The sequence below is a fragment of the Myxine glutinosa genome, chromosome 10 (assembly GCF_964187855.1).
Source record: "Myxine glutinosa chromosome 10, kmMyxGlut1.1, whole genome shotgun sequence".
NCBI classification, from domain to species: Eukaryota; Metazoa; Chordata; class Myxini; order Myxiniformes; family Myxinidae; genus Myxine; species Myxine glutinosa.
In genome coordinates, this window is record NC_136270.1 from 66,231,282 (window position 1) to 66,363,926 (window position 132,645).

General features: G+C 45.7%; 1 protein-coding gene across 5 annotated transcripts; it reads right to left on the reverse strand.

Moving 5' to 3' along the window:
• Positions 1-7,410: 7,410 nt before the first annotated feature.
• LOC137434149 (dehydrogenase/reductase SDR family member 4) lies at positions 7,411-113,414 on the reverse strand. 5 transcript variants are annotated; one of them, XM_068126860.2, is made up of 8 exons: positions 113,192-113,414; positions 71,314-71,491; positions 70,954-71,055; positions 53,844-53,914; positions 52,224-52,275; positions 43,122-43,256; positions 32,189-32,244; positions 7,411-8,575 (listed from the first exon to the last, which is right to left on the reverse strand). In XM_068126860.2, exons 1-8 carry the CDS (start codon positions 113,323-113,325, stop codon positions 8,461-8,463), a joined length of 843 nt encoding a protein of 280 aa, XP_067982961.2. In that variant the 5' UTR covers positions 113,326-113,414; the 3' UTR covers positions 7,411-8,460. The 5 variants fall into 5 exon arrangements, with proteins under 5 accessions (XP_067982961.2, XP_067982963.2, XP_078641868.1 ...); XM_078785742.1 differs by lacking the exon at positions 7,411-8,575 and adding an exon at positions 23,829-24,161 and having other exon boundaries at positions 113,192-113,384; XM_078785743.1 differs by lacking the exons at positions 7,411-8,575; positions 113,192-113,414 and adding exons at positions 23,829-24,161; positions 95,128-95,662.
• Between the last annotated feature and the right edge of the window lie 19,231 nt (positions 113,415-132,645).

The following is a 132,645-nucleotide window of genomic DNA, read 5'->3' on the forward strand; positions in this document are numbered from 1 at the left end:
TGTGAGATTTGTGAGGATTGAAAGACATGTTCCACTTGTTTGACCAGTCTGTGATTTTGTCCAGGTCTTCAGAGAGTGAGGAGGCAGCAGACTGCCGATCTGAGGGAAGAGGAATGGAGCGGCAGAGAGTGGAGTCATCAGCAAAGAGATAGAGAGGATTTTCGAGAGAGTCAGAGAGATCATTGATGAAGACCAGAAAAAGCACGGGGCCCAGAACACTGCCTTGGGGAACTCCAGCCTGAACAGGAAGAGGAGATGAGAGAAACCCATTCAGGGCCACACGTTGACGACGACTAGAGAGGAAGTCCGCCAGCCATGCGTGGAGATTTCCATGGATACCAAAGGAGGAGAGTTTGGTGAGCAGAGCGGGGTGCCAGACCGTGTCGAAGGCACGTGATATGTCGAGGGAGACAGCTCTAATTTCCTGTTTGGCATTGAGGACCTCCATCCATTGTTGAGACAGCAGAAGCAGCATGTCCAGAGTAGAGTGACCTGGTCTGAAACCAAATTGATGATCAGAGATCAAGCCATTGGAGAAGAGGAAAGATTTCATATCAGAAGCAATGATGGATTCCATGACTTTGCTGATAATTGGGAGAAGGCTGATTGGTCTGTAGTTGCTAGGATCTGTTTTTGCACCTTTTTTGTGCAAAGCGGTGATGTTGGCTGATTTCCAAGCAGATGGCAGTTGACCTTGAGCAAAAGAGAGGGTGAAGAGAACAGAGAGAGGGTGAGATAGAGCAGCAGAGCAGGATTTTAGGACCCGTGGGCTGATGCCGTCGGGTCCAGTTGCAGAATCAGAGTCGAGGGTTGACAGAAACTTTTCCACCTTGTCAGGAGGAAAGGACACGGAGTCCAGGAGCAGCAGGGTACGACTGGGTATGGTGGGTACAGAGAGGGATGGGTTTGGGACACAAGATTTAGAGGCAAACACAGAGTTGAGGCATTCAGCTTTTTCACGTGCGGAGTCAGCTGTGTAGCCGTTTGAGGTAAGGGAGGGGATGGAGGGGGAACAAACACCAGAAACGGATTTGACCAGACGCCACCAGGATTTGGAAGAGGGAGACAGATAAGAGAGTTCGGTCTTGAGAACGGAGAGATATTGTTTCCTGGCTCTCCTGAGGGTGGACACACACTTGTTTCGGGCTTTGTGAAAGGAAATGAGATTTCCTTCCGTTGGATTTGCTTTCCAGGAGACGAAGGCAAGTTGTTTCTGGGCAACAGCCTCACCACAAGATTCCGTGTACCATGGACGGGAGGAAGGGTATGACAACTGAAGACGAGATGGGATAAATCTGTGCATGAGAGAGAGCAATTTACTTTGGAAGAATTCCCAGGATGAGTTGATGTCAGAGGTGGTAGAGATGGGAGACCAGTCCAGATGATTGATGGCTGCTTGAAGACCGTGCCAGTTGGCCTGAGTGAAATGCCAGACTCGTCGACGCTGAGCAGGCTCCCTGAGGATGGTCAGAGAGATGTCCACTTTAACAAGGACATGATCAGATGATCCGATCGGAGCAGAAGAAGAGCAGCAGACATTTTCAGGGAAGTTAGTCATAACCAAGTCCAGAAGAGAAGATGTTCCGTTGACTGAGATCCGGGTCGGGAAATTGACAGATTGTGTCAGTCCCAGTGAGTCGCAGAAGTCCTTTGCTGAGGAGCCATGGCTGGTGAGAGAGGTACCCACACCCAGCCAACTGGCATGATGACAGTTGAAATCACCACATATGAGGAAGAGAGAGTTGGGATGAGTAGATAGAAGTTGGTCCATATCATCAGACAGCGAGATGTAGATGGAGTCATCACTGTTTGGTGGACGGTACAACACACATATGAACAAGAGGTGGGAGCGAAGGGGAAGCCGTAGCCAGAGGTATTCCTGGGGGTGAGGTGGAGAGAGTGCAGTGCAGGGCGAGTGAGGAAGAGAGTTTTTGATAAAGATAGCAACCCCGCCTCCAGGACGAGGCTCAGGTCTATCATACCGGAGGAGGGAGTAGCCCGGGAGAGATACTATGGAATCAGAGACATCATAAAGGAGGAAAGTTTCTGTTAAGCAGATCACGTCTGGTTTGACAGAAGCAACCTGTATGGAGAGATCAGTTAAGTTTGAACGAAGGCCCCGGATGTTTGAGGTCCATACCGTTAATGAAGAGGAAGGGGGAGCATCAGATACAGAACAGGGGGGAGGAGGGGTAGGGTAAGATGTGGAAGAGGTGGAAGAGGTAGGGAGAGCTGTTGAAGGTGTGTCAGAGATTTCAGAATAGCTTGGAGAAAGGGAAGGATGGGGCGGACAAAAGGTTTGATGGTGATTGGGTGAGCCACAATGAGGTGTTATTTGAGGAGGGGGAAGAGCGAGGCAGAAGGTTGGGGGAGATGGAGGTGAGAGTTTGAAGGGGGAAGAAGCGGGGAGGACGCTTTGAGGAGGGGGAGTGAGCGGGGGGAAATTGAGAAGCAATGAGGGTGGGGAGATTTGAAGGGGAGGGGTGAGGGGGGAGTTTGGGAGGGAAGGGACAAGGGGAGGGATTTGAAAGGGATGGGATATGGGGGAGATTTGGAGGGGAGGGGTGAGGCAGGAGTCTAGGAGGGGAGGGGCGAGGGGGCGTCTTGGCGGGGAGGGGTGAGGGGGTAGTTTAGGAGGGAGGGGGCAAGGGGGGAGATTTGAAAGGGATGGGTGATGGGGAAGATTTGGAGGGGAGGGGTGATGGGGAAGATTTGGAGGGGAGGGGTTATGGGGAAGATTTGGAGGGGAGGGGTGAGATTGGATTTTTGAAAGTGTACGATTTATGGGAAACGAACATTTATTGCAAAATGAGTTTCTTGTGACCTTCGAGTTAAAAATACGTTTAAGGACACTGGATGGAGGATGGAGTGCAGGAGAGTTTAGGGAATGTAGAAAAAAGGCACTATAGGAGATGGATATTTTTTTTTGGGATGAATTGATTTGGTGAGCAAGTCGAAAGCAGCCTTTTAAAGAAGAAGAAGAAAAAGGTGTTATAAAATATGACGGAATACATAACTTGAGGGGAAAGTGTAAACATTGAAGGTTAATGAGTGAAAACTATCTGGGGAAATGGGGGAGAAACACGTGGTCGAAGAACGAACGAACGAATACGAATGAATAAACGAATGAGAACAGAGAAGGAAATGTTTTTTGTTTTTTTTTTTTGTTTTTTTTTGAGTTGAGATTTACACAAGGAAGTAGGCTATGGGTGAAAAGCCTGGGAATACAGAGAACGAAAGTTATTGGATCACAAACGACGGACCACTGAGAGAAAAACAAAGCCTCAAGGTTGTACAGTGCACACTGTACAAGGCCTTGCTCGCGACACGGCAAACAGACGATCAATTTATGCAAGATAAACACCGAGAAACAACCAAAGTTGCACACAATAACTTCACACACCGAAAGATAAATACAGTTTCGACAAAATACAATTGTGAACAGACTTAACTTCGAAAAACGTGGAGACCGTGTGGAGCTTCGGTTTTACCCTACCCCTCCTCCCCCCTGCTATGATGACATCAGAAGTTCAAATTGGAAATAGTTTGGTAGAGCCTTGGTTTAAACCTTCGGTTGCAGTGTTTTGGAACAAATTGATAAACCATAGGAGGTTGATGAGAATAGAAACAAATATGGACCCAAAATAGAAAGACTTTTTATGATGACATGAATGTGGAGCTAAAAAGATTGAATTAAGTAATGTTGTAAAGGAGTACAGTAGAGTTAAGATAACGGCATAACGAAAATGTTATGAATTGTGTCAGTTTTACAAGATCAGTGAACTCATATTACCACAAGTTACACACTGTTTTAAAAAAAAAAAAAAAAAAAAGTGCGGAGGAACTGATAATAATACATTATGCATAGTTTGCTTGTTTGCAAAATTTGATGGGAATTAGATATTCCTGTTTGTGATTTTAATCATACACACTCATTATTAATGCATTTCTTTTCTTTGAGTAGTGTTGAAATAACTGCATGAGTTAAATTTTTCAAACTATATTAATCTGAAAGCAATTTCAAATAAGAAATACATGATTCGTTAAAATATGGTGATTTCATGTTAAGATGTACCCTATCTGATTCAGTATGGGTGGAAAGCAGATTTAGATGTGGCTGAGTAAAGGATAAGACCAGATCACATCTCAAATGGAGTGATAACGGAATTGGGAAGAAGGTCGAGAAAGAAAATTTGTGGCAAAAAAATGAAGTTAATCTTGGCATACACGCTCCTTCTCAAAGAATGATGAAGACATTCTCCTTTGTAAAATTGGAGACGGATGCTTACCCTCACCAAGGAAAATTTATGTGACCATTTGCCTGGATCACACTGCAACATATGGAAGAAAGGCGATCACTTACTTTTGTTCGAATCCCTCGAACATTCATCACGTCAGCAATTGCAGGACGACATCTTGCCTGCGACTTTTACTGGATGCGGTGACGTGTGTCATTACTACACCAACATCCGGGGAACCAGCATGGAGCTGTAAGTGGACGACTGTGCTTCTTCCTCCACAACAGCTGTGCACGATTCTGCTGGTTGCTCCTGGTATAGACCATGGACAACTTGAACACCATGGTCCTAACATTGTTGTGGATCCATCTGGCATCTCTGTTCCACATCTTGCTGGTCAACCAACATCACATCAACACTTGCTCCATGCTCATGATGAGTGAGGAGGCAAGTCGACTACAATTGGACAAAGGCCTTGTTCAAATCTACTATGGCTCACAGCAAGAGTGGCAAGGATGCTACATGCAGAGCAGGGTCAGTTTATGACTCCGCTCAGCTATCACAACAGCAGAACCCTACACAAAATAGTGTAGGTGCTATGATGACATCAGAAGGAAATGTTTCATACTTGAATTTCAAACACAAGTGATCAGCCTCATCTTTTCAAACACAAAGTCAACATTTGTTTTGAAGCAAAATGTATTGCCAAATGTTGCAGATGCTTTATTATTTTTAAAATGATGAATTGAAATTGTTGTGTCTTGATGAAGGTGAAGTGTTGTTTGCAGAGATATTTGTGATGCAAATGAAATGAACTGAATTATCAACATGGGAAGAGTCAACGAACAAAGAAATGTTTTGTGATCAGATTCTTCCAGGATGACGGCGTATGCCTTAGGGAATTGGATTACCAAATTTGTGGTTTGAGTATTTTGCAATTGATGTTTAGATTAATGGTTAATATAAACAAAGATAAAAAAATGAGGGATTGTGGAATTGTAAAAGATGTGGAGAGGCAAGTTATTTCCCACTGTTAAATCAGTATTCAAAAACCAGAATGTGCTTTCAAGGCTTGCAGCGTGAGCAAGGCCTTGGGAATGGAATTGAAGCAATAAGGGGACATCTGGGAGATATAACCTTTTTGCCCTTAAGTGGAGAAGCCCAAAGGCAGAGTGTTGACTCAGCCCGGATTTCAATGCATTCATCCATTAGTGTGATTGGGCAGGTCAAAGTGGATTGACCTCTAGGGGCTAAAATAAAGGGTTTCTTCTCTCTCGCATCTGATAGTCATCTATGGTATGCTTCTGAGTCGTTTCATGATGAAAACCAGATGGCCTGGGTGCCACAGAGTCTGGAGTCCGCGAAGCTTCGTGTTGACCCCTGAAGACCACTCGACTGAGATCAAAGCAGCTAAGGTCTACTTAAGGGAAATGCTCCGAGGCTGAGAGAGAAGAGAAGGGAGCAGAAGAGAGAACAGAGAAGAGAGAAGAGAGAGAATTCTTTATCCAAACGACGCATCATATCTTGGTTATATTTTGTGTAACAAGTTCTCTCCAAATTCGGAATAAACCTTGACTTGAATAGAACGAGTTTCTTGTTGCCTCTGAGTTTGGGCCTCGTCTTGAGAAATCTCTTTAAGGGTTGAGTTAAAAGGTTCCCTAACAGGGGCAAAGACACTGCCTGGGGCCCTCCAGCCTCCACAGGTAGAAGAGATGAGACAATCCCGATTTCATCTCAAGATGAGACAATCCCGACAATATCGATTTCCATGGATCTCTTTGTCTTCTCAATAACCATTTCCTCAAGCATCTTGAATCCCACAGTCTTCTATCTGAACATCAATATGGCTTTCGCAATGCAAGATCTACCGGTGATATCCTTTCTTACATTACAAATGTCTGGGCCTCTTCTCTGAGAGACTTTGGGGAATCCTTTGTTGTAGGCGTTGATATCTCAAAAGCCTTTGACAGAGTTTGGCATTGGGGTCTGATATCCAAGCTTCCCTCTCTTCGGTTTTCCTCCTTCACTCTGCTCTCTCATATCGAGCTTTCTCTCTGACCGCTCTATCTCTGTAATTGTCCATGGCTCAACATCTCCCTCCTTCCCCATCAACAGCGGTGTTCCTCGGGGTTCTGTCCTGTCTCCAACACTCTTCCTTCTTTTTATCAATGACCTTCTTTCTTCTACAAATAACCAAATGCACTCATATGCTGATGACTCAACGTTGCATTCCTCCATGTTTTTTCCATCTGCCCCATTTTCCCTCAATCGATCTGCATCTCGTTTTATCACAACCACCTCTTTAAATTCGGATTTGGACAAGATTTCCCAGTGAGGCAAATGTAATCACGTTAAATTTAATGCTTCTAAAACTACATTTTTTCCCATCTCTCTCTCTAAAACTCCTCTCAACTCTCCAATCTCCTTTGAAAGCTCCACAATTACACCATGTGATACAATAAACCTACTTGGTATTACCCTAACTTCAAATCTATCCTGGAATCCACACATTACACAAATAGCTAAATCTGCCTCGAAGAAACTGGGAGTTCTATTCAGATGTCAAAGAATCTTCTCCTCTCAACAGTTGCTTCAACTATATAAAGGATTGATTCGTCCTTGTATAGAGTACTGCTCTCACATCTGGGGAGGTTCTGGCTCCACACACTTACTGGACAGAATTGAATCCAAAGTAATCCGACTTATCAACTCTCCAAATCTGGCCTCAAAACTCGACACACTCGAATTACATCACAAAGTTGGCTCTCTTTCTCTTTTCTACAGATATTACTTCGGTTTCTGCTCCCAAGAACCTGCTGCTTGTGTATATCCGTCATTAGCAAGACCACAGAATACTCAACAAGCCACTACATCTCATGATTATTGTGTGGCTATTGGCAACTCAAGGTTGGGCCGTTATGATGTTTGTTTCTTCCCCTCCACTGCCAAACTATGGAACTCTTTACCTTCACATATCTTTCCAAACACTTATGACCTTCCCCTTTTCAAAAAGCAGATTTTTTTACTTCCTCAAAAACTCAGACTCTTCTCTCTTTCTTCACTTTTCTATCAATGCAGCTCTTTTATTTGGCCTGGCCTCGATGAGGACAATATAGTCCATGACTGGAACCTTCAACATAAATATAAAAAAATGTCACACCACCCTCCCAAATGTTGATCGACTTTTGCTTATTTATTTTTCATTTATTTACACTTGCATATCCAACTTTGCACGATAGAATTTTCATTTTATTCAATCATACTGATTTTTAGTGCTCAAAAATGCTCCACATTCCATTAAAGCCCTGGAAGAAGACAGGTATACAGCAACAGATGAAATACGCACGATTAACCTCATGCGTAAAAGTTCATAATCCCACCACAAGAAAAACTAGAAACAAGAAAAACAATCGAAGATTTCATACCTCCACCTGGACTTGTTTCGCGTGGTTTTATGGTACGTATTCTATAGGCGTAGTCACATTCTAATTGTACCGTACATACTTCATAGACATATTCGCATTCTAATTGTACATACTTTATAGAGGTACTTGGATGAAATAAGATAACATGCAAAAATTATCGTCTACGTTGGCAAATGATGTGCGGACAAACAGACAAACAAGTAAATGGAGCCAAATGCAATACTCACTCATCTGGCGAGAATAATAATAATAATAAAAACAATCAACCACAGCTTTTGCCATGAGAATATGGTGCTAATTTTATTATCTGTAAATATTTCGGTAAAATCTACTTAATTATTTTATTAACCTCTACGATGACATCAGCACTACTTTTCGGTTGTGAGGTTGAAGCACCACAGGTTGTGTTCCTCTGTAAAAAATATATCTGTTGGTTGTGCCTCTGTAAAAAAAGGTTGCGCCTCTGTAAAAGTATATTTAGCCCAAAACATGGACCACGTTTTCCGATAAATTGTAACTTTATGAGTAAATCATCCAAATTGTGCATCACAAAAACACTTCAAATAGAGAAATCTACAAACTTTAGGTCAAGATTTCATCCAAAGTTAAGTTTATAAATTTTTTAACCATTGAGTGCCCGAGTATATAAACCATACCCCAAGTTATGTTATGTTATACACCTCTTCATCCAATTTAATTGCTTTGTATTAAAATGCATTTGCCAACTCGAGATAATTACACTATTTGCGTATTTTACTCTTGCAGAGCAAGCCAGAGCCAACAACTTGTATTTCATATTATAAACGGGAAAATAATCCACCAGCCACTACGACAGATTCCCCTGTGATGTAAGAAGCATCCGGTGAGCAGAGAAAGGATACAATGCCGGCACACTCGTCGGGCTCTCCCATCCTGAAAGAACCAGAAAAATGGATCAGTCCCATCTATATTCCATCAAAAGGAGTTCAAATTGAATGCAAATAAATAATCATTACATGAACGGGGATTTCTAACGCAAGAATTATACAGCAAGCAAAATATAACAACACTTTGCTTCTTAATAGTTACGGCATTGATAAATTACTTCCACCTTCCTACAAATAAATATCTACTTGGACGCGCTGAAAGTACTAACTTTATCGACTCATGTGGACAAAATCTCAATTTAAGTAATGAGTATTTTGGCTGTGTAAAATGCTGGCTGGATATATATATATATATATATATTATACATATATATATATATATATATATATATATATATATATATATATATATATATATATATATATATATACATATATATATATATATACATATATATATATATACATATATATATATATATACATATATATATATATACATATATATATATACATATATATATATATACATATATATATATATACATATATATATATACATATATATATATACATATATATATATATATACATATATATATATATATACATATATATATATATACATATATATATATATACATATATATATATATACATATATATATATACATATATATATATACATATATATATATATACATATATATATATATACATATATATATATATACATATATATATATATACATATATATATATACATATATATATATATATATATATATATATATATATATATATATATATATATATATATATATATATGTATATATGTATATGTCGAGATCATGCCTTAGGTTGTGTCTTATCTAATTGTGGTTTGCATTTAATAATGGTTGCTTTGTGAAAAGGATTAAGCTTACTATGTTCCCTCTTGCTTTTGAACTATGCTTTATTGTCCAACTGTGCCAAGGAATGTAGAAAGATAGTGAAACTGCTTGCTCTGTTAGACCCCCCTCGTGAAAACGCGTCTGTCTGTCCTTGACCAAAGGCCAGCATGAAAGATAAGTTTTGAGAATGTCACAGTGCTCTTTCTCCCGCATCTTTCCCTTTGCTCATGCCAAAGAAGATAGGGTCTCGGTGGGAGATGTCTAGCCCGTTTTTCTTTGTCCGCGCTCATTTTTCAGCGGAGATTTTTTATATAATTTTGTGTATATAAAGAAACTCTGGGTTGCCAATTTTCTAGGAGTGTATGGAGCCATGCTGTTCAATTGTGAATGGTATGACTCTTACACCCTCCACAGCGCTGTGATATTGGTTCATCATTAAATCTTGTTATCCCAGGAGCTCAAGGTGTGGAACATGGTTCTATTCTCATCAGGATGGTGTCAGAAGTGGGATCCGACTCTGAGCGATATTTGGGAGGCAGATCCTGTGGAGACTCAGCGGAGAGGCTGGCCAGCACTGATTTGATTAACGTGAGCTTTCATACTGAGGGGTCTTTCCAAATTGAGCTCCGTTCACTCACCTAGGCTGTCTGTCTCCCATTTCGTCTTTCCGTGCTTGGATCACGAACAAATTGGAATCTGGTGTGTAAGTACAGGCCTATTTGGCTCGGGTAACAAGTTGTCTTTTTATTTTTCTTTTTATTTTTGTATACAAGATCGAGGCTCGTGAAAGAGCGAACATTAATCACACAGAAAGACAAACCGACACATAAAACATATAACATCGGGAGCGGTAGACAAGATGGGGAGAGAGGGGGAAGGACACAAACACAACATTTGAGAGCAGGGACCGAGAGACATGGAGACATCGAGAGATCTGAGAGAGGGCGAGGGCTTTGGGGGGGGGGGGCATGGGAAGGGGGCGGTGGGAGAGGTATAAAACATATGGACACTGCCAGGACTTCCAGGAAAGAAGTTGGAATTTCAAACAAGGTGGATCTGGGGTGAATTAGCGTGGGTAGAAAAGATCAAGGTTTTGGATGGGGGAAGATAAGAGATGGTGGTGAACAGCTGTTTTAAATACCTGGAGGGAGGAGTGGGATTGAAGGGAGTGAGGGAGTTTGTTCCAGAGGCGGGAGAAAAGAGGAATGAAAGAGTGAAGGTGAGCAGAGAGCCGAGATTTCGGCAGTTTAACCATCAGAGGGTTGCTGGCAGATCTTGTGCGACCTGTAGGAATATTTGGGGGACAGAGCACAGAGAGAGCTGGGGGTGCAAGGCCGGAGAGGAGTCGGTAGAAGACAGAAAGACCACCTACCTGCCTGCGGTGAGTGAGTGAAAGGCCCTCAGAGATAGCTTCATCGCGGGAGATTCCAATAATTCTGAAAGCTTTGGTTTCAACAGCGTGAAGCCGAGCTAGGTGTGAGGCAGGAGCACCGGCCCATAGGGGAGAACAGTATTCCATTGAGCTGCAGATGAAAGCCTTGTATGTGGTGAGGAGCTCAGGTGTGCAGAGGAAGGACTTCGCACGACGGAGGATGCCCAGTCGGCGACTGGCTTTGGAGGCCAGCTTGGAAATGTAGTTTTCCCAAGAAAGATCATGGCAGATAGTGAGACCCAAAATCTTGAGCGACAGAACTTCTTGGAGAGGATTGTTGAGAAAGTAGATGGGAGGGTTGTCCAGTCGATATTTTCGGAGAGACATAGTAAGAGTGTGAGATTTGTCAGGATTGAAAGACATGTTCCACTTGTTTGACCAGTCTGTGATTTTGTCCAGGTCTTCAGAGAGTGAGGAGGCAGCAGACTGCCGATCTGAGGGAAGAGGAATGGAGCGGCAGAGAGTGGAGTCATCAGCAAAGAGATAGAGAGGATTTTCGAGAGAGTCAGAGAGATCATTGATGAAGACCAGAAAAAGCACGGGGCCCAGAACACTGCCTTGGGGAACTCCAGCCTGAACAGGAAGAGGAGATGAGAGAAACCCATTCAGGGCCACACGTTGACGACGACTAGAGAGGAAGTCCGCCAGCCATGCGTGGAGATTTCCATGGATACCAAAGGAGGAGAGTTTGGTGAGCAGAGCGGGGTGCCAGACCGTGTCGAAGGCGCGTGATATGTCGAGGGAGACAGCTCTAATTTCCTCTTTGGCATTGAGGACCTCCATCCATTGTTGAGACAGCAGAAGCAGCATGTCCAGAGTAGAGTGACCTGGTCTGAAACCAAATTGATGATCAGAGATCAAGCCATTGGAGAAGAGGAAAGATTTCATATCCGAAGCAATGATGGATTCCATGACTTTGCTGATAATTGGGAGAAGGCTGATTGGTCTGTAGTTGCTACGATCTGTTTTTGCACCTTTTTTGTGCAAAGCGGTGATGTTGGCTGATTTCCAAGCAGATGGCAGTTGACCTTGAGCAAAAGAGAGGGTGAAGAGAACAGAGAGAGGGTGAGATAGAGCAGCAGAGCAGGATTTTAGGACCCGTGGGCTGATGCCGTCGGGTCCAGTTGCAGAATCAGAGTCGAGGGTTGACAGAAACTTTTCCACCTTGTCAGGAGGAAAGGACACAGAGTCCAGGAGCAGCAGGGTACGACTGGGTATGGTGGGTACAGAGAGGGATGGGTTTGGGACACAAGATTTAGAGGCAAACACAGAGTTGAGGCATTCAGCTTTTTCACGTGCGGAGTCAGCTGTGTAGCCGTTTGAGGTAAGGGAGGGGATGGAGGGGGAACAAACACCAGAAACGGATTTGACCAGACGCCACCAGGATTTGGAAGAGGGAGACAGATAAGAGAGTTCGGTCTTGAGAACGGAGAGATATTGTTTCCTGGCTCTCCTGAGGGTGGACACACACTTGTTTCGGGCTTTGTGAAAGGAAATGAGATTTCCTTCCGTTGGATTTGCTTTCCAGGAGACGAAGGCAAGTTGTTTCTGGGCAACAGCCTCACCACAAGATTCCGTGTACCATGGATGGGAGGAAGGGTATGACAACTGAAGACGAGATGGGATAAATCTGTGCATGAGAGAGAGCAATTTACTTTGGAAGAATTCCCAGGATGAGTTGATGTCAGAGGTGGTAGAGATGGGAGACCAGTCCAGATGATTGATGGCTGCTTGAAGACCGTGCCAGTTGGCCTGAGTGAAATGCCAGACTCGTCGACGCTGAGCAGGCTCCCTGAGGATGGTCAGAGAGATGTCCACTTTAACAAGGACATGATCAGATGATCCGATCGGAGCAGAAGAAGAGCAGCAGACATTTTCAGGGAAGTTAGTCATAACCAAGTCCAGAAGAGAAGATGTTCCGTTGACTGAGATCCGGGTCGGGAAATTGACAGATTGTGTCAGTCCCAGTGAGTCGCAGAAGTCCTTTGCTGAGGAGCCATGGCTGGTGAGAGAGGTACTGTGGAAGTGTAACTCAGTGTAACTTATTGATTGGCACTGGTAACTCATTGATTAAGACTGGTAACGAAGCAGATAGACGATTTCGTAAATGAATGCCAAGAATGTGCATGAACATGGTAATCTCTTGTCCACCTGGTCACAGCCCCAGGCTGGAGCACCCCCCTATTGTTTGGTAAATGGAACTCGCAGCAGGAGGGGAGCGAGCTGGTGCCAGTGGGGCGAGCATGCATGACCTCGGGGCATTTGCGGAGAAGGGATTAGCGCGACAAGGCCCATATAAACCAGAGCAAACTATGAGTCAGGAGACTTGTCACCAGAAGCTCTGACCTACGGAACGGAACGGAACCCTGTGAACAGCGCTGAGAGAGGACCGGCCGAAGAAGAAGAACCAACGACTTGAATTAACAATCCGTTTAGCTATTGTAGTCTTTATTGAATTGAAACAAGTGACTTACCAAATGATAATAAATCCTTACTTTATAAAGCTGTTTCGGTCATATTGGAGTCTCCTGAGTCTTAACACATTCTCCAACAACTTGGTGGCTACCGTACGTGGATCAAGTGGACATCGACAAGGTCGCCAAGGTAAGCATGGCTTCTTGTGGATTGACCATTATGATATACGAACCTGTGTATAGTTATTTTGTATGTACAGTATATGGAGAAAGTGGTGTTTTGGCTTCTCCACGCACTATTGGTGCAGGAGAGCCCTCAGAAGGAAGATATAGATGAGACCTTTTGGCTCCGGTGATGTGCTCGCGACACAGAGATCCATTTGAGTTGGTCTAGGGTGCTGGGTAGTGGATCACAAAGAACCATTGCTGAGCTGGTACTCCCGGGTGCTGTGGCTACTACCCAAAGAACCATTTTTTGTATGATTAAGATGTAACGATTTTAACGATCGTCCGAGGTAACGTCCTACAAAATGTCTGCTTGTTCTTTTTCCTTTGAGTCGTAACTCATTTACAAAAGCGGAAGTTAGTACGCCGGGGAATGATCGAGGTCCTTGATGGCAAATCAGGAATAGTGAATAAGCGGACAAAGTCACGGATGGAACGTTTTAAACGATTGTAGCTATTATTCGTGTTTTTCTCATGATTTCTGTAAAATACGTATTTTTCCTGCGCTGCGTAATTCTTCTGACACGCGCCACTGATGTGCGCGAAGCGAACGAATGTCTGTCTGCATTCGCCTGTGTGATTGAGACTGCGTCTTTGCGAAGATTAGTGCATAGTCACGCGAATACGCTGGTTATTAAGGGCCTTGCTGTGAACTGGGAGCGGATGGCCCGTGAGTGCACCATGAGACCATCTGCTTCCAAGTCGTGTAAGGCCGGTACACTCGTTTACACACCCGTACACGTGTAAAGTAGTTTACACTTGTTTTTTTTTGTTGTTTTTTTTGCACTTGCTCAAAGCACGCGACTTGCTCGGCGTGCGACAGGGAGCCGGGAAATGGAGTTATATTTATATATATATATTTTTTACCTCATTCCAATTTATGGTATTGCGACAAAACGGCTTATATCTTTGGAACGACTGGTCGGATTTAGACAAATTAAACGGAATTGTGTAGGACGAAAGCCGTGGGTCCAAAGTAAGAAAGAAAGAGAAAAAAAAAAAAAAAAAAAGGGTGGAGGAGAGGAAAAATTTTTTTTTTTTCAGTTTTCCCACCATGTCTAAAACTCGTTTGATTACAATATAAATTAATGACAGACAACGCCATCTCATGCCGGTCCAGAATTATTGTGAAAGATGGCGATTGGATGAAAATTGCATACCGACACGCCCTCACTGTCCCTCATGTCCATTTCGGCTACCTGTCTCTTGCTCCCGCTCCTTCTCCCTCCCTCCCTCTAGTTCCCATTGGCGGACGTTTTGCGAGAAGCAAAGCGTTTTGCAGGAAGCTTCCAGGAAGCTTCCAGGAAGCAAAGCCAGGGCTGTTGCTTTTTCGTGTTTTTCCTCTGCTCCCTGTGCTTGATATTTAAATCCCATTCGAATGTCAAGTAAATCGGATGGAAATTGAGGATTTTGAACTTGCTGTTGGAACTTGTTGTTGGAACGTTTTGGGAACATTTAAATGTTGGGTTTTGCTGACGTTTCCACAACGTCGCCACAACGTTTCACTTTCGTTGTTGCAACGTTTTGCTCCAACGTTTTGGGGAACATTTAAATGTTGGGTTTTGCTGACGTTTCCACAACGTCGCCACAACGTTTCACTTTCGTTGTTGCAACGTTTTGCTCCAACGTTTTGGGAACATTCAAATGTTGGGTTTTGCTAACGTTTCCACAACGTCGCCACAACGTTTCACTTTCGTTGTTGCAACGTTTTGCTCCAACGTTTTGGGAACATTTAAATGTTGGGTTTTGCTAACGTTTCCACAACGTCGCCACAACGTTTCACTTTCGTTGTTGCGACGTTTTGCTCCAACGTTTTGGGGACACTCAAATGTTAAGTAAATCGGATAAGAATTCACGAGTTATTTAATTATTAGCGATTAATGAAGTACTTATTTAATTAATAACATTTCTTATTACATTACAGTAATTACATTACAGTAATTACCTGAGGTAATTACAGTAATTACAGTTCCGGTAATTACAGTAATTACAGTAATCATTACAGTAATTGCAGTAATCTTATTACAGTAATTACATTACATTAACTCAGGCACCTTTTGAGTAAGGAAGCTGATATTTGGACATCACACTGACCAAGTGATGTGGCTGTCAAGGAAAATTTTGATTTATTGATTAATCATTTAATAAATTAACTCGTTGATTTATAAATGACTTATTTAATTACAATTCCTCAGAGATACATCTTCGGATGAGATACTTGCAGATTGGTTATGCTATGAGCCAATTGATTAAGGAAAATATTTTGTGATGGCCATATTGGCAATTTCGTGGCCATATTCGTGGCAACTCAGTTAGTGCCACTGCACCTTTAAAATGCATCCCTGCGTTCATTTTTCGATCGATTGAGTTGAAATTTTGAACAATCGGATCTGGACTGTCGTTGTTAACGACTCTAGCATGCACCCGTCCAATCAGGATGGAGCGGTATGGTCCCCGGATCATCACTGCTCGCAGTTTTAATTAGTTTTACTTTTTCTCTTGGTCATATAATTTTGAAGACATGCATGTCATGATATAGGAAATGTTTGTTCTGTTGAACGGAATAAATGTTGTTTATTTGTGTGGGTGTGTATTTTTGTGTATTCTGGATATATTTTCACGACTAATTCCAGTTAACATCCTGAAAAATTTCCTCGTTTTCTGGCCGAGTCGAAATTGCGTTGAGTTCCTATGGCATGCGCCATTAAAAGCGCTGTGTAATGGTTGAGCTCCCTTTATTTCGTTTTGGTCATGCGGATGAGCAGACAAAGTGACGAATGCTGCGGCTGGAGCAGTAGAAGCGATGTTTTTAATTGAAACGATGTAATGAGTAATTAAAAGTGGGAGGGGGCAACACCACGCATACCTCTTTTAAGGTGTGTATAAACCCTGGAATAAACGTGGGAGGGGGCAACACCACGCATACCTCTTTTAAGGTGTGTATAAACCCTGGAATATTTCAGCAATCAATACAATGCTGAAACTATGTAAGTTAAGATAATGAGTAATTTAATGAGTAATTTAATGAGTAATTTAATAAGTAAGTTAATGAGTAATTTAATGAGTAATTTAATGAGTAATTTAATGAGTAATTTAATGAGTAATTTAATAAGTAATTTAATAAGTAATTTAATGAGTAATTTAATAAGTAATTTAATGAGTAATTTAATAAGTAATTTAATGAGTAATTTAATGAGTAATTTAATAAGTAATTTAATGAGTAATTTAATAAGTAATTTAATGAGTAATTTAATGAGTAATTTAATGAGTAATTTAATAAGTAATTTAATGAGTAATTTAATAAGTAATTTAATGAGTAATTTAATAAGTAATTTAATGAGTAATTTAATGAGTAATTTAATGAGTAATTTAATGAGTAATTTAATGAGTAATCTAATGAGGAATTTAATGAGGAATTAAAAGTGGGAGGGGGCAACACCACGCATACCTCTTTTAAGGTGTGTATAAACCCTGGAATAAACGTGGGAGGGGGCAACACCACGCATACCTCTTTTAAGGTGTGTATAAACCCTGGAATATTTCAGCAATCGATACAATGCTGAAATGATGTAATTTACTGTGTAAGATGGTCGACCTTGGGTTTGTTTGGGTTTTGTTGTTTATTTTTGTGGGTGTGTATTTTTGTATATTTTGGATATATTTTCACGACTAATTCCAGTTAACATCCTGCAAAATTTGCTCGTTTTCTGGCCGAGTCGAAATTGCGTTGAGTTCCTATGGCATGCGCCATTAAAAGCGCTCTGTAATGGTTGAGCTCCCTTTATTTCGTTTTGGTCATGCGGATGAGCAGACAAAATGACGAATGCTGCGGCTGGAGCAGTGGAAGCGATTTTTTAATTGTTCAATGATTATTCGATATTGTTATGACTTATTGTCAATAGGTATACTAAGTGGCCATGAGGTAGCCTGTTGCTATGTACAGTTTTATTCTATTGTTGATTATACCACATAGCTGTGGTGATAAAGGAAATATTCGTTTTAAATAGATGATTATGATAGGACCATGACTATAAAATCATGATGATTATTATGAATGATATCATAGGGTTCAAATGCAGAATGATTGCATGAACTTGGGAAAGAACTTTCAAGCCCTATGGGATAAATTGGGTGTTACAAGCGATGGAGTTTCAAAATTTAGCATGATTGAAGGAATTTTACAGTCTTATTTCAGGAGTTTTACGAAATTTATATTGCCAAGAGATTTGGGTACTATTAAAAGAAAAATGATGAGATATTTTTCCCAAAGAACTTTAATATCTGCCATCCATTTTGGCAGTCTCACGAATGAAGGATGAGTTGCCTTTAGTGGTTGCAAAGAAAATTTGTGGAGACCAGGCAAAATGGGGAAATATGTCAGATATGACCCTAGGACAGGACGGTGATTCATCAATTGACATGAGGTATGAACCAGAGGTGACGACCGATGAGATTCGATCTCAGTCAATGGATGGACCTGTCCTGACATCATTGGGGAAAGGGCTTATGCAAGGAGTCATCCAAAATGATTAATTTGATTTATTGATGAATATTGATGAATTAATTGAAATTGAATAATTGATTGAATTGTTGATTGATTGAATCTAATTGATTGAATTTAATTGAATAAATTTAACTAGATAAATTGAATTGAATAAATTAAATTGAATATATTGATCGTTTGATTGATGAAAATGCGGTCTCAAGAAAGAAGCTTTAATATCTTTGTGAGATATTATCAATGTGAAGACAACCTTGGAAAATTGAGCAAGGTGGTGAGTTTATATATAGATATATATGTGCGGTTACCATTGTATGATTTCCCCTTCAACAGAGCGGACACCTGAGGATTCACCCATTTCATACTGACCCTCTGGCTCATCGGCAAATACTGATCTGTGAGATTGGATTGTGCAAAAGCCACAGGTGAGAGAGATTCTATGGAAATCACCGTTTGAACAGGTGGAGAGATCCTTCCTGGAGGTACGAGAGAAGCTTTAGAGGAACAAACTACAACACATCTAACGCTACTTTGATAAAAGGCAAAATGGGAAATGGAGCCTGCAAGAATACACAAGGACAACCAGAGATTCCACAAAAAGGTACTTGTACACATCATATGTACGACCGTTATGGTGCCGAAGCTATAAGACAGGTCGAGAATTGGTATTTGTGGACAAAGGGACATGATGAGGAGTTTCCAAGAGATGGTACATTTGAGCGAAGTCGATTGGAAAGATTGGAACAAAGATTGAAAGCCAGGAAGAGACAGAATCTAACGGTAGACTGGCTTGCATTCCATCTTTGGGATGGTGAATCCAGACAACGGGAACAGCAAGAACGGATAACGGATCTAGAACTTAAAATAAAAAGGATACAGGATACAGTGGAGGAGACAAATGCACAACTGCCCTCGAAATTAGGAATGAAAGGGACAGTTGTCCCATCTGATTTCCAGTTGTCTCACCAAAAAGGACGGTACAGAGAATTTTTTCGTGTTTCGGGAGATAACGAGAGATTGCAGTGGCAACTCAGGGATGTAGAGATGCAGCCCAGCAATACAAGTGCACAGGTGCACAGACCAGGCAACGACAGAAACCGGTGTTTCAAGTGTGGACGGATGGGACATTGGAAAAGAGGATGTCCGTATACCAAAAGGAAGACAAGTTCATAGGGTAAACTAAGATCAAGGGTACCAGTGCTGACCGATACCTCAGACAATGATTAGGCCTTCATTGCGGCAAATCCCAAATGACGATTGACCTCAACAGATTAGATTACTGGACAAACATGAATAACTGTCGATGATTCTTGTGTCTGAAAAGGTTTTCGGAGCAAGAATTATTCATTTTTTCTTTTGCTTGTAAGCAAATTAGTAATTAATTGATCAAATGCCGAAATTGGATCTTTAATGTTGGGCACAAAATTTTAAATTTACAAAGTTGGAACAATTGCTTTGCAAATTTTTGAAACCAACTGACAAGAGTCACATGATGATCAGGTGGGAATTTCGGACTAGTGTTCCACATGATTGATAGGTCAGTGGTCGACTGACATGCAAATGGGTGTGTAGTCAAATTTGGATAAATTATGGTGGGAACTGAAAGGGTAATTTCAATGTGACATCATAGGGGTTTTCTAAAAATAAACTTTTTGGTCCATTTGTGTATTAGCGCTTATAAAATTGAAGGACAAATTTTGAGAAATTGAAATAAAGTTGACACCCATCCGGATCTGTAAATAAGGGTTCCAACGCAAACAAATACGCATAATGCACGTGTGTGTGGGTATTTTGTGTGTCAATGTTAGTGTTTTTGTGTATCAATCTTACAAGACTGTTGACACCGACAGTGTGCCTTGTCTGGAAAATAGATAGTTCCATGGGGATGGGATCGCATATCGAGAGAATTCGTAAAAAAGAAAAAAAAGAAATATAATTTGATTATGAAAATTATCACTTTTGTCATGAGAGATGGAGAATAAAGATTTGATTTGCTGAGTTATGAGCAGCTATTCATTAATAGTAAAATTGGGAGTAATCTTGGGATTCCATTGTGATCGAATTTATATGAGAATCAAAGCTATTTATGGATATGAGCTTCATAAAAATGTGGGAGTACAAAATTAGCCAAATTTTGGAGAGGTCTTACACTGACTTCCCAGAGTACTCTGCTCATGGATTTTTATATATATAAACTTGAATTTTATCAGCATATAAATTGTGCTGTATGTATGGATGTGTTTTAGGCATAGATGATATGGGAAAATAGTAAAGAAAATTTTGCTGGTTTGAACTATTGTGGGTTTTCAGTTCTGGAGTTCAAACAAAGTCACTGGTTAACAGATGAGAAAGGATAGTAAATAAATTATTCGATGCTGGGCAAATTAAGTACGATATTACTAAGACTTATGAGAGCTATTGTTCTTCCTTACAGCAGTGGAAAATTATTGAAAAAAATTTGATCCAACATAATGAATCTATAAAAGAATGTGATAGGGATAATATCCTCAATTTGTACTAATTATTTGATTGTGGGTAAAGGAATTAATTAATCGTAGTGGATTGTTAACAGCAGCCTGAAAATGTCCTGAGAGTGTGCATCCATGTAATCAGAAATCCCAGATTTGTTTTTACAAACAACATTTTGGTAGAGGTCTTGTGTGGACGAACACTTCCTTGGTAGATAAAAAACGGTACTGCATGCTGGCAGCCACTTTTGCGGCCAGTTAGGCCAAACAAATTGAGAGGAAATTGTAGTTAAATACGTAAGTTACACATGGCTATTTGAAAAAAGGAAATTTGTTGAGATGGGAAACATTTTTCGAAGGGTTATTAAAGTGTTATAATATGACATGTGGCAAGGCAAACTATTGGATGGGAAAATTAGATCTGGCTATAGAATAAATTTATTGACCCCTTGAAGTTAATTCTTCGAATCATTGTTTCACTGGCATTTTTTTTTCAAATTGGAAATAGTTTGGTAGAGCTTTGGTTAAAACCTTTGGTTGCGGTATCTTGGAATGAAATGATAAACCATAGGAGATTGATAAGAATAGAAACAAATATGGACCCAAAATAGAAAGTTGGATTCATGCCTCTCATTGCAAGCAAGCACATGGGGCTAAGGTGGACGATCCCACAGAAAATGAGGCTGCACCTAGCAGCCCAGCAGAACATTCAGTGGCAGATAAATGATAGTCGTGATTTACAGTCATTTGAATTACATTTTAACACCCCTTGCATTGATAAACATTACATTTTCAACATGTGATATTCCTACTTGGGATAGTGACATTTATTTGCCTACATGACATACAATTACCTGCTGATATTAATACAACATGAGTGAAAAATGTATCACAACTACACTCATGATCAGGGGATTGAGTTCAACCCCGGGAGATAGGGGGATCAGGGTAAGACAAATAATCTGATTTATGTTACATATTAAGGGATTTTCTTTATTTACCTTTTAGGAAGCTTGTTAGTTTGGTATATAATGTTGAATGTCATCGACATATAATTATGTCATAGGTATGAATATATACAAGGAGTAGCAGACTTGTTTGTTGGTTTAGTAGTTATATTGGCAATTGTTTTAGTGGTGGCTTGCTTGAAAGCCTTAGTGACGGTGTGTCTGAATAAGGCAACCAACAACACGATGATAACGCATGAAGTGACAAATGAGGAAAGAAATGTGGAACCAGAAAAGGAAGACTTTTATGGCGACATAAATACTGAGATAAAAAGATTAAATCAAGTGATGTTGCAAATGAATACAGTAGAATTAAGATAATGGCATAACGACAATGTTATGAGTTGTGTCAATTACAATATCAGTGAACTCATATCACCACGAGTGACACACTGTTAGGGAAAAAAAAAAAAAAAAAAAAGGAAAAAGAAAAGTGGAGAGGAATTATGGTAATAATACATTATGCTTAATTTGTTGGTTTGGGAAAATTGTTGTTGGGAATTAGATATTCCTGTTTGTGATTGTAATCATATACAATTTATTTTCTTAGAGTAGTGCTAAAATACCTGCACAAGTTAATTTTTGAACTATATTAACCTGAAAGCAATTGTGGATGCTATTCTTAGTTTAGTAGTGAAATACATACCTGATTGAATATTATTTGTGTGACGCATATAAATGAATATAACTTTTTGAATGTTGTAAGGGAAAACAACAAATTGTTGAATGTGAAACTGTCGGAAGATATACATGATTATGCTGATTTCATGGTAAGATGTACCCTATCTGATTCAGTGTGTGTGGAAAGCAGATTCAGATGTGACTGAGCATAAGGATAAGACGAGATCACATTTGAAGGGGGTGCTAACGGAATTGGGAAGACGTTCGAGAAAGAAAATTTGTGGCTAAAAAATGAAGTTAATCGTGGCATACACCCTCTTTCTCAAAGAATGATGAAGACATTCTGCCGGGTAACTTGGAGATGAATGCTTACCTTCACCAAGGAAATTTATGTGACCATTTGCCTGGATCACACTGCAACATATGAAAGAAAGGCGATCACTTACTCTTGTTCGAAGGCTTCGAACATTCATCACATCAGAAGTTGCAGGACAACGACATTTTACCTGCAACCTCTGTGAAATGCGGGGACATATGTTATTACTTCACCAACGTCCGGGGAACCAGCATGGAGCTGCAAAAAAACGGCTGTGCCCTTGTCACAACAGCTGTGCACGATTCTGCTGGTTGCTCCTGGTAAGGACCATGAATGACCTGAACACCATGGTCCCAACATCATTGTGGATGCATCCGGCATCCCTGTTCCACATCTTGCTGGCCAATCAACATTACACCAACACTTGCTGCCCACTCATAATGAGGGAGGAGGCAAGTCGACTACAACTGGGCGAAGGCCTTGTTCAAGGAATCATTATGGTTCACAGCAAGAGTGGCAAGAATGCTACATGGAGAGCAGGGTCAGTCTATGACTCCGCACCATTACCACAACAGCGAAATCCTACACGAAGTAGTGCAGGTGTTCATAAAGACAGAAGAAAATGTTTCATACCTGAATTCAAACACAAGTGATCAGCCCTTCCTTTCAAACAAAGTCAACATTTGTGTGGAGGCAAACGTTTTTGCCAGATGGTGCAGATGCTTTACAAAACTTGAAAATGAAGTGAAATTGTTGTTTCTTGGTGATGGTGAAGTGTTGTTTTGAAAAGATATTTGTGATGCAAATGCAATAGATTGAACAATATGGAAGGAGCCATGACCAACGAAATGTTTTGTGATTCTTGCAGGATGACGGTGTATGCCTAAGGGAATTTGATTACCAAAGTTATGATTATTTACTTATACTTGTAATGATGTGTACTTGTAGTGATTGATTGTTTACTTATATTGATGTTTAGATTAATGGTTAATATAAACAAAAACAAAAAGATGAGGGAATTGTGGAAGTGTAACTCAGTGTAACTTATTGATTGGCACTGGTAACTCATTGATTAAGACTGGTAACGAAGCAGATAGACGATTTCGTAAATGAATGCCAAGAATGTGCACGAACATGGTAATCTCTTGTCCACCTGGTCACAGCCCCAGGCTGGAGCACCCCCCTATTGTTTGGTAAATGGAACTCGCAGCAGGAGGGGAGCGAGCTGGTGCCAGTGGGGCGAGCATGCATGACCTCGGGGCATTTGCGGAGAAGGGATTAGCGTGACAAGGCCCATATAAACCAGAGCAAACTATGAGTCAGGAGACTTGTCACCAGAAGCTCTGACCTACGGAACGGAACGGAACCCTGTGAACAGCGCTGAGAGAGGACCGGCCGAAGAAGAAGAACCAACGACTTGAATTAACAATCCGTTTAGCTATTGTAGTCTTTATTGAATTGAAACAAGTGACTTACCAAATGATAATAAATCCTTACTTTATAAAGCTGTTTCGGTCATATTGGAGTCTCCTGAGTCTTAACACATTCTCCAACAGTACCCACACCCAGCCAACTGGCATGATGACAGTTGAAATCACCACATATGAGGAAGAGAGAGTTGGGATGAGTAGATAGAAGTTGGTCCATATCATCAGACAGCGAGATGTAGATGGAGTCATCACTGTTTGGTGGACGGTACAACACACATATGACCAAGAGGTGGGAGCGAAGGGGAAGCCGTAGCCAGAGGTATTCCTGGGGGTGAGGTGGAGAGAGTGCAGTGCAGGGCGAGTGAGGAAGAGAGTTTTTGATAAAGATAGCAACCCCGCCTCCAGGACGAGGCTCAGGTCTATCATACCGGAGGAGGGAGTAGCCCGGGAGAGATACTATGGAATCAGAGACATCATAAAGGAGGAAAGTTTCTGTTAAGCAGATCACGTCTGGTTTGACAGAAGCAACCTGTATGGAGAGATCAGTTAAGTTTGAACGAAGGCCCCGGATGTTTGAGGTCCATACCGTTAATGAAGAGGAAGGGGGAGCATCAGATACAGAACAGGGGGGAGGAGGGGTAGGGTAAGATGTGGAAGAGGTGGAAGAGGTAGGGAGAGCTGTTGAAGGTGTGTCAGAGATTTCAGAATAGCTCGGAGAAAGGGAAGGATGGGGTGGACAAAAGGTTTGATGGTGATTGGGTGAGCCACAATGAGGTGTTATTTGAGGAGGGGGAAGAGCGAGGCAGAAGGTTGGGGGAGATGGAGGTGAGAGTTTGAAGGGGGAAGAAGCGGGGAGGACGCTTTGAGGAGGGGGAGTGAGAGGGGGGAAATTGAGAAGCAATGAGGGTGGGGAGATTTGGAGGGGAGGGGTGAGGCAGGAGTCTAGGAGGGGAGGGGCGAGGGGGCGTCTTGGCGGGGAGGGGTGAGGGGGTAGTTTAGGAGGGAGGGGGCAAGGGGGGAGATTTGAAAGGGATGGGTGATGGGGAAGATTTGGAGGGGAGGGGTGATGGGGAAGATTTGGAGGGGAGGGGTTATGGGGAAGATTTGGAGGGGAGGGGTGAGATTGGATTTTTGAAAGTGTACGATTTATGGGAAACGAACATTTATTGCAAAATGAGTTTCTTGTGACCTTCGAGTTAAAAATACGTTTAAGGACGCTGGATGGAGGATGGAGTGCAGGAGAGTTTAGGGAATGTAGAAAAAAGGCACTACAGGAGATGGATATTTTTTTTGGGATGAATTGATTTGGTGAGCAAGTCGAAAGCAGCCTTTTAAAGAAGAAGAAGAAGTCCCTTCCTTGCGCCTTGTCTATTGATGAACCAAGAAATGGGGGTCAGTTAGCAAAAAGGGGGGACTTCTTGGTAAAGCCAAGAACTTCCCAGGCAGGGCAGTTTAGAGACAAGATGGAGTTGATGGGGTTGATAGTAACCAGAGAAAGTATTGGCTGCGTGCTAACGGAGGAAACCCAAGGAATATGGCCAGGATAAGTGTTAAGCTAAGTTAAGAAGAGAGAACCCCTTTAGGAAAGCCCTGGCATGGGTGATAAGTTAGACAAGTTAGAAGCGCTATACAAGCATTGACCACGAGTTAGCGCCGCGGGAGGACCGGATTAGGGAAATATCGGCGCGGTAAACTAAAAGGCAGGATTTTTCGGTGGATGGCCTCTGGGCGCTTCCTTGCGCCTTGTACGCATCACGAGCTGCTTCTTGCAAATGGGGGTCGTGCTGCCGTGCGCTGGGAGCGACCGCCTGGGCGCATGGACGGGAAAATGTTCCGTGCACGTTAATTAAATATCTTAAGGGAGATTAAGGTATGTCGGAGTAATACTCAATCTGAAGTAAACTAGAATGATTTGAGTTCTGGAGACGGAGTGCGTGTATTCGACGCATTCGGGTGGCCGAGTCAGGCGGAAAAAGGATTATAATGAGCCAGGTAAGAAAATGATGCAACCAGCCGCATCGGGTTGTTGCACCTTTATGAAAGACTGAAGTTAAGGGCTTAGAATGAGGGAAAGAATAACGTGCGGAGTTGCCGCATGGGGATGCAGGCCGGCTAGCGTGGAGGCCGGCGAGATAAGCAGAAGATTGGGAGAGACCCAAAAATCCTGTGAACAGGTGCAGTTGGGATTGAGACGGACGAGTGTGGGAGAGCCGTCTGGAGAGAAAGGCGCATTATGGAACAGGAAGATGTGTGAGTACGGGGGAGAACCCTGCTACGAGGTTGCTTGGAGGATGTGTGCCCAAATGCATTGTGGGCCACTTCAACTTTCCTACACGTGAGTCGTTCATGCCTTGCCAGCAAGGTGCTTCATGCGGTGTGCTATGTGCCATGTCGGTATAGTGGTCGCCTGTGACTCCTGCCATGCAATATCATGAGGAATACATTGTTTGATAATGGAATTATAAAAGGAATGCTGAATTAACGTTGATAGTAACGTGAAGTATATTAAATGAGGCGATTGACGTGGTTGAATGTAGGATTTCAAGACAATAATGAATTTCCGGTGCCACAGGAAGTCTTGGTCTTGTCCATACAATGAATGATGTATAGTGTGGATGAGGTCTCTCTGAATGAGGTGAATGAGGTTGTCTACAGTGGATGAAATAGAGAATGGCAGTTGCAAGACCGAGGTACGGATGTGATGCAGAATGGCAGCTGGACGATGCATCGGCACATTTGTGTTGATCAATGCGCCGGACAATGGCTTTCCAGGCAAGCGATGGTGGTATGATTTAGTTATGAAATGCATATGGGTCTCAGGGCAGATAATGCGAGACAAGCTGCCCCACAGGCGGATGGGGGAAAGTATTGGAGAAGATAATGTGGGTCAAACGCTCATCCGAGGGATGAAAACGGTCGAGGTTTCAACTGTCGGCATGTGATGTGGTTCACGCCGGGCGAATGATGTATGGATGGGTTGCGTAATGGCTAATGCATCTTGGAGATGCATCGGTGCAGACACAGGGAAGGTGCTGAGAGTGGCACGGAGTACGAGTTGGTTGTGGCAGGTGAGAAGGAATGCACACCTGGAATGGAGTGTGCGAACGACGAGTGTGTGCGGTGGTCAGGTGTGTAACGAAGCCTGGGAGCGGGAGGAATGTGCGGAAGGTGTGCACCATGTAAAGGGTGCTGCATGGTAGAGCACGCCTCCCTAGAAAGGCTGTGGGGTTTGAGGTGAGAGCATTCGCTCTGCACTTCAATTGAAGATCATTGGAGGTGGCTTGTGTTTGTGGGGAGTTCCTGGACGGACCAGTTGGTTGTTGTTTCGGTACATCGGCTGTGTGCATTTGTAACATGGAGTCTGATTGTCGTTTATCTGTTCGAAGGTGGAGCTCTTGCAGAAGCAAGTTGTATTTTTTTTAAGATGACATCTGTTTTAATTTGTTTTGGGATTTGACTTGGGATTGCGGAATGCGTTGAATAAAGGCCAGAATGACATGTGATGCTGGCGTGTGCCATTTATGGGTGCTGAGTGTACATGACTGGTGAGCGGGCGGCATGTGTGCTGAGTCCAATCGGAAGGATGGATGGTTATGGTTTCACCCGGTCTGTTTATCTGTCTGTCTGTCCGGACACGGAGCTCTTGGGGAGAGCCAGGATGGGTTGGGGTGACCAAGATGAATGTGGACAATATATTAATTGTTTGCCATTGTGAAAATTTTGCCCTCGATTTGAGATGAAGACATATGGCATTTGCTGTCCGGCTCAGGTTGGCTGGTTTCCTCAGCTCTGGAGGATCAGAGCGGGTGTATATTTCAAGCTGATACTCCTATGACAAATGTTGATACTCCTATGTGATGCGGGGTATGTGTGTGGTGATGGTGTCTGGGCCTCGGGGTTTGCCCCTGCCTATTTGCCGGTCTGTCTGTCTGTTACATTTGACCCTCAGAAAAGGTTTCGTGAGATTTCAGAATTGGACAGCCCATGTGTTATGACATGCTTGGGTGTCTCAAAAATTTGCTGAACAGACGTGGTGCGTCAGACAAATCGATTAAATTTTCGTGGGAAAGATGATTGAGAAGGACTTCAAGGGCAGGTGGGTGGTCACCTGCTGTGAATTGTGGTGGAACATTCGAGATGTCCCCTAATACAACGAGGGGACGAATTGGTTTGTAAATGTGTTGTGCAAGTACTTTCTCTGTAGGTAGCCAAATTCTACCTGGGGTAAGTCCAGGTGGAGAGGGGAGTTGTCTCTGGTGCCTTGCTCCACGGGGCAGTACTATTGTTGTCAAGTCTCATGTAATCTTGATTAACGTATATCTACGGACTAGAGCTGCACTTTATTTTAGTAAGTGACTGGAAAAAAAAAGGTTTGTTTTAAAAGTGCCAGTGGATTTGTTTAGAGTTATGGAGGTCACGGCGTGCTGGGATATCTTTGTGTACAGTTGCTGGCTTGGACTGACTTGTGTGCGGGGGAAAAAGAAAACAATTGGAGCTGTTTCGGAGAAACAGTGGCTTGGTTGGAGGTTGGGATCCAGTATTCTGTTAGGAGCACGCAATCTGAACAGAATGGATTGCCATTGGCTATTTTTCAAATGATTTTATCAAAATGATGGCTCCTGAGTAAGGGGAGGGAGCAGGGGAAATATATTCACTGTAACAGGTGCCTGTGATGCTGTAGGGAGGAATTAGAGGAAATCGGGTTGAATTTAAATTGAAATGAAGATTGGAAAAGTGGATAGGGAAATTGGGTTCTTGACATGCACCAGCGTTGACTGATCATTCATTAGTACCGCAAAAAGAGGGAAGACAGGGAAACATTGCTGCCACCACAAAAGCGCTGCACCAGGAAATATCTCTACCATATTTTCGTGAAAAATCCAGATGGGGCCATAACAGTGTATGGGGAAGCGTTGTTAAATGGTAGTAGGTTTAGACAGGTATTGAAAGGGTTCGTGCAATGTCATTTTGGGGGGTAACCATGCTCCAGGTGGTGGGGCAGCCGGGATACAAATGGGGGTCGGCCAATTTAAGGATGTGGATGCGCACACACCTGGAACAAGGCATGTTCCTGAAGCTTAGGTGTAAATGTTGGTTGGAAAGGGGAATGAGTTCTGGGGAAATGAATTCACTTATTGGATGTTGTTGAATCTGTCTGTTTAAGAACATTGGGGCTTGTGGCTCGCCATTGTCTGTCTGCCAGTTATGGTGGGCAGAGGGAAGAGGGAGTAATGCTGCTCCTGCCTCTTGCTTGGCAGAAGGTAGAGGTGGTGGTGGGCCAAGATGGGTCAAAAAAGGTCATGGAACAAAATTGAGCTCTCAAGAGCTGAGGTGATTTTAACCTGAGGATGCATCTCTCGATGGACCCCAGGCTGGTCCGAGGTGTGAAATATGGTGACATTGTCTTGTGGACAATTTGTGAGTGGCTAGACAGACGCGCCTGGAAGGGGAAATTGTATTCATAACTCATGTGGGTTGTGTCTGAAGGAAAGGTTCGGAAGGAAGTGTGAAGAAGGTCGTGGAAAGTGCAAAGATGATTGGATTGGAAAGTCGAATCAGATGGATTATTTGTCAATGACAGGTGACTCTGCAGGAATTGTTGAGGAAGTAGAGGAAAGGGTTGTAAAAAGTTAATGGAAAAGGCAGGAAATAAAGGAAAGTGGTTAGTTATGGACTGTTGTTTTTGTGATAAGAAGGTGATACAAGGGGTTGGCTTGCACTGGGGGGACCAATGAATGTAAAGTTGTGAATTTCGTTTAATAACGTTTCGTTAGATTGCTACAGGCAGATTGACTCCAATCGAGGAGGTGATTGGGGGCTGGTGCAAATTGGATCACGGCTCTGCAGACCAGGTGAACAGAACTCCACCAGGTACGTGGGAATCACATCAATTGAATTATTGTTCAAAGGGAGGTGATCGAGCAAAATGAAGAAGATTGTCATGGGGATCGCAAGGCTAACCCCCGCTCTTGCAGGGAAATGGCTTTGGGAGGCTAGTTGTTGTTGTTTTGGTTGACTCTAGGTTCTAAAACCTAAGGCAAAATGCACAGGAGGGTAGAGTTGGTGATTGCGGACGGAGATTAGCTAGAGAACTTGGAGACGATTTCGTTATTTTTCAGATAATTTTTCCAGTGGTATATACTGGTGTGAAATTCACGTATCTAGGAAAAAGGGAAAAAATGTCCAGGTATTGATAAGATAACAGTGAAGTTTGAAGGAGAGAATACCGATTATTTCCATTGACCGATTATGGTTGGGGGGGAAATGGTTGGTAAATCATGTATTATTAGATGTAGGGAAGATGATTAAAAGGAAGGTATTTTCGGAAATTGGTGAAAAAATATAGCATTTGAATTTCCAGACACGACGCAGGAAATGCGGCTATGAATAAGCCAACCATCTGAGAGATGAGGTAACTAAATGCCAATTGGTGGGACGGGGGGCTAGGAATTTGATCATGGTGTGTGTAAGAAAGTATTTTTCAGGATGGACGATGAAGAAACCGCCGTCGGAAGACCATGATCTTGACCGCCGAGGCCGTCGACCTGAATGAGCCCCTGGGCGATGCCGATGTGACCGGCGCATCAGAAGACTGTTGATTTATTGTGATGATTTTGTTGTAAATCCCCTGTGGGAATTGGCTAATGCTTCTTATGTATTATAAGCACACAGCTGCACATCTCCGCTTGATCCGACTATGGATCTGACTGCAACGCTGGGTCTGGCTGCCAAAGGACCTGACACTGATACTCTGGATCCACAGGCTGATTATGCGTCCATGAACGACATCGACACAAAAGGAAGTTTCTCTCTTTACTTTGAATTGTAATGCTCTGTACTCTGGCCAGGAACACGTGACACAAGATATTAATTACATTATGTATTCCTCAGAACAACAGCATGGACGTCGATTAACTTCGAAGATCGGCAAGGACCGGGTCTGTGCGAGGACGGGGAGCCCTTCGATTGGGGGGGATTTCAGCCGCACCTATGCTGCTGCAAGGGTGGGTTGAGAGACCCTCCCGGGCAACATCCCTGGCCGGACCAGGCGCCTTCGTTGCGGATCTGAAAAGTTAATAGATCTTCATGTTCTGGACCTTCATGTTCCAAACACGCACAACATGACACACCTTTCAAGCGTGCATGCGGGGTACTTTATGTGCGTGGCATGCCTTTGGGAGGACACACATACAACACTCAATAAAGCCCGATGTGGCCACATATAACACTATTCTCTTTTGCTTTGCAAATAAAGCCGATGTGGCCTGGTCTCTGTGATACGTAGTCTCGTAGAAACCAAATGGGGGAATGTCGAGATCATGCCTTAGGTTGTGTCTTATCTAATTGTGGTTTGCATTTAATAATGGTTGCTTTGTGAAAAGGATTAAGCTTACTATGTTCCCTCTTGCTTTTGAACTATGCTTTATTGTCCAACTGTGCCAAGGAATGTAGAAAGATAGTGAAACTGCTTGCTCTGTTAGACCCCCTCGTGAAAACGCGTCTGTCTGTCCTTGACCAAAGGCCAGCATGGAAGATAAGTTTTGAGAATGTCACAGTGCTCTTTCTCCCGCATCTTTCCCTTTGCTCATGCCAAAGAAGATAGGGTCTCGGTGGGAGATGTCTAGCCCGTTTTTCTTTGTCCGCGCTCATTTTTCAGCGGAGATTTTTTGTATAATTTTGTGTATATAAAGAAACTCTGGGTTGCCAATTTTCTAGGAGTGTATGGAGCCATGCTGTTCAATTGTGAATGGTATGACTCTTACACCCTCCACAGCGCTGTGATATTGGTTCATCATTAAATCTTGTTATCCCAGGAACTCAAGGTGTGGAACATGGTTCTATTCTCGTCATATATATATATATATATATATATATATATATATATATATATATATATATATACAGTCACGTGTAAGTGTAAGTACACCCCATGTAAAGTGTTGACTTTTTCAACATATTTCAACATACAGCTATTTGATCTTCATTTCAACAATATTGATAGATAAAGGTGATATAATATAACAAATATCATGAAACATTTACATTTTGTAGTCCATTGTATAATTTAAATAAACAAATGCAAATTTTGCATGTGGAAAAAGTAAGTACACCCCATGAAATGTTTTTAAAATCTTTTAAACATATGTGGACATATCAATATTTGATCTTCATTTAAACAGTATCTATAGATAAAGGTGATCTAATTGAACAAAAAACAATGAAAAATTGACTTTGCAATAATTTATTCAACAAAAAATTAACAGAGATGCCATTTCCTTCTGTGGAAAAAGTCAAAAAACCCATCATTTAGAGAACGAGCTGGTGTTGTGCAATTTCAAATATGATTATTACCTTTTCAATGGTATTTTTTCTACCAATTTTTTCAAATTATCTTCGTTGCTCCAAATCTGGTACACCACAGGCAAGTAAGAATGGCAGTTAGATTTCTGTAACAACCCAACAATAACATTAATGTTATACCATGTTATCATTTAGGAGAGTGATAACACATTGATGTTGTTCCTAACCCCTTAATGACTGGCAAACAAGCACACACACACCTTATGGTAATAATGACACGTCAGGAGACGACGATGGTTCACGAGCGAGCGGTATTCAATGACAAAGGACGGACTATAACCGAAACAGACCTGGAAATGTCAAAACGAAGCTTACTGACCTTGAAATGAGATAGAAAATAATGTATAATCAGTTATGAGGTTAGTTAGCTACACAATACCGAAAATTCGGTGAAAAATTAAATGAAAAATAAATAAATAAATAAAATGAAAAAAACCCCCAAAAAACACGAGCTCCGTGGGGCTAGACACATGACATTGGCCTAACCAAATATCGAAACCCCTGTCAGGTTCCACCAAACCACTCGGAGAAGATGTAGCTTGAACTGGATTACCCCCTCAAAATACATCTTTTTCGGGTGTGGCTCCACCCACAATGGGCGCAATACGCCCACTCTAGGCAGGACACAACTAGATCATGATATCAACCTGCCACCCAGGTTTCATCAAGATCGGATGATATCATCGGGTAGTTATGTTGCGAACACACACACACACACACACACACACACACACACACACACACACACACACACACACACACACACACACACACACACACACACACACACACACACACACACACAGTGGTCACTTGATAACTCGTGAACCAATATTATGCAAGTTTGTGAACAGGATATATCAAAACGCTGTAGATGGATTCGTACAAAATTTGGTGGATAGATTGGGTATGTGATTACCGAAACAATAACGAAATGATTAAATGTTGGTGAAGATCCAGATCCAGATCTGGATCTGAAAATGTTTAAGTGATTCTTCACCATTGAGAGATAGGGGCTAAAAGTGATATATATAGCATGATATTTCAAAAAGTTATGGACGAATTCAGCCGAAACTTGGTGGGCACGTTGGTTGTGTAACAATGACGAAACAATTTGATTTTGGTGAAGATCCGAATACGGATCCGATAAGACGATAAAAAAAAAAAATGTATGTGATTCTTCACCATTGAGATATAGGGGCTAAAAGTGATAAATATATATAGCATGATATTTCAAAAAGTTGTGGACGACTTGTGACAAAATTGGTGGATGAGTTGGGTAAGTGAGAATAACAAGCTAATTAGATTTTGGTTAAGGTCGAATCCAGATATGACCCATCAGTGGGATACAAAACATAAACTAGTTCAGCCTGGCAGAAGTATGCTCTCTCCCACGTGCCGTTATAGTTTCTGGATGTATCAATGGTCAACGAATGAAATGCTTTAGAATATCCAACAGGTAAATTTAAAACCATACTCACTGGTAATAACTAGTATGTAAATCAAGAAAGCATTACCTCCGATTCCAGACATCAGACATGATGATGCAATTGTCAAGATCATGCATTTAGTTATGCCTTTTCTAAATTATTGTTTGCATTTAATTAGTGTTTGCTTTATAAAATAAGATTAAGCTTCCTATGATCCCTCTTGCTTCGAACTATGCTTTACTACCAAACTGGTGGCAAGGAAGGTAGCAAGATTGTGAAACTGCTTGCTCTGTTACACTCCCTCGTGAAAACACGTATTTCTGTCCTTGAAGCCAGCATCAGAAGATAAGTCTTGGAATGTCTCTATGCTCCTTCTCCCACATCTTTCCCTTGGCTCATGCCAAATAAGATAGGACAAAGGTAGGGGCTTTGAGGCCCATTCTGTCTCTTTATTCCACCATGATGAAGCTTGCCAAAGTTAGCGGAGATCCTTATCACACTCTGCAAGTATATAAGGAAGGACTTTCTGTAAGGAACCCAGGAGTGTCTGGGTCCATGCTGTTCAATTGAATTGTATGCCCCTTTCACCCTCCACAGCGCTGTGTAATTGGTCTTTCAATAAATAATAATAATAATAATAATTCATTTATTTTGTATAGCGCTTTTCCAGAAGCCCAAAGGCGCTTTAAACTTGTTATTCCTTGTTATTATATGTTATAAATGCTTGTTATTCCCTGAACTCAAGTTGTGGAACCTGGTTCTACACCCGAGACAATCATGCCCGACTTCAATACATTTTGAAGCAGGATTGTTTGATAATCTTATTGTACAAAGCAGTGCATTGCAAAATTATCAAGATTTAGCACAAGGAGTAAGATAGTCTTCATAAAGATAAACCCATTTACTGGAATTTATAAGGATAAACCGATTTACTGGTCTTCATAAAGATAAATTGATTTACTGGTCTTCATAAGGAAAACCCCATTCACTGGTCTTGACAGGAATAAACCGATTTACTGGTCTTGACAAGGATAAACTGATTTACTGGTCTTGACAAGGATAAACTGATTTACTGGTCTTGACAAGGATAAACTGATTTACTGGTCTTGACAAGGATAAACTGATTTACTGGTCTTGACAAGGATAAACTGATTTACTGGTCTTGACAAGGATAAACTGATTTACTGGTCTTGACAAGGATAAACCGATTTACTGGTCTTGACAAGGATAAACTGATTTACTGGTCTTGACAAGGATAAACTGATTTACTGGTCTTGACAAGGATAAACTGATTTACTGGTCTTGACGAGGATAAACCGATTTACTGGTCTTGACAAGGATAAACCGATTTACTGGTCTTGACAAGGATAAACCGATTTACTGGTCTTGACAAGGATAAACTGATTTACTGATCTTGGTAAGGAGAAATCGATTGCAAATGTAACGGAGGCCATTAACATGCTCCTCATCGGAACATGTTTGCATCACATCCTGTACTGTATCATGGTTGCCCTTCCTAGCTAAAGATGACCGTTTAATCGTGGCACGAGAAAAAAATTGGGTACGTGAATTTATTTAGTGTTGAAGCTACTGCCCAGACAATGACCGCACTCTGAGATAGCAAGCACTGTAACCAGGTGTTGAGGAATATCTGAGAAGAAAAGAAAGTAGACAAGTCAGGAGACGACGATGGTTCACGAGCGAGCCGTGTTCAATGACAAAGGACGGACTATAACTGAAACAGGCCAGGCCGGGAAATGTCAAGACGAAGGTTACTGACCTAGAAATGATACAAAATAATGTATAATCAGTTATGAGATTAGTTAGCTACACAATACCGAAAATTCGGTTCGATTCCAACAACTTTGAAACTTTGACCTTTGTGACCTTCAAAGGTCAAAGGTCGAGGATTCTGAAATTTGTTGGAAAACTTGTATTTCATTATGTATGTGATAATATAAGATCATGTACGACATTTCACCCTATCAGGAAGCGAACAATGTAATAAAACTATCAAAAATCGACTTTCCTAAATTTCGTGACCTTGTGACCTTGACCTTGGGGCGAAAATGAAAAATCGAGCTCCGTGGGGCTAGACACGTGACATTGGCCGAACCAAATACCGAAACCCCTGTCAGATTCCACCAAACCCCTCGGAGAAGATGTAGCTTGAACTGGATTACCCCCGAAAAAGACATCTTTTTTGGGCGTCGCTCCACCCACAATGGGCGCAATACGCCCACTCTCGGCAGGACACAACAAGATCATAATATCAACCTCCCACCCAAGTTTCATCAAGATCGGATGATATCGGGTAGTTATGCTGCGGACGGACAGACAGACACAGACAGACAGACAGACAGACAGACACAGACAGACAGACAGACAGACACACACAGACAGACAGACAGGCACACAGACAGACAGACAGACAGGCACACACACACACACACACACACACACACACACGACGAATATCGTGGTCACTCTGTTTGATAACTCGTGAACCAACATTCACACATTCACACTACTTGTGAATGTCTTCACAGCTGTAGAGAAACTTGGGTAGAGTTTGAAACGGCACAGGGCTTACCTGATTGGGTAGTCACTTGGGTAGATTTCACTTGGGAAGTCACTTGGGATAATTGATTAGGTGAGAGCTAATTGGTTACTCCCACCAGTCCCAGGCAAGAGATGTGATTGGGTGACCTCAGTTTTTATGTGTCGCTGGTCTACAAGAGCTCCACATGGTTGTTGTTGTTGTTGTTCTTGTTGAGGGTCGATTTTTGAAATGTGCACCCATTTGTCGGACCCCACTCACATTTGTCGCTTGACTCTACCCACCATGGCCGTGGCACCCAGACGAAATAATATGGCCTCCATCTTGATTTTCTGGTGGTCCTAAAACATCAGACCTATAGGCCTCTGCTGATGATACACTGCCCAGGTGTGTTGCATCAGATATGCATTGGCTTTGTTTGGGTCGAGTATTACTCACTGCCTGGGTCAAAGTCTAATCCCCGTTCCCCCCAAAAAATCTAATCAATGTCGAATAAAAATTATTAGTAAGGTCGAATCAAGCGTGCCAGCATTCACGGTACATGGCTCCTTAGAAAATAGCATGATGTAATTTTTGAATAGCCCCATATTAGGGTTAAACATTCTTTGACCGTGTGACGAATCAACTCATTCTGATAGAACCGTGGGGAAGGTGTCATGGGTGAGAGGTGTCGAGTTAATCTTTTAAAGCGCATTAAATGTACATGTACGTTTCCCAATTTGGTCCATATCCGGATTTTGTCGCAGGTTGTGAACACAGTGCGTTCATTCTTGTTCATGTATGCTTCAAAAACTAAAAAAAAATACTAAACCAAATCCAACCAAATTTTGAATGTTGCCTAAGGGTAACCAGAGTATAGTTTGTGTCTGGGTAGCATATTTGGTGAAAGGGGGTCATGGTGGGGGGAAGACCCCAATTCTATAAATGGACAAGTGTATTGTATAACGCCACCTGGTGGTATCCGGTATTACAAATCATCTACTATACAAGAGAGATGTCTGTCTGTCTGTGTGTCGCCATTTTTCTCAGAGATGGCTGAACAGATCTGTGTCAAACTTTCAGAGGTTCATCAGTGAGTGCCTGGGAGTGTTTTAAGCCAAAAAAGAATATATGTATATGAAAAAAAAGATCGTTTTTTGGAGTAAAAAAAAGATCGTTTTTTTGGAGTAAAAAAAAAAAAAAAAAAGTCGCTCGATAGTGCCTAAGCCTTTTAAAATTAATGACAGTTATATACAAGTATATCATTCGCATAAATAAATACAAAACAATCACCAGACATTTGAATACAAATAAATCAAACAATTCCGGAATTGTACGAAGTTGGTAGTACGGCTTCTTCTTCCTGATCGGCATCACACTTAACTCAGAAACGTGATGAACGCCACATTTACCCACCAGCATATATATGAACCCCCTTCTTCTTCTGCCTCCTCCCCTCCCCTCTGCCCCCTTCCCCCCGCCCCCCACCTTACATCTCCCCTCTTCCCACCCCCCCCCCCCCCCTCTCCCCTCCCCAACCCGGCAACGCCGGGTACTTCTGCTAGTCTTCGATAAAATCTAAAACATATAATTCACTGACAAAGAAAGTTTATACAACTTGATAATAGACATTATGTTATTGCTATTTGAATGAGAATATTTCTAAATTTTCAAAATGTTTCATTTCACTCACGAAGGTTTTTTCTTGTTCTTTTTGTATACTGAATCGAGGCTCGTGAAAGAGCTAACATTTATTTCACAAACAAATCAACCAGACAAACAAAATATATAAAAAGAGGGAGCAGAAGACAAGATGGGGAGAGAAGGGGAAGCACACAAACATAACATTTGAGAGCAGGGAGATGTGTGGGAGGGAGAGGGCTTGGGGGGGGGGGGAGGCGTGGGAAAGGGGAGGGGTGTGGGAGAAGTATAAAACACAAGGATACCAACGACTTCCAGGACAGGACAGAAGTTGGTATTTCAAAAAGGTGGATTTGGGATGAAATTAGCGGGGGTAGAAAAGATCAAGGTTTTGGATGGGGGAAGATAAGAGATGGTGGTGAACAGCTGTTTTAAAGACCTGGAGGGTGGAGTGGGATTGAAGAGAGTGAGGGAGTTTGTTCCAGAGGCAGGAGAAAAGAGGCATGAAGGAGTGAAGGTGAGCAGAGAGTCTTGATTTTGGCAGTTTAACCATAAGAGGGTTGCAGGCAGATCTTGTGCGACCTGTAGGAATATTTGGGGGACAGAGCCCAGAGAGAGCTGGGGGGGCAAGGCCAGAGAGGAGTCGGGAGAAGACAGAAAGACCACCACCCTGCCTGCGGTGAGTGAGTGAGTGAAAGGCCCTTGGAGTTAGCTTCATTGTGGGAGATTCCAATGATTCTGAACGCTTTGGTTTCAACAGCGTGAAGACGAGCTAGGTGTAAGGCAGGAGCACCAGCCCAGAGGGGAGAGCAGTACTCCATTGAGCTGCGGATGAAAGCCTTGTATGTGCTGAGGAGCTCAGTTGCGCCAAGGAAGGACTTAGCACGACGGAGGATGCCCAGTCAGCGACTGGCTTTGCAGGAGAGATTTGAAATGTGGTTTTCCCAGGAAAGATCATGGCAGATAGTGAGACCCAAAAGCTTGAGTGACAGAACTTCTTGGAGAGGATTATTCAGAAAGTGGATGCGAGGGTTGTCCAGTCGGTCTTTTCGGAGAGACATCGTAAGAGTGTGAGATTTGTCAGGATTGAAAGACATGTTCCACTTGTTTGCCCAGTCTGTGATATTGTCCAGGTCTGCAGAGAGTGAGGAGGCTGCAGACTGCCGATCTGAGGGATGAGGAATGGAGCGACAGAGAGTAGAGTCATCAGCAAAGAGATAGAGAGGATTTTCAAGAGAGCCAGAGTGATCATTGATGAAGACCAGAAAAAGCACAGGGCCCAGAACACTGCCTTGGGGAACTCCAGCCTGAACAGGAAGAGGAGATGAGAGAAACCCATTCAGGGCCACACGTTGACTCTGACTAGAGAGGAGGTCCGCCAGCCATGCATGGAGATTTCCATGGATACCAAAGGAGGAGAGTTTGGTGAGCAGAGCAGGGTGCCAGACCGTATCGAAGGCACGTGATATGTAAAGGGAGACAGCTCTAATTTCCTGTTTGGCATCGAGGACCTCCATCCATTGTTGAGAAAGAAGAAGCAGCATGTCCAGAGTAGAGTGACCAGGTCTGAAACCAAATTGATGATCAGAGATCAAGCCATTGGAGAAGAGGAAAGATTTCATGCCTGACGCAATGATGGATTCCATGACTTTGCTGATAATTGGGAGAAGGCTGATTGGTCTGTAGTTGCTAGGATCTGTTTTTGCACCTTTTTTGTGCAAAGTGGTGATGTTGGCTGATTTCCAAGCAGATGGCAGATGACCTTGAGCATAAGAGAGAGTGAAGAGAACAGAGAGAGGGAGTGAAAGAGCGGAAGAACAGGATTTTAGGACCCGTGGGCTGATGCCGTCAGGCCCAGTTTCAGAATCAGAGTCGAGGGTTGACAGAAACTTTTCCACCTTGTCAGGAGGAAAGGACACAGAGTCCAGGAGCAGCTGGGTACGACTGGGTATGGTGGGTACAGAGAGGGATGGGTTTGGGACACAAGATTTAGAGGCAAACACAGAGTTGAGGCATTCAGCTTTTTCACGTGCGGAGTCAGCCGTGTAGCCGTTTGAGGTGAGGGAGGGGATGGAGGGGGAACAAACACCAGAAACAGATTTGACCAGACGCCACCAGGATTTGGAAGAGGGAGACAGATAAGAGAGTTCGGTCTTGAGAACGGAGAGATATTGTTTCCTGGCTCTCCTGAGGGCGGACACACACTTGTTTCGGGCTTTGTGAAAGGAAATGAGATTTCCTTCCGTTGGATTTGGTTTCCAGGAGAGGAAAGCAAGTTGTTTCTGGGCAACAGCCTCACCACAAGATTCCGTGTACCATGGATGGGAGGAAGGGTATGACAACTGAAGACGAGATGGGATAAATCTGTGCATGAGAGAGAGCAATTTACTTTGGAAGAATTCCCAGGATGAGTTGATGTCAGAGGCGGTAGAGATGGGAGACCAGTCCAGATGATTGATGGCTGCTTGAAGACCGTGCCAGTTGGCCTGAGTGAAATGCCAGACTCGTCGACGCTGAGGAGGCTCTCTGAGAATGGTCAGAGAGATGTCCACTTTAACATGCACATGATCAGATGAGCCGATTGGAGCAGAAGAAGAGCAGCATACATTATCAGGGAAGTTAGTCATAACCAAGTCCAGAAGAGAAGATGCTCCATTGACTGAGATCCGGGTCGGGGAATTGACAGATTGTCAGTCCCAGTGAGTCGCAGAAGTCCTTTGCTAAAGTGCCATGGCTGGTGAGAGAGGTACCCACACCCAGCCAACTGGCATGGTGACAATTGAAATCACCACATATGAGGAAGAGAGAGTTTGGATGGGTAGATATAAGTTGGTCCATATTATCAGACAGCGAGATGTCGATGGAGTCGTCACTGTTTTGTGGACGGTACAACACACATATGAACAAAAGGTGGGAGCGAAGGGGAAGCCGTAGCCAAAGGTATTCCTGGGGGTGAGGTGGAGAGGGCAGTGCAGGGCGAGTGAGGAAGAGAGTTTTTTTATAAAGATAGCAACCCCACCTCCAGGACGAGGCTCAGGTCTATCATACCGGAGGAGGGAGTAACCTGGGAGAGATACCAAGGAATCAGAGACATCACGAAGGAGGAAAGTTTCTGTTAAGCAGATCACGTCTGGTTTGTCAGAAGCAACCTGTATGGAGAGATCAGTCAAGTTTGAGCGAAGGTCCTGGATGTTTGAGGTCCATACCGTTAATGAAGAGGAAGGGGAAGCATCGGATACAGAACAGGGGGGTGGAGGGGTAGGGTAAGATCTGGAAGAGAAGGAAGAGGTAGGGAGAGGTAGGGAGAGCTGTTGAAGGTTTGTCAGAGATTTCAGAATAGCTTGGAGAAAGGGAAGAATGGGGCAGACAAAAGGTTTGATGGTGATTGGGTGAGGCACATTGAGGTGTTATTTGAGGAGGGGGAAGAGCGAGGCAGATGGTTGGGGGAGATGAAGGTGAAAGTTGGAAGGGGGAAGAAGCGTGGAGGACGCTTTGAGGAGGAGGGTGAGAGGGGAGTCGATGAGGGAAGGGGCAAGGGGGGAGATTTGAAAGGGATGGGTGATGGGGAAGATTTGGAGGGGAGGGGCAGGGGGTAGATTTGGAGGGGAGGGGTGATGGCGAGGTTTTGGAGGAGAGGGGTGATGGGGAAGTTTTGGAGGGAAGGGGTGATGGGGAAGATTTGGAGGGGAGGGGCAAGGGGGAAGATTTGGAGGGGAGGGGCAAGGGGGAAGATTTGGAGGGGAGGGGCAAGGAGGAAGATTTGAAAGGGATGGGTGATGGGGAAGATTTGGAGGGGAGGGGCAAGGGGGAATATTTGAAAGAGATGGGTGATGGGGAAGATTTGGAGGGGAGGGGAAAGGGGGTAGATTTGGAGGGGAGGGGTGATGGGGAAGTTTTGGAGTGGAGGGGTGATGGGGAAGTTTTGGAGGGAAGGGGTTATGGGGAAGATTTGGAGGGGAGGGGCAAGGGGGAAGATTTGAAAGGGATGGGTGATGGGGAAGATTTGGAGGGGAGGGGCAAGGGGGAAGATTTGGAGGGGAGGGGCAAGGGGGAAGATTTGAAAGGGATGGGTGATGGGGAAGATTTGGAGGGGAGGGGCAAGGGGGAATATTTGAAAGATGGGTGATGGGGAAGATTTGGAGGGGAGGGGTGATGGGGAAGTTTTGGAGGGGAGGGGTGATGGGGAAGTTTTGGAGGGAAGGGGTGATGGGGAAGATTTGGAGGGGAGGGGTGAGATTGGATTTTGAGAAGTGTACGATTAATGGGAAACGAACATTTATTGCAAAATGAGTTTCTTGAGACCTTCGACTCAAAAATACGTTTGAGGACGCTGAAGGAGGGGTGGAGTGCAGGAGAGTTTCGGGAATGTAGAAAAAAGGAACTGTAAGAGATGGATTTTTTTTTTTTGGAATGAATCGATTTGGTGAGCAAGTCGAAAGCATCCTTTTATAGAAGAAGAAGAAAAAGATGTTATAATATACGACAGAATACAGTTCTTCAGGGGAAAGTTTTAACATTTTTAACAACGTGATGACGTGATCACGAACAACGTGGTCGAAGAACGAACGAACAAATAAGAACAACGAATAAACGAATAAGAGCAGAGAAGGAAAAAAATTTTGCGGTTTTTTTTTTTTTTTTTTTGAGTTGAGATTTTAAATAAGGAAGTATGGGGTGAAAGACTGACAAAAAAACAGAGAACGAAAGTAATTGCAGCGCAATCGACGAACCGCTGAGAGAAAAACAAAGCCTCAAGGTCGGACACGGAAGCCTACTAGGCCTCAGAATACGCGACACGAATTAACCGACGATTTTGTGTACAGGTATGAAAAATTAACACCGAGAATCATACTAAAGACACACTATAAGTACACTATAGATACAGTTTCGACAAAAACACAATTGTGAAAAAATTACTTAACTTCGAAAGTGTGAGCGCATGGACAGCTTTGAAAGAACGTGACCTCCAATCTTGCGCATGCGCGATCAAAGGTTTAAACCAAAGCATCCAACACTGAGCTTTGCAGCGAAGCAGAAGTGATTTTTGCTCATGTCATATATAAGCAGCAAGGATGGTTGATGAAGGTGATATTAGCTGACTTCTAAGCATATGGAAGATGAGCTCGGGCAAATTATATAGTGAATGGAGGAGAATTTTTGTGAATTACAACATTTTGAAGTACATTTTTGTGAAGTCTTTTCGTTAAATCAGTCAGCAAATCTACAGCTCCTTTTGCTAGTCAAAATCAAATTTTCAAGAAAAACAAGTACATCGACACAAATCATTCACCAATGGGGGGCTACCACAACTCACAAAAGAACTGAATTTTGTACGGATGATACCAGGCGCCAAGCAGTTAACACGGATGTTGTGGTCGGCAAGGGCTGGTGCCAGTTCCTTAATCAGGCCCAGAAGTGCAGATTTGCTGACATTGTAAGGCCCTATTCCCTGGAAAACATCAGAATGTTGAATGATTTAAATAAAAGACGATGCAGAAACACTGGTACCATTCTTCATATCAGACCCCAAAATGGAAAATAAGTTTCCATTTTCACAGCAAAGATTCTTAGGGTCAGTGGTGGAGGGAGACATGAAGCTGGGGTAATTGGAGAAGACAGCATTCTCGTTTAAGCATTATCTACATTTCGTAATATTTCCTCCAAATAAATGTGTTATAAAACAAAGAAAAAGACATAAAATAACATAGCCCCCATGGTTTTAGTAATTTTGCTTTATGGAGTTAAAGGTCGTCAGTCGGCCATTCTTGGTTGGATTGCAAAACAAAATCTTCTGCATATGTATACACTCATGTTGTCTTTGTGCCAAGTCTAAACAAAATCGGTCCATGCAAGTCTGAGAAATGGTTGGGGACACGATTAAGTAACAAAATGACCGCCAGTCGGCTAGTGCATCTGATGTAGAAAGAAAATGACGTGCATATGCAACCCATCATTCATTATATCTGTGTGCCAAATTTGAACAATATCGTTAAATGCTTGTCCGAGTAGTGATTGAGGATGTGGTCAATATCAGGTTGTTTTTTTACAACTGAATGGCCGTTAGTCTACCAGTCGGCCATCTTTGATCAGATCACAAAATAAACTGAGGTTCACTTATATGTGCATGGCTATATATACTGGGTACACTAAGTGTTACATCTGAGTGGAAAAATAAAGTTTCAGGAAACAGCAAGTATACTGTATTATGCTGTTCTGTATATATTGGAGTATCCGAGTTTGAAGCATCAGACCTGCTACATGCTTTTCGTTTTCACCAAAATGAAAACGAGAGTGCACTTTGCACTCTGTATTCGTGTATAACGCAGCACCAGAGGACGTGGACATTAAAACAAGTTCTGACGTCATCCGTAAATGAGTGGTCGTCTGCCAGGGAGTGACTGCTTTGCAATCACAACAAACGGGACCCGCGTTACACATAATCAAGTTTCAAGCGATGCGGATTTCTTTTCACTTTTGCCGAGATGTGATTCGTGCATAACGAGGTGGACACGAAAAAAATTACGACAAGACTATCGCAAAAATAATAAACTTTCTCATTGATTGATTGAATAAGCATCAAGGGCATTCTTCTTAAGGTATTTCTTAACCAACACACCGAGTTCATTTCAGTAGTCCGTGATTTGAAAATGAAACTGACGTCACAATTATTGTATTGTGAATTTGGTGGACACCGAGCGTTATGCACGAATCACTTATTTTGTCATGCATTGCACATTTCAAGGAATTTTAGAAATTGAAAAAAAACAACAACACCAGGAGACATGCGAGACAGGAAACATTCCATTTAATTACAATTTTAATCATCAATGCATATTTTTATTTAAAGACAATGAAATAAGAATTGACATCGTGAGAATGTAACATTTTATTTCGAAAATATGCCACTTTTGTCTTGTTTACTCAACCATCACAAATCGAAGTGCATGATATAATGTTGAAAATCAGGTTTTTGACTATTTACTACAACAACAAATCAGCCTCAAGACTATTTGCTACAACATAAAACCACAGGTGTCTTTTCATTCAGTTCATTTTTTTTAATTGAGGGAATTCTATTTCATCTGTGTAAAAGTGTACCCAGTATCGTAGCCATGCACATATGCCATCATCTACTTTGCTTGTGCCAAGTTTGAACAAAATCAGGCCATGCATTTTCAATAAATGTTTGGGGACACGTTTAAATAAACGATCAGCCAGTCGGCCATCTTGGATTTGATCTCGAAAGAAAAATACGTGCATTTGTAAGCCAACATTCATTATAATCAATCCAATATACCAATACACCAATAATACCAATCGGTTCTTCTGATCATGTGCTTGTTAAAGTGGACATCTCTCTGGCCATTCTCAGAGAGCCTCCTCAGCACCAACGAGTCTGGCATTTCACTCAGGCTGACTGGCACGGTCTGCAAGCAGCCATCAATCATCTGGACTGGTCTCCCATCTCTACTGCCTCTGACATTAATTTTCCTGGGAATTCTTCCAAAGCAAACTGCTCTCTCTCATGCACAGATTTATCCCATCTCGTCTTCAGTTGTCTTACCCTTCCTCCCATCCATGGTACACTGAATCTTGTGGTGAGGCTATTGCCCAGAAACAACTTGCCTTTGCCTGTTGGAAGGCGAATCAAACTGAAGGCAATCTCAGTTCCTTCCACAAAGCTCGGAACAAGTGTGTCTACCCTCAGGAGTGCCAGGAAGCACGATCTCTCCACACTCAAGAATGAACTCTCAAACCTGTCTCCTTCCTCCAAATCCTGGTGGCATCTGGTCAAATCCGTTTCTGGTGTTTGTTCCCCCTCCAATCCCCTCCCTTACCTCAAATGGCCACACAGTTGACACCGCACGTGACAAAGCCGAATGCCTCAACTCTGTTTTTGCCTCAAAATCTTGTGTCCCAAACCCATCTCTCTCTGTTCCCACCTTACCCAGTCGAACCCAACTGTTCCTGGACTCTGTGTCCTTCTCCCCTGACAAGGTGGAGAAGTTTTTGTCAAACCTCGACTCTGATTCTGCAACTGGACCAGATGGCATCAGCCCACAGGTCCTAAAATCCTGCTCTGCTGCTCTATCTCACCCTCTCTCTGTACTTTTCACCCTCTCTTTTGCTCAAGGTCATCTGCCAGCATCTTGGAAATCAGCAAACATTACCGCTTTACACAAAAAAGGTGCAAAAACAGATCCTTGCAAACTACAGACCAATCAGCCTGCTCCCAATTATTAGCAAAGTCATGGAATCCATCATTGCTTCGGATATCAAATCCTTCTTCTTATCAAATGGCTTGATCTCTGATCATCAATTTGGATTCAGACCAGGTCATTCTACTCTGGACATGTTGCTTCTGCTGTCTCAACTATGGATGGAGGTCCTCAATGCCAAACAGGAAATCAGAGCTGTCTCCCTTGATACATCACGTGCCTTCAATATGGTCTGGCACCCAGCTGGGCACACCAAACTCTCCGCCTATGGTATCCATGGAAATCTCCCCGCATGGCTTGCGGACTTCCTCTCTGGTCGTAGTCAACGTGTGGCCCTGAATGGATTTCTCTCATCTCCCCCTTCCTGTTCTGGCTGGAGTTCTCCAAGGTCGTGTTCTGGGCCCTGTGCTATTTCTGGTCTTCATCAATGATCTCTCCGACTCTCTGTAAAATCCTCTCTATCTCTTTGCTGATGACTCCACTCTCTGCCGCTCCATTGCTCAGCCCTCAGATCAGCAGTCTGCAGCCTCCTCACTCTCTGCAGACCTGGACAAAATCACAGACTGGTCAAACAAGTGGAACATGTCTTTCAATCCAGACAAATCTCACACTTTTACTACGTCTTTCCGAAAAGACCGACTGGAAAACCCTCCCATCTACTTTCTCAATAATCCTCTCCAAGAAGTTCTGTAGCTCAAGCTTTTGGGTCTCACTATCTGCGATGATCTTTCTTGGGAAAACCACATTTCCAAGCTGGCCTCCAAAGCCAGTCACCGACAAGGCATCCTCCGTCATGCGAAGTCCTTCCTTGGCACACCCGAGCTCCTCACCACATACAAGGCTTTCATCTGCAGCTAAATGGAATACTGTTCCCCCTCCGGGCCGGTGCTCCTGCCTCACACCTAGCTCGGCTTCACGCTGTTGAAACCAAAGCTTTCAGAATCATTGGAATCTCCTGCGATGAAGTTAACTCCGAGGGCCTTTCACTCAGGCAGGTTGGTGGTCTTTCTGTCTTCTACCGACTCCTCTCCGGCCTTGCTCCCCAAGCTCTCTCTGTGCTCTGTTCCCTAAATATTCCTGCAGGTCGCACAAGATCTGCCAGCAACCCTCTTTACTTATGGTTAAACTGCCAAAATCTAGGCTCTATGTTAACCATCACTCTTTCATTCCCCTTTTCTCCTGCCTCTGGAACAAACTCCCCCACTCCCTTCAATTCCACTCCTCCCTCCAGGTCTTTAAAACAGCTGTTCACCACCATCTCTTATCTTCCCCCATCCAAAACCTTGATCGTTTCTACCTCTGCTAATTCACCCAAAATACACTTTTTTGAAATTCCAACTTCTTTCCTGGAAGTCCTTGCAGTGTCCATATGTTTTGTACCTCTCCCACCTCCCCCCAAGCCCTCTCCCTCCCACATTTCTCTCGATGTCCCTGCTCTTAAATGTTGTGTTTGTGTCCTTCCCCCTCTCTCCCCATATTGTCTACCGCTCCCCTTATTTTGTGTTTTATGTGTCGGTTTGACTTTTTGTGTGATTAATGTTGGCTCTTTCACGAGCCTCGATCTTGTACACAAAAAAACAAAAAAAATAAAAAAATATGTGCACCAGGTTTGAACGATATCGGTAAATGCTAGTCTGAGAAATGGTTGAGGATGTGTTGAACATCTGTTTTTAGCCGCGTCGCAGACGCTGCTAATAGAGTGCCCTCTGCTGTTGTTGTTCTTCTTCTTGTTCTTCTTCTTCTTGTTCTTGTTCTTGCAGAGAAGACAAAACCTCAAAGCTCCACCCATTCTGGGAACCATAGCTCCACCCATTTTGGGAGAGGCTTCATATAAACAAATATCCACCATTTTATTAACTCGCATAGCTTTGAGGCCTGTTTTGTAGGCCGGTGGTGTCTTCCTCTCTCACACAGTTTTATTTCAAATCAAATTCGATATATCATTTCATTTTTCACAGTCGCTAACATAGTTTTAGGCTCGGTTGAAAAAAAACGGGAAGAAAATCCGATGAAAGTTGCCCTTTATAGAACGAAATGAATTCTCAAAGGCCTGTAACTTCAAGTCCATTGAGATTTTTTTTTTTTATCGCGGCATGGTCAGTCATACACCGCCCGAAATAACAGACGGGAAAATGCCGAGATATATTTAAAAATTCGTCCATTTGATGACAATCGTCACGATGAAATATTTAATTTATACGTCGTCACAATAATGTGGAGAGAGGAGCATAGCTTCGTTCACGTGTCGCTACACTCGAGAAATTGCCGAGCTATATTTTTTTACAATCACGGCATGGTCAGTCATACACCGCCTGAAATAACAGACGGGTAAATGCCGAGATATATTAAAAATTCGTCCATTTGATGACAATCGTCACGATGAAATATTTAATTTATACGTCGTCACAATAATGTGGAGAGAGGAGCATAGCTTCGTTCACGTGTCGCCACACACGGGAAATTGCCGAGATATATATTTTTTTTAAATCGCGGCATGGTCAGTCATACACCGCCTGAAATAACAGACGGGAAAATGCCGAGATATATTAAAAATTCGTCGCCACACACGGGAAATTGCCGATATATATTTTCACTTTGCACAAAAATAACATCAAGTAATCGAATCAATTGGAATGTCCTGTGCCTATAACATCGACGTTATAGGCACAGCTGCATCTAGGCATTGTGTAACATCGACGCGGCTTTTATTTTAATTAAAACTTTTTGTACTTGTTACAACTAAAATGGCCACCAGATGGCCATATTTGATCGCATCGCAAAACAAAATGAGGTGCATATGTACACCATCATGTATTGTCTTTGTACCATGTATGAAAAAATTAGGTCCATGCATCTCTGAGATATGCTTGCGGACGCATACACGCACACATGGACGGACGGATAGCAGAGACCCAACCCATAAGCCGAACGGGGGCTAATAATTGTGACTGCTGGTTGCATCAATTGTGAGGGATGCAGCTGTGCTTCCAGTGAGTTCGGGCAGGAATTTGAAACTTATTCAGGGTGCTGGTGATAACTCGCTTCGTCTTAACAAAAGACACCATAATTAATGCTACCACACAGGGTACCCAGCTTATTGTCTCATCCAACGGGCAACATAGTTTTTGAAAATCAGAAATTCTGCCAATCAGTGGTGCAACCCGGCCTGCGAAAGCACCAATCGGACAGTTACATAATGTTACATAATGACATAAGTTACATAATGTCAGGTCGAGAATCGGACGCAGACCTGACAAGTCAAAGAAAAATGTGCAACCTCCTGTGCAATCCTGTCAGACAACTAACAAATCATTGTATACAATTATTTGGCAAAATAGATTTAAAATCTATTGTACTTCTTTCCCACACAATCATATTTGTATGCATCTAGTATTATCCCCGTAAATTGTTAGATAATAATGCCAGTTACAATGCCATGATCTCAAATTGCTGGAATTTTCCTCCTCGACTTCAATTTTTATCTATTCGTTAGAGTTTGAAAATCTCATCGATTGGTTTGTGGTGGGATTAATGAATTACAACCAACACATTGCAACAACTGAAGCCTTCAAAACGTTTTGAGGTGGTTGACCAAAGCAGATCGATTGTGAACTTTTCAACCCAGCTCTCTATCTCTCCAACTCAACATACAGATAGAGTTCCCAAATATTAGGATAAACTTTCCTTCAGCTCCTTCTTCTTCAGTTTTTTTTTTTTGTTTGTTTTGTATACAAGATCGAGGCTCGTGTAAGAGCCAACAATCACAAAAAAACAAACGGACACATAAAACATATAATAAAGGGAGCGGGAGACAAGATGGGGAGATGGGGAGGGAAGCACACAAGTACAACATTTGAGAGCAGGGACATCGGGAGATCTGTGGGAAGGAGAGGATGATATGATCTTTCAATCTAAGTATCAATCTCAATGACTACCCAAATGCAAGGTTTAAAATTATATCAAGCCGACTTATCTGGCTTGTAATATGGTTATGTATTTATTTACAGTGCCTTCAGAAATTATTCACACCTTGTGACTTTTTTCACATTTTGTTGTGTTACAGCCTGAATTTAAAATGGATTATATCGAGATATTTTGTCGCTGATCTGCACATAATACCCCATAATACAAAGTGGAATTGTAGAATTTTTACAAAATAATTAAAAATGAAATACACAAATATCTAATTTACATAAGTATTCAACCCCAAGTCAATACTTCGTAGAAGTGCCTTTGGCGGTGATTACAGCTTCGAGTCTTCTTCGGTATGTCTGTATCAGCTTTGCACATCTGGATTTGGGGAGTGTCTCCCACTCTTCCTTGCAGATTTGCTCAAACTATCAAGTTGGATGGGGGAGTGTCGGTGAACAGCAATCTTCAAGTCTTTCCACAGATTCTAAATGGGATTCAAGTCTGGGATTTTGCTGGGCCACACAAGGACTTTCAACATTCTTGTTCTGAAGCCATTCCATTGTTGCTTTGGCTGTATGCCTGGGGTCATTGTCCGGTTGGAACGCAAATGTTCGCCGCAATCTAAGGTCTTTTGCACTATGAAGCAGCTTCTCCTCAAGGGTTTGCCTGTATTTGGCTCCATTCATTGTTCCTCTATCCTTACAAGTCTCCCAGTCCCTGTCGCTGAAAAGCATTCTCATAGTATGATGCTGTTACCACCATGCTTCACGGTAAGGATGCTGTTCGATGGGTGATGAGCTGTGCTTGGTTTCCGCCAGATGCAGCACTTTGTATTCAGGCCAAAGGGTTCAACTTTCGTCTCGTCAGACTACGGAATATTTTGCCTCATGCTCTCCTGTCTTTCCCATGCCTCTTTGCAAAATCCAGGCGTGCTGTCGCGTCCCTTTTTCTCAGGAGTGGTTTCCGTCTGGCCAATCTCCCATAAAGCCTAGATTTGTGAAGTGTTGCAGAGACTGTTATCCTACCGGTAGGTTCTCTGATCTCGGCCAAGGAACCCTGTAGTTCTATCAGAGTGGTCATTGGGTTCTTGGTCACCTCCATGACCAAGGTCTTTCTTGCCGGGTTGCTCAGTTTGGTCGGGGGGCCAGCTCGAGGAAGAGTCTGCATAGTTCCATACTCTTTCCATTTCCGAATGATGGAGCTCATTGTGCTCTTGGGAAGTTTCAACGCTCTATAGAAATTGTTTTTTACCCCTCCCCAGATCTATGCCTCCTCACAATTATATCTCGGGGTTCTATGAACAGTTTATTGGACTTAATGGTGGAGTTTCTGCTCTGACATGCACTGTCAACTGTGGGACCTTGTATCGAAAGGTGTGTTTCTTTCTAAATCATGCCCAATCAATTGAATTGGCCACAGGTGGATTCCAATGAAGTTGTAGAGACATCTCAAGGATGATCAAAGAAAAAAGAAAATTGGATGTACCTGAGCTCAATTTGGTGTGTCATAGCAAGGGGTTGAATAATTATTGGTAAGACATTTCAGCTTTTCATCTTTAATTAATTTGTAAAAGTTTCTATAAAAAAAAATTCATTGACATTGTGGGGTGTTATTGTATGTTAAGATCAGTGACAAAAAAAATCTCAATGTAAGCCATTTTAAATTCAGGCTGCAACACAACAAAATGTGTAAAGGTCAAGGGGTATGAATACTTTCTGAAGGCAGGCCCTGTATGTACTCAGAATTCGGCCCTCCCTATAACTTTTCAAGCTTCCTCTCTGCTGTTACTCCACCGACTTTCGCAGTGAAAAACCTTAAATGGGTTTTTGTTTTACGTGCTTGAAGGAATTGAAGAATAAATTCGAGATAAATTTTAAAAACATTATACCTACATAACTGTTTGCAAATGCAAAGCAGATTGTAAAAAACGTTAATCATTCATAGGAAATCAACCCGAAAGCCCAAGAACAATAGCAATGAAAGCAATGGGGAGAAACTTTTCAGTAAATACACCAATTGGAGGGCAAAGTCTAGCACCTGTGGTTTTGATGCATGAAAGCATGTTGAGAGGCACACTGTACACAAGGTTTTGTAGATAATCAAATTAGATTTTTCTGTAAAGCTCACAACTCTTACGAAGACAAACCAAGCCAGAGTCCAACACAATTCTCATCCACCAACCAAAATTTTCAATCCAGCTTATTCCACGGTCTGGGAAACATGAATGATTGATCTGTGAGTTCACAATATGTTCGATGAAAAGGTAGAGAGGTCGTCTTGCTTACTGGAAGAGGCTGATATCCAGCTACAGAGGACACAATGACAACAGATCCACCACTGTGGGAAACAAAAATGGGATGGGAAGAGGAGATTAGAATCATACTTTAATCTATATAATAGTATGCTTGTTTGTCCATCCATCTGTGTGTAACGCTCCTTTGTACCCATTGGTTGGACAGCTGGCCTGACTCCACCTACAATTGTCCCCTGAAAAAAAAAATGAAGCGGCCACCATGTTGCTGCGATGCAAAGCCGTAATATTCACAATTGCCATGCCCTCCCAATAAGTTTTCCCTTCAGTGTAAAACAACCAAAACAACTGTTAAAAGGATCATCAAATAGCGAAAGGTTGGAGCTCATGGGCGTCATGAGTCTTGTGAAGGCCACAGTAAGTATAGGCCTCATGCTTCGGTCCCTAGGCTTTAAGCATATGTTGTCAGCCTATAGGCCAGTGCAATTTGAATCTATCCGAGCTCTATAACCACAATGCATTATATATGCAAATAGGCAGTGGGCATGCATTGCTTCAAACCCGGGTTATCGTTTGTTTATTTTCGGGAGTGATTGAGGCAGAGGTCTGTTGCCGACACAACACCAAAATAACGATGTGGCATTCTCCAGAGCAAGGGCTTTTACTTGCTATTATTTCCGACTATTTTCTCTTGAACAACCTCGACCAGGGACCATAAAATCCATGTCATTATAAAGGTCTTTTTCCGAGGAGTTCCGGGAATCTCCTGAGAATCTGAAACAAAACATCTGTCATTATTTACTTTCAACGGTGTGTGCATATATGCAACAGGAAGAAGATAATTGGTTTGAGGTCATTTATTGGCACAATTTGGCTGCTCATTGTCCCTTGAGAGTTGCAATTCCACGGAGTCTTTGCATATCTCACAGTTGGACAGACAACTGTGATGGGCCATGAATGTGTCAGAGGCTGAGTAGTTGTGGTGGGTTGAGTGTTTGAAGACTTGGAGTGGGGAGGTGAAGGCTGGGGACTTGGGCTTGAGAGGTGGAGGTTGAGGACTTGGGGTCAGGGAGGGGGTGTGGGGGGCGGAGAGGGAAAGGCTTGGGTTTGTGAGGGGGGCGAAGTTGAGGAATTGAAATCACATTTTACATTGCATGGATGTTCTGTGGGTCCATGCTTGTTATAATTTATTTTGGTATACAATGTCAAGGCTTTTAGAAGGGCTAGAACATAGAATGGATCAGGACGTAACAGAATGATAAGGAACAGTGGAAAGAAGAGAGGAGGGAGGGAACACAGCAACAGCAGGGATGAGGGGCAAAATATAGGGAGACTTAGAGGAATAAAGGATGTAGGGAAGAATGAGGGCTCGGGGAGGTCACAAGGGGTGGAAAAGATGAATACATCCGCAAACCCCCAATTACAAATGTGGAAGGAAAAACTCTAAACTCGGAAAGAGGTGGAATTTTAACCATAAAGTCTCGAACAAGGGCCAAGTTTTACCAAAATATTGTCATCCATTGCATCAAGCTTGACCAACAAGTTCTGAAGAGAGTTTGGCGATTTTATTGTTGCAACAATACAATAAATTCAACCCTTCAACCTCAAATATAAAACAGAATTAAAGAATAAACATTCAGAAAGTAAGACTCACCCTCGCTTCTTCATGTAAGGAACGGATTCCTTGGCAAAGAGAAAAGTACACTTTACATTCACATCAAGAATCTAAAGAAAGAAAAAATAAATTTCACTTCATTAAAATAAAGTCTCATCAAACAGATATTACATGTTTCATACATTTAAATCACCATAGCCAACTTTGGCAAAGCTCAGCTTAATGGACTGGAATCAGTTGGTTTAACGCTTTTAATTCTGTGTATATTCAATTCTGAGAGATTTATAAAAATTTAAATCAAGCTAGTCTTAAATGTTGACACCTTGTTGCAAGCTCTTCAATATGCTATTGCTTTTCAATTGGTCGGGGGGTTGAGGTGGAGGGGGGGGGGGGGGGAAGGTTGGGGGTTTCAGGAGCACTACCATATTTATTTATTTATATATATGTATATATATATATATATATATATATATAGTGTTGTGGTTTTTAGAACCCTCCACTTTGTAAATATCTGTAATATTCCCTGATAAATAATCCCCTGTAAATATTCCCATTTTTGGTGTAAAGGTCAAAGGTCGCACCCTAGTTAGGCCACGAGCAACACGTAGGACACCATAGGCTTCTTCTTTAGTTATCTCATTAGTATGTGTTCTGGTTAAGGATCTGTTCCCAATAGTTTGACTCTGCATTGTATTAATCAAATAACCTAGGCCCCTTCAATTACCCCCAATCTCTCTCTCTCTCCAAGTGCCAAGAGCACCTACAGACGGGGCTTGTCCTTCCCAATGCTGACACAAAATCTTATTGCCGTCGTTGCTGCCTTAGCGCTCGCTCCAAACGCCATTGAACATGCGGTCGGCTCGAGGAAAGAAGGGGCGGAGCTACGGGAAGAGGTGTGGCCTCGCCCACGAGCCGTCGAGGGTGGAGCCAGTAAGCCCTCGCTGACCAACCAGGGCTGAGGTGAGCTCATTAGTGGGCGTAGCCCTATGAAGGCGGCTTGATTTCGACGCGCGATGATATAAGCGCGAGCGCGAAGCCCTTTGACGGACTGCGCAGGGAGCCATCAATTGTGTCCGAACTGTGCGAGGGAAGGCCATTGATTACGAACTGCGCCGGGGGATGCTGATTGTGAACGAACTGCGCGGGGAGCACTCGATTGATTGTCATGTTGTTGGAGCGACCTGCGCGAGGGTACCCTCTGAGGTGAACGTTGGGAGAGAGAGTTGGCACAAAGATTATGTATGCGGCATCCCAGTCCCTCGCATAATTATAAGGTCCGGTCGCGCGCCAACGACACGCGAAGCTGCCTGCCATTATTCGCGGCGGACCCGGAGCCTGGAACCATCTGCTTGGACCCTTCTCTTCCTTCCCACCACCACCACCCCATTCGTGTAAGTGTGTTTGTACTGTCCTGGGCATGTGATAATATAAGACTGTTTAAGGCTGCCCCGTGTCACTGCTTCTTCTTCTTCTTGTATATTCCCTTCTTTCATTTCCTCTTCGGGTTTCTTGTACATAATTAATAAATTATATTTGTTCTTCCTTTACTTTGGTTCCTCTCATCCGGTCGCTTTAGTGATTTCTCCATTGATATACGTGGCACGATTTGGCCAGCGCTCGGAATCGGGTTAGTCTTTTGTTAACGGCCCGAGTCGCAGCTCGCTTCGCTCGGCGTATCCATTAATGCTGCGGCTCGGGTGGAAATTATCTCCTCGCTCACGGCCGGTCTTAGTACGCAGGTATTTGGGACTTCATTGACTAATGACCCTGGCTACTACCGACCGGGAGTGACGTCATAATTTCTAGGACCGGAGACGGCCAGCTTAATAGATGAGGGGATTAACCCCCCCCCCCTCCCTCGTTAAGGGGAGCGCCGTACTCTGAGATCCGCGACAATTGGTGTCAGGAGTGGGATCTGGAACCTTGGACTAAATTTATTTAGACCAAATTTTGGACACCAATTGTGCTATTGGCCGCAACAATTGGTGTCGGGGAGTGGGATTGAAGCCCGAACCAAATTTTTAATCCACCTTGAAAAATTTGGTCGAAATTACGAGCGGCCGAAATCTAGTATTTAACATCCAAATTGAGTCGTGCCATGGATACTCAAGGCGATCGGGTGCCGGTGGGGGAGATAGAAGAGGGGTTAGAGTCAACCCAGGACCCCAGGGAGGCAGTGGGAGTAATGGAAGAGGGGGTTGAAGAAGATGTAACAGTGGGGGTTGCAGGGGCACAAGATGGCGGCACCTCGCACATGGCCGTGGCAGCCGAGCCCGCGGCACCAGTAGACTGAGGCCTATTGATGGTGCAGATGAGGGCCTTTATGGTCAAGACGGGCGAAGACCTGGAGAGGAACAGTGAGAGATTGGGAAGCCAAATTGGGGAATTGAGGAATGATATGGGAAACCAAATTGAGGAAATGGGAAATGATTGGAAAACCAAATTAGGGGGATTGAGTGAGGGTATGGGAGAAATGAGGGCCAATATTGAAGGGTTTGGAAACGAAATGAGTGAGCAAATAAGTAAATTTGGGGACAGAATGGGTGACCGCATACAAAAATGTGTAGATAACATAGACCGCATGGCGGGCGGGAGAGGCACATCGGTACGCAGCGAGGTAACGCGACTCGAGGAGCACGGGTTGAGCGAGGCAGAGCAGAGCGCGGTTAAAATTACCAGAATAGAAATCGCGACACAGGTGGTGAAAAACCCGACAGCCGCCGAATTGGACAAGGCAAATTCATGTGAACCCGCGGTCGTCGAGCTGTATAAAGAAAAAGACGAGGTTGTAGTGGAAATTGGAATGGGAGAGACGGCAGATTTAGAAAAGGAATTGGAGGAAAAGATGGATCATGTACAAAGTCTGTGTCCACATCGTGATGCCGTGCTTAACCCCAATGAAAGTTTGCAGGTGGTGGAGGAATGAGGAAGAAGAATCCCCACGGTGATCCGGGTAGTATATGGGGTGAAGAGATTTTTCGGTAAGGTGTTTGACGCGAAAAGAATTTTCGCGTGCTTGGGATGCAGGTGTAACCCGGGCGCTCATAAAAGGTCCGTGGTGCACGTTATGAATGGCAATGGCACGCGTGTGCGAATGGCGTTGAGGTGCGAGTGTAATACTGAGTGCGAGAGCGAACGCACGTCGGAGTATAGGTGTGATGAATGCGACACAGAGAATGAATGCGATCCAGAGTGTGGAAGTGGGAGTGATCATGACCAGGAGTGAGTTGGTTGTGGTGGGTGTGCGGGAGGGCACATCGGAGCGCATGAGTGGGTATGTGCAGGAGTGCACACCCATGGTGTGTGTTACGGAGGACGTAACGGGGGAAGAAAGGTGCGGAATGGAGTGTGTGATAACAGAGTGTGCGAATGGTGGAATGGATGCACAAGAATGTGCGCGAGTAGAATGCATGGGATGTACGAGAGGCGTTGGAGCGCCGGGTTTGGTGAGTAAAGAACGGAACGAGTGGTGTGAGCATGCGAGTAGGGCATCGACGTTGACCGGGGCAGCGTTCAGGCTGACGGATAGCCGACGCGAGCACTCGGTGCGCGGTGCTCTCTGTGTGTTGCGGGAGCCGGCGGGGATCGGTGTCGCGTCGCTCCTGCTCGGAGCGTCGTGCACGATCCGGGCCGGGCCCCGCCCTGCACGGTCGAGTCCGGGCTTTGCCAGGCAAAGCGACCGGCCCGGTTCGAGGGGAGGTAGGAGGGGTCGGAGCGGCGCCCCCTTGTGGTGGCGGCGCTCCACCCGGGCAAGGCTGGGCCATCGCGCTTGGCAGCGCAAGGCCTTGCGTAGGGATGGTGCTTGGAGCCTTGGCCCAACCAAACCTCCTCCCCTGAACCGAATGCCGGATGGACTCAACCTACAGTAGACCCAAACCACCCATATTCATTGCTCGGCTTTGCGAAGCCGGGCTTTGAAAATGTCATGACGTACCGAGAGGCTCAGAGTAGTGGACGATTGATGGTAGTAGTGTTAGTGATGGCGAATGGTAGCTTTACCATTCACCTCACACATGGGGGCAAAGGAGCTAGTGTTTTATGGGGTATGGCAGTGAAAACCTAGCCAGGGAGGGTTAGGTTAATGATTAGGGAAATAGCTGACCATAGGTAACGTTAGATTTAAGTAGTGACTTTTGTACAGGTAGTAGGGGACGCAGAATAGGTTAGATGGATGTTAACGATGTGGGATGTGCAATAGTTTAAGGGGTGACTGGGGAGCACGAGTTTCAGAAGGGAGTAGTCAGCTTAGATGATGCAGTGTGTTTGTGGTGAGAGTGATGAAATGAGAAATTGAACGCGAGTATTTGTGGTGAGCATGATGATTGGCATGATACTGAATGAATGGTCCTGGAGGAGGGAAGGGTGCAAGTGCCACCAGGTGTGTGGGCACAAGGTGTGCAAGTACATGTGAATGAAGAATGGTTGTGTGGAATAGCTGGTATGGAATACATGGAGTATGGAATGAATGGTCTGGAATACATGGAGTATGGAATGGATGGTGTGGAGTGAGTAGTGTGGAATACGTGGAGTGGAGTGGTTGGTGCGAAAGGGTGGATGGGGAAGATGGACCCCTTCACGAGTACCCGGGGAGGGTAGTTTAAAAGTAGGTAGAGGGAGTAGGTAAATTGTGGTGGAGATTGACATCTGTGGTGCGTGTAGTAGTAAAGAAGCGTGTGATTGGTGCATGAGTACAGTGGAATGGCTGGGCGTGTGGCCTGTTAGTGAGAAAGATTAAATGGGCACTCCGCCACTGTTAGTATGTCGGCCAGGTGAGGCCGCAGGTAGGCTCCGGGAGCCAGTTAGAGTTCAATGGGGCCTGAGGATCCAGAGGACGGACCCGGGTAGCACGACGCCAGAGAGGGCAGTAGGGGGTGAGAGCGCCAGAGGGCCTTCCCCAGGTAGGTTAGGGTAAGGAGCAGGTAAGCTCGGTAGACAACTGCAGTGGCGGAGGTGTGGAGGTGAGCGGACCTGCTGGGAGCGCCACACGACCCAGCCCGGAAATTGTGCGAGGGCACCGGGAGTAGAATCGGGGGAGTGAGACCCCAAATTGGTGAGCACCACAGTTTGGTCAATGGGAGTTCGGTTCTTAGAACCACATAGTAAAAATGGCCAATGGTTTTGCAGGGAAAGATCCCGGGTAGTGTAAAAGGGTTAATGTCATTTAGAGTATAGTTAGGATTGAAAGTCTCTTTGCACCATCGGCATCCACTCACCGGGTGACAGGACTCCACACCACCGGTTTTTGCAAATGTCTGGTATGTCAGACGCATCATGACATGGGGGTGACATTGTGCTCATTGTTCCATCTCTTCCTCCTTATGAGGGATTGATGGTAAATTCGGAATAAAGGGATTAATGAGAAATTGGGATTGATGACGAATTTGGTATTAGGGGAGATATGGGGAAGACAGGACGTTAGCGACGGATTTGTAAATTGTGTAAATACGGGGTAAGGGGCAAGGGTAGATTAGGTGACAGGGGGGGAACGTACGGTAGGGACGAGCTTTCTCGGCTTGCTCTCCTGCGCACCTCACCTCACCTCTGCATTACCTTGCGTTGATGTGTACTCTTGTGCCCTTGCACCCCGTTAACCCTGCTTTGTCTTCCTTCCCCGCTCATGGACCGTGGTCTTTGGGTACTGAGGGGAAAGTGTGCAAGCGTCATAGTTGTGTGCCCGCGCCCTCGCTGCTGCCTGCCTGGACCGGTACCACACTTATGGACCGCACATTGTTGTGGCCGAGCACCACCATATGGACCACAGGTCTGTGGCCGAGCACCACATTCATGGACCCACATTTTTGGGCCTGGCACCTCTGCTGGGGACCGGCCATTGTGGCCAGGGAGATCTTGCTTGCGGACCACGGTAAAGGTGGCACCTAAGCCATGCAGGTGGACCACCTTAGTTGGCTCCTGCTGGCCATAATTAAAGAAATGGACACGTTTTGTGCCTTCTTTGTAGTAACAACTAGGCAGCAAGCAAGAAGTCGTCCAGAACCAGCGGCCCAGCGGAGAAGAAGAAGTCATCCTTTCATAATAATTGAAATGTGATGACTGTGCACTGGATGGTGCTGATTGTGGGGCTTTTGGTGCTTATTGGTGCTGGTGGTATTGGCGCAGTGCAGTGTATGCCTTTCCTCTTCTCAAAAGATCTTCTTTTTGTTTCCCAAAAGACAGGTCCTGGGTTCGCGTGTAAATACCAAGTAGTGTCTTTGTAAATAATGCTCCCCACCGTCAATGTGTAGTTTGAAAATTAATTCCGCGATTCGGTTATTCTGTGGGCGTGAGTCTGATAGATAGAATGCAACGCAGCAGGCGGGACATACTTAGTTGTTTAAAAATGTCACACTCAGGGTGAAGTTAATAGTAGAGGGTTACCACACCTGAGTGTCACACTAAGTTAAAGTTCTGTCGGGCCGGGGCGGCCCTGGAGGAAATGAGGGTGCAGTGTTGTGGTTTTTAGAACCCTCCACTTTGTAAATATTTGTAATATTCCCTTATAAATAATCCCCTGTAAATATTCCCATTTTTGGTGTAAAGGTCAAAGGTCGCACCCTAGTTAGGCCACGAGCAACACGTAGCACACCATAGGCTTCTTCTTTAGTTATTTCATTAGTATGTGTTTCAGGTAAGGATTTGTTCCCAATAGTAGAATCTGCGTTGTATTAATTAAATAAGAGTAGGCCCCCTTGTCAATTCATATTGCAGCATAGCCTTCCTCCAAATTGTGTTCCTTGGCTTGCCAGTAGCGTTCGCTGCCTGGCTCAAACCGCCATTACGCACGCGGTCAAGCTGGAGAGGAAGGGCGGAGCGCCAAGAACGAAGGCGTGGCCCCTCAACGCCCCATCAAGGGGCGGACCGGTGAGCGCTCGTGACCACTCAGGGCCGAGGCCAGCTCACCGGTAGGCGGATCCAACAGGCAAGCGGCTTGATACGCGAGTGGGCGATATAAGCGGCTGCGTGGGACTACTTCGGAGATGAGCCACAGATGCGGGGGATGAGCCAGATAAGTGAGAGAAGAGAGGTGCCCGGGAGAACGATTTGAAAGGAGTCCTGGCTTGCGGTTTATGAACTATTGGAGGCGCACAACTGGCAAAAGGCGTAAGGAACAATTTATTACGGACGCCGTATCCCAGTCTTCTCCCCCCCCCCCCCCCCCCCCGCGATATAATTAATTGTCCGCTCACGTTAATCGCCACGCGAAGCTGCCGGCCGCTCGTGCCGCGGTATGAGTGAACACCTGGAGTGTGGACCGGAGCGTGAACTTGGAGCGGGACCTCGACGCCTGTGCCATATACCGGACCTCGACGCCTACCACCTGCCCGGACCCTTCCCTTCCTTCTCACCACCACCACCCTTTTCGTGAAAGTGTGTTTGCACTGTCCTGGGCATGTGATAAAATAAGACTGTTTAAGGCTGCCCTGTGTCACTGCTTCTTCTTCTTCTTGTATATTCCCTTCTTTCATTTCCTCTTCGGGTTTCTTGTCAATAATTAATAAATTATATTTGTTCTTCCTTTACTTTGGTTCCTCTCAGCCGATCGCTTGCGTCCTGTCCCCAATTGAATATCGGTGGCACGATATAGGAACCGCTCAGAATCGGGTTGGTCTTTCTGCTAACGGCTTGAGCTTCGGATTGCTAAACCGCTCGGCAAAATTCCATCTTGTACGTGGCTCGGGCAAAAGTAGCGCCCTGCTTTGCGGCGAGGTTGGCGAAGGTATCTGGGAACCCATTGACCAGTCACCCTGGTCAATCTCAACCCCGCAAAGGAGCGCGATATCTTCTGGGACTCAGACGGCCAGCTTAATAGACGAGGGGATTAACCCCCCCTCGGCAAGGGGAGGGGCGTAATCCGGGATCCGCAACAATATATATATATATGTACATATATATTGTTACGTGCTCCTCCCCGACCCCCTGGTCACGGTGTACCTCCGAGCCCCGAGAGGAGTCACGGCAGTAAAATGTGTTATTCTCTATGTCAAAGATCAATGGTCTTGATCAATGATCAATGATCAATGATCAATGGCCACACCAATTGTTACCAACAAACAAATATTGTATTAAGATCACACAAGAACAACAGTACAACAATAATAGTAATCAAAAGTACAATCAATATATCCGATGATGGTACCATCAGTTTCGTAATACTCACTGTGCTCCAAGTGAGTGAATATATAACTCACTGTGCTCCAAGTGAGTGAACCAAGAACATTCCCAAAGTCTCTTTACCGTTTTCAAACCCACGTTGATTCGCTCCAGCGATCGTCAGATCAATGTCCAATCGAGACCAGAACCCCGTTGGGTTGGCAGTTACAGTCCTGCTGCCAAAGCTGTGCAAAGGCACCCTCCAGGCGACTGGGAAATCACACCCTCGGGTATGGACGTTCGGCGGCTCACAGTCGGCGAACCTCCGATTGACATTCAAAATCCACGATGCACACACACACACACCAGATACGTCTGAATGCGGTGAGAACGGCATACGCGAAGCAAAGACCATGCGCAAGTGTTACGGATTCGTCACTTCAGTTGTTGTGGTTTTCATCCACTTGAAATATTTCTGATTCTACGTACTATTATTGTCTTCAAAAGGTTTATTGTTCATGAACTACTTGCAAAGGATAAAAGCGTTAATGTTAAAAAGAGACAGGAAGCCGGATCGGGAACCGGAAGCGGAGAAGAAGAAGAAGGCGAGGGCGTGGCGAAGTCAAGTCGGACAATAAGCGAGTAGCTTCCAGCTCCGTAGCGAGCGTTGTCGAACGAAAGTCGCGAGTGACCTTTGAGTTCCCTTGAAATGAGTTCCTGCGTTAGGTGTTATCGCTGGGGGATTGAAAAACCTGTGTGGTCAGGTTTGGGCGTTGCGATTCTGAAGAATCATTGCCGGGTCGTGTCGACTCAAGTAAGAGCCGTCGGCCATTTTGACACTCATGCTTTGTTCAATAAAAGGTCTTGGCTACGCGTCAGCTTTTTCACCATCCTGTCGTCTGGCGGGGGTGTGTGCGCAACGCTGAGTTTGAAGTTTGAGTGGCGGTTCGCCGACTGAACCGGGCACGTTCCTATCTGGAGGGGGCCTTTGGGATTTCCCATTCCGCCACGAGTTTGCTTTTGGTTGTGGACCACGTGACTTTTTGCATCGCTTCGACCGCCTACGCCTGAGAGCTGCTTCGGTGGTGTGACTGCCCTTGCCATCCGCACGGGATTCTGGTCTCGATTGGATATTGTTCTAGCGATCGCTGGAGCGAGTTAACTTCGTCTGGAGGACGGGAATATGGAGACATTGGGGGAAGGTTTTTCCACTCACTGGGAACACTGTGAGTTATCCTATGCTAGTTGATGGTACCATCATAAGATGTATTGAGTGTACTTTTGATTGCTATTTGTTGTACTGTTATTCTTGTGTGATTTTTAATACAATATTTGTTTGTTGATAATTATCATTGGTGTGGTTTCACTATTGATTTCTGACAGAGAATAACATATTTTTCTGCCGTGGCTCCTCTCGGGGCTCGGAGGTACATTGTGACCATGGGGTTAGAGAGGAGCACGTAACAGAAATTGGGGGCTCGTCCAATTGACTCGTGGGCTCGAAATTGGGTCTTCGTCCGGGATAAAATTCCCTAATAACATCCGTTCGGGATTGACCCAGATTGAAATTGGGGGCTCGGCTTTGCTGATTAAATTCCCTAACTCTCGTACTGTGGATTAAATTCCCTAAATTTCGTCCAGGAAAGAATTCCCTAACATTTCCAGAATTCCCAAATTTGGAATTTTTCCAACATTCCCAATTTTTTCAAAAAATTGGAAAATTTTTGTGTGAAGGTTAACAGGTGTTAACAGATAGTCACCATGGTGTTTGATGCAGGAAAGTTTGTGACATCCCCAAGTAAGGCACAGTTCCAAGCATTTTTAAAAAATCAGAACTCTTGATATTGGCCAGACATTTTAACTTGGAGGTCCGAGCTAATATGAAGAAAGCAGAGATGAGACATTGGTGATAGAATCTCTGGTGGGACTAGGAACATGGAAAGAGGTAGCCTTGGATTGGTTACCCGAGGAACAAGAACATGTGGAGCTCCGGAAAATGGAGATGCAATTGCAGAGCCAGGAAAGGTTCAAAGCACAGGAACGAGAACTCGAGGAAAGGACAAAAGCAGAGTAAAGGAGAGCTGCAAGACAACTCGAGGAAAGAAGAGCAGAACAGGAACTCGGAGAGAAGAGAAAAGGAAAGAGCAGAGGAAAGGAGAGCTGCAAGGGAACTCGAAGAGAGAAGAGAAAAGGGAAAAGCAGAGGAGAGAAAAGCCGAAAGGGAGTTAAGGGAACGTGACATGGAGCTTCAGAAGGAAATTAAATGCAAAGAGCTGGAGGTAATGAGAGAACGGGGAGAGGTACCATCCATGCCGGCGAGTTCGACAACTAGTCAGAACACCTGGGATGTTGGTAGACATGTGAGGCTGGTTCCACTCTTCAATGAAAAGGAGGTCGCCAAGTTTTTTTTTACACTTTGAGAAAGTGGCTCGAATGCTAAGATGGCCTGAGGAGTCCTGGACCATGTTAGTGCAAAGTGTTCTGGTGGGTAAAGCTCAAGGTATATTTTCGGCTTTACCGATTGACCAATGTGCAGATTATGAGATAGTGAAGAAAACCATTCGCAAAGCCTATGAATTGGTCCCTGAAGCTTACCAACAAAAATTCCGGAATGCCAGGAAGAGGGAGAGTGAGACCCATGTGGAGTTTGCCAGAATGAAAGAAACCATGTTTGATCGGTGGTGCGATTCAAAAGGGGTTGGGAAAGACTTCAAACTGTTGCGACAATTGATCCTGGTGGAGGAATTCAAACAGTGTGTCCACGAGGACATTAAAGTACATCTGGAGGAAAAGAAGGTACCAGAGTTGTATGAGGCAGCAACCATGGCAGATGACTATGCCTTGTGTTACGTGTTCCTCCCCGATATGACTATGCCTTGTGTTACTACTTCCTGGTCTCGGTATACCTCCGAACGCCGGGAGGGGCCACGGCAGAAAAATATATTATTCCGTGTCGAAATCAATAAGGAAACCACACCAATGGTTATGAACAAACCAATAATATATTATAAATCACACAGGAATAACATTACCACAAATGACAATTAAGGATGCACTCTCTATTCCATCAGCTAGCATGCATAAGGTAACTCACAGTGTTCCAATTGAGTGGAAAGAACCTTCCCCAATGTCTCTATATTCCCGTCTTCGAGCTCAGAGTTGGTCCCCTCCAGTGAGCAACGGAACGATGTCGACTCTAAACCAGAATCTCGTTCCGAGGGCAGGCACAGACACGCCGCCCAAAATGGCACCAAGGCGCACGCGGCCCAAAGCAGAGAAAAGGGGTCACATGGTTAAAGCGGCACAAAGGCGCACTCACGGCAACTGGGAAATCCAAAAGCCCCCTCCAGGTACGAACTTTCACTGTTCACGGTCGGCGAGCCGCAAAGTCATCGTCAGAAGCCTCGGTGCACACACCCACCACAGATACGTCTGAACGCGGTGGAAACGGTTGACGAAGCATGGAAGGCTTGCTCGACGCATGAAGCACACGAGTCAAAATGGCGGACGGCTCGTACTTGAAACGTAATCACACAACGATGGTTCCTCCGAATCCAACGCCAACCTGACACGCAGGTTTGATCAGTCACAGCGATAACAGCTCTATCGCGGAATCCCTTTCCAGGAAACCCAAAGTTCACTTGTGTCTCTTGCTTGACAACGTTCGATCCAGATCGCAAAGCAACCAGCTTCTTCTCCGACTTTTCTCACCGCCTCCTCCTCCTCGCTCGTCGTTTTCCGGTCCACGATTTCCTGTATCCTTTTAAGTTAACCTTTTAAACTTTCGATAGCTGTTCCTGAATAATAAACCTTTTGAGAATAATAATAATACCTAATATCAGAAACATGTCAAGTGGGTGAAAACCCCAATAACGGAAGTTACGAATCCATAACAATCAGAAACATGTCAAGTGGGTGAAAACCCCAATAACGGAAGTTACGAATCCGTAACAATCAGAAACATGTCAAGTGGGTGAAAACCCCAATAACGGAAGTTACGAATCCATAACAATCAGAAACATGTCAAGTGGGTGAAAACCCCAATAACGGAAGTTACGAATCCGTAACAATCAGAAACATGTCAAGTGGGTGAAAATCCCAATAACGGAAGTTATAAATCCAATAACAAATCCATAACACTTGACACACAGGATGGGGTTCCACAAACCTAACTTCTCACGTAAAATTAGCCAGGGGAGTTATGGTACATCCAGTGCGGAGAACGAAAATTCATGGGGGCGGCCTAGAGAGGACTACGAGGACAAATCTGATACCGCGACTTTTAGGGATCAGAAGACTACAGTTCCAAGACAGAATTATCTTCCGGGGTGTCCGAGGCAGACCACGAGGTTTTCCTCCGGGCCTACTTGTGCTTTTTGCAAGAAACCTGGGCATTTGATGTCCCAATGTTATGCCCTGAAAAGGAAAAATCAGGAGACTCGTACAGTAGGAGTCAGAAAAATCAGGAGTCAGACTCGTACAACTCCGAATGCCTTGGCAAATGTGAGAAATTGCCCTCAAAAGGGTTACAAACCATTTATTTCAGAGGGGTTTGTGTCACTGGATGGAGACTTGACTAACCAGAGACCTGTTAGGGTGTTGAGGGACACAGGAGCACATCAATCTTTGATGCTTGAGGGCATTTTGCCATTGTCAGAGAAGACGGCAACTGGTGATGGTGTTCGTTTACAGGGGGTTGGTGGCTGTGTTAAAGCTCCACTTCATGTCATCCATTTTGAGTCTGATTTGGTGTCAGGACAGGTCACCATAGGTTTACAAGCCACTCTTCCTGTAGAGGGAATATCTTTTGTTATCGGGAATGATTTGGCCGGTGGTCAAGTTTCTGGTAACCCGATGTTTGTTGAAAAGCCTAGTAGGAAGCACCCTGAAGAGAAGAGGAAGTACCCTGAAACTAAGTGTCAGCACACACAAGTCAGGGATGGAGGCGATATTGGCAAGCTCTTTGTAGGTGGACTGAACTTCAAAACAAGGGAAGATGTTCTGGCCTCTGTGTTCAGCAAATATGGACCGCTTTTGGAAGTGCTGCTGATAAAAGACAGGGATACGCAAAAGTCAAGAGGGTTTGGCTTTGTCACCTTTGAAAACACAAAGGACGCCAAAGATGCAGAAAGGGATTTGAATGGCAAAGATTTGGATGGTCGGACCATAGCCGTAGAGAAGGCAGGCCATAGGTGTCGAGGGGGCTACAGAGGGGGAAAACGTGGCGGTAGTTTCAGGGGTGGCTATGGCTCCCGGGGTGGGAGTAGTAGTTTTGGTGGTGGCCGCAGTCGATATTACTATGGAGGCTCCCAGAGTTACGGCAGCTCCCGAAGGAATGATTATCAGGGTAGTGGCCGAGAAGGAGACCGCTATTCATGTGACTACAGTGACAAGCAGTCCAACCATGATTATTATGAAAGTTCGGAAGAGTTGAAGCACTGAATGCTGCGGAGCAGCCGAGCCAAGATTCCTACACGGATTAACTGTGAACGCCACGTTCCTAAAGGCGTCCATGTAGTGAACTTTCCTACACGGATTAACCGTGAACTCCACGTTCCTAAAGGCATCCATGTAGTGAATACTTCCAGGCCTCACCACCCAACCACCATGGAACCTGGCTCAGCTCGGCCTCCCGGAAAAAAGTGCTATAGATTTGTTTAACTTTGGATTTTTGATCACAACCCCTTAACCTTCATTCAAAAGAAACTAAAAATAAAAAATCAGAGGTTGATGAGATGGAGTTTGGCTTTGCAGGAGTTCAACTGGGAAATTGAACGTGTAAAGGGCAGGGACCATGTCGTTGCTGATGCTTTGTCCAGAGTGAATTAACTTTGGAAATCTTTGTGGGTTGTTTGAAGTTTTGTTGCTTTATTTTTGGGAAATATTGATTATTGTTGCTCACGGGAATTGATGATTTGGTTGCGAGTTTACTTTTGTTTGTTTAAAGAGTTTGCCTGCAAAGAAAGTTTTTGCTGTGTTCAAACTTTCTTTCTTGAGGGGGGGGGGGGGGGGAAGTGTTACGGATTCGTCACTTCCGTTGTTGTGGTTTTCATCCACTTGAAATATTTCTGATTCTATGCACTATTATTGTCTTCAAAAGGTTTATTGTTCATGAACTGCTTGCAAAGGATTAAAGCGTTAAAGTTAAAAAGAGACAGGAAGCCGGATCGGGAACCGGAAGTCGGACAAGAAGCGAGTAGCTTCCAGCTCCGTAGCGAGCGTTGTCGAACGAAAGTCGCGAGTGACCTTTGAGTTCCCTTGAAAGGAGTCCCTGCGATAGGTGTTATCGCTGGGGGATTGAAAAACCTGCATGGTCAGGTTTGGGCGTTGCGATTCTGAAGAATCATTGCCGGGTCGTGTCGACTCAAGTAAGAGCCGTCGGCCATTTTGACACTCGCGCTTTGTTCAATAAAAGGTCTTGGCTACGCGTCAGCTTTTTCACCATCCTGGTGCCAGCACGCATTGATGGTGCCGATGCAGTGGGCAATGTTGAAATCCGTCCAACACTTTCCGATGGTGAGTCCTGGATTGGACTCTATTGCATCCAAAATGCGGCAAAAGGCACGACGGGTGTAATACGTTTTAAACGTTGAAATCACACCTTGGTCGAGTAGCTGGATGAGGGAGGTGGTGTTGGGCAGCAGAAATATCACCTTGACGTTCGGGTGAGCCACATCCAGGTTCACCGGATGGCCAGGAGCGTTGTCCAGCAGCAAGAGAACCTTGAACACAAAGTGTTTGCCCATCATGTACTTCTCCACCTGAGGGATGAAATAATTATGGAACCAGTCCAGGGAGATTGCTGCCATCACCCAGGCTTTCCTGTTGGACCTCCAAAACATGGGCAGAGTTTGCTTATTCTTGCCCTTGAGAGCATGCGGGTTCAGGGAACGGTACAACATCATGGGTTTCAGCATGAGGTCCCCAGTCCTTGGCAGCCTTGAATCCCGATGCTGTCTCCTCTCGTTTCGAGATGAAAGTTATCAGGGGCATCTTTTTCCAGAAGAGGCCAGTCTCATCAGCGTTGAACACCTGCTTTTGGAGGTATTCCTTCTCTTCGATCAGCCTCGCGAGTTGAGCAGGGAATGCTTTTTCCGCCTCTGGTGCGCGAAGGCATGCTCCCCTGAGAGCTTAATATTTTTGAGATAGTACCGCTCCATGAAACGATGGAACCATCCCCTGCTTGCAGTGAATGAAGTCGTGCTGCTTGTACCATCATCGCTCGGCGCATCACTCGTGCTGGCACCAACCACGCCAGACAGATGATCGTAAATTTGTTTGGCCTTTTCGTGAATGAGAGGTCCACTCAAAGGCATACTTTTCTGCACGTTGTCCTCCATCGATATGCTGAGAGCCTTCTCCGTCCTTTCTATGTGAACATCCCGGACATGGGTGACCACCTTCATTTCATACTCGATACAGCGCTCACTGAAATACTGTCACGAATCACCTTCTCGTTCTTCCATATGTAGCGAACGGTGGATTCGTTGACGCCATAATGCCTGCCCACAGAGGATGCACACTCTCCTCTCGAAAGCCGATCCAGCAGCTCCACTTTCTGGCTAAGGCTCATGACTTTCTTCTGCCTCTTGGTAGTCGATGCATCTCTGGCACTGCCTTTGCGCATGGGAGCCATCATTGAACGATGAGCAGAGCATGTCAAAAACACAAGTCAAAGCAACTGGACGAGAACAATGATCGAAATCGAGGACAGTCTGTATATGAAGGATTGAGAGTATTGTGGGTATTGAGCCTATCTGCTAATTTCAATCCACAATAGATTTAATGAAGCATTTGCATTCTATAACTCGCGGAGGATGACTTGGTTTCATCGCTGATGGAACATCCCCCGAAGCGTTTTCATTGTGTAACATCTCTGATGATGCTTTATCATAAATTGCCAGCTGTAATCAATTTAATGAAGCGTTTGCATTCTATAATTCATGGAGTTGATTTGCTTACACATCTGGTGGGATATACCGAGAAGCTCTATATTATAGTCCAGCTAAAATTTGCGGCCGCAAAAGCCATGAAATATCATATCACGCAGCAGGTCAAGCTCGTGGCTAGTAGAAGATTTTTTTTGCATACGTCCACCTGCTTTTTGCATGGCTGGAAAAATATGGGTTTTAGAAATGTGTCAAGATAGCGGCTCTTGAAAAAAAAAACTTGCACCCTTGAAAAACCGCGAATTCACGGAACATGGCCGTGAATAGCTGGAAAAAAACCGCGGTTTCGCAGAACACAGCTGCGAAAAGAAGACAATAAAACACGAATATGCGGGACATTTTTTTCCGCGAATGAAGCAACATGTCGCATTTTATCAACCGCGAATTCGCGAATACCGGAACCGTGAATAGCGGGGTCTGACTGGACTAGTTCCCTTACAAGGAACTTCAACACAGCAGGTCATTCAGCCCATCAAGCCTGTGCAGTGGTTGCCAAGCTATGGTTGTTTGTCTGTGCTCTATCATTTTATTATTCTGAGCATCAAGCAAGGAAGTAGCACGTACCATTTTAAAGGCTTTGGTATGCCTCGGCCGGGGTTCGAACTGTTGACCTTTCAGACTCAGAACGGATACTCTAACCATTATGCCACCGAGGCTGCATTAATCCACAACACGTCGGGCCACGTGGATGCAAATGAGTTTAATCTGACGTCATTCCAAACAACGAAGACCTTTCTTACAATGTACTCGTACAACACCGGGTAACTTATGAAAGCTTGCTTCCAATCGGTGGAGAAAAGCCAATGAACAAAAGCATTTCTGGCCTACTAACCATTGAATTCAAATTTTGCAAGGGCCTTCAATTTTGACAACATTTTTCCAAACTCAGGTGAGTAACACCACATCTGATTAACGTGAATAGAACCATGCTCAGGACCTGGGGTGCCAGACTAAACATTTTTGTTTGGATCCGAAAGAAACCATTTATGAAGAAACGAACAAAACCAGTCAAACTAGTCTCTTGTGATGGAAGCATTTCCTTATGGAGCCGTGCATGTTGTTATGCCTTGTAATTACAGTGCTAAATAAATAAACAGCTCAGCTATTGATACCTTGTCCCACATTTCTCCTGTCGATTCCAGAATGTTTCCTACAAAAGGATTAATAGCCACATTGCAGACCACGATATCAATCCCTCCAAACGTATGTTGTGTCTGTAAAACAAAAAATGAAAAGGTTCCTTTATGAAGAATGCCATGTCAAACATCAGACCTGAGCCTTGCCTACTGGATAGTAATACAAGTTGGTAAGACATTAGTTGTTGAAGATTTATTGTGCCTTCAAATCAATAAATTAAAGCTATAAAAAGGGACAAACGTCGCAGGCCAAAATCTACCTAATAACAGGCAGATGTACATACAATGGTTTATATTCTGCATGAAACAACAACCCTGCGACTGTGACATCCCAACCTTCTCAAGTAGTCGTGCTCGGTCCTCCTCTTGCCCAGCATGGCACACAGTTCCCGCCACGTTCAAGCCCTGGTTCAGCAATGTCTGCACCGCGTGGCTGACATTGCTCTCTTTTCGGCTGCTGACCATCACACTTGCACCATCGAAAGCGAGCCGTCGTGCTACACTATAGCCAATGCTGTTGTGGGATGGAAATGTTAAGAAAAAACAAAATCTGTCGCCGTAACCACAATAAGCATTGCAGAGTTTATTCAATCAGAATGTATTCCTCACCGCACTAATATCAACAACTATATTCTCTTGTAGTGCACAAACCTTAGCTTGCATACGCATATTGTTACGGATTCGTCACTTCCGTTGTGGTGGTTTGCAACCCCTGTAAATATTTCTGATTCCATGTACTATTATTGTTTTCAAAAGGTTTATTGTTCATGAACTGTTTTCAAAAGATAAAACAAGTAAATGTTAAAAGAAACAGGAAACCGGACCGGGAACCGGAAGGCGAAGAAGAGAAGAAAAAAAGGGCAGAGCAAAAGAGTTGGACAAGAAGCTAGAAGGAGCTGAGCTGTTTGCGGTCTGGAGCGAACGTTGGCGAACAACAGTCACTAGCGAACTTTCGGGGTTCCCATGAAAGGGATCCCTATGACAGCGTGGTTAGCGCTGTGACAGATTAACCTGTGTGTCAGGTTTTGCTATCGATTCAGGAGAGAATCACCGCCGTGCTGTTGCGCCACGAGACCGAGCCGTCGGCCATTTTGACTTGCGCAGGACTTGTGCTTCGCTCGCGGTTTCGTTTCTTTTCGACAATTCTCACCGCATTCAGACGTCGATCTGGGGCGTGTGTGTGACGTGGCTTTTTGAAGGCTAATTCATCCATACCCGAGGGTGTGATCTCTGTCGCCTGTAGGGCGCCTTTGGATTTCCCAGTCGCCTTCAGGGCACCTTTGTATAGCTTCGGCTGTGTGACTGCCCTTGCCATCTGCACGGGATTCTGGTCTCGATTGGACATCGTTCTAGCGATCGCTGGAGCGAATCAACTTCGTCTTGAAGCCGGGAATAAGAGACATTGGGGAATGTTATTGTTACACTCACTTGGAGCACAGTGAGCTATATATTACAAATCTGATGGTACCATTATAGGACATATTGATTGTACTTTTGAATACTATTGTTGTTGTACTGTTATTCTTGTGTGATCTTAATACAATATTTGTTTTGTGAGTAACAATTGGGGTGGCTTCTCCATTGATCTTTGACACACAGAATAACACATTTTTCTGCCGTGACTCCTCTCGGGGCTCGGAGGTGCACCGTGACCAGGGGGTCGGGGAGGGGCACGTAACAATATGTACAGTAAAACTGGGAACTGTGTGGCTGACAGGCCAATAATTTGTCCTGGATGTCGGTGACATCATTTTGCACTTTGTGAAAGACACCCATTAATCCTGTTATGTTTGTGGGTGGGGTATGGATACCTTAGTCCAGGTAGATTGTATAGATTAGTGTGCTCCGACTGTCCTGAAGAAGAACAAACCCCATGTAATAAGTAGGAAATTTGTGTAGACTGTATGCCGTGGAAGAGCTTGCATCTTCGTCCCCACGAGAGGGGTGGAGTTTGTTAATTAGCGAGGGATTAAGGGTAATTAATCCCCTGTATGTAATTGCCTCTGCAATCTTTTCCTGTGTTCCTTATGATACCGCATTACTGACACCTAGTAAGAAATCGGCCATCAACCTCACCAATTAAAAACCAACCGGAAACCAGGCATCAAGCACTACGCTGATAACACAGACTTGGTGAGCGCAGAGGTACAAAAGCTCGGTGAAGCCACGCCTCAAAGAGCAGTGATTGGGCGGGATTTGATTGACACAAGTACTGGTAAGATGGGACTATGGGATTGGTGAAGCAGGCACGGATGACGTCAGAGCCGCACGTACAAAATAGTTGAAGCGGCAGACATTTTCCCTTCTCTCTCCTGATTCTGGATTTGATAGCAAACGATCGCATTTTTATCTCTCTCGGCAGACATTTTCTCTCTCAGCATCGACGTCCTCTTGGTTCTTCTCATTCTGGACCCCATAGCTAACGGTCGCAATTTGCTCTTGCACAAGGAAGCTTCATCGCGAACGGCCGTGTTCCGAGATCTTGCTAGTGGTCGTGAGGCGGAAGTGCCGCGGACCGAGAACTGCGGTTTGCCATGCAAGGACGACGAAGATGAGCGCAGCTGGAAGAGCGAACTGTGCACAGAGGCTTGGTTTTCCCACCCACGAGCTGCGCGATAAAGGTGCGGTTCCCGCCAAGGCCTCAGACAATGTTTGACGATTCCTGACGAGATACACCAGCCGATTTAAGCTAAGGGCCCACTAAATAACACGTATTTATTTTCAGTTATTTTATCCCATTGTTTGTATTCGAGTCTATGTGGGAGCGATCCATTTAGGAAGCATAGTTTTATTTTATCGTGCTTTCCTTGTTATCGGCATTTCTTTCATTAAACCTGTTTATTTTTGTACATTTTACTTTTGTGTTGTTTGAGTTCATTTATCCAGGTGTGAAGATTGCCGGTGGGATCTGTTAAGGTAAGCGCTCTTCGGTCTCCCCCCCCCCCCCCCCCCCCCCCCCATGCGTATTCTCCGCTATATTTTGACTGAACGTCTCGGAGTGTTAAGCTCGTTTGGTCATCTGCGTCACCATGCGGTCTTCACCACAAAGGGAGATCACACGACAATACCTCGTACCTATTAGGGTAGGTTAAAAAATGAAATTCCAATTTGAATAGGAAGAGGACGTGACAAAGGAATGTTGGACCAAATAGCCATTTCTATCAATTACAGATTCTGATTCTGATTTAACTCTGTTACAGAGTCCGTTCTGCCAAAGCAGTTTCTGGGCAAAGGTTATACTGGGTGATTTGTCATTGCCATCCCAGCAATAGTTTGGGTGGGAATTTGTAATTTGTTCAACGTGATGGCAATGGGTCATCTACTCTTCACAAATTACACCGTGGGATCTTTAACGTCCACTTTATCTGTGATATAAAAGGAGATCAGTCTCGGTGTGCGTCCGTCCATCAATCAATGAAGCCGTGTGACTATGTCTATGATTTACATACTATTTGAATGTACCTTTCAACCCTGTTAGACCGCCGAGACCCCTTAAAACGACCAAGACCCCTAAAAACCTCAGACCCCTAAACGAAACTCGAAGATCCAAAAGACCTTTAAGATCCAAAAGACTTTAAGAACCACAAGACATTTAAGAACCACAAGACCTTTAAGAACCACAAGACCTTTAAGAACCACAAGACCTTAAAGAACCACAAGACCTCCAAGAACCACAAGACCTCCAAGAACCACAAGACCTCTAAGAACCACAAGACCTCTAAGACCCAAAAGACCTCCAAGACCCAAAAGACCTCCAAGACCCAAAAGACCTCTTTCCACGTCAGGCCAGTCTCTAGACTGCCACTGGTAACATGTAACCCAGTGTTACCTGCCGCATGGTCGCTGACTACCCTCACTGGCCCGCCAGTGGAGAGGGTGACTGTAACACCCTGCAGGACTAAAAACAATACCTGTTAAAGGGCGGATGAGCCCCCTTTGGGACCCAACGGCCATACAGTAAGGAGAAGGTGTCTCCTAAAAAAACACCCATCCGGTTGGATCGGATTTTTAGGTGTAGGTTGTAGACAGCAACTGCCCAGGGTAGTACTACTGTTCGACTTAGGAGCGTTGGTGCCCAGAACAATCTTGCACTCTCCATGTCAGGATTGCTACCAGTCTTACTCTGTCTCACTCAAACTATAGCTACCGGGCTAGCTTTAATCTCTTTCTTGCAAACAATCATCATACACTTTTCTTCTCTTTTATGTAAGGCCTGGCCTCAATGAAGACTACATAACCTGTAACTGGAGCCTTCGACATTAAAAAAAACAAAACATAGGGGCAATACCACTGGCGCTCACCCGATAGAATAAACAGTATAATGAACCGACTAAAGGTATTTTAAATCAATTTAAATGGTTTCTCGAAGACAGGGAAGCATGCAGAATCATACCAACATAATTATAAGATTTTAAACAAACAAACAAACAAAATACCTATTGAAGGGTGGTGGGGGGGGGGCAAACCCCACCCCAACCCCATATACCTCTTAAGACCCAAATTATTCTAATGCCTTGAACAAACATTGGTACATCATGGGTGATTAAGGTGGTGGTGAAGTTTCATCGAAATTGCGTGTGTAGTTTGAGTAGAAAGCAAATACCTATTTTGGGGGGCAGCCCCCCCTCGTAAATCCCCAAAGGGGCAGATTTTTTAAATGCCGTGAACAAACTTTGGTACAACACGGGTGATAAAGGTTGTGGTCAGGTTTCATTGAAATCGTGTGTGTAGTTTCAGAGAAGAAAGCAAATTCCTATTTTGGTGGGGGGGGGGGGGGGGGTCAAACCTGGATGCACTTTGACCACTGGTAGACCCCTTGGAACCCGACTTTTTTTTTTAATGCCGTGAACAAACTTTAGTCACAATACAACAAATATCATTTTTGCCGAATTTGGTCGCAATCCCATCAGCGGTTTCGGAGAAGGCGTTTCAAGTGTTTTTGATGGACGGACAGACTGACGCATTGACGGACTGACGCATTGACGGACGGACGACGCGCCATCGCATAAACCCCCTGAACTTCGTTCAAGGTGAGCGAAAAAAATATCTAAAAGGTCCGAAGACCCGTAAATATCCCAAAGACACAAAACACCACAAAGATCCCAAAACACCACAAAGATCCCAAAACACCACAAAGATCCCAAAACACCACAAAGATCCCAAAACACCCCAAAGACCCCCAAAACATCCCAAAGACCCAGAGCACCCAAAAGACCCAGAGGAACCAAAATAACCAGAGGAACCAAAAGACCCAGAGGAACCAAAAGACCCAGGGGAACCAAAAGACCCAGGGGAACCAAAAGACCCAGGGGAACCAAAAGACCCAGAGGAACCAAAAGACCCAGAGGAACCAAAATACCCAGGGGACGCAAAAGACCCAGGGGACGCAAAAGACCCAGGGGACACAAAAGACCCAGGGGACGCAAAAGACCCAGGGGACGCAAAAGACCCAGGGGACGCAAAAGACCCAGGGGACGCAAAAGACCCAGGGGACGCAAAAGACCCAGGGGACGCAAAAGACCCAGGGGACGCAAAAGACCCAGGGGACGCAAAAGACACAGGGGACGCAAAAGACCCAGGGGACGCAAAAGACCCAGGGGACGCAAAAGACCCAGGGGACGCAAAAGACCCAGGGGACGCAAAAGACCCAGGGGACGCAAAAGACCCAGGGGACGCAAAAGACCCAGGGGACGCAAAAGACCCAGGGGACGCAAAAGACCCAGGGGACGCAAAAGACCCAGGGGACGCAAAAGACCCAGGGGACGCAAAAGAGCCAGGGGACGCAAAAGACCCAGGGGACGCAAAAGACCCAGGGGACGCAAAAGACCCAGGGGACGCAAAAGACCCAGGGGACGCAAAAGACCCAGGGGACGCAAAAGACCCAGGGGACGCAAAAGACCCAGGGGACGCAAAAGACCCAGGGGACGCAAAAGACCCAGGGGATGCAAAAGACCCAGGGGACGCAAAGGACCCAGGGGACGCAAAGGACCCAGGGGACGCAAAGGACCCAGGGGACGCAAAGGACCCAGGGGACGCAAAGGACCCTGGGGACGCAAAGGACCGTGGGGACGCAAAAGACCCAGGGGACGCAAAAGACCCAGGGGACGCAAAAGACCCAGGGGACGCAAAAGACCCAGGGGACGCAAAGGACCCAGGGGACGCAAAGGACCCAGGGGACGCAAAGGACCCAGGGGACGCAAAGGACCCAGGGGACGCAAAAGACCCAGGGGACGCAAAAGACCCAGGGGACGCAAAAGACCCAGGTGACGCAAAAGACCCAGGGGACGCAAAACACCCCGAAGAAGCAAAACACCCCGAAGACGCAAAACACCCCGAAGACGCAAAACACCCCGAAGACGCAAAACACCCCGAAGACGCAAAACACCCCGAAGACGCAAAACACCCCGAAGACGCAAAACACCCCGAAGACGCAAAACACCCCGAAGACGCAAAACACCCCGAAGACGCAAAACACCCCGAAGACGCAAAACACCCCGAAGACGCAAAACACCCCGAAGACGCAAAACACCCCGAAGACGCAAAACACCCCGAAGACGCAAAACACCCCGAAGACGCAAAACAACCCGAAGACGCAAAACACCCCGAAGACGCAAAACACCCCGAAGACGCAAAACACCCCGTAGACGCAAAACACCCCGTAGACGCAAAATACCCCGTAGACGCAAAAGACCCCGTAGACGCAAAAGACCCCTGTGGGAGAATACCAGAATATATGTTCTGATATATTTGTTCTCATATACTTCTTTTCCAAAATGTGTTTTCTGTGTGGCTCTGTATAATGAAACCTGGAGAGGAACATTCCTGTTTCGGATGGGTCAAAAAGGGAATGACCTGTGGGGAACGATAAAGGTGCTTTTACCATTTGAGATAATAACTGTCAAGGAAAGGGCTTTGGAACCCTTCAGGAGGGAAACCAGAGGTCTCAATGACCAGGCCAAAGGCCCGGTGTAAGGCCTGGAATTCCATGCCCGAATAAGGAGATTTGTGCAACAAAGGGGGGGGGGGACTTTTATTAGATAAAAAGGAACTTCAAGGAGAACGCTGCGCTGACCAAGGAACGGAGGAGAGATCTGCGCACAGAAGAAGACGGTGGAGCCTTTGCCACGACCGGCAGAACGATGCTTCGTTAAATATTAGTCAGTTCATTAGTTAGTCAATATCTTGAATTGGTACGCTCATGTAACAACCCTCTACAGTTTAATAAACATTGTGTGAGAACCAAAGGAGGAGTTTTTCTTTGTCGTAAGATTAGGGATTCTTCAAGAATTGGTGGCCCGTACGGGGATATACACTGTGAAGTTCGACAAGAAGACCAGGTCTAAGGTAAGAGTGCCTCTTTTTGATCTTTACAGAACGATATAAGAACCCACTTTGTTTAAAGTTCCCTAAGTCTTTACAAAATGGATAAAAAGGACTTGCTAAATTTTTACATACATTTTAATATGGACAGAATGGCGATTTTTTTCAACGTGGATGTGAGGGTTTGCGATTTCCAGCGAAAAAGAGCGACCTTTTCCGATGAATAACGATTTTTTCCGCTATTTCTAACGACTTTTGTAAATATATATGAATTTGATCGAAAAGTGCATGGCTTTTTGTAACGGCATAGGTAACGCACGTAAATCATTGCGCCGTGGTTCATTTGACGCGGATGGTATATTTGTGTACGCACATGCACTCCTTGCTCATGTTTAAATGCAAACCCTGTCCCTCTGTCCCTCTCTCGCCTCTCTCCCTCATTTCACTCATCCGTCATCCTTCACTCATCCCTCATCCTCACTCCCTCACTCCCATCGCTTTCCCCCATCTCTCCATCTTTCCCTCTTCCTTTGGCCCAGCCTGGTGCATTGTATGGCGATTGGAAACACTCCTTCCCCCCTTGACCTCCGCTCCTCCCCCACCACCGCACCTCCACCCTGACCATATCCTGATCTCCATGCTTTTCCACCCCCCCACCACCACCCACCACCACAACCCCCCCCCCCCCCCACCACCACCATCACCACTCCCCCCCACCACCACTCCCCCCCACCACCACCCACCACCACAACCCCCCCCCACCACCCCCCACAACCACCACACTACCACCACCATCACCCGTCTATTCTGATCTCCACTCCTCATTTTTTCAATGATGGTCTGACTGTCTGTTAATGTCTATTGATCATGGTCACTGACATCAATGAAATTTGTGAAAGCACAACTTTTTTCGATAAATAACGATTTTTCCGCTATTTTTAACGATTTTTATTTCCATTCAGCGATTAAATATGGGGCTAAATCACGCTGTTAATGTGCGCTTTGGCTCGTAAATTGCGGTGACAGAGACGTGCTGCAACTTATTAGCGAAGCGCGTTCGCACGTACACAAAACTATTTATATCTCTGAAACGGCTGGTTCGATTTTTATAAAATAAACTTCCTGTTGAAGAGCAGACCCGTGAGCCAACAAGGATATCAATCGCGATCTTGAAAGACTCGTTTTGCGTCGGTAAATGTAATTCTGCACAGCGATGGCCATCGTGCTGCATGGGTTATTGTGTATTCATGGCGGCACATATCGTGACGTCACTCCCGAACGCGCCCAAACAGGGACGTAGTGCGTTCACACACACGCAAAGGCGTGTTCGCACGTACCAAGCAAATGCTCAGTGACCGCTTCGCGAGTCAAACCGTAGGTAAACGCTGAGCACACGTACATGGTACGTGCGGGCCAAACGCACGTAGATAGTTCACCTGAGTGCGTGCAACGCGCACTCGAGTTTTGCACGGTTGTTCACATGCCTGTCCAACGTGCATGAGATGCGTGGCATTTAGGTCAACAACAGGTGTGTGTGTGTGTGTGTGTGTGTGTGTGTGTGTGTGTGTGTGTGTGTGTGTGTGTGTGTGTGTGTGTGTGTGTGTGTGTGTGCGCTTGCGACGTCAGTGTGTAGGTGTGGAAAATTCCGTGCTGTGCGTGCGGTGACGTCATTGCGTTTGATCATCATGTTAAAGGGCGGTTGTCGGATTGTCTTGCATCCATTGCTGAGATATGTGGGAAAAACGATATCATGCGTGGATTTTTTTTAGCAAATAAGTCTGAATTGTCAATAGTAACTTCAGTTTTGGGTTGAAGTTCATACAGTGCAGGCAAATTGAGGAGCACCGGGAGTCTCCATTAATTTTGCATTTTAAGGTGGTACAAGGCTGGTGCGGATCGTTACTCCCGCCGTTTACCCGCGCTTCCGTGAATCTCTTCGCTTTGACATTCAGAGCACTGGGCACTGTTGATGATGTCGTTTCTTCCGTCTGTTGTTCATCGCCTGTCTTGCTGTTTTTTCTTCCCTCCTCATTTCTTATTTCTTCTTCTTTTTCTAATTTATTTGTGTTGCTCCCTGTCCCTCTTGCTCCCGCCCCTTCCTTCCTCTACCCTTCCCCTCCCTCTCCCTTCAAACCCTTATCCCAGCTTGTCCCAGCTTTTCTAGCTTCCCTGCTTTGTCTGTGTCCCCGTTTTTTTTTACCACCACTGCCTAGTACATTCCTTCCTCTCCCCCCCCCCCCTCACTCCTTCCCTCCATTCACTCCTTTGTGCCCCCTCTACCCTAACCCTGGTCCTGGCCCTAACCCCCTCCCATCGCACCCCCCCTTCCCTCCTGCACCCCTTTCCCCCTCCCTCCCCACCCCCTTCCCCCAACCACCCTCCCGCTCCCTTCCACCACCTTCCCGCTTTGTAATATGATGTTTTCACCTGTAATTATTCCTATAGTTGAATCCCGATCGGAAAAATATACATTTTTTAGGATTTTCATTTTTTGGGCGGCCATCTTGGATGTCAGCTAAAATTCATCCAATTATTATACAAAATGATGAGAGGCGATCCCATGTCACTGGGATGCAGAATCTATAAGGCAAAATCATTAAATGTACATTTGAAAATTTATTTTGGATTCGAATGCTTCATTTGTTTCAATTGATGCATGAGGTGGAAATATGTCCTGCAGGTCAACTGTTTTTTTCCCTGAACTCCTTGCCATGAGATGTTATGTTTTCATTTTATTGGTTATTATAAATCAATATTCATATGTTGTGTAGGAAATATTATCATAGACACAGAAATCAGGATTGTGGGTTTTTTGCCAGGATTTTTTTCTCAGTGATTTTACGATGGCTGTGTTAAAACACACCGACCAAACCAAAATTGTTCTGTGCAGACAGACAACTATATGGGTTTAAATGTAATATCCTCTTTTTGATGGAGGTCATAGGCTGAGTGGGAAGCATATCCTCGCTCCTTGGAGGGCCCCCAAGAAGCGGCTTTGTGTTTCCCACTTGTAAATGGGGAATCAGGCTGTATTGAGCTAAATGGTGTTCTATTGAATTCCTTAAGATTTTTTGGCTGATATTTTTTGTAGTTGAGGGTGTGGAACAACATATTATTGTTCCTTTGATAGAGCTTGTGATTTTCCATTCTCTTCCAGGCTCCTTTGTAGGATTGGATAGGGAAATGGATTAGAATGGACAAATATTTTTTTATCGGTTAAACCTTTTGGCTGAACTTTTGAGTTAGTTTTCAAAATTGAAGTTGGACCAAATTGAAAAAGGGATTAAGCATGTTGTCTTTTAATTGGTTTAAAAGTCAATTCTTAAAGAGGGAGCATTGATGTCCTCGAATTGCAATCAGAACATTGTGATGATTTTTTGAGGGAGATAAGTGATTTTTTTCATTTTTTTCATTTTTTAATATTCATTTCATTTTTTCGCATTTTTAATTTTCATTTTTTTTCTTTTTATTTTTTATTCATTTTTTCTTTTTCTCATTTTATGATTTGAATGAAAGTGCCCTCTTCCCCCCCTCCCCCTCCACCCTAATCCTAATCCTAACCATAACCCCATCCCACCATCATCCACCCTTTCTAAGTCATGTAATATTACTGATTGTATGAGGCACGTTGTGCTGTGTTTTTTTTCTTCTTTCAGGATCCTATAGGATTGTTGATCCCATATCCCATGTTAATCCCATGTTGATTTGGCATATCACCTCATTATGTGTCCTTTATACTCACCTCTCATTTCTTTTCCCCCCTCTCCCTCAAACCATGGCCCCATGGTGCTAAAGTAATGAGTGCGATGATACGACACAGTTGAAATGGTTAAATGTCACTTTATGAGTGTAATGGTTCGCACAGCAAGTCCAAGGCAGGGGACAGCATTAACACAAAATCTCTGGAAGCCTTGTAAGGGAAATAAGATATAAAACACTAAAGTAATGAGTGCGACCAATAATACACAGTTATCTTTAGGATAATGAAATGTGTCGTATTTCCCATAGTATTAATACCCCTAATTGTGGCTTGTTCCTATGTCAAGCTCTCATTTTAATTTTTTTCTCTTCTTCTTTATTTTTCAATAAAGCATTGATTTTTGATTTTTGTTTTGAAAATGATTCGTCTCTTCTTCTTCTTTATTTCGAAATGCTTATATAGGAAATGTTTGTTCTTTTAAATGGAAGAAATATTTATTGTAATTTAATTAAATGTGGTAGGTGGGCAACACCACACGGCATACCTCTCTTTGAGGTGTGCGGAAACCCTGGAACATTTCAGAAATCATGACGATACTGAAATGGTGTAATTTAATTAAATGTGGTAGGTGGGCAGCACCACAAGGCATACCTCGCTTTAAGGTGTGCGGAAACCCTGGAACATTTCAGACATCATGATGATTTTTCATGTCAACTGAAATGGTGTAATATTGTGTAATATGGTCGACCTTGTGTATTTTTTGTTTGTTGATTATATTTTACGATTTTTGGTACGACAAAGTGGCAGGCGAAATAGAAGCGATTTTTTAAAAATTTTTTTAACGATTATTCGATATTGCTATGACTTCTTGTCAATAGGTATACTAAGTGGTCAGGAGGTAGCCTTTTGCTATATACAGTTTTAATTTTTATTGTTGATTATACCACATGGATGTGGTGATAAAGGAAATGTTTGTTTGTTTTCAAATGGATGATTATGATATGACTATGATTATGATAGTGATGATAATTATGATAATGATTTTAAGATCATGATGTTATGATTGACAGGAATGAGATCATGAGGTATCGTGTAAAATGATTGCACGGGCTTAAAGGACAACTTTTGAGCCCTGTAGGATTAACGATGCATGACAAGTAATAGGGTTAAATGAAGTGTCAAATTTCAGCAGGATCGGATTACAATTGGCAAATAGTGTGAATTAATTGTCATTTATTGGTAAGAACACTTCAGGAGTTTTACGAAATTTTAATTGTCAGGAAGTTTGGGTACCATTTAAAATTGGGACGTTTTCTCAGTGACCTGTTTCATACCTGGTTGATTAATCTTGGCTGACTATCTCACAAATTCAGGGTTGGGTTGCCTTCAGAGGTTGCTAAAGTCGAATTTGTGATATAATGGCCAGACATGATTGGAAAATATGTCAGATATGATCCAGAGGCAGAACGGTGATTTGTCAATTGACAAAAGCTATAGGTCAAAGGTGACGACCAATGATCATATATCTCCATCAGTGGATGGAACTGTTCTGGCAACATTGGGAAACGGCTTAGGTATAGAGTTATCTGATTGGTTAATGTGATTTATTGATGAATATTGATGACTTGATTTAATTGAATAAATTGATTGATTGAATGATGAAGGTGAAGTCTCAAGAAAGAAGTTTTGAGATATTTGTGAGACATTAAATGTGAAGAAAACCTTGGAAAAAGAGCAAGGTGGTGAGTATATATATAGATATATGTGCGGTTACTATTCTGTGTGATTTCCCCTTCAACAGAATGGGATATCTGTGGATTCACCCATTTCATACTGACCCCTTTGACCCATCTGCAACGCCGATCAGTGCGATTGGGGTGTGGGCAAGCCACAGGACAGGGAGACTCTCTGGCAATCACTTGAAGTCATCAATTGCGAAGGTGGAGAGATACTTCCTGTGAGACTACAGAGTCGAGCTTATAGGAAACAAGCTAGGCAACAACACATCCAACGCTACTTTGATAAAAGGTGGAACAAACCCTAGTGGATTTTATTTACAGTACATATAGTACAGGTGTGTACAGGTGTATTCCAAAGCGCAGATCCTAGTAATTTACCTGGTACATTGAGTGAATACTGAGTGTTATTCACATACAGGCAGAATGGGGAATGGAGCCTATAAGAATACACAAGGACAACCAGATATTCCAAAAAAATGTACTTGTGCATATTATATGTACGACCGTTATGGTGAAGAGACTATTAGTGAGGTTGAAAATTGGTATTTGTGGACAAAGGGACATGCTAAGGAGTTTCCAAGCGATGGTACATTTGAGCGAAGTCGATTGGAGAGATTAGGACAAGAATTGAAAGCCAGGAAGCAACAGAATTTAACAGGAGACTGGCTTACATTCCATTATTGGGATGTTGAATCCAGGGAATGGGAACAGCATGAACAGATAATGGACCTAGAACGTAAAATAAAAAGAATACGGGATACATTGGAGGAGATAAATGCACAACTGCCCTCGAAAATAGGAATAAAAGTGACAGTTGTCCCAACTGATTCCCATTTGTCTCCCCAAAAAGAACAGTACAGAGAATTTTTTTATGGTTCAGGAGATAACCAAAGATCGCAGTGGCGACCCAGGGATCCAGAGATGCAGCCCAGCAATACAAGTGAACAGGTGGACAGACCAGGCAATGACAGAAACCGGTGTTTCAATTGTGGAGAAATGGGACATTGGAAAAGAAGATGTCCGTATGTCAATAAAAGACAATGTCACAAGGGCAAACCAAGATCAAGGGTACCAGTACTTACTGGTACCTCAGATAACGATTAGGCCTTCATTGCTGCAGATCCCAAATGACGATTGGCCTCAACAGATTAAATCATTAGACCAACATGAATAACTGTTGACGCTTCTTGTGTCTGAAAAGTCTGAAAAGTTTACGGAGCAAGAATGACTTTTACTTTTTGCTTGTTAGCGAATTAATAATTAATTGATCAGATGCCAAAACTGGATATTGTTGGAACATGAATTAAAAGATCCAGAATTAGAGTTCATTCTGGAAGCCTCATATTTGCCAATTATACATGTGGTTTTAGGGAGCATTTTGGGCAAAACAATTTTTAAATTTTTTTTTATATAAAAGTGTGGAACATTGCTTTGCAAATTTTTGGAAACCAAGTGACAAGCCTCACATGATCATCAGGTGGGAATTTTGGACTATTCTTGTGCATGATTGATAGGTCAGTGGTCGACTGACATGTAAATGGATGTATTGTCAAATTTGGATACATTGTTGTGGGAACCAAAAGGGTAATTTCAATGTGACGTTATAGGGTTTTTTTTTTTTTCTGAAAATAAACTTTTTGCCTATTTGTGTAATTAGCGTTTCTAACATTAAAGGACAAATTTTGCGAAATTGAAATAAAATTGACACCTAGCTTGATCTGTTAATAATGGTTCCAACGCAAACAAATTTACATAATGCTTGGGTTTGTGTGTTTGTGTGTCAATGTTTGTATTTTTGTTTTTTTTGTGTGTCAATCTTACAAGATTGTTGAAACTGACAATGTGTTCGTCTGGACATAGATAGTTTCATGTGGATGGGATCAAATATCCAGATAATTCGTAAAATAAAATAGAAATATAATTTGATTATGAACATTATCTCTTTTGTCAAGGGAGATGGAATATACAGATTTGATGTGCTGGGTTATGAGCAGCCATTAATTAATAGTAAAATTGTGAGTAGTTTTGGGATTCCGTTGTTGATAGAATTTATATGAGAATAAAAGCTATTTATGGATATGAGCTTCATAACAAAATGAGAGTACAAAATTAGCCAAATTTGGAAGAGGTCTTACACTGACTTCCCAGAGTACTCTACTCATGGATTTTTGACATATATGAACTTGACTTTTACCAGCATATAAATTGTGCTGTATGTATGTATGGATGTGTCTTAGGCATAGATGATATGGGCAGATAGTGAAGAAAATTTTGCTGAATTGAACTATTGTAAGTTTTAAAACGGAATGCATTGTGCATCTTAAAACCAAGGGGCAGACATGAACACGCTGTTACATTATTTACACTCAGAACACGATGTTACGTGTACCTGCAACATATTTTGTTAATCTGGCACACCTATATTGGCATACAGGTGTTAGTAGTATTCACTAGGTGCATGAAATGGATGAGCAACAGTTAAGGGGGCGTAAAACCATTTATTTGAATATGTTCTACAAAAGTAGGGGTTTCAATAAGTGGTAGCTGTACACATGGGATTCACCAAATTAAGTTATGGAGTTTAAACAAAGTTACTGGCAAACAGAGGGGAATGGATAGTAAATAAATTCTTCAATGCTGGGTAAATTAAGTGAGATATTACAAAGACTTATAAGAGCTATTGTTCTTCCTTATAGCAATAGAAAGAAAATTAGATCTGTTTATAAAATGAATTTGCTGACCCTTTGAAGTTAATTCTTTGAATTGATTGTTTCACTAGTATTTGGAGTTCAAATTGGGAATGGTCTGGTAGAGCTTTGGTTAAAACCTTTGGTTGCGGTATTTTGGAACGAATTGACAGACCATAGGAAGTTGATAAGAATAGAAACAAATATGAACCCCGGGAGATAGGGGGACAGGGTAAGGCAAATAATCAGATTTATGTTAAGAATTAAGGGATTTTTTTTCTCTTTATTCACCTTTTCGGACGTATATGCTTGCTAGTTATGAGTTTGGTATATAATGTTGAATGTCATTGACATATAATTATGTTATAGGTATGGGCATATATAAGGGGTAGCTCACATGTTTTACAGATGGATACAGGTGGGACAAAGGGAAAGACCTTATCAAGACAAGCCAACAAATCAGGGGAAAACAGAGACTTCTACTTCGGATACTCCTTGAAAATGGTGATATTTATCCTAGGGATGAGTTCTCTGGTAGTGGGGACTCTGTGTTGCATGCATTACTTCGGGGTAATGAGAGAACAAAACGCAACATTGGTGGCCGACATACAGATATATGATTATGCGGTATGACATAAACAAAGGAGAAGTTTGTTGGAAGATAGGGACACACCTTTAGAACCCGATGGATTACACGGGATTAATACTTTTTTACATTTAGCCCACACAAGGGCTGATATAGCAAATGAAAGTAATTGTTGGATATGCACACAAAGGCCACATTCTAGTGAGAACGGAGTACCATTGGAGGCAGTTCCTTTTGGTTGGGATGAATTATGGAGTCGCTTCCCAAAGAGGTTGGGAGCAACAAAACCTGATTTGCCAATGGCGATGATGCTAGGGGACGTTGGTTGGGAGAAAGGGGGATACACATGCGAAGAATTTGCAGACAGTTATAGGCCTAAATATGACAATGAAGTTATGCCCCCTTACGTAACTATTCAACAACAAATGAAAGGGCTCCTATGTTTCATCCGACATCGAACCACAGAGAATAATAAGTTTATGGGAAACTTCACCTGCCACCATTATAGTTACGAGTTGGGCTATATGAGATTGCTTGTCCCAGTAAGGGACACTAGCTTAAAGATGATATTGTTGCGGATATGGGATTTGGCCTCCATATCCGCTTGTAAATATTCCCCTATTTCCCCAATACTCCCCAACTATCCCCAATCCCCCATTCCCTAGTCCCATTGTCTGTAAACAACACTCTGTAGAACCGACCTTCCCCTTTTTCCCCCATTAAATGTCGTGCCCAGGTCCACCGCATCTCACGTAGACAACTTTCGGACATCTTGCTAGTTATTCTTAGTCTATGTCAGTTAAGGACTCGTTTCCATTAATTCTGACTCTTCGTTGCACCAGAATGTGATTGTATGGCACCAGTAGTGAGTTTAGGACCTCCCCATACCTCCTCCCATCTTCCTCATGAAACCACAACAACAACAACTACAACAACAGCGCGCGGGGAGTGTGCGTCCTCACTCCGGCTCGGTTAGCCGCCATTGCCCATGTGCTCCAGGTTACCTCCAGGTTACGGGGTTACCACGAAGGGGCTGGCTGTCAGCTCCTCGTCAAGGGCGGAGCCCGGTAACCCCCCCGCACCCAATAAGAAGCGGCGGGCCGATTCCATCTGGGGCGGAGCTAACGAGCCGAGGGCGTGTCACTCCCCGCTGGATATGCGTAGCGGCTTACCGGACGTGACGTCAGATGCGCCCGAGCTTGAAAAGAGAAGTCGCCACCTCCGAGCGCGGAGAGACCTCCCGCATCTCTGGACCGGACCGGGTCGATTCTGCCCCCGAGCCAAGGTGCACCTTGAGCCTCGACTACCTGCCCTTCCTTGCCATCAATCCCCGTGTGAGTCAGTCTTGTCCTGTTTATCTGTGGTCTGTCAGGGTTACTATAAGACCGTGATTAAGTGCCTACCTTCCTATGCTGTACCTCTCATCCCTGTAATCTCAACGTTCCGAAATATTATAACCTCCTCCGGAGGTCTTGAGAACTGTACCCCTGGTGTCGTGTCATTTTAACCCAGCCGTTGTGTCCTTTCCTCAATTGATTTAGCGTAGCGCGACTCGGCCAACGTTCGAGTATAATCAGGTAAACTGTGCAGACGCGGTCATACCAAACCGCTCGGTAAACCAACATCCACAACCGCGTCTGTAACATTTGGTGTCGAGGAGTTGGATTCGGACCTGGGACTAAATTCAGTTAGGCCCAAATTTTGGAACACCAATTGTACCATTAGGGTAACATTTTGGTGTCGGGAAGTGGAATTCGATCCGGAGCGCGTTTCACGCGCTCGAAATTATAACGGCGAAATTTGATTTTGTTTTACGAAAATAAAAACCCGAATTTTGAAAGTCGCGCTATGGCAGACCAAGACGGCTGGGTTCCGGTAGAGGAGAGTGAGGCAGGGTCGATCCAGGACCAAATTGAGGGACATGAGGAGAGCGAAGCAGTGAGGGTAGCAGACGCACGAAATGGCGCCTCGCACATGGCCACGGCGACCATGCCCGCGACCGTGGTAGCGCCGCTGGTGGATTCGAACCTTTTCCTCCTGCAAATGAGGGCCCTTATGGAACAAATGGGTGAGCGATTGGAGGGCCAAATGGGGTCCAATAGCGAGAAATTGAGGGATGACATGGGGGCCCAGATCGGGGGGTTAGGGAGTAGAATAGAGGGATTAGACAATAGATTAGGGGAAATACAGGAGGGGTTAATGGGGGTAGAAAACAGAATGGCCGTTCAGGAGAATCAAATGGAAGGGATGAAAAAGGGGTTAGAGGGGTTAGAAAACAGTATGGAAGGCAAATTGAGGGACATGAGGGACCAAGCGGAAAGGGAAGTTAAACAAATGGGGCAGCAGATAGAGGGGGTCAGAATGGGGGTAGAAACCAAACTGGATGCTCACAGGGAGGAAATGGAGCAGATGAGGGTGGCATCTGGGCAGGAGATGCAAGTGATGGGAGAGGAGATCAGAAGAGGTGTGAGTGAGGTCGGAGGAGTGCGCGAGGAGGTGAGGCACTGTAAGGAGCACATGGAGAAGGAGGTGAGAAAGGGGACTGTAAAGTTACAAGGGGGCATAGAGGACCTGACGCAGGAGGTGGAACAGCTGACGGAGGGACAAAAAGGACTAACGGAGCAGGTTCAAAGGAACACTGCGGTATTAGGAGGGTTAAAGGCGACACAGAAAGAACTAAAAGATGACTTGATAGCGACGAAGAGGGAATGTCAGATGGTACGTGAGGGACTGACCACGAGGTTGGACGAAGTGATAGAGGTAATGGAGACGAAGGACCGGCAGGTGAGGACGCACATGGAAACGGTCAAGGTAGCCTTAGAGGACGAACTTGAGGAGACGTACCGGGGAATAAAAGAGGTGAAGCAGAAATTAGAAGAAGTGGAAGAAGGGGTGAGCGAAATTAAGAAGCGACGGAGAGAGGATAAGAAAGAGATAAAAGAGGAAGTAAAAGAATTGGTCCAAAGTCTGTGTTCGGATCGTGATGATGTGCTCATTAACCGGATGAGGGATTCGCAGGTGATGGAGGAGAAGCGAAGAGGAAGAGGACCCGGTGTAAGTGGTGACCAATATGGTCGTGCGTATGATGCGCCAGGGGATTTAAGAAGCTTGGGGGTCGAGATGGACCCGGGTGTTCGTGAGAGGCCGTTGGTGAAGTGTGCGACAGGTCTGGTGTGCGAAAAAGGAGGTGTGCAAGAAAGTCCGACTCTGGGGTGTGTGAGGAAAAAGTGCGTGCCAAGGAGTGAGGGTGCTGGCGAGAGTGAGTCGGTCGTAGCGCGTGTGCGAGGGAGCACATGGAAGCGCGGTGTGGTAAGTGTTACAGAGGGTGTGACGGGAGAGTGTGCGCGAGAAAGGTGTGTGACGGACAGGTGCATGGGGAAAGAGTGCGCTGTCAAAAGTAAGGAAGAGTGTCCACCTGTGGTGAGTGTTACAGAGGGTGTAACGGGAGAGTGTGCGTGGGGAAGGTGTGTAACGGACAGGTGCATGAGGAAAGAGTGCGCTGTCGGGAGTAAGGGTGAGTGCGCTGTCAAGAATGGAGGTGAGAGTAGTAAGAGTGACACGGAGCGTGAGTTGGTTGTGACAGGTGAGAAAGGAAGCACACCTGGAATGGTAGAGCGTGAGTGGGAATGCACGCTGGAATTGGTAGTGAGGCACGTGGTTGGGTGTGCGAGTGAGAGCACACCTGTGATTGTCACAGAGGAGGTGACCGAGGAGGGGGCGCGAAGAGGTGTGTTGGTGAGGTGTGCGACCGACGAATGTGTGCCAAGGTGTTCGGTGGTCAGGTGTGTGACCAAGTCTGTGAGTGGAATGAGAGTACCTGGGTGTGTAAGGAAAGGTACGACGAGGAGCATGGAGCCGGCTGGATGTGTGAGCAAGGAACGGGCTGCGGGGTGTAAGCATGCAGGTGAGGCATCGAAGGTAACCGGGTTAGAGGTTAGAGCGACTTTTAGCCGAATCGGGCCCTCGGTGCGTGCTGGGCCTCGCGTGGAACGGCCGCATCCGTGCTCCACCAGGCGGAGCGGGCAGCTCGATAGGAAGGGTCGTCATGGCGACCACTTTTTGTTGAGACGTGCCGGCAGGTCGAGATCCGGACATTGGATGGCTCCGTGCCGAGATGGTGCGTGGGATCTCGGCCCGGGTAAACCTCCTTCCCTGCACCGAATGCGGGACGTATCCAGCCGCTGGCACCAAACAACCCGCATTCATTGCTTGGCTTTACGAAGCCGGGCTTTGGATAGGAATTGGCGCACCGAGAGGCATTAGTGAGTAGACTGTGTGATGAGGTTAGTGTTTTGGACCCAAAATTAGAGAAAAACAAAATTTGATGATTGGCAAAGGATTGGCAGTAATGATTGGCAGATGATGGGTAGTGATTGGCAAATTTTTGATTTGTGGAAATTTGATGTGCAAAATTGGTAGTGAGCGATGGGCCCGGTGGGTAAGGGTGGCAACTCTGCCACCCTTCCCATAGTGGGGCAAAGGAGCAATAGCTTATGGGGTGTATGGCAGTGAAAACTAGCCCGGGTGGGTTAGGTTATATTGTAGGGATCTAGCGAAGATGACAGTAGGTAACGTTAAGGTTAGTTAGTGACTGATACCGGTAGTGGGGACGCAGGTAGATTAGTGTGGATTATAATGACGTGGGAGTGCAATAGTTTAAAGGGACGACTGGGAAGCGCAAGTTTCAGAGGGGAGTAGTTAGATGAGATGATGCTGTGTGAGAGCTGGACAGGTGTGTGGAGCAGTGTGTGAGTAGTGAGTGTTGTGGATCAGCGCGAATGCGCTTGGGGAGAGAAGGGTGCAGGTGGCACCAGGTGTGAGAGCACAGGTGTGCAAGTGCAGGTGTGTGGAATACATGGAGGATTGGAATGAGTGGTGTGGAGAGAGTTGGAGTAAGTGGTACGGAGTGGTGTGCATGGTGCGAAGGTGTGGATGGGGGAAGAGTGGACCCCTTTCACGAGTACCCGGGGCGGGTAGTGTAAGTGTTAGGTAGAGGGTATAGGTAAATTGTGGTTGGATATTGGCATTTGTGGTGCGGTTGCAGAATGGTATTGTGGATGGGTGCATTAGTGTTGTGGAAATGGCTGGGCGTGTAGCCTGTTAGTGTGTGTAGTTGGTTGGGCACTCCACCACTGTGAGGATGTCGGCCAGGTGAGGCCGCAGGTGGGCTCTGGGAGCCGGTAGTTGTGGATGGGGCCCGAGGATCCGGAGGACGGACCCGGGTAGCCCAGTGCCAGAGAGGGCACTGAGTGGGGAGAGCGCCAGAGGGCCTTCCCCAGGTATTTAGGTTAGGGTAAGGAGCAGGTAAGCTCGGAGGCAACTGCAGTGGTGGAGGTGTGCAGGTGGGTAGACCTGCTGGGAGAGTTACACGTCGCGGCCCAGAAATTGTGCGAGGGCACCGGGAGATGAATCGGGGGAGTGAGACCCCAAATTGAAAAGCACCACAGTTTGGGCAATGGGAATTGGTTTTTAGAACCCATAGTGTAAGAGGGCCAATGGTTTGGCAGGAGAAAGACCCCGGGTAATGTAAAGTTGTTAAAGTCATTTAGGAAATAGTTAGGATTGATGAACCTGTCGCACCATACGCAGCCACTTGCCTGTGGTGATGATGACTCCACACCTGTGTTTTCTTTGTTCTGTGTTGCAGGAAATAAGAATTGCTGTTGGATTTGTGAGACGCATCACGACGTGGATGAGACATTGGGGTGATTCCATCTCTCCCTCCTTAGGAGGGACTGATGATGAATTGGTGATGGCAAATTATGATGTTGAGTTAGAGATGGCAAATTTTGATGAGAGTTGGAAATGGCAAAATTGATTGGTTAGGAGGGAGAGAGGACGAATTTGGTTTATGGGAGGAACGGGGAAGACAGTAGGGACGTTTGTTGATTTGTAAAATAGATGTTTATGGGTAGTGTTGTGTTTTGTGGATACAGTAAGGGGTAAGGGAGGGGCCATGTAGGTTACCTGGTGGGGGGGGGGCGTACGGTAGGAACGTATCTGTCTCACCTGGTTCCCATGTGCCCCCAGTGTGCATTACCTTACATTGCGTGCACTTTTGCGCCCTTACCACCTTACTCACTTGTCTTTTCTTTTGTCTCCCACCTCCGAGGATCTGGCTTTGGGGCAGAGAGAGAGGAGGGAGAGGTGCTGGCTCCGCAGTTGTGGGCCTGCACTTTCGCTGCTTGCTGCCGGGATTGATACACCATATGGACCGCAATGTTGGTGGCCGCCCACAATGGACCGCAGTTCTTTTGCGGGCATGCACCACCCGTTGATGGACCTCTGGGTCAACGTGGCACCTATGCCATACAGGTGAACCACTTATAGTTGGCCCCCCTGACGGCCACAAATAGGAAATGGACGCGGTTGGCGCCTTTCTTTATTTTTAAAGAAGCAAGAAGGCCAAGTGCACCACACGAAGAGCAAGAGACACCTGCAGGGTTAGGGGTTGTTGTTTTTATTTTAATGAACAATGGTGACTGCACCGGATGGTGCTGACTGTATGTAGGGGGTGGTGCTTTTGGTGCTTGGATGGGGTGCTCTGCACATTATTAAAGGCCGTAAGGCCACAGAGCACTCGTGGGTTGGTGTATCGATGCTGGCATGCGTGCTCTCTCTATGCATAACATCTGCATGTGTTCCTCCAAAAACAGGTCCTGGATCGTAGTGTAAATATCAGTGTAGTATTGTAAATAAGCTCCCTACCGGCTGTATGTTTAGTTTGCGAATTCTTTCCGCGATTCGGTTATCCTGTGGGTGTGTTTCTGTGAGGAGAAGGGTGCAACGTCGCAGGGGGACATATTTACTCATTTGTGAATATCTGTAAAACTGTCGCACTCAGGGTAGAGTTAATAGTAGAGGGAACTACATCTGAGTGCCACACTAAAATAGGTAAAAATTTATCGGGTCGGGACGCCCCGAGGGTAGAGAAGGCTGCAATGTTGCGGATATGGGATTTGGCCTCCATATCCGCTTGTAAATATTCCCCTATTTCCCCAATACTCCCCAACTATCCCCAATCCCCCATTCCCTAGTCCCATTGTCTGTAAACAACACTCTGTAGAACCGACCTTCCCCTTTTTCCCCCATTAAATGTCGTGCCCAGGTCCACCGCATCTCACGTAGACAACTTTCGGACATCTTGCTAGTTATTCTTAGTCTATGTCAGTTAAGGACTCGTTTCCATTAATTCTGACTCTTCGTTGCACCAGAATGTGATTGTATGGCACCAGTAGTGAGTTTAGGACCTCCCCATACCTCCTCCCATCTTCCTCATGAAACCACAACAACAACTACAACAACAGCGCGCGGGGAGTGTGCGTCCTCACTCCGGCTCGGTTAGCCGCCATTGCCCATGTGCTCCAGGTTACCTCCAGGTTACGGGGTTACCACGAAGGGGCTGGCTGTCAGCTCCTCGTCAAGGGCGGAGCCCGGTAACCCCCCCGCACCCAATAAGAAGCGGCGGGCCGATTCCATCTGGGGCGGAGCTAACGAGCCGAGGGCGTGTCACTCCCCGCTGGATATGCGTAGCGGCTTACCGGACGTGACGTCAGATGCGCCCGAGCTTGAAAAGAGAAGTCGCCACCTCCGAGCGCGGAGAGACCTCCCGCATCTCTGGACCGGACCGGGTCGATTCTGCCCCTGAGCCAAGGTGCACCTTGAGCCTCGACTACCTGCCCTTCCTTGCCATCAATCCCCGTGTGAGTCAGTCTTGTCCTGTTTATCTGTGGTCTGTCAGGGTTACTATAAGACCGTGATTAAGTGCCTACCTTCCTATGCTGTACCTCTCATCCCTGTAATCTCAACGTTCCGAAATATTATAACCTCCTCCGGAGGTCTTGAGAACTGTACCCCTGGTGTCGTGTCATTTTAACCCAGCCGTTGTGTCCTTTCCTCAATTGATTTAGCGTAGCGCGACTCGGCCAACGTTCGAGTATAATCGGGTAAACTGTGCAGACGCGGTCATACCAAACCGCTCGGTAAACCAACATCCACAACCGCGTCTGTAACAATATCTTTGTATTGGGAAGGAACTTGGACAACAGATACTACATGGACCTATAATAATACATATTTTATATGTGGACACAAGGCGTATGCGTATCTCCCACTGACATGGTCAGGATCATGTTTTCTTGGGTTTGTACTTCCACACATGCGCTTGTTAACGAAGTCACCAATGCGTATCCTGCATTCTAAGCAAAAACGAACAGTTAGTATGGGAGAACGGGTTGGAATGGTAGTATTTCCATTTTATGGAACCTGGAAGGCAGGCCATGAGCTATGGCAAATGGCATTGGCTATAGAAACATTGGCAAATAAAACAGCTAGTGGATTGACACAACTTACAAGTGAGCTGGCAGCAACAAGAACCATGGCATTACAAAATCGTATGGCATTAGATATGCTGTTAGCGGAAAAAGGAGGTACATGCGCAGTGATTGGTACAGATTGTTGTACATACATACCTGATAATTCAGGAGACGTTTATAACATAGCCGATACAATAAGACAAGAGGGAGCAAGATATCACGATTATGTGAAAGGGGGTGCTTTTGCATGGTTGGAAAACACATTCGGAGGAGTGGCAGCTAAGATGCTCCAATACTTGTTTGTTGGAACAGTAGTTATATTGGCAATAGTTTTAGTGGTGGCTTGCTTAAAAGCCTTAGTGACGGTGGGTTTGAATAAGATAACAAATAACACTATGATAGTGCATGAAGCACCACGTGAAGAAATAAATGAAGCAACAAATGAGGAAATACATGTGGAACCACAAGAGGAAGACTTTTATGGCGACATGAATGTTGAGATTAAAAGATTGAATCAAGTAATGTTGCAAATGAATACAGTAGAGTTAAGATAAGGCATAACAAACCATTGCGAATTGTGTCCGTTTTACAAGTTAGTGAACTCATATCACCATAAGTTACACTGTTAAAGAAAAAATTGAGGAGGACTATGATAATAATACATTATGCATAGTTTGCTGTTTGCAAGATTTGGTGGGAATTAGATATTGTTGTTTGTGATTTTAATTATATACACTCATTAATAATGCATTTATTTTCTTTGAGTAGTGTTAAAATACCTGCAAGAGTTTAATTTTTGAATTATATTAACCTGAAAGCAATTGTGGATGTTATGCTTAGTTTAGTAGTATAAAACACATCCCTGATTTGAATATTGTTCGTGTGAAGCTGTTATAAGATATACATGATTAGTTAAAATATAGTGATTTCATGTTACAATGTACCCCATCTGATTCAATCTGTGTGGCGAGCAGATATAAATGTGGCTGAGTAAAGGAAAGACCAGGTCACAAATGGAGTGATAATGACATCTGGAAAGAAGTTCGAAAAAGAAAATTTGTGGCTAAAATGAAGTTAATTTTGGCATACCACCTCCTCCTCAAAGAATGGTGAAGACATACTCCTTTGTAAGATTGGAGATGGATGTTTACCTTCACCAAGGGAGATTTATGTGACCATTGGCCTGTATCACACTGCAACATATGAAAGAAGGGCGATCACCTACTTTTGTTTGAATGCCTCGAACATTCATCACGTCAGCAATTGTAGGACGGCGACATTTTACCTGCAACTTCCACGGGATGCGGTGACGTGTGTTATTACTTCACCAACTTCCGGGGAGCCAGCATGGAGCTGCAAGCGAACGGCTGTGCTTTTTCCTTCATAACAGCTGTGCACGATTCTGCTGGTTGCTCCTGGTATGGACCATGGACAACTTGAACGCCATGGTCCCAACATCGTTGCAGATGCATTTGGCATCCCTGTTCCACATCTTGCTGGTCAACCAATATCACATCAACACTTGCTCCATACTCATGATGAGTGAGGAGGCAAGTCGACGACAATTGGATGAAGGCCTTGTTCAAATCTACTATGGCTCACAGCAAGAGTGGCAAGAATGTTACATGCAGAGCAGGGTCAGTTTGTGACTCCGCCCAGCTATTACAACAGCATAAAATCCGACGCAAAATAGTGTAGGTGCCATGAAGACATCAGAAGATAATGTTTCATACTTGAATTTCAAACACGAGTTATCAGCCCCTTCTTTTCAACAAAAATGCTTTATTATTTTAAACTAGGGCATGCCCGTACTATATATATATATCTAAAATTATATCCCCCCCCTCTATTTACATGAAATGGTTTGGTCCATTCGCAAAGCCAAAGCGAACGGCTTGCGAGTACGGTGACAATCCCCCCCCTCTATTTACATGAAATGGTTTGGTCCATTCGCAAAGCCAAAGCGAACGGCTTGCGAGTACGGTGACAATCCCCCCCCTCTATTTACATGAAATGGTTTGGTCCATTCGCAAAGCCAAAGCGAACGGCTTGCGGAGTTTGGTAAATAAATCGCCATAGCTCGGTAACTATTTCTCCGATTAATATGAAACCTTGAAAAGGCACATCCTCGGGTCCCCAGCAATATACCTGGCAAGTTTCAAGTATATCGGACCCGTGGTTGTCGAGAAACAGCGGTCACAGACAAACACACAGACACACAGACACACACACACACAGAGATTACTGGAATTATAGATAGATGATGAACTGAAATTGTTGTGTTTTGGTAAAGGTGAAGTGTTGTATGCTTTCTGCAAATGAAGCTAATTGCATTATCAATATGGAAAGAGAAATGTTTTGTGAACATATTCTTCCAGAATGACGGTGTATGCCTTATGCATGGGAAAATAGGATTACCAAATTTATGGTTTGAATATTAAATAGGTTGATGTTTAGATTAATGATTAATATAAACAACAAAAGAAAAAATGAGGGATTGTGGGAGAATACCAGAATATATGTACTGATATATTTGTTCTCATATACTTCTTTTCCAAAATGTGTTTTCTGTGTGGCTCTGTATAATGAAACCTGGAGAGGAAAATTCCTGTTTTGGATGGATCAAAAAGGGAATGACCTGTGGGGAACGATAAAGATGCTTTTACCATTTGAGATAATAACTGTCAAGGAAAGGGCTGTGGAACCCTTCAGGAGGGAAACCAGAGGTCTCAATGACCGGGCCAAAGGCCCGGTGCAAGGCCTGGAATTCCATGCCCGAATAAGGAGATTTGTGCAACAAAGGGGGGGAACTTTTATTAGATAAAAAGGAACTTCGAGGAGAATGCTGCGCTGACCAAGGAACGGAGGAGAGATCTGCGCACAGAAGAAGACGGTGGAGACTTTGCTACGACCGGCAGAACGATGCCGAGTTAAATATTAGTCAGTTCATTAGTTAGCCAATATCTTGAATTGGTACGCTCATGTAACGACCCTCTACAGTTTAATAAACATTGTGTGAGAACCAAAGGAGGAGTTTTTCTTTGTCGTAAGATTAGGGATTCTTCAAGACCCCGGAGACACAAAATACCCCGTAGACGCAAAAGACCCCGTAGGCACAAAAGACACCATAGACGCAAAAGACCCCATAGACGCAAAATACCCCGTAGACACAAAATACCCCGTAGACGCAAAATACCCCGTAGACGCAAAATACCCCGTAGACGCAAAATACCCCGTAGACGCAAAAGACCCCAAAGACACAAAAGACCCCAAAGACGCAAAAGACCCCAAAGACGCAAAAGACCCCAAAGACGCAAAAGACCCCAAAGACGCAAAAGACCCCGTAGACGCAAAAGACCCCGTAGATGCAAAAGACCCCCGTTACGGCCTGAAGCACACCAAACCAAGCCTTCAATCACACTGTCTTTATTTATGGATTATCACATGAAAATCTCTTCTGACACAAAAAACCAAGAAGGGAGAAAAGAGGGAAAAACCTGAATAGGCCGGTCCAAGAGTAGGCCGGTCCAAGAGTAGGCCGGTCCAAGAGTAGGCCGGTCCAAGAGTAGGCCGGTCCAAGAGTAGGCCGGTCCAAGAGTAGGCCGGTCCAAGAGTAGGCCGGTCCAAGAGTAGGCCGGTCCAAGAGTAGGCCGGTCCAAGAGTAGGCCGGTCCAAGAGTAGGCCGGTCCAAGAGTAGGCCGGTCCAAGAGTAGGCCGGTCCAAGAGTAGGCCGGTCCAAGAGTAGGCCGGTCCAAGAGTAGGCAGGTCCACGAGTAGGCAGGTCCACGAGTAGGCAGGTCCACGAGTAGGCAGGTCCAAGAGTAGGCCCCAGGGCAGGCCCAGTAGTAGGCCACATGGCAGGCCCAACACTAGGCCCCAAGGCAGGCCCAGCACGAGAGGGTAGGAGTAGGCAAGTCCATGATTAGGCCCCAAGGCAGGTCCCAGTGGTGGGCAGCCACAGTTCGATCAACGTCACCCTTCAGGTGGAGAGATTGCAGCTGGAAACTCTACAACCCACCCGAAAAAGCACTCTGCCTTAAGCCCTCCTCCAAAAAGCCAATCACTCCTCTGACACCTTCCTGGCCACTCCCCCACCCCACAGCCAATCATAGGCTTCATACACATGGACCAAACCACTTGGTCTAACTCACAGAGGGGTGTGGGGGAAGAAAGAAGAAAAAGGTCACAAACCGTAACATCCCTTAGACGCAAAGGACCCCGTAGACGCAAAAGACCCCGTAGACGCAAAATACCCCGTAGACGCAAAATACCCCAGAGACGCAAAATACCCCGGAGACGCAAAAGACCCCGTAGACCCAAAAGACCCCGTAGACGCAAAAGACCCCGTAGACACGGAATCTTGTGGTGAGGCTATTGCCCAGAAACAACTTGCTTTCGTCTCCTGGAAATCAAATCCAACGGAAGGAAATCTCATGTCCTTTCACAAAGCCCGAAACAAGTGTGTGTCCACCCTCAGGAGAGCCAGGAAACAATATCTCTCCGTCCTCAGGACCGAACTCTTATCTGTCTCCCTCTTCCAAATCCTGGTGGCGTCTGGTAAAATCTGTTTCTGGTGTTTGTTCCCCCTCCATCCCCTCCCTCACCTTAAATGGCCACATGGCTGACTCCGCACGTGAAAAAGCTGAATGCCTCAACTCTGTGTTTGCCTCTAAATCTTGTGTCCCAAACCCATCCCTCTCTGTACCCACCGTACCCAGTCGTACCCAGCTGCTCCTGGACTCTGTGTCCTTTCCTCCTGACAAGGTGGAAAAGTTTCTGTCAACCCTCGACTCTGATTCTGCAACTGGACCTGACGGCATCAGCCCACGGGTCCTAAAATCATGTTCTTCCGCTCTTTCACTCCCTCTCTCTGTTCTCTTCACCCTCTCTTTTGCTCAAGGTCATCTTCCATCTGCTTGGAAATCTGCCCACATCACCACTTTGCACAAAAAAGGGGCAAAAACAGATCCCAGCAACTACAGACCAATCAGCCTTTTCCAATTATCAGCAAAGTCATGGATTCCATCATTGCTTCAGATATGAAATCTTTCCTCTTCTCCAATGGCTTGATCTCTGATCATCAATTTGGTTTCAGACCTGGACACTCCACTCTGGACATGCTGCTTCTGCTTTCTCAACAATGGATGGAGGTCCTCAATGCCAAACAGGAAATTAGAGCAGTCTCCCTTGACATATCACGTGCCTTCGATACGGTCTGGCACCCCGCTCTGCTCACCAAACTCTCCTCTTTTGGTATCCATGGAAATCTCCACGCATGGCTGGCGGACTTCCTCTCTCGTCGTAGTCAACGTGTGGCCCTGAATGGGTTTCTCTCATCTCCTCTTCCTGTTCAGGCTGGAGTTCCCCAAGGCAGTGTTCTGGGCCCTGTGCTTTTTCTGGTCTTCATCAATGATCTCTCTGACTCTCTTGAAAATCCTCTCTATCTCTTTGTTGACGACTCTACTCTCTGTCACTCCATTCTTCATCCCTCAGATCGGCAGTCTGGAGCCTCCTCACTCTCTGCAGACCTTGACAAAATCACAGACTGGGCAAACAAGTGGAACATGTCTTTCAATCCTGACAAATCTCACACTCTTACGATGTCTCTCCGAAAAGACCGACTGGACAACCCTCCCATCCACTTTCTGAATAATCCTCTCCAAGAAGTTCTGTCACTCAAGCTTTTGGGTCTCACTATCTGCCATGATCTTTCCTGGAAAAACCACATTTCAAATCTGGCCTCCAAAGCCAGTCGCCGACTGGGCATCCTCCATCGTGCGAAGTCCTTCCTTGGCACACCTGAGCTCCTCACCACATACAAGGCTTTCATCCGCAGCTCAATGGAATACTGCTCTCCCCTCTGGGCTGGTGCTCCTGCCTCACACCTAGCTCGCCTTCACACTGTTGAAACCAAAGCATTCAGAATCATTGGAATCACCCGCGATGAAGCTAACTCCAAGGGCCTCTCACTCACTCACCGCAGGCAGGTTGGTGGTCTTTCCGTCTTCTACCGACTCCTCTCTGGCCTTGCCCCCCCAGCTCTCTCTGGGCTCTGTCCCGCAAATATTCCTACAGGTCGCACAAGATCTGCCTGCAACCCTCTTTTGGTTAAACTGCCAAAATCAAGACTCTCTGCTCACCTTCACTCCTCTTTTCTCCCGCCTCTGGAACAAACTCCCTCACTCTCTTCAATCCCACTCCACCCTCCAAGTCTTTAAAACAGCTGTTCACCACCATCTCTTATCTTCCCCCATCCAAAACCTTGATCCTTTCTACCCCCGCTAATTTCACCCCAATTCCACTTTTTGAAATACCAACTTCTGTCCTGGAAGTCCTTGGTGTCCTTGTGCTTTATACTTCTCCATCCCCCCCCCCCCCCCCTTCCCATGCCTCCTCCCCCCGGGCCCTCTCCCTTCCACACATCTCCCTGCTCTCGGATGTTGTGTTTGTGTGCTTCCCCTTTTCTCCCTATCTTGTCTTCCGCTCCCTCTTTTTGTGTATCTTGTTTGTCTGGTCGATTTGTTTGTGAAGTAAATGTTAGCTCTTTCACGAGCCTCAATTCAGTATACAAAAAAAAAAAAAAAAAAAAAAAAGACGCAAAAGACCCCGTAGATGCAAAAGACCCCGTAGACGCAAAAGATCCCGTCGACGGAAAAGACCCCACAGACGCAAAAGACCCCTGTTACGGCCTGAAGCACACCAAACCAAGCCTTCAATCACACTGTCTTTATTTGAGGATTATCACATGAAAATCTCTTCCTACACATAATACCAAGAAGGGAGAAAAGAGGGAAAAACCTGAATAGGCCGGTCCAAGAGTAGGCCGGTCCAAGAGTAGGCCGGTCCAAGAGTAGGCCGGTCCAAGAGTAGGCCGGTCCAAGAGTAGGCCGGTCCAAGAGTAGGCCGGTCCAAGAGTAGGCCGGTCCAAGAGTAGGCCGGTCCAAGAGTAGGCCGGTCCAAGAGTAGGCAGGTCCAAGAGTAGGCAGGTCCACGAGTAGGCAGGTCCAAGAGTAGGCCCCAGGGCAGGCCCAGTAGTAGGCCACATGGCAGGCCCAACACTAGGCCCCAAGGCAGGCCCAGCACTAGGCCCCAAGGCAGGCCCAGCACGAGAGGGTAGGAGTAGGCAAGTCCATGATTAGGCCCCAAGGCAGGTCCCAGTGGTGAGCAGCCAGAGTTCGATCAACGTCACCCTTCAGGTGGAGAGATTGCAGCTGGACACTCTACAACCCACCCGAAAAAGCACTCTGCCTTAAGCCCTCCTCCAAAATGGCCAATCACTCCTCTGACACCTTCCTGGCCACTCCCCCACCCCACAGCCAATCATAGGCTTCATACACATGGACCAAACCACTTGGTCTAACTCACAGAGGGGTGTGGGGGAGGAAAGAAGAAAAAGGTCACAAACCGTAACATCCCTTAGACGCAAAAGACCCCGGAGACGCAAAAGACCCCGTAGACGCAAAAGACCCCGTAGACGCAAAAGACCCCGTAGACGCAAAAGACCCCGTAGACGCAAAAGACCCCGTAGACGCAAAAGACCCCGTAGACGCAAAAGACCCCGTAGACGCAAAAGACCCCGTAGACGCAAAAGACCCCTGTTACGGCCTGAAGCACACCAAACCAAGCCTTCAATCACACTGTCTTTATTTGAGGATTATCACATGAAAATCTCTTCCTACACATAATACCAAGAAGGGAGAAAAGAGGGAAAAACCTGAATAGGCCGGTCCAAGAGTTGGCCGGTCCAAGAGTAGGCTGGTCCAAGAGTAGGCCGGTCCAAGAGTAGGCCGGTCCAAGAGTAGGCCGGTCCAAGAGTAGGCCGGTCCAAGAGTAGGCCGGTCTAAGAGTAGGCCGGTCCAAGAGTAGGCCGGTCCAAGAGTAGGCCCCAGGGCAGGCCCAGTAGTAGGCCACATGGCAGGCCCAACACTAGGCCCCAAGGCAGGCCCAGCACGAGAGGGTAGGAGTAGGCAAGTCCATGATTAGGCCCCAAGGCAGGTCCCAGTGGTGAGCAGCCAGAGTTCGATCAACGTCACCCTTCAGGTGGAGAGATTGCAGCTGGACACTCTACAACCCACCCGAAAAAGCACTCTGCCTTAAGCCTTCCTCCAAAATGGCCAATCACTCCTCTGACACCTTCCTGGCCACTCCCCCACCCCACAGCCAATCATAGGCTTCATACACATGGACCAAACCACTTGGTCTAACTCACAGAGGGGTGTGGGGGAAGAAAGAAGAAAAAGGTCACAAACCGTAACATCCCTTAGACGCAAAGGACCCCGTAGACGCAAAAGACCCCGGAGACGCAAAATACCCCGTAGACGCAAAAGACCCCGTAGACGCAAAAGACCCCGTAGACGCAAAAGACCCCGTAGACGCAAAAGACCCCATCGATGCAAAAGACCCCGTCGACGCAAAAGACCCCTGTTACGGCCTGAAGCACACCAAACCAAGCCTTCAATCACACTGTCTTTATTTGAGGATTATCACATGAAAATCTCTTCCTACACATAAAACCAAGAAGGGAGAAAAGAGGGAAAAACCTGAGTAGGCCGGTCCAAGAGTAGGCCGGTCCAAGAGTAGGCCGGTCCAAGAGTAGGCCGGTCCAAGAGTAGGCCGGTCCAAGAGTAGGCCGGTCCAAGAGTAGGCAGGTCCAAGAGTAGGCAGGTCCAAGAGTAGGCAGGTCCAAGAGTAGGCAGGTCCAAGAGTAGGCAGGTCCAAGAGTAGGCAGGTCCAAGAGTAGGCAGGTCCAAGAGTAGGCAGGTCCAAGAGTAGGCCCCAGGGCAGGCCCAGTAGTAGGCCACATGGCAGGCCCACCAGTAGGCCCCAAGGCAGGCCCAGCATGAGAGGGTAGGAGTAGGCAAGTCCACGAGTAGGCCCCAAGGCAGGCCCAACAGTAGGCTCCAGGGCAGGCCCAACAGTAGGCTCCAGGGCAGGCCCAACAGTAGGCCCCAAGGCAGGCCCAACAGTAGGCTCCAGGGCACGCCCAACAGTAGGCCCCAAGGCAGGCCCAGCACAAGAGGGTAGGAGTAGGCAAGTCCATGATTAGGCCCCAAGGCAGGTCCCAGTGGTGAGCAGCCAGAGTTCGATCAACGTCACCCTTCAGGTGGAGATTGCAGCTGGACACTCTACAACCCACCCGAAAAAGCACTCTGCCTTAAGCCCTCCTCCAAAATGGCCAATCACTCCTCTGACACCTTCCTGGCCACTCCCCCACCCCACAGCCAATCATAGGCTTCATACACATGGACCAAACCACTTGGTCTCACTCACAGAGGGGTGTGGGGGAGGAAAGAAGAAAAAGGTCACAAACCGTAACATCCCTTAGACGCACAGGACCCCGTAGACGCAAAAGACCCCGGAGACGCAAAATACCCCGTAGACGCAAAAGACCCCGGAGACGCAAAATACCCCTGTTACGGCCTGAAGCACACCAAACCAAGCCTTCAATCACACTGTCTTTATTTGAGGATTATCACATGAAAATCTCTTCCTACACATAAAACCAAGAAGGGAGAAAAGAGGGAAAAACCTGAGTAGGCCGGTCCAAGAGTAGGCCGGTCCAAGAGTAGGCGGTCCAAGAGTAGGCGGTCCAAGGGTAGGCCGGTCCAAGAGTAGGCCGGTCCAAGAGTAGGCCGGTCCAAGAGTAGGCCGGTCCAAGAGTAGGCCGGTCCAAGAGTAGGCCGGTCCAAGAGTAGGCCGGTCCAAGAGTAGGCCGGTCCAAGAGTAGGCCGGTCCAAGAGTAGGCAGGTCCACGAGTAGGCAGGTCCAAGAGTAGGCCCCAGGGCAGGCCCAGTAGTAGGCCACATGGCAGGCCCAACACTAGGCCCCAAGGCAGGCCCAGCACTAGGCCCCAAGGCAGGCCCAGCACGAGAGGGTAGGAGTAGGCAAGTCCATGATTAGGCCCCAAGGCAGGTCCCAGTGGTGAGCAGCCAGAGTTCGATCAACGTCACCCTTCAGGTGGAGAGATTGCAGCTGGACACTACAACCCACCCGAAAAAGCACTCTGCCTTAAGCCCTCCTCCAAAATGGCCAATCACTCCTCTGACACCTTCCTGGCCACTCCCCCACCCCACAGCCAATCATAGGCTTCATACACATGGACCAAACCACTTGGTCTAACTCACAGAGGGGTGTGGGGGAAGAAAGAAGAAAAAGGTCACAAACCGTAACATCCCTTAGACGCAAAGGACCCCGTAGACGCAAAAGACCCCGGAGACGCAAAATACCCCGTAGACGCAAAAGACCCCGTAGACGCAAAAGACCCCCGTAGACGCAAAAGACCCCGTAGACGCAAAAGACCCCATCGATGCAAAAGACCCCGTCGACGCAAAAGACCCCTGTTACGGCCTGAAGCACACCAAACCAAGCCTTCAATCACACTGTCTTTATTTGAGGATTATCACATGAAAATCTCTTCCTACACATAAAACCAAGAAGGGAGAAAAGAGGGAAAAACCTGAGTAGGCCGGTCCAAGAGTAGGCCGGTCCAAGAGTAGGCCGGTCCAAGAGTAGGCCGGTCCAAGAGTAGGCCGGTCCAAGAGTAGGCCGGTCCAAGAGTAGGCAGGTCCAAGAGTAGGCAGGTCCAAGAGTAGGCAGGTCCAAGAGTAGGCCCCAGGGCAGGCCCAGTAGTAGGCCACATGGCAGGCCCACCAGTAGGCCCCAAGGCAGGCCCAGCATGAGAGGGTAGGAGTAGGCAAGTCCACGAGTAGGCCCCAAGGCAGGCCCAACAGTAGGCTCCAGGGCAGGCCCAACAGTAGGCTCCAGGGCAGGCCCAACAGTAGGCCCCAAGGCAGGCCCAACAGTAGGCCCCAAGGCAGGCCCAACAGTAGGCTCCAGGGCACGCCCAACAGTAGGCCCCAAGGCAGGCCCAGCACAAGAGGGTAGGAGTAGGCAAGTCCATGATTAGGCCCCAAGGCAGGTCCCAGTGGTGAGCAGCCAGAGTTCGATCAACGTCACCCTTCAGGTGGAGATTGCAGCTGGACACTCTACAACCCACCCGAAAAAGCACTCTGCCTTAAGCCCTCCTCCAAAATGGCCAATCACTCCTCTGACACCTTCCTGGCCACTCCCCCGCCCCACAGCCAATCATAGGCTTCATACACATGGACCAAACCACTTGGTCTCACTCACAGAGGGGTGTGGGGGAGGAAAGAAGAAAAAGGTCACAAACCGTAACATCCCTTAGACGCACAGGACCCCGTAGACGCAAAAGACCCCGGAGACGCAAAATACCCCGTAGACGCAAAAGACCCCGTAGACGCAAAATACCCCTGTTACGGCCTGAAGCACACCAAACCAAGCCTTCAATCACACTGTCTTTATTTGAGGATTATCACATGAAAATCTCTTCCTACACATAAAACCAAGAAGGGAGAAAAGAGGGAAAAACCTGAGTAGGCCGGTCCAAGGGTAGGCCGGTCCAAGGGTAGGCCGGTCCAAGGGTAGGCCGGTCCAAGAGTAGGCCGGTCCAAGAGTAGGCCGGTCCAAGAGTAGGCCGGTCCAAGAGTAGGCCGGTCCAAGAGTAGGCCGGTCCAAGAGTAGGCCGGTCCAAGAGTAGGCCGGTCCAAGAGTAGGCAGGTGCAAGAGTAGGCAGGTCCAAGAGTAGGCAGGTCCAAGAGTAGGCAGGTCCAAGAGTAGGCCCCAGGGCAGGCCCAGTAGTAGGCCACACGGCAGGCCCACCAGTAGGCCCCAAGGCAGGCCCAGCACGAGAGGGTAGGAGTAGGCAAGTCCACGAGTAGGCCCCAAGGCAGGCCCAACAGTAGGCTCCAGGGCAGGCCCAACAGTAGGCTCCAGGGCAGGCCCAACAGTAGGCCCCAAGGCAGGCCCAACAGTAGGCTCCAGGGCAGGCCCAACAGTAGGCTCCAGGGCAGGCCCAATAGTAGGCCCCAAGGCAGGCCCAGCACAAGAGGGTAGGAGTAGGCAAGTCCATGAGTAGGCCCCAAGGCAGGTCCCAGTGGTAGGCAGCCAGAGTTCGATCAACGTCACCCTTCAGGTGGAGAGATTGCAGCTGGACACTCAACAACGCCCCCCACCCAAAAAAGCACTCTGCCATGAGCCCTCCTCCAAAATGGCCACTCACTCCTCTGAATCACCATTCCTGGGCACTCCCCCGCCCCACAGCCAATCATCGGCCTCATACACATGGACCGAACCACTTGGTCTAAATCACAGGGGGGTGTGGGGGAAGGAAGAAGAAAAAGGTCACAAACTGTAACACCCCTTAGACATAAAAGACCCCGTAGGCACAAAAGACCCCGTAGGCACAAAAGACCCCGTAGGCACAAAAGACCCCGTAGGCACAAAAGACCCCGTAGACACAAAAGACCCCGCAGACACAAAAGACCCCGTAGACGCAAAAGACCCCATAGACGCAAAAGACCCCGTAGACGCAAAAGACCCCGTAGAGACAAAAGACCCCGTAGACACAAAAGACCCCGTAGACACAAAAGACCCCGAATACCCAAAATCTGTGTTATGGTGGGTGGATTCGCGCGACAGATGTGGGTGTGGTCCGGCAGCTCGCCGACCATTCAGTGCATGTCTCTCGTGGACATGTCGCAGGCAGAGCCTCCACTGGGTATGTGGGGGGCCTCCTGCACACCTCACGTGGGGGCCCTTTCTATTGGAGGGTTAATAAGATGGAGACAGATCTTCAGGCAAAGAATCCATTCATACCTCGGTTCCATAGGGGGTTAGCGAAGTACGAGAATGACCAGCTCTGTCTGTCTGTCTCTGTGTGTATCTGTCTTTCCACACTATCATGGGTAATGTATTGTCATATCTCAGTTATGCCTGTACCGATTGTAACCAAACCTGATAGGATAGTAGTATGGATCAACCAGAGTGTGATATGTGGCCAACAATGAACTAAGTCAAATGTAAATTGCTGTTCATCATTGCCAGGATAGCTCATGTGGGTCTAATGCCGAGTATCTATCTATAATTCCAGTAATCTCTGTCTGTCTGTCTGTACGTCTGTACGTTTGTTTGTTTGTCTGTGACCGCTGTTTCTCGACAACTACCGGTCCGATATACTTGAAACTTGCCAGGTATATTGCTGGGGACCCGAGGATGTGCCTTTTCAAGGTTTCATATTAATCGGACAATTACTTACCGAGCTATGTACAAAAAACGATTCAACCAATCAGAGAGCAGCGAACGATCGCGTGTGCCGAACGTGGCGGGCACACTCTGCCTCGGATGGCACATTTGACAGCGTATTCATTTATTTCACGTTTGCAAACTATGTTGGCGTTAAACTATGTTTTACAACTAATAAAAACGAATTTGCGATTCATTCGCTTTCCTGCGCGTTTGTGCACGCGATGGCGATTTCTTTACCAAACTCCGGAAGCCGTTCGCTTTGGACCAAACCATTGCATGTAAATAGAGGGGGGGGGATTGTCACCACTCGTAAGCCGTTCGCTTTGGACCAAACCATTTCATGTAAATAGAGGGGGGGGATATAATTTTAGATATAGATATAGTACGGGCATGCCCTAGTGTTAAGAATGAAGATAACGCTGACTGATGTCCTAAAGGTACTTCCACAAGATGGAGGAAATGACGTAAAATCGAGTAATAACTCATAGTAAATTTCATTCGATTTATTTTGAGGTCGTTAGAAAGCTATTTAACAAGTAATAAAAACATTTTTTTAAATGGGAAAGAATGTAGGGATGTTATTGGAACAATTATGGAAACAAGAAGAAATTAAAACTGCGATCAGTGAGGCCCCGATCAGTGATGCCCCGGGACCAAGACACCCCATTCTGATTGGACAAGTGTGTTACAAAGTCCTTGACAATGGCAGCCCGGATCCGATTACACAAAGTTTGAACTGAATCCATCTGAAAAATGAAGGTGGTGGTGCATTTTATAGGTTTTTCATGAAATCCAATTATGGCCACCATGCCACATGACCTATGACGTCATCCAGAGGATTATCCAGAGGATTAACACATTAATTATCCATTTATGAGGATATACATCAAGTCAAGTGGCATACTATAAGTGGTCCAAGTTTCAACTCAACCAATCTAAAAATGAAGGTGGAGATGCATTTTAAAGGTTTTCATGAAATCCAATATAGCCACGTTATGTGACCACGCCATCATCAATTTTGATCAATTTTGTTTTAATTTTCATTGCCAGACCATGTAACCAATCAAAAAATATATAATATTTAAGTTTGTATTGAAGCATAGATGCCACAAAAAATGTTATGTGTTAATGGGATAAAAAAAAAATTCACCTCAACATAGCTGTCAAACCGCTTCACTGATTACGTCATCTTGTACAACTTTTTTGCACCATGGGTAGTCGATCATAACCTGACAAGAATCAAATCGATAGCATTTGCGGTTTCGGAGAAGAAGATTTTTTAAGTTTCCGTTTTAATCCAAGCTGGTTGCCATGGTGATTGCAAAATCAATATTCGGAAAAAAGATGGAATCAATTCCCATTGGCCCTAACATTCCTGGAAAGTTTCAACTTGATCGGAGCAACAGTGCCGGCTTCCACAAAATTTGGCGGAAAGAATAATCTATCTATAATTCCAGTAATCTCTGTGTGTGTGTGTGTCTGTGTGTGTGTGTGTGTGTGTGTGTGTGTGTGTGTGTGTGTGTGTGTGTGTGTGTGTGTGTGTGTGTGTGTGTGTGTGTTGTCTGTGACCGCTGTTTCTCGACAACCACGGGTCCGATATACTTGAAACTTGCCAGGTATATTGCTGGGGACCTGAGGATGTGCCTTTTCAAGGTTTCATATTAATCGGAGAAGTAGTTACCGAGCTATGGCGATTTAGCCGTTCGCCGTTCGCTTTGGCTTTGCGAATGGACCAAACCATTCATGTAAATAGAGGGGGGGGGGGGGGGTTCTGTGGTCGTTCGCTTTGGCTTTGCGAACGAACCAAACCATTTCATGTAAATAGAGGGGGGGGGGGGGTTCTGTGGTCGTTACTGCCACGCGGTTTGGAATGTTTTTCCGAACGGGCACCCACGTACGGGCACGTCCTAGTCTATCTATAATTCCAGTAATCTCTGTGTGTGTGTGTGTCTGTGTGTCTGTGTGTCTGTGTGTTTGTCTGTGACCGCTGTTTCTCGACAACCACGGGTCCGATATACTTGAAACTTGCCAGGTATATTGCTGGGGACCTGAGGATGTGCCTTTTCAAGGTTTCATATTAATCGGACAAGTAGTTACCGAGCTATGGCGATTTCTTTACCAAACTCCGCAAGCCGTTCGCTTTGGACCAAACCATTTCATGTAAATAGAGGGGGGGGGGGGGGGATTGTCACCGTACTCGCAAGCCGTTCGCTTTGGCTTTGCGAATGGACCAAACCATTTCATGTAAATAGAGGGGGGGGGATTGTCACCGTACTCGCAAGCCGTTCGCTTTGGCTTTGCGAATGGACCAAACCATTTCATGTAAATAGAGGGGGGGGATATAATTTTAGATATATATATAGTACGGGCATGCCCTAGTAATAATAAGTCCAATAACAAAAGGAGTCCCATTCTCGAACAGACTTGGTCCCCGAATGATCAATAATTATACTTGGGAAAAAATCAGTCTGTTTAAACATAAGATACAGGGTTCTATTTTAAAAGTCCATCTATCTTTCTGAATTGGATGAAGAAGATGTTTAATGTGTGGCAGCAGGAACCATTTATGATTTTAGAATAAAGAGTGACGGGCATATGGAAGGAGAACACAACCAACAACAGCAACAACAGCTCAGCCACGAAAGGTCAGTTTTTCACATGTTTCGCTGTATTTTGTACACCGCACCTTTCCTATTCCATCTCCAGGCGCTGCATAACGTCATTGCCGGGCACCGAAGAGGGCCCGGCAATAATGCACGCTGAAAGGGAGTACTCAGTTTTCACTCCGCTTTCTTGTTTGTTTGTTTCCTTGTTTGTTTGTCCAGGCGATATCTCCTTTGAGCGAGGAAGCTGAAATTTCGGCACAATAGTGAGCAAGTCCTTTGGCAAAAACAATAATATATATATTTTTGAACAATCAATTAATTGATTATTTACTTAATTTATCATCTATTAATTAAGTGCTTATTTATTTCCTTTCTCATCTGGGCAATACATCAGGCACCTTTTTGAGCTACGAAGCTGATATTTATAAACGACAATGACCAAGTGATTTGGCTGTATGGGCTATTTTTTATTTATTGATTAATCAATTATTTAATGATTCGATTAATGCCTTCATTAATTTTTTTTTAAGTTATAGATTCGGATGAAACGGTGGTGGTTTAGGTATTCTATTAGTCGATTGATTAAGTTTCTAATTATTTGATGATTTTTATTGATTTATTTTCATTATTAATCATTTATTTATTTTCTTTCTCATCTGGCCAATATCTCAGGCACCTTTTGAGCTAGGAAGCTGATATTTGGACATGACAGTGACCAAGTGATGTGGCTATCAAGGATATTTTTGATTCATTGATTAATCAATTAATTGATTAATTATTTATTAAATAATCTATTAATTATTTAATTTTTCCGATTAATGAATTATTTAATTAATTTCCGAAAAGTTACAGCTTCGGATGAAGCACTGGTGGTTTAGGTATGCTATTAGCCAATTTATTAAGAAAATATTTTATGATAATTATTTATTGATTTTAATTATGCAATTAATCAATCAATTATTGTACACATCTCTCTCCCAATACAGTCTCTATGCACTGCATGGCGGTATTGCCGAGCGCCGAAGGTGCGCTAGTGGATGTTCTTTATTTATTTGGCATGGGGGCAGTGTACTTTGAATGTATTTGTACTTGTTTCATCCTCTGAGATTTACAGATAGATATTCCATGTGGTTGTGAAGTGCAACATGATGTCTTTGATTAAATCCGTCAGTGAAGCGATTACCAGCCGGCAGGCATGCAGACTAGTGTTATTGGAAACGTCTATGTTGCACAACTGTTCTTTCGAGATGATTTAGCTGATGTGGGAGGCCCCTCTTTGTGGGCGGCACCCTGCAGGTGAATAAAAACAAATAAATAATCACATTGGGTGTCCCTGTTGCACATCCTCCCCTTCCCGAGTGAGTAGTGAAGAAGAGTACATAAATAAGAGTGATGTTTATGCAACAAAGGCATGATGAACCAAATGGCCTCCTCATGCTTCCTGTAAGTATTTAAAGTTTAATTAACAACTTTATGAGCACGTGCAGTGTGTGTATGCAGCATGTAGAGCGACAATGATAATTTTTAACACTGAGCATTCCGTTTGATGTTCTTCTTCAGCACGTACACAACACAACACTTGCATTTTTAACTCAACTGGACTATGTCCAGCTGAGTTTTTGTCGACACCCAGTGTCCGTCATCCGTCTGTCGTCTGTCTGTCTGTCGTCTGTAAACAATTCGACGTCTACGCTCTAGAAGTCACAAATATTGATCAAATTCGATGAAACTTGTTATGCAGCATCTTTAAGACATAAACTAGTTTGGGATTGCATTTGGGCGTTGCACGCCCAAAAATGGGCGCGGCAGGGCGGCCATATTGAAAAATCAATTTTTGTCAATCTGGTACTTCCTCATGTAACTAGAAGGCTGAAACTTGGTGTGTAGACAGTATGTAACAAACCTCAACACATATATTACGGGTTTTGACGATGTCCGAAAAATGACCTCATCGTGACCAATAATTTGACTGCGACTCAATCTTTTCTAGTTTCCTGTTTAAACGTGAGATACCTTCAACGTTACTGTACTTCTTTAGCACATATAAACTATATAGTTTGTGGTTCTATTATGCATATTCTAACCATATTGATATAGACCAGTTGAGTTCAGGTTCCCTGGAACCTCTGGTTTAAATCGTTGCTCCTCCTGCCTTACCCTTCGGTGGATCCCGTCACCACGGCGACCTTTCCGGCAAGGATTCCCGAAGACCTGGCGGTGGAAAGAGCATCACGTCCAGACGTAAACATTTTATGCTCCCGAAGAGCACTACACACGAAGCGGATCACCATGCCATGCGTCTTTCACAACTCCGTCTCGGCCACGTCCCCGAAGTTTATCTTAACCAATCGTATATGGTGTGTCAATTACCAATCAGCTTGCTAGCGCTTGCCAAGCCAGCCGTTCCTTATGCTTGCCTGCTCGAGTGCTTAAGCCGATTGGAAAATGGAACATACGCCCCTGATTCTAATTTTGCAGTACATACTTTATACTCGCTCTGTGTAAAGTTACATATATATAAATTAAGTAATATTACATATATATATATATATATATATATATAAATATACAGACCGATTAAAAGGGTTATGTTATATTTTAATACTTGTGCCGTGAACGTAGCAGAGTTCAAATTTAGCTTGAGTCTTGTGACAGATACACGGAAAGCTAACACTGGGCACTCAGGACATAACCACAATGTTCTCCCAACAAGAAGTTAGCTTGATAGTGGGCTGGGGGGGGGGGGGGGCCCATGTACTCAATTTCAAAGTCGTGTGCAGTTCATGTTAATTTTGGGCAAACACTATAAATGTATTCTACTGGGTCCTGCTAATCGTAAAAATGATGTCGCTGTGGCGGACACGAAAGCCCACTGGCGTGGTGACATCATTCCGCGCACCAAGCGGGCGGCGGCCACACCCGAGGGGTAGGCGTGGCCTCAGGATATACACTGGGCGCGCAGCCCGGAGTGCGCCAGTGCTACAGTGACCTCTTGTGAATAAAGACTCTTTTGTTTAACCGCGTTGTCCGCTTCCTCCTTGGTAGCAAGTAAGCGCGCGTAGCACCGCGCCTTAATTGGTGACCTCCGAAGTTCTGGTCAGCCGTCGCTGACCACCCGACATGGCAACCAACGCGGTAGCAATGAAGCTCCCCGAGTTCTGGGAAGCTCAGGCGGAGACCGCCCTGAGGTTCGCCCCGGTGCCGACAGCGCACCACAGGCACCCACCCACGCACGTCGCCCCGGAGCTTCGCACTGCGGAGTATGTCTTCGTCCGGCACGATGCCCACCGGACACCACTGCGGCCCCCGTACGACGGGCCTTTCCGCGTGCTGGAGACCGGGGTGAAATACTTCACCTTGGACATCGGCGGTACTCCCGACCGCGTCTCGGTGGATCGACTCAAGCCGGCCCACCTCGACGTGGACCACCCACCGCCGGTGGCTTGGCCCCCGCGTCGGGGCCGCCCCCCGGTGGGCGGACCCCCGGCACCGCCCAGCACCGCCGGCACGCCGCCCCCCGGTCCGGCACACATCCCGGGTACAGCCGGGGGCATCCCAGCTGGCATCCCTGCACCCCGGAGGCCGCCGGTCGCCAGAGGGCGCTTCGGCCGGGTCATCCGTTTGCCCCGCAAACTGGCCCTCCAGGTGCGCGGGAATTCTGGGGGGGCGCGTTTGGCGGACACGAAAGCCCACTGGCGTGGTGACATCATTCCGCGCACCAAGCGGGTGGCGGCCACGCCCGAGGGGTAGGCGTGGCCGCAGGATATACACCGGGTGCGCAGCCCGGAGCGCGCCAGTGCTACAGTGACCTCTTGTGAATAAAGACTCTTTTGTTTAACCGCGTTGTCCGCTTCCTCCTTGGTAGCAAGTAAGCGCGCGTAGCACTGCGCTTTATTGCCATGCTTTTCTGTTGACCTTTAGTGGCCTTGTCTCAAGGTCAAAGTTCAAACGTCATTACGGGGGGGGGGAGGGGTGCCCATGTACTCAATTTCAAGTTCGTGTGCAGTTCATGTTAATTTTGGGCAAATACTATAAATGTATTCTACTGGGTCCTGCTAATCGGAAAAATGATGTCGCCATTTTTTTCTGTTGACCTTTAGTGGCCTTGACTCAAGGTCAAAGTTCAAACGTCATTACAGTGACCTTACTTCATTCAAAGTATATCGACATGGGTACCAAAATGTGGCAAATTTCACAAGGAACATTGATTATGACATTTGTTTTGTCATTTGCCCTCTCAGATGTTTGCGATATCCAAATTAATAAGCAAATGACCTAATTAGAGAAAAAATATGCATAATTAACATATAGTCTTCACCATCCACATAAATCCCATCACTTCGCATTATTATTGAATTAGTCTGGTCTGTTGGGGGGATTTTAAGGGGGGATTGTGCAAATTTGTCTACAAGCATGAAACTTGGCACACTTGTAGTTTGTGACCTGCTGAATTCAAATCTGCCGGGAGCCAAAGCCAATTCTCAATGGGAGTGCCATATTTGACACTTAAAAATGGCCACCACTCAAAAACTGACTTTTCCGTTACTAGCCAACCAAAAGTCACATAATTACAATTAAAAGCACTTTTCTAGGGTTTTGGACCTCACTGATTCTAAATCTGATGTCTGTTTGACAGTAGCCTTGACAGGAAATTTTACATTTTTTAAATTTTATGTTTGACAATTTTTTTAAATTTTAATTTTTTTATTTCAATATTATTTATTTTATTTTATTTCATGAACATGGGATTGTGAGTTCTGGACCTTTGAGCCCAGATCTCTAGAGACTCAGGTGGTCCCTCAACACCAGAGCAGTAATTGGAGTATGACTTCTGTCTGAGGAGATACAGACCCATGACAGAGACCTGGTGAGCATAGCGAGTGCGCTTTATATGATGCTCATGAAGCACAGACTGGGCACGGCCAGATGTGAGGACCTGGGCCTGAGTAAGAATGTTGCTCCACCCAGAGTCCCGCAGCAACTTACCAATAATCTGGTGCATTTTGTCCTCTATGTGTAGAGCGCCCATCATCAGGACCAGCTTATCTTCCCCCATTGTGTCAGGGAATGACCACTGCAGCTGCTTAGCGATGGCATACAGAGGCTGGTCACCACCAAGCACAGGAGTTTGACCAGGGTTGAGGGCCTCTGTGCTTTGCATTGTGAGATGCATTGCATGTTTCATCATAGAAGGTGTGGCTGCTTTGTCAGGGAACAGAGGTAGAACCCCTATCAATGCCTTAGGCTTCACAGAGTCATCACTCATGAGTCGGGAGTTGTAGCCTGACCAGGTGATGACTTCACCTTCTGGCAATGTGTCCTGTTTCAGCACTGTGGACACATGTGCCATCCAGGACTCATCCTTGAATTTGGCTCCATGTAGCAGATTATGAGATGGCCGAGAATTGAGATCTGGAGTACATGGTACATGCAAATCATTGCTTGAGAATTCAGCTGGCTGAACCACTGTGTAGGATTCAGGAAGTTGTGGTACAGTAATGTCTGTAGGATCCAGCTCGATAGAGGGTCGCTGTACTCCTTGGTTGTCCCAAGACAGGTGGTTTGTCACGCTGATTGCTGTCCCATGGAACTCATCATGGGAGAAGTTACCTTGGTTGCTGCTATCCAAGTTGTCCACATCAAAGGTCACGAAGACCCCACTACGGATGTTTGTGGGCAGCACAACTCCATCCTGGACAAACTGTTTGACGTGTGCTCGTGCCATGGATCGCCTGATCTCCAAGACACGACTGTAAGACACAGAAACCCCAAAGGCATTGGCATTATTGATCTCTTTCTTCCGCCTACCCTCACCATGCAGCTTGAGGCCCTGGTACAAAGGGAAAGGGGTCTCATGTTCTTTGTTGTGACGGATGTTGCTGGACTTTGTGGCATGATGTGAACCACTGCAGGTATTATAAATAATCTGCTGGGCAATGGTGCTTGCAACTCTTCCCCTGCCTTGTACCTGCGCCTGCAACTCCTCATTGTTCTGTTCACGCAAGATTGAGGGGCCCTGGAGCAGGATGTTGAGGAAGCTTCTCAGCTGTCCAGGGATGGGAGATGTCAGGGAATCAGAGGCAAAATAACCAGTAAATGGTTCTTGCCTCTGGAGACAGCATTTCCTAAGTATTACTGCTGCTCGCATCAACAACAAAGCATCATCCTGACCTATCTGGGACTTATGGGCTTCAGCTATTAGATCTCCAACGTTCTGGTTGCTAGAGATATAGACTTCCTTGCCCTGGGAGAACTCTGTCGACTCAGGAAGCAGCTTCAGAAGATACTCCTTGAACTGTGTGGCATGTGGTTCCCTGGTATCAGAACAGGGAATTCCCTGTTGCTCCACAAGTGTTCTATATAACTGTCACAAAGCAGACAGTTTGAAGACTGAGTCAGAGTCCTCGACTAAAGCAACAATTTGCGCAATGGCAACTTAATTGAAGTGAGGGGCAGGAGGACCTGCAGATGATCTGCGATCCTCAGCACGAGCTGAGTCTCTCAGGTGCAAGTAACACTATACATGATAGTAAGTGTCACCAGCATGGGCATCAGCTGCGTGGGCAATCAGTTTGCCCAGAAGATTGAAATTGTTGGTGCTCTGAGCCCAGGTCTTTAAGTTTGTGTCTACATTAAATGTTTCAACTTTACGTAGATTCTTTTGGTCCTGTCCCTCACATATTATGCAACAAGGAGACTTCTGAGGAGCAGAAGACACTGCAAAACTGGACCGTAGTTTCGTAGGTGAGTTTTGGTCACTAGAATCCTCTTTTTCAGTGAACCTTCTCAGGCGAGAGTTACTGCAGTAGGTTCTGCAAACTTTGTGATATTTGGCATTGTGTGTCTGAAGCGTCTTAGCAATGCCCTGGCCCTCATCAAGCTGAGCCCATGACACTTTCAAACAAGAAGGCATGACACCAATGGCTTTAAAACCATTCAGATCTTTCTCAATTGAAGCAAGGCCCTCTTCCGTTGGCGTCTGCAACCGTTCATCCTTTTCTTCTTGGCAGACACAGCAAAGCTCCCAGTTGATGGCATCCATCCTTGCCATCCACCACCAGTACAGCTAGGACTTCTATTCTCTATTCTTCTATTCTATTCTTCTATTCCCACAGCAGAACGACAGGCACCTGAAATAAAATAAAATAAAAAAAATTTAAATAAAAAAATTAAAATTTAAAAAAATTGTCAAACATAAAATTTAAAAAAATGTAAAATTTCCTGTCAAGGCTACTGTCAAACAGACATCAGATTTAGAATCAGTGAGGTCCAAAACCCTAGAAAAGTGCTTTTAATTGTAATTATGTGACTTTTGGTTGGCTAGTAACGGAAAAGTCAGTTTTTGAGTGGCGGCCATTTTGAAGTGTCAAATATGGCGCTCCCATTGAGAATTGGCTTTGGCTCCCGGAAGATTTGAATTCAGCATGTCAAAAACTACAAGTGTGCCAAATGTCATGCTTGTAGACAAATCTGCACAATTTTTACCCGAACAGACCAGACTAAATGCCAATCATCAGTTACCATCTCAAATGTGTTCTGCTGGATCCTAAACTGGAAAAATATGTTGCTTATTGTTTTCTGTTGACATGTTCTTGATATTAACTGTCCTTTGACATGTACTTGACTTTACTTACCTTGACACAAGGTGAAATGTCAAATGTCATTTTAACCATGTGATGCGATCAAGCAAAATAAGTCGGATGTGTAGAATATAGATTTTTGGATTCAAGTTCCCAATGCTTTTCTTTATACTGTTCATTCATCATGCTCATTTGCTCATGTTGGTCGGGTTTTTAGCCATTGTTAGTATTTTTAACATTTAATTTGTTGCCTAAAAACACAAAATTGATTATGGCAGTTGTCCAAATCACTTTGCTTGTAAAATAAATTTTACAATGTGTGTCAACAATCACCATTAGATGCACATAGGACCACAATCATAGTAATGCAGAATTGTGGCAAAAATATGCTCTTTGAACTTTGACCTTAGTTCAAGGTCACAAGAGTCACAAGAATATTGACAACATCAGTCAGCTAATAGGACCCAGGATACATTTGTGATTAATTACTAACAATTTGAACATTTTCTGGAGACGGGATGTACTAGCCATTATATGTATAACCGGATATATGTTTAATAGGGTATTGTAGCGGTTACCGCAGGATGCACACAATCGCCTTGCACCGGCCAGAACACGGCCAGACGCGCCTCTCCCGGGCATGCCCGGACTCACTGTTCCCGGGCACGCCCGAACCTCCCGGGCATGCCCGGTCTCGTCTTTCCCGGGCATGCCCGCTCTCGCCTTTCCAGGGCTCGCCCAGAGCGTCCGGGCATGCCCGCTATCGCCTTTTCAGGGCTCGCCCAGAGCGTCCGGGCATGCCCGCTATCGCCTTTCCAGGGCTCGCCCAGAGCGTCCGGGCATGCCCGCTATCGCCTTTCCAGGGCTCGCCCAGAGCGTCCGGGCATGCCCGCTCTCGCTTTTCCAGTGCTCGTCCAGAGCGCCCGGGCACGCCCAGCCTCGACTTGCCAGGCCGCAGCCAAACACGCCCGGGCAGGTCCAGACTCGCCTTTCCAAGGCTCGCCCTTGACACCCGGGCATGCCCGGTATAGCTTTTGCCGGGCAAACTTCCCGACATAAATGTGTATATATATTGCTGCCCGATAAACGGGCTTGTCAGAATACCTGAGCTGTTTTGTTTCAATAAAGCAACTCGGACGAATTCCGTCTTTGGTCGCGTCAATTCTTTCGACTCGCGTTGGAGCGCAGTTCCTTCATTGGTGACCTACCGACATGGATACGGCAGTGACGCTTAAACTGCCTACCTTCTGGAAGGCTCACGCGGCTGTTTGGTTCGCTCAGGCGGACTCTCAGTTCGCCCTGCGAGGCATCACCGCGGACGACACCCGCTTCCACCATGTTGTGGCGGCGCTCGGTTCCGCCACCGCGGCCCGCGCCTTGAGCCTCCTCGAGCACCCGCCAGCTGCTGACAAATACGACGCGCTGAAGACACTCCTCCTCGACGCTTTCGCCCTCTCACCGGCAGCACGCGCACGGCGCCTGCTCGCTCTGCCCGAGCTCGGCGACACGCGCCCGTCCGAGCGCATGGACTATATGCTCTCGTTGCTCGGTGAGCACTCTCCGGATTTTCTTGCCCGCGAGCTGTTCCTTCGCCAGCTGCCTCACCCGGTACGCCTCGCCCTGGCTGGCACGTTGATCACGGATTCCCGCGCCCTCGCCAGGGAAGCCGATAAGATCTCCTTGGCGGGCCAGCACATCGGCGCGGTTACCTGGAGCCCGCCGCCGTCCGAGGCGACGCCCACGACACCCGAGCACCCTGCGCGGTTGGAGGCCGAACTGCCGGTGCAACTGGCGGCCGCCACGCCGCACCGCCCGCTTCCGACACGACGGCCGGGGCCTCCACCTGACCGGGCGTGGTGTTATTACCACGCCAGGTTCGGACACAAGGCTCGGACGTGCCGGCCCCCGTGCACTTTCGGCAGGTCGGGAAACGGCCGGGCCGGCGTTCATTCCCAGCCATGAGCGCCGGCCACTCGGGCAACTTGCTGTTTATTCGGGACAAAGCGTCTGGGCGGCGTTTCCTGTGTGACACCGGCGCCCAACTGAGCGTCATACCCGCCTCCGAGCAGGACAGGCGGGACGCCGTTTGCGGCCCCTCTTTGGTCGCTGCTAATGGCTCAGCCATACGCACTTTCGGCCCACGCGTCGTCACCCTCTGCTTCGGCAGCCAGCGTTTTCAATGGACTTTTGTGACCGCCTGCGTCCCCATGGCTTTGCTGGGCGCCGACTTCCTCTGCGCGCACGAGCTGCTGGTCGACGTCAAACATCGTCGCCTTGTCAACGCCGAGACCTTCAGCTCCCTGGCGTGCATGATGAGCAGCTCCGCGCCGACCGAACTGGCGTGCACCCTCCCGGCAGCGAACGAGTTCGCTCGCCTGCTCGCGGAATTCCCGGCCCTCACGCGGCCGACGTTTTCGGCCGTCGCGGTGCGGCACGGGATCGAGCACCACATACCCACTACGGGCCCGCCGGTCTACGCCAGGGCCCGCCGCCTCGACCCGGCCAAGCTCGCCATGGCGAAGGCCGAGTTCGACGCGTTGGAGCACCTCGGCATCGTGCGGCGCTCCGATAACGCGTGGGCCTCGCCACTGCACATCGTGCCAAAGCCGGGGGGTGGATGGCGCCCGTGTGGCGACTACCGCCGTCTCAACGACGCTACCACCCCCGACAGGTACCCGATCCCGCATATTCAGGACTTTTCCGCCCGTTTGGCGGGACGGGTCATCTTTTCGAAAATTGACCTGATACGGGGCTACCACCAGGTACCTGTCCGGGCGGCCAACGTCCCGAAGACGGCCGTCATCATGCCGTTCGGCCTGTTCGAATTTTTGCAGATGCCGTTTGGCCTCAAGAACGCGGCCCAGGCGTTCCAGCGCTTGATGGACGGCGTGCTGCGCGACCTGCCGTTTCTTTTCGTCTATCTGGACGATATCCTCGTCGCCAGCACGTCCCACGCCGAGCACCTCCTCCACCTCCGAACACTGTTCGGTCGCCTCAGCGAGCACGGCTTAATTGTCAACCCGGTCAAATGCCACTTCGGCACGACGACCGTTGACTTTTTGGGCCACCGCATCACCAAGACCGGGGCCGTGCCGCTGCCGACCAAGGTCGAGGCCATCACCACGTTCCCGCGTCCCCGTTCCATCAAGGCCCTCCAAGAGTTCCTCGGCATGGTGAATTTTTATCACCGATTCGTGCCCCGCACTGCTCAGCTCATGCGGCCCCTTTACGAGGCCCTCCGGGGCAAGCCGGCCAAGCATGACATTGTTTGGTCCGCGGCCATGGAAGCGGCCTTCGCCAGCGCCAAACGGGCCCTCGCCGACGCAACGCTGCTGGCTCACCCGGTGCTCAACGCGCCCATCGCCCTCACTACGGACGCCTCCAACTATGCGGTGGGCGCCGTCCATGAGCAATGGGTGGACGGGGTTTGGCAGCCACTCGCTTTTTTCAGCCGGCAACTCCGGCCGAACGAGTTAAACTACAGCACGTTCGACCGCGAGCTGCTCGGGCTATTCCTGGCCGTTCACCATTTCCGACACCTCCTGGAGGGCCGCCCGTTCACGGCTTTCGTCGACCACAAGCCGTTGGTCTACGCAATGGCTAAGGTCACGGAGCCGTGGTCGGCCCGCCAGCAGCGCCACCTCTCCGCCGTGTCTGAGTTCACCACGGACATCCGGCACGTCGCCGGCAAAGACAACGCCGTGGCCGACTGTCTTTCTCGGGCCAGCACGAACGCGGTCCACCTCGGCGTGGACTTCGCGCTCATGGCGGCCGACCAGACCACCGACGCCTCGGTGCAGGCACTCCGTGCGGCGGACACGGGCCTCCGCCTGGCCGACATTCCCTTCGCGGGCACCGTCCTGCTCTGCGACATTTCCCAGGGCCAGCCTCGCCCCATCGTGCCCGTTTCCTGGCAGCGCCGCATCTTCGCCTCCATCCACGGCCTTTCTCACCCGGGCCGGAAAGCTTCTCAGAAGCTGGTGTCGGCGCGTTTCGTCTGGCACGGCCTTCGACGAAACATCCGCGACTGGGCCAACGCCTGCACGGCCTGCCAGCGGGTCAAGGTCCACCGCCACACCCAGGCCCCGCTGGCACCTTTCGCTGTGCCTGAACGGCGTTTCGACCACGTCCACGTGGACCTGGTGGGTCCCCTGCCCCCCTCGCGGGGGTTCACCCACCTGCTCACCATGGTGGACAGGACCACCAGGTGGCCGGAGGCCGTGCCCCTCGCCTCCACCACCACCGCTGACGTGGCGCAGGCATTCATCGCCACCTGGGTCGCGCGCTTCGGCGCACCAGCGGACATCTCGTCCGACCGCGGCCCACAGTTCACGTCTGAGCTTTGGGGCGCGGTCGCCCGTTCGTTGGGGGTCACGCTGCACCGCACCACGGCCTACCACCCCCAAGCCAACGGGTTGTGCGAGCGGTTTCACCGCTCCATGAAGGCCGCACTCATGGCCGGCCTTCAGGACGACGGTTGGGCCGACCGGCTGCCGTGGGTCCTTTTGGGCCTTCGCACGGCCCCCAAGGAAGACCTCCAGGCGTCCGCCGCCGAGCTCGTCTACGGCCAGCCGCTCCGCGTCCCGGGCGAATTCGTGCCCGACGCTACCAGTCCCTGGTCCGCCGCTCGCCAGCGCTCGGACCTCCAGGAGGCCGCCCGACGATTTGCCCCCATGCCGACGTCCCGCCACGGTGGCCCCCAGTCCTACGTCCCCCCGGCGCTTCGCACAGCGGAGTACGTCTTTGTGCGTCATGACGCGCACCGGGGGCCACTCCGGCCGCCGTACGACGGGCCCTTCCGGGTCCTGCAACGGGGCGACAAGTCTTTCATCATCGACTTCGGCGGCCGGCCGGACCGGATTTCTGTGGACCGCCTCAAACCGGCGCACATGGACGTCGACCGACCACCACGGTTGGCCCTTCCTCCGCGGCGAGGCCGCCCCCCGTCCACAGTTCCCCCCGCTCGACCACCCACCACCATGTCGGACCCCTCCCCACGACCCTCCAGGGGTCGCTTCGGCCGGGTCATCCGGACCCCCCTTAAATTGACCCTGCCGGTGCAGGTCGATTCTGGAGGGGCGTGTGTAGCGGTTACCGCTGGATGCACACAACCGCCTTGCACCGGCCAGAACACGGCCAGACGCGCCTCTCCCGGGCATGCCCGGACTCACTGTTCCCGGGCACGCCCGGTCTCGTCTTTCCCGGGCATGCCCGCTCTCGCCTTTCCAGGGCTCGCCCAGAGCGTCCGGGCATGCCCGCTATCGCCTTTTCAGGGCTCGCCCAGAGCGTCCGGGCATGCCCGCTATTGCCTTTCCAGGGCTCGCCCAGAGCGTCCGGGCATGCCCGCTATCGCCTTTCCAGGGCTCGCCCAGAGCGTCCGGGCATGCCCGCTCTCGCTTTTCCAGTGCTCGTCCAGAGCGCCCGGGCACGCCCAGCCTCGACTTGCCAGGCCGCAGCCAAACATGCCCGGGCAGGTCCAGACTCGCCTTTCCAAGGCTCGCCCTTGACAACCGGGCATGCCCGGTATAGCTTTTGCCGGGCAAACTTCCCGACATAAATGTGTATATATATTGCTGCCCGATAAACGGGCTTGTCAGAATACCTGAGCTGTTTTGTTTCAATAAAGCAACTCGGACGAATTCCGTCTTTGGTCGCGTCAATTCTTTCGACTCGCGTTGGAGCGCAGTTCCTTCAGTATGCTAATTATGCATATTTTTGTCTCTAATTAGCTCATTTGCATATTGCACAAAAAGGAAAGGTCAAATGATGAAACAAATGTCATAATCAATGTTCCTTGTGAAATTTACCACATTTTGGTACCCATAGACTGCCAGGTGTTCCAATTTTTCATTTCATTTCGTGACCTGAAAATCGGGTGGGCGTCAAATTGGCATGATAATATTAGTCTGGTGGCAAGAGTGGTCAACCAGACACGGTCTGCTATAAAAGGTTGTTTTATATGGTTGGATTCCTTAGACCCCCAGCAACAACTTCCAGGTGGACAACCTTTCCAACAGGCTACTGTAACTGTGCAATTCAAGATGGCGTCCAATATGGTCGCCATATTTTTAAATCTCCATATTGTCGTCAATTGTTGTCTTATTTTCATGTGTAATACTTTGTTTCTCTGGTTTTCAAGGTCAGGGAATCTATTTATGATGGTTTCAGAGTGATATGATGTGTTTTATGCCATTTGTCTCATAAAAATCATGTGGGCAGAAATGTCCAAAACTGTGTGATCTGTAGTGGTGTGGCCATTGTGTAGTGTGCATGTAGTCTAGCATATCAGAAATTTGCATGTAGTGTAGCATATCAATAGCTTGTATGTAGGCCTACTCTAGTTGCTAGTATGCATAACATGGTGGTGGTTTTGCTGTTGCAGGTGATTGCATGAGAGGTACGATGATGACCCAGGCAGAGAAACGGGTGGTGGAAGGAAGCTTGTCACTGAAAAAGGAACCCAAGAGGAGACGCCAGGACACTGACATTGACTACACAAAGTGCATAATATGTCAAGGACTTGGTGCAAAGGGACTATATAATATTACAACAACAGACAAACTAGTTTTGGCCATGAAGGCTCGACAAGATGAGACATTTGAGAGACTCAAATATGATTTGGCTACTGGTACATGGCTGACAGACAAAATGCCCAATGGCACAGTAAATGTAGAAACTGGTACACGAATGAAAAGAGTTACAAACTTGCTGAAAAGAAGAACATTCGAAGCAGTGATGCTGAAGACTTGAACCAGCCTGGGTGCAGTACCTCTTCCCAGCATTCAAGGTTAACCAGGACCAACACACCAACATTTGATGCGAAGAATGCATGCCTCATCTGCAACAAACGGTGGATGCGTGGCAAAGAGCCAACATGCAAAGTATCTACAGAAAACAGTCAGCAAAACATCATAGATAAGGCAAAGCAACTAAACAGAGAGGACATTCTCTTCAGACTGGTTGGTAAAGGGCATGACATGGTGGCCAATGATATATCATACCACAAGCCATGCATGGCTTCATTCAAAGCACATCGTGTCCCCACTGGGAAATCTACAACACAAAACTTGTATGATGTTGCATTTGAGCGACTCCTAGAACAACTACAGACCCCCCTTTTCCATGACATGTATGGGTACTTGGTGAAGTCACTGCGGGACCAATACAGGGCCATTTTATGAGAGCTAGGAGTAAAAACAGCAGACTCGTACCGATCTATCACCCTCAAATTGAGGCTGCAACAGAAGTATGGCAAGCGAATTTCCATCCTCGATCAAACATGTGGATCAGGATTCATTTGCGCATCAACCATACGCCTTGGTGATGCACTGGAGAAACTGAAGCACCTAGAAGTAGCGCAACATGAGGATGAAAAGCATCGTACACTTCGGCATGCAGCAAAGATACTCCGAGCAGATTGCAAGCAATGCAAAAGACAATGCCAAAATGAACAGTCAACAGAGATTTCTTTTGCAGCTGCTGCCAGACTTATTCCTGATTCCCTGTTCAATTTCACAGCTATGCTGCTCAGTGAGACACCAACAAAACTGCAGGAATCTGGGAGAGTACTGGTCAACCAGCCAACAATAGAGAAAGCCCTCATTGCATCACAGCAATTGCTGCAGCATATTGCTGGTGTACCCACCCCATTGGCAATAGCCACGGCCTACCATGTGTTCAACCAGACATGCAGTAAGTCCTTGATCATGCTGAACAACAGGCTTGGACAGGGTATTAGTTATGAGCGCTTGCAGCGTCAACTGACTGTTCAGAGTGCCAACATCATGCAAAAGGTAGTAGAACATGGTGTGTACATCCCAGAGGGCATGAAGCATGGAACAACACATGTCTTCGCAATGGACAATCTTGACTGGAAGAAGAAGACTTTGGGAGGGGGAAGTTTTAATGCAACAAGAGCAATCATCATTGAAAATCCGGTGACTGCCAACCAGTCAAGGAGAGGGGAGGGTGTCACGCTCTCTGTTGCAACGTCTGGAAGTCAGAAGACCCTTTCTGATGTCCCAAATGCAGACTTTCCTATGTGTTACATATCTGGCAAGGGTAGACAGAAGTCCAGGTCCCTCAGTGGCATCAGAGATGTGGAGAGTTTGGCGACTGCATCTGATAACTCTGCCAAAGTGATGCTACTTGTGTGGCGACTAGGAAGAATGGCACCAGCATCACAGCTATTGAATGTGCCATCAGAAGAAGTCTTGCCTGGTTTTTCTGCTTACTGTGGAAGGCTATTACCACACAAGGATGCCAGCAAGATTGGGTATCTGCCTCTAATTCCAGCTTCTCCAACTAGCCCCTGTGTGCTGAAGGAGGAGATGACAAGATTAGTGAATACCTCACATGCACTTGGTGACAGATGGACGATCATTACTGGTGATCAAGCCACATATGAACTTGCAATAGTGATCAGGGACAAACACAGACAGGAGTTCTCCAATGTAGTTTTGCTCCTAGGAGGCTTTCACCAAGCACACAACTATGTGAAGGCAATCTGCAAGATCATCAGGGACTCAGGTGCAGCAGATCTTCTTGTGACAGCTGGTCTGTGCCAGAAAGGGACAGCAAACAAGATTTTTGGTGAGAAAGGAGACTATTATCAGACTATGCATGCCATCAGAATCCTCAGTGAGGCCATATGGCATATCTACTGGGAGGCATTTGAATCATGGGTAGCAGACAGAGACACCACACAGTGGCAAGAGGGCATTGAGAATCTCGTGGAGAAGCTGCTTGAGAACAATGCTGCCACAACTGAGCAGCTGCAAATGACCGAAAAGTCCCAACCACAAATAGCAGCTCTTCAAAATCAGATGCGGGACTTCCAGAAATCCCTAGACCACTATCCCACAGCTATATTCTGGTCCAATTTCCTGGATATGGCTGACATTCTGCACCGATTCATCTACCATCAACGAGAAGGCAACTGGATGGGCCACCTGTGTGAGTCAGCAAGGATGCTCCCCTATCTCACTGCAGCAGGCCACTTCAAGTATGGTCAACATTCTCTGCCTCTGTATTTGTCAGATATGAAGAAGCTGCCCATCACTGCTCCTGAAGTTCACACGGCACTGATGCAAGTAGCATTTGTTGGAAGGAGAACTACTGGCATCCACAATGCTGTATCTCCTGACATGCTCCTCGAGCAGACCTACAATGCAGATGCCAAGGAACAGAGTGGGCTGGATGGAATAACACTCAATGAGGCTGCCCAGACCAAATGGGTCTACACCAAACCTGTCATGGCTGCGATCTCTGCTGAACTGAAGTCAATGCTGCATCTCACAACTTCAAACCCACATCATGAGTCTGGTCCAACCCGAGTGGCAAGGGATGCAGATATGGTCCAAAAAGTGATAGCAGCCATTGAGACCAATCCTTTCTCAGCAACAATGACAGCTCTGGTGAACATATCAACAGGGCAGCATGCAGATGCTGCAGTGCAGGAACATCTCACAGGTGTGAAGGAACTTGGTCTGAAAGCACTGTCCAGTTCCATATCTGGTTATCAGAAGAAAACAACCATTGTGAAACTGAAAACATTCCACACCCAAAATGCAAAGCCAAAAAAGTCGACAGGGAAGAGTGCAACAGGCAAGAGTGATGAAGTCACTGCCCTTCTTCGCATAACACAGATCAATGCCAGTGGTGGAGACGTCGATGTCGTCAACCTTATTGGCAAACACGAGTGCAGTAAAGTACCCCCATCTTTATTCAATGAAGATGGAACCATGAGGGCTGCAGGTACAAAGGCTAGTCTAGTGAAAACACTGAAGGAGGAGACTCAAGTGACCAGTGCTGATATTCTGCCACAAGGAGACTGGAAGACGACAGTTGTGGTTGATGCAATGCATGCCATATGCCATTGGTCCTTCAAGAAAAATGAGACATTTGGAAACATTGCTGATCGCTACAAGGAGCAGCTGCTGAAAGATGTGCCTGCTGGCACAGAGATCATACATTTCTGCTGCGACAGATACAGTGAACAAAGCCTCAAATCAGCAGAACAGCAACACAGGTATGGTCAATCCAGGCAAGCAAAGGTGTTTGAGGTCAGTGAGCAGTACAAAGCCCCTGACCTGTCGTGGAATGTCTTTGTTCTACTACTAAATGACTACACAAACTTCCACGAAACTTGTTTTAACAAAATCAATGTTTTATTGACTTTAGAGAATTTGTTGTATAGATATTTAACGAGTCGTTCTGCAGGTCTTTGTTGAAGCTCGTTCTGTAGGTCTTTGTTGAAGCTCGTTCTGAAGGTCTTTGTTGAAGCTCGTTCTGTAGGTCTTTGTTGAAGCTCGTTCTGTAGGTCTTCCAGTTTTCAGTGTCCTGTCCAGTTGCCCTCTCTCGGTTTATAAAGCAAAACCTCCTTTGATCTTACGAGCATGCAGGGTCAACCCAGGGGTTAATACCCCTGGGACATGAGAGCTTGCAAGCGTCTCTGCTTCTCATCCAGAAGCCTTATTTGGCTCCTTTCGGTTAGCTTTCTATGTTCGGAAACTAAAAGCACTACATTCCTTCTGTTCAAGAGGTCAATTTCCTATGACCTGCTCGAGGGGGAATTTGCCCAGCGCTTGGGGTTGTCAAAGATGACAAAAGCTATTCTATAGATAGCACACTTTTGTTCTGACTCCATAAATGGAACAGAGGCTATTCTGACAGGCACACATGCTGTCTTTACTTATATTGCTCTAGTCCTAGGGCTTTCGGCTCATTTGTAAAGTAAAACTTATTCCATTTACACAAGATCACATTGAGATATATTTTAGCAATATTCTTATTGTCAATAAGAATATTTATTCCACAGTCCCTGATTTTTTTTCTTTATGTTTATATTAACCATTAATCTAAACATTACCACATTAAATATTCAAACCACTAATTTGGTAATTCAATTTCCTAAGGCATACACCGTCATTCTGGAAGAATTTTGATCACAAAACATTTCCTTGTTCATTGACTCTTTCCATGCTGATAATTAAATTCAACTCATTTGCAGCAAGATCACAAAACATTTCACCTTCACCAAAACGCAATAATTTCAGTTCATCATTAAAAATAATAAAGCATCTGCAACATTTGGCAAAACGTTTGCCTTCAATCAAATATTGACTTTCTTTGTTTGAAAAAGAGGCTGATCGCTTGTGTTTGAAATTCCAGCATGAAACATTTTCCTTCTGATGTCTTCATAGCACCTACACTATTTGCATAGGATTTTCTGCTGTTGTGATAGCTGGGCAGAGTCATAGACTGACCCTGCTCTCCATGCAGCATCCTTGCCACTCTTGCTGTGAGCCATAGTAGATTTGAACAAGGCCTCCATCCAGTTGTAGTCGACTTGCCTCCTCACTCATCGTGAGTATGGAGCAAGTGTTGATGTGATGTTGATTGGCCAGCAAGATGTGGAGCAGGGATGCCAGATGCATCCACAATGATGTTGGGACCATGGTGTTCAAGTTGTCCATGGTCTAAATACCACTAAAACTATTGCCAATATAACTACTAATCCAATAAACAAGTATTGGAGTATCTCAGCTGCTACTCCTCCCAATGTGTTTTCTAGCCATGCAAAGGCACCCCCTTTCACATAATCGTGATATCTTGCTCCCTCTCGTCTTATTGTATTGGCTATGTTATAAACGTCTCCCAAATTATCAGGTATGTATGTACAACAATCTGTACCAATCACTGCGCATATACCTCCTTTTTCCACTAACAGCATATCTAATGCCATACGATTTTGTAATGCCATGGTTCTTGTCGCTGCCAGCTCACTTGTAAGTTGTGTCAATCCACTAGCTGTTTTATTTGCCAATGTTTCTATAGCCAATGCCATTTGCCGTAGTTCATTTCCTGCCTTCCAGGTTCCATAAAATGGAAATACTACCATTCCAACCCATTCTCCCATACAAACAGTTCTTTTCTGCCTAGAATGCAGGATACGCATTGGTGACGTTGTTAACAAGCGCATGTGTGGAAGTACAAACCCAAGAAAACATGTTCCGAACCATCCTGACGGAAGATACGGATATGCCTTGTGTCCACATATAAAATACGTATTATTATATGTCCATGTGTTGTCCATTCCCCACATGCCTTCCCAATATAAAATTAAACCCTTCATGCCATTTGGGCCTAGTGGGACCGGTGTTCTCATCCAGCCTTCTTCGCGACCATAATTCTGGCATTTAGAGGTTCCCATAGACCTATTATGCGCAGGCGTTTGGGGTCTGGTGATACACACTAATCCTGTCATTTGCTGTTGAATGGTCATGTAAGACGGCATTTTGTTCTTATCATATGCAGGTCTATAACTGTCCTTAAATTGGTAACAATTATATCCTCCTTTTTGCCATCCCATTTCCCTGGACATTTGGCCGTCAAAATCTGATGCTATCAGGGTGTGAGGGAAGCGGCTACATAACTCTGCCCAACCAAAAGGAACTGCCTCCAATGGTACTCCAATCTCACTAGAATGCGGCATTTGTGTGCATATCCAACAATTACTTTAATTTGCTATGTCAGCCCTTGTGTGGGCTAAATGTAAAAAAGTATTAATCCCGTGTAATCCATCGGGTCCTAAAGGTGTGTCCCTATCTTCCATCAAACTTCTCTTTTGCTTATGTCGTACCACATAATCATATATCTGTATGTCGGCCACCAATGTTGCATTCTTTGCTGTCATTACCCTGAAATAATGCATGCAACACAGAGTCCCCACCACTAGAGAACTCATTCCGAGGATTAATATCACCATTTTCAAGGAGTATCCGAAGTAGAAGTCTCTGGTTTTCCCTGATTGGGCGGCTTGTCTTGATAAGGTCTTTCCCTGTGTCCCACCTGTATCCATTTGTAAAACATGTGAGCTACCCCTGTATATGTCCATACCCATAACATAATTATATGTCAATGACATTCAACATTATATACCAACTAACAAACTTCTTAAAATGTGACTAAAGAAAAATCCCTTAATTTGTAACATAAATCTGATTATTTGCCTTATCCTGATCCCCCTATCTCCCGGGGTCCATATTTGTTGCTATTCTTATCAACTTCCTATGGTCTGTCAATTCGTTCCAAAATACCACAACCAAAGGTTTTAACCAAAGCTCGACCAAACTATTTCCAATGTGAACTCAAAATGCCAGTGAAACAATGATTTGAAGAATTAACTTCAAGGGGTCAATAAATTCATTCTATAACCAGATCTAATTTTCCCATCCAATAGTTTGCCTTGACACATGTCATATTATAACACTTTAATAAATCTTCAGAAATGTTTCCCATCGCAACAACTTCCCTTTTACAAATAGCCATGTGTAAATTACATATTTAACTACAATTTCCTCTCAATTTTTTTCCTAAATGGCCGCAAAAGTGGCTGCCAACATGCAGTACTTTTTTATCTACCAAGCAAGTGCTCGTCCACATAAGACCTCTACCAAAATGTTGTTTGTAAAACCAAATCTGGGATTTCTGATTACATGGATGCACACTCTCAGGACATTGCAGGCTGCTGTTAACAATCCATTACGATAAAATAATTCCTTTACCCACAATCAAATAATTAACACAAATTGAAGATATTATCCCAATCACATTCATTTATAGATTCATTATGTTGGATCTAATTTTTTTTCTTTTTCCACTGCTATAAGGAAGAACAATAGCTCTTATAAGTCTTTGTAATATCTCATTTAATTTACCCAGCATTGAAGAATTTATTTACTATCCATTTCCCTTCTGTTTATCAGTAACTTTGTTTAAACTCCATAACTTAATTTGATAAATCCCATGTGCACAGCTACCACTTATTGAAACCCCTACTTTTGTAGAAAATATCCAAATAAGTGGTTTTATGCCCCCTTAACTGTTGCTCATCCATTTCATGCAACTAGGGAATACTACTGACACCAGTATGCCAATATAGGTAGGTGTGCCAGATTAACAAATATGTTGCAGGTACACATAACATTGCGTTCTAAGGTTAAATAACGTAACAGCACGTTCATGTCT

Bases quoted from the DNA above. Each gene is read 5' to 3' on its own strand.
- LOC137434149 (XM_078785742.1), bottom strand. From the start codon at position 113,325: ATGGTGATCCGCTTCGTGTGTAGTGCTCTTCGGGAGCATAAAATGTTT. The intron at 53,915-70,953 runs GTATCAATAGCT...TTCTTTCTTTAG, and splicing joins CAGGAGAAATGTGGGACAAG to ATTCTTGATGTGAATGTAAA. The intron at 52,276-53,843 runs GTGAGTCTTACT...TGTTTCCCACAG, and splicing joins CCTTACATGAAGAAGCGAGG to TGGTGGATCTGTTGTCATTG.